Source organism: Lotus japonicus, chromosome 3 (assembly GCF_012489685.1).
Source record: "Lotus japonicus ecotype B-129 chromosome 3, LjGifu_v1.2".
Classification (NCBI taxonomy): Eukaryota; Viridiplantae; Streptophyta; class Magnoliopsida; order Fabales; family Fabaceae; genus Lotus; species Lotus japonicus.
In genome coordinates, this window is record NC_080043.1 from 28,041,035 (window position 1) to 28,185,213 (window position 144,179).

Consider the following 144,179-nt stretch of genomic DNA (forward strand, 5'->3'; position numbering starts at 1 on the left):
GATCCTTAGATCATGGCTTGTGCGGCTGCAAGGACTCTCGTTCCGGTCCTCTGGGCTCTTCTCTGGCGGCCGCGACCGTCCTTGACAATGGAGATCCATGTTCTTGTCGTTGCCGCTGGTTTCCTCCTCCCCACTGACGCTTCTTGCTCCGCTGGTGGTGTCTCGTTCGTCGTTCTTGCTGGGTCGTGGGTCTGCACCTCCAAATGCGCCGCTAAGGGCTTCTCCTGGCTCCTTTTGCCGTCTCAGCTAGCTTCTGCTTCACGAGTGCCACTGATCTGGTGTTTTTGGGGGGTTTGTTGTTGCAGGGTCGGGTTTTGATCGTGGTGTTTTTGTTTGGTGGTTGATGTGTCTGTGCGGCGGCTGAGCATGTCGATTGAGGCGGATGGTGGTGCCTGCTGTTGGTCTTTTTCCATTTTTGGATGGGTTTTGGTTGTTGGTTTCTTTGCCAGACGTCGACGGTGGTGTTTCTGTGTTGAGTGAGGGTTTGGACATCTCTTTAATTTGCTGCATGGGTTAAGGCAAGGGCGTTGTGGCTACAGTCTCCTTCCGGCCTCAATGTTTTTTCCATACTGACGTTGTTGAGTAGGTGGTCTGACGGCTGTGTTGGAGATGCTTGCTTGCTTGTTGTGATCTCGGTTGGCTTCTCATTATGTCTAGTTTTTCTTTTTATCTATTTCTCTGTTTGTTGTTTTATGTAGGCTCCGGGTATCAACTCTATGAATTGTGTGTTTTGTTGTAGGTTTTTTAGTTTGCTCGGCTTGATTGAGTCATCATTTCAAATGGGATCTATTCTTTTAGGGTAGATGTTGGGTTGTTTAGAGGTTTTGTGGTGTTTAGGAGGTTGTTGTAGGGCTGATTTATTTTTCCGGCTTTCGTTTCCCCTGGTTACTGTACCCGTGTTGAGAGGGAATGTTTCTCAACTATCATATATATATATATATATTTCATTTTCGAAAATAAATAAATATTACTATTTATTATACTTCAACATTATACAACTGTTGTTATTCGAGGTGGGTATATGAGCTCGGGCCCGTGGATTTTTTTTACATATTAAAAAAATAAATTAAAATTGTAAATTTTTTTTTTTATATTTTACTATTTTTGAAGAGCATTGCTCTAGAGCACGAAGGAATTGGCACACCCAGAGCACGACAAGTTGTTTCATGTTTTATGGAAAACAACTCAAATTGTTAATAAATAAAACGACAAAAAATAATTGGTAAGATGCACTTGCCGTGGGTCTCGTGCATGGAAGTTCTCGTGCCTCATATCATTTAACAAATACATATTTATTATATTTTTCAGTTTTATTACTTCGTCGGCCCACAAACAAATATGTATTTGATCGATAAATATAAGCTCATATTTTACTATTTTGATCAAGAAAAACAAGATAACTTTTTTTATTTCCCAAAATCTTATATCTTATTTGATCAAGTTTTATTTTAGTTAGATTATTTTATCTGTTTTTTCTATTTTAAATTTAAGATAAATCACAATAATATTTTGTTTATATAAAAAATATTTTCCAAATTAATATATTTCATATTTTTAATTTCAAATTTCTATGTTTATATCATTCTTATTTATATTTAATATGAGGGGACATAAGGGTTTAGGAGGGTAAAGGGTGAAGGGTCCAGGGTTCGAACCTTGTGGAGAACTAATTTACTAACAACTAACATTTTCCTATATAAAAATTATATTTATTTAAATTTAAATTTTTTTACTATTATCAAAAAGATAAGTGGATTATAAATTCTCTTCCTCAGGAACATTCGCTTGCAAGAGGCTTAACAATCTCGGAAGTGCCTCCGCCAACCAAACAACATCAGAAAGATTAGATGTGTTTTGAGCCATAAAATTAGCAAAAGAGTTCCCAAGTCTACAAACAAAAGAAAGATCTAAATAATCAAAGAAAGAACGAAAACAAAACAGTCTTAAATGATAGAAAAAAAAACGAGATTAATCCCCTAAAATACATGCTTCGCCGATAATTTCATAATATTAGAGATGGTAAACGATTATTTAAAATTATATCAATTTTAAATACAAAATAAGCTTTGATAAGAATGAGAAAGTGGGCTTTTGATGTAGACGGTAGAGGTTCTTGCAATCCTCAATCCTCTCATTTTCTGTCGAGATTTCAAGCTCCAAAACCTAGTGATTGAAAGTGATTATTCCATTGTGGTTGATTGGGTTCATAATGCCAATAATCGGCCAGGGAAATCACACAATCATCTGAAATTGAATAAATTTAATTATCTAAAAGGTACTTAATTTTATTGGAGAGTGACATATTATAGGGAACTCAATCCCTTTGCAGATGCTTTGGCAAAACACGGTATTTTAGAAAAAATGACCTTTGGGGTTTTTCGGGATAATTAAGCCTTAAACTTTGTATGTTCCCTATTGTTATGGTGAGACTCCATGTCTTCCTTTTTTATTATGAATGAAATTTCATTTATTCACAAAAATTAGCGACTCCAAGATCAGACATTTCTTAAATGAGCAACTCCAAGCAACATTTCCTGAATAAAATTAAACTCTTTTAGTCTAGCTTCATGCAGCTACACCATATCCACCTTGACAAATTGGAGATCATATTTGTGAGAGTTCTGAAAAATAAAATAAGTTTACAAACGTGAGAAACAAACGCATATTTGAGCGGACATGATATGTAATTGTTCTGAAGTAAAGGAAGATCTCTTTTATTTATAAAATAATACATAACTGTATAATGTGTACACGTATGATTATTGATTTATATATATTTTGCCCTGGAACATACGAAAAATGTAAGCTTTTAAATAAAGCAAGCTAGGGTAGCACCCCCATCACCATGGTCTCTTCTCCCAAGAGTTTTGCTTCTCATGGTAATACCAAACTCGATCAATTTTAATTTGACGCCAGCATTTTGATGTACAAACACTCTCATCCCTCTTGGCATCGTAAATTACAATGCCCCTTGTTATTGTTACAGTGTCCACCCACTGCACGACACAATGAAAAAGAGTAGTATCCCTAATGTTAACATGGAAGGACCATTCGAAAAATTGATGATTTTCAAGATGATGTATGCCAAGATCAGTGTCCCTTGATTGGCAATGGATATCTAAAGGAAGACCAAATAGTTCATTTTGAACACGCACTGTTGTCTGGGCGAGACTCCAGTCAACATTTTGTTGACCCTGCACAGACACCATCAACATCTTTACTGCAATAATCACCAATATACCCAATGCCTTCATCATGTTTAATCTGTGAGATGATAAACTGAGCTAAATCTTCTATTTTCCACCACCCTGAATAATTTATATAAGAGCCACACATATGCACAAAGAGTCTCCCATGCATCATGCATATATATCTTGCATTTAATTGTTATGAAATATATGATTCTGATAATTTATTGCAGAATATCATGCTGTAAAATATGAAATAATATGGTAAAGAATTGACTTTGGCTTTTTTAATATATTAAAAAAATGATTGAACGGTGACAAATGGAGGTCAATGTGAAATCTTTAACATCTGAATGTGATTTGGGACACACATATCATAATTTTTTAATTCTATTGAAGATGCAAATATAATTTTCTATCCTAGTTGAGAAATTCTCATAATTGTTTTTAATGGTATTCAATATGAGAAATTTTTTTGTCCTACTTTATTGTTGTTTATGACATGACCTAATTGTAAGATGAAGTTTTGATCATGTAGTACAACTCTATGTTTTGATGATTACATGTTAACTATTATGTATGAACAATTATGGTACTCTAACGTTGTTTTCTGAGTGTTTAAATGACAGACTCTGACTCTGGTCTAATTACACATTAATCAAAAGCACTATGCTCAAAGAGTAACCTACGCAACGCTTTCGCACTCACTATGTTCAATCTAAACAGTAGAATAAGCTTCTGAAGATAGTTAAGCTCTGATATGGATTCAGATCACTTGAAGTTCTGAAGACCAGAAGCTCTGAAGGTCCAGAAGCTCTAAAGGTCCAGAGGCTCTGAAGGTCCAGAAGTTCTGAAGGTCCAGAAGCTGAGAAGTGAAGACTCTGAAGTCCAAGAGTAAGCTGGCTCTAAAGACCAAGTACTTCTCCTCTGAGTCCAGAAGCAGAAGTTACAAAGGTCAGAGGATCCAAGCTTCCCTCTGACTCTGATCACCAAGCTTCACAAGTTCCAACATGAAGCGTCGCTCTGATCAGAAGTCATCTAGGTTAAAGGTCAAGTCGCTATCCATGTACAAAAGCAACTGTACTATTCCTGACGACCTTACCTAACTTGTTCAGCCACAGCAGAACCTGGAAATCCCAGATTTGCCCTCCAACGGTAGCATTCCATGCAACATCTAAACCCTAATCCTTGGAGTATATAAGGAGGCTGAAGATGAAAGATGCCGCCTAAGAAAGAAACTTTTCTCAAGCTCAAGCAATATTCAAATATTCTCTTAGCAATCTTTCTTCAAACTGTTCTTATTGTATTTACTTTAGCTTTCTGAGAAGCAATTCTTTGTAAACCCAAACTCTCAAACAGTTGTTTGTTTTTCCTTAAGGAGACCAAGGTTCGTTAGATCCTTGAGAAGACTAAGAGAGTGAATCTTAGTGATAGCTAAGTCATTGTATTGTTAGTCACTTTGCAGGTTGCAAGTGCAGTTGTAACAAGTACCTGATTAGTGGATTACCTTCATTCTATGAAGGAAGAAATCACCTTAACGGGTGGACTGGATTAGCTTGAGTGATTCATCAAGTGAACTAGGATAAAATTCTTGTGTGCTTTTCTATCTCTTATCTTAAGCACTTTATTTGTTCTCGAAAGATTTGCCAAAATCTTTAAGGTGGAAGTTTTATTCTGAAAACGTTATTCAAACCCCCCCCCCCTTTCTACCGTTTTTCATACCTTCAATTGGTATCAGAGCGCAAGTTCTGATCACCACACCTAACAGTGTTCAGTGATCCGGGCCGGTGTGAAAAACTGAGATGGCTACCACCAGTGAAGCGCAAAAAGATGTTTACAGTGCAAAGCCTCCTATGTTTGATGGTCAAAGGTTTGAGTACTGGAAATACAGAATCGAAAGCTTTTTTCTGGGCTTTGATGCAGATCTCTGGGATATCATAGTGGATGGCTACGAGCATCCAGTTGATGATGATGGCAAGAAGATCTCCAGAACAGAGATGACTGCTGAGCAGAAGAAGCTTTACTCGCTGCATCACAAAGCTAGAACTATTCTTCTCAGTGCTATTTCCTATGAAGAATACCAAAAGATAACAAATCGTGAGTATGCTAAGGGTATCTTTGACTCCTTGAAGATGACCCATGAAGGAAACAAGAAGGTGAAAGAATCAAAGGCGTTGTCTTTGATCAGGAAGTATGAATCCTTCCAAGTGGAACCCAGTGAGTCCATTGAGGATATGTTTTCCAGATTTCAGTTGCTCATTGCTGGAATAAGACCCCTCAACAAAAGCTACACCACTGCTGATCATGTCATGAGGATCCTTAGAGGTCTACCTGAAAGCTGGATGTCTTTGATAACTTCCTTGGAGCTCACAAGAGATGTTGAGCAGATGAGTTTGGAAGAACTCATAAGCATACTGAAGTGTCATGAACCAAAGCGTGCTAAACATCAGGATCAGAAGAAGAAGTCTATAGCCTTGAAATCCAAATCTGAAAAGGCTAAAGCTCTCCAAGCTGAAGCAGAAGAATCTGAAGAAACCTCTGAAGATTATGATGAAGATGAGCTAACCTTGATCTCCAGAAAACTCAACCGCAGCTGGAAGCACATGCAGAGCAAGTACATAGGCTTTGGAAATGCTAAAGGAAAGCATGAATCCTCATCTGGTCAGAAGAAGTCTTCATCAAAGGAAGTCACATGTTTTGAATGAAAAGAATCAAGGCACTACAAGAGTGATTGTCCAAAGCTGAAAAAGGACAAGAAGCCAAAGAAGCATTTCAAAGCTAAGAAAGGTCTCATGGTGACTTTTGATGAATCAGAGTCAGAGGATGTTGACTCTGATGGAGAAGTTGTTGAAGGACTCATGGCTATTGTCAAGGACAAGGAAGCAGAGTCAAAGGAAGCAACTAACTCGGAATCTGCATCAGAGGGAGATCCAAACTCTGACGATGAAAATGAGGTATTCGCTTCTTTCTCAACCTCTGAACTTAAATGTGCTTTGTCTGAAATCATGGATAAATATAACTCTCTCATGACTAAGCATAAAAAGTAGAAAAAGGATCTCTCTGTTGTTTCTAAGACTTCTACTGAACATGAGAAAATTATTTATGAGTTAAAAGAGAATAATCATGCTTTAGTAAACTCTAACTCTGTGCTCAAAAACCAGATTGTTAAGTTAGAAGAAGTTGTTGCTTGTGATGCCTCTGATATTAAGAATGAATCTAAATATGAAAAATCTTTTCAAAGATTCGTAGCTAAAAGCGTAGACAGAAGCTTGATGGCTTCAATGATCTATGGCGTAAGCAGAAATGGAATGTGTGGCATTGGCTATTCCAGAACCAGTAGAAATGAGCCTCCTATGCCTAAGGCTAAACCTCTGTATGAACATTTTGTACCCTCTGGTACTATATTTCCTGAACCATTGGCTGATAAAGTTGCTGACCCCCCCTCTTAAAAAGGGAACTTTCTCTATGTCTAAATATCATGCTCAAATTCTTTTACATTATCATGTTGAGAAACCCAAGGTTGTCAGAACCTCTTAGGTAACTAACAAGAAAGGACCCAGAAAATGGGTACCTAAGGATAAGATTATCTATGTTGCAGATATCCTTGATCGCTCCACTGAAACACCAATCATGGTATCTGGACAGTGGATGCTCGCGTCACATGACGGGAGAAAGGCGTATGTTCCAAGAACTAAGACTTAAGCCTGGAGGCGAAGTTGGCTTTGGTGGCAACGAGAAGGGTAAAATTGTTGGTTCTGGTACTATTGGTGTTGATAATAGTCCATGCATTGATAATGTTCTGTTGGTAGATGATTTAACTCACAACTTATTGTCAATAAGTCAATTAGCTGACAAGGGTTAAGATGTAATTTTCAATCAAAAGTCTAGCAGGGCTGTAAGTCAGATCGATGGCTCTGTTCTGTTTAACAGCAAGAGGAGGAACAACACTTATAAGATCAGATTATCTGAGTTGGAAACTCAGAATGTAAAGTGTCTTCTTTCTGTTAATGAGGAGCAATGAGTATGGCATAGACGGTTAGGGCATGCCAGTATGAGAAAGATTTCTCAGCTGAGTAAGCTTGACCTTGTCAGGGGCTTACCCACTCTGAAGTTCTCTTCAGACGCTCTTTGTGAAGCATGTCAGAAAGGCAAATTTACAAAAGTCATGTTCAAGGCAAAGAATGTTGTTTCCACCTCAAGGTCGTTGGAACTTCTGCATATCGACACTTTTGGACCAGTGAAAACTGAGTCTATATGTGGCAAGAGATATAGGATGGTCATTGTTGACGACTATAGCCGCTGGACATGGGTAAACTTTCTATCCCGCAAGGATGAGTCTCATTTTGTGTTCTCTGCCTTTATTGCCCAAGTGCAAAACGAGAAGGCTTGCAGGATTGTGCGTGTCAGAAGTGATCATGGTGGAGAGTTTGAAAATGACAAGTTTGAGAGTCTGTTTGATTCCTATGGAATTGCACATGATTTCTCTTGTCCTAGAACTCCTCAACAGAATGGTGTTGTTGAGAGGAAGAATAGAACTCTTCAAGAGATGGCTAGAACCATGCTTCAAGAAACTGACATGGCAAAGCACTTTTGGGCTGAGGCAGTAAACACAGCATGTTACATTCAGAACAGGATCTCTATCAAGCCAATTCTGAATAAGACTCCTTATGAATTGTGGAAGAATATAAAGCCCAACATTTCTTACTTTCATCCTTTTGTTGTGTTTTCTATGTTCTGAATACTAAGGATAGATTCCATAAGTTTGATTCTAAATATTCTAAATGTTTATTACTTGGTTACTCTGATCGTTCTAAAGGCTTTAGAATTTATAATACTGATGCTAAAACTATTGAGGAATCTATTCATGTTAGATTTGATGATAAGCTTGACTCTGATCAGTCAAAGCTAGTTGAAAAGTTTGCAGATATGAGTATAAATGTTTCTGATAAAGGCAAAGCTCCAGAGGAAACTGAGCCAGAGGCAGACTCTCCAGAGGAAGTTGATCCCTCTGATTCACAGCTTCAGAAGAAGATCATAATTATTGCCTCTCACCCTAAGGAGTTGATTCTGGGAAACAAAGATGAACCAGTCAGAACTAGATCAGCATTCAGACCATCTGAAGAGACTCTGCTTAGTCTGAAAGGATTGGTATCCTTAATTGAACCAAAGTCAATTGAAGAAGCTCTTCAAGACAAAGACTGGATTCTGGCGATGGAAGAAGAACTTAATCAATTCTCCAAGAATGATGTTTGGAACCTTGTCAAGAAACCTCAAGGTGCTCACATCATTGCAACCAAATGGGTCTTCAGAAACAAGCTGAATGAAAAAGGAGATGTAATCAGAAACAAAGCAAGGCTAGTTGCTCAAAGCTACAGTCAGCAAGAAGGAATAGATTATACTGAAACATTTGCTTCAGTAGCAAGATTGGAAGCTATCAGACTGTTGATCTCATTCTCAGTGAATCACAACATAATTCTTCATCAGATGGATGTTAAAAGTGTCTTCCTGAATGGATACATCTCAGAAGAAGTGTATGTGCACCAACCTCCTGGTTTTGAAGATGAGAAGAACCCTGACCATGTTTTCAAATTGAAGAAATCTCTCTATGGTCTGAAGCAAACTCCCAGAGCATGGTATGAGAGACTAAGCTCATTCCTTCTGGAAAATGAGTTTGTAAGGGGTAAAGTAGATACAACTCTCTTTTGCAAAACTTACAAAGATGATATCTTAATTGTGTAAATTTATGTTGATGATATTATATTTGGATCTGCTAATCCATCTCTTTGCAAGGAATTTTTTGAGATGATGCAGGTTGAATTTGAATTGAGTATGATGGGAGAACTTAAGTACTTTATGAGAATACAAGTTGATAAAAAACCAGAAGCAACTTACATCCATCAGAGCAAGTACACAAAGGAACTTCTTAAGAAGTTCAATATAACAGAATCAACGATTGCTAAGACTCCTATGCATCCTACATGCATTCTGGAGAAAGAAGATGCCAGTGGAAAATTATGTCAGAAGCTCTATCGTGGTATGATAGGTTCACTTCTATACTTAATTTCATCTAGGCCAGATATTCTGTTTAGTGTACATTTATGTGCTCGATTCCAATCAGATCCGAGAGAAACTCACTTAACTGTTGTTAAGAGAATTCTTAGATATCTGAAAGGTACCACTAACCTTGGCTTGATGTATAAGAAAACATCAGAGCATAAGCTTTCAGGTTACTGTGATGTTGATTATGCTGGAGATAGAACTGAAAGGAAGAGTACTTCTGGAAATTGTCAATTTCTGGGAAGTAATTTAGTCTCATGGGCAAGCAAGAGGCAGGCTACTATTGCATTATCCACTGCAGAGGCAGAATATATTTCAGCAGCTATTTGCAGTACTCAGATACTCTGGATGAAACATCAATTAGAAGATTATCAAATCCTTGAGAGCAACATCCCAATCTACTGTGACAATACTGCTGCAATCTCACTCAGTAAGAATCCAATCTTACATTCAAGGGCAAAACACATTGAGGTAAAGTATCACTTTATTAGAGATTATGTTCAGAAGGGCGTACTTCTTATGAAGTTAGTTGATACTGACCATCAATGAGCATATATCTTTACAAAGCCCTTAGCAGAGGATAGATTTAATTTTATACTGAAAAATCTGAATATGGACTTTTGTCCAGTATGAAGATGGATCATAACCTCTGACTATGATGCTTCCTTATCAGAAGATGTCTAGTTCATAAGGTAACTTTGTTAGATGCTGAGTACCCATTGGTGCTTACTCTGAGACAAGACAGCAAACGTGTGTCAGTTTATTCTGATGCCTCGTTCCTTGTGCCCGTCCGGACAATCTGTTGTAATGAGTGTAGATGTGCTTATTCTCCACCGTGTGTTTTGTGTATTAACTGTTCATAATCATGTCTTTAATTTCTAGCCGTTGATTTTACTTTTGCTTTACAACCAACAACGGTTACTTTCTAAACCACTACGCACACACGTTCTCCACCACTCTCTATTTTTGCTTCTCTCTCCTAATTGCAAAACTCTTATCTTCTTCGTTAAACTCTCTCTCTTTCCTGTTCATCCCTCTTCTACCCAAACCTTCAACCTTCAACCTTCTTCACAATGGTTAGATCTGAAAGGGCTGATTCCGCTGATGGAAGAGTGTTCCCCAATTTGGTAGTGGGTCTCGCAATGGGTCAAGTCGGTCCAGTTCTTCGTCCCAGATCCACAAAGGCTACTCAAGCGGAAAATCAAGAAACTAGGGATGTTATTCCAATAGCTCAACGAGGTTGTGCAGTTACTTGTGTTTTTCCTCCAGAAGAACTTCAAGTTCTTGCTGAATGGCGTTTTGATCTCAACAACATTGCTGCAAATGGGGTTGATCTTCGTCCTGAAGTGCAGGCTCAAGGCTGGGAAGGGTACTTCCATAGACTACATGGTCCAGTCTATGACAAGCTGGTGAAGGAATTCTGAAAGCATGCTGATTGTGATGAGTATCAAGTGGTTTCCTATGTTCTGGGCAAGAGGATCATCATCAGTGAGAGATCTTTTGCCATGCATCTGGGTGCAAAAACCAGTAATGGTTACAGGTTTCAGTTACAGGAATCAAAGGTCAAGACGAAAACCAAAGAAAAGGTCAACAAGGCGCTATACTCTACCTGGAAACCAGGTAAAAATGATTGCAAGACAAAGGAACTTCACCCTGATCTAAGGATTTGGTCAAGATCTTACTGAACTGCATCAATCAAAGGCCAAAGGGAAGTTCTCCGGACTATATCAACTTCACTCAGAAGGTGTTGCTTTACTTTATCAAGGAACACACCAAAGTCTGTCTTCCTTACTTTCTGTTCTCCTATCTCAAGGACTGCATCAGAAAGTCAAGAACTACTGCTTCACCCAAGTCTGCAATAAATACATTCCATTTGGCAGATTTCTATCTGATTTCTTCATTGAGAGCAAGTTGATAAAGGCTCTGACCAAGGCTCGATGCACTGAAGATCTAACAACTATTGTTGGAGATGTCTTCACTCCTACAATAATGAAGAGGATGGGCCTGATAGATACAAAAGTTGAAGCTGACTCTGCTACCACAAAGTCTGATATAAGGAAAAGAAGAGTCCCTCTGAAGGACTACCCTCTCTGGTCAAAGGATAATGATCCAGAGGCCATCAGGTACTATCTTGATGATCTGAAGAGGCAAGGTTTTGAAATTGATGTGGATGAGTTCTTCAGAACTCTACCAGAACCTCCGGACTTTGAGTCTCCTAAGAAGAAGAAGACCAAGAGGAAGCAAGAGGACACCTCTGAGACAAAGGATCCCTCTGATGGTGATGATGATGATAAACCACCACCTCAGAAGAAGACAAAGAAGGTCAGAATTGCAACCAGAGTCACTCATCTGGAACCAACTCTGGAGCCTACTAGAGCTGCAATTTCTACCAGAGTCACCAGATCTGCAGCCAGAGCTTCAAGTAAGTTTTTTGTTCTTTTAGATGAAGATGATTTAAATTTGGTTGATGCAATGAATCCAACCCTGATGCTACCATAACCTTACCTTCTCCTCTTCCTGAACCCACACCAGTTGATCAATCAACTTCTCACATCTCACCACCTAGGCCTTCATTCTTTCAACCTTCCATTGAGGAAGAACCCCTCTGGAAAATGCTCCAAACTCCCAAGTCCTCTGAACAAACATCACCCATTATACTTCCATACAATCCACAAGCTTCTGAAACACAAGCTCTTGAGACACCAACCACTGAAAAGTCTGACTCTGAGCCATAACCCTCTAATAGAGAACCTCTCTCTCCTGCTCCTTATGTATCCTTTCCTACCAATGTTTCCATTTCCTCTCCATCCAAAAAATCTGAGTCTACTCGAAAACTCTTTCAAGTTGCAAGTGAAAGGCTCTCAGAAATTCCTGAATATTACCTAAGAGTTCCAAGCCCAAACCGCTATCCTGGACCCAGACCAGAACCTCTGGTTGCTCCTGATTTTTCAATCAAAGCGATCCCTCTGACTTCAGTACCACCACCTCCTCCTCTTTCTCCTCCTCCTCAGAATGAAAAGTCTGTCTCAAACCACTCTTCAGTCAAATCTCCAAATCCTGAGACTGAAACTTCTAATCCAAACCCTGAGACTAATACCTCTGCACCTCAGACTCTACATATTGGTTCTCCTCAGGCTGTCTTTGAAGATACTAGTAGCAATCATCCTTCCTCACCTGAAACCAATTTCTCAATCGTTCTCTATACCTATCTTGGACCAAACACCCTGCTTGATTGCATCAACTTATTTAATCATGAAGCATCTATAAGAGTTCGCAACGTGCATGGTCGCACTGACCTCAGTGAGAAACCAGACATGGTTGCTGAAGACTAGGATCGTCTATGCACTTGGATGCTTGACCAAGTTGCAGTGATGATGGGTTTCCTTACTGTTGAAAAGGATCAAAGAGTTGAAGCTACTAGCCAGCGCTTCAGAAGAAGAGAAGCACTGAATGAACAGAAGTTAAGAGACCAGCTCTATGCTGCAATTGAAGAAACAAGGAAGAAGAAAGAGCAAGAAGAAGCGGCAACAAGGTTTGAAGCTGAACAACGCGAAGCTGCAAGGTTGGAAGCTCTGGAACAAGTTGCTAGACTACAAGCTGAAGCTGATGCTCTTAGGAATCAAGCACTTGCGACCATTCCATTTACTGATATAGCCTCCACCTCTGCTCAAGTTCCTCACTCTGAACAAGGCTCTGCAATTCCATCCCCTGATCAAGCTACTCCATCTGCTTCAAATCAGCCAGGATCTTTCAGACTTGATAATATTGAACGACGTCTTGAAACTCAAGAAGTTCTGGTCAAAAGTATGGCAGATATGCTTGCTGAGCTTCTCCGCATAACACCCAAGCCTAAGTTTAGGAACTCTCTCTGTTTTAATTATTTCCTTTTACTCTGATTTTACTATCTTAGTAATTCATCTTTCTTTCTTTTAATTTGTGTTTATCTTATGACATTTTGCATTATGTGTTTCCTGACTTCATATGTTATTTGATTACTTGTTTTATCTATGATTTTTGCATTCTTAACACAACATATAATTGAAAATGCTTTTTATTAATAATTCAAACCAGCATTACATCATTTAAAAAGGAGGATTTTTCCTCAATCTTCTACATTGCCTACGCATCTCTGTCCTATCTAGTTCCATACGATGCTGCCTATATTCTAAGTGGACCAAGCTCCGGCGCAGCTCCTGCCTCTCATGACCCTCCGCCATAGTCTCCAGATCCGCCTCTACTGCTCTGATTTCTTCATAAAGGTCCAGCTCCTTCTGGAAGAGTTCTTGCATTTCCTCCACGAAACTGAGGAAACCTCTGAGGATGTTGTCCATCTCCGGACTCAGACCCATCCCCAGCAGCTGATTGGTCAGCTGGTAGATGCTAGGATCCTCTGGATGCCTAACATTGATGAACAAGTCTTCATCAAATGCCTTCTTCCTGAGCTCTTCTAAGCAAGCTATGTATGATGCCATTGCTATTTGAATTCTGAAGCAGATGAGTTGTGAAGACCGTTATGGATTTACCTGCTTTTTATAAGATGAGTTACGTCTCCAGATGTTAATGCTAAAGAAGTTTCTCGAGATATCTTCATTGGAAACTGATGCAAGCATTTAACCTTTTGGCCGGTGCTAAACGTTCTTTTCTTCTTTGGCCGGTGTTTTTCACTTCATTTAATTTTCTTCATCTGCATTAATTAACTATTTTCTTAATTAATTGTATTATTATCCTTTTCTCCATTTTTTTTTACTTAGACCTTCTCTAAGGGGGAGTACCTTGTACTTCAAGCTAAGTTTTTCACACCCCATGCTTTTTGCTTATGACAAAAAGGGGGAGTACAACCAGTTTTTTATGTGTAAGCTGTGTTAGTGTGATTTCTTTTTCTTTTGGAGAATTTAAGAGTTCCATTCTTTATGACTATAGATCTGTTGGTGGGCATATGCAAGGAATACATTTTCACTTCTTCTGAAGTGATCGTATGCTAAATCGGTTGACTCTGTTACTTTTACCTTGCCCTTGACTCTGAATATTTATGCGCTCTGATATTCACATATTATCTATGTCATAAATTCTCACTCTGAACTCTTTTATTATTTAGCTCAGAATCTAGATATTACTAATGTTTTCATTAAGTCTTAGATTCAGGGGGAGCTAAGCTCAGAATCAAGCTGTGACTTGGATTCAGAATGAGCAACATAAACCATTCACCTCAGGATAAGTTTATCTCTATTCACTAAACTCTGAGTGAATTCAGTTTATTGTTTAAGAATTGTTCATCAAAATACTTGGTTTTGTCATCATCAAAAAGGGGGAGATTGTAAGATCAAGTTTTGATCATGTAGTACAACTCTATGTTTTGATGATTACATGTTAACTATTATGTATGAACAATTATGGTACTCTAACGTTGTTTTCTGAGTGTTTAAATGACAGGCTCTGACTCTGGTCTAATTACACATAAATCAGAAGCACTATGCTCAAAGAGTAACCTACGCAACTCTTTCGCACTCACTATGTTCAATCTGAACAGTAGAATAAGCTTTAGAAGATCTTAAGATAGTTAAACTCTGATATGGAATCAGATCACTTGAAGCTCTGAAGGTCTAGAAGCTCTGAAGGTCCAGAGGCTCTGAACGTCCAGACGTTCTGAAGGTCCAGAAGCTGAGAAGTGAAGACTCTGAAGTCCAAGAGTAAGTTGGCTCTAAAGACCAAGTACTTCTCCTCTGAGTCTAAAAGCAGAAGTTACAAAGGTCAGAGGATCCAAGCTTCCCTCTGACTCTGATCACCAAGCTTCACAAGTTCTAACATGAAGCGTCGCTCTGATCAGAAGTCATCTAGGTTAAAGGTCAAGTCGTTATCCAAGTACAAAAGCAACTGTACTATTCCTAACGACCTTACCTAACGTGTTCAGCCACTGCAGAACCTGGAAATCCCAGATCTGCCCTCCAACAGTAGCATTCCATGCAACGTCTAAACCCTAATCCTTGGAGTATATAAAGAGGCTGAAAATGAAAGATGCCGCCTAAGAAACTTTGTTCAAGCTTAAGCAATATTCAAATATTCTCTTAGTAATCTTTCTTCAAACTGTTCTTATTGTGTTTACTTTAGCTTTCTGAGAAGCAATTCTTTGTAAACCCAAACTCTCAAACAGTTGTTTGTTTTTCCTTAAGGAGACCAAGGTTGGTTAGATCCTTGAGAAGACTAAGAGAGTGCAAAGGGCCTGCCATATTTTTTTACTAGATCATATATTCTTAGAGTGACCAATAATATATTGGTCCGAGTGGAAGGGGTTAGGATTCCTTAGTTATTTGGTCCTAACTAATATCATAAATTTTTAATTTGAAACTTATTTACTATTGTAGTGTAGCCTTTTTTTATTCCCTAACTAGTATAAACCCACTCTAAGTGGGGATACCTACTCTCTTTTTTACAAAAATCACCACTAACAATGGGGCACCTTTTTTTTACTTTCTTTCTTAGTGACAGTGAAAAATTCATCACAAAATTCTGATATATAATATGAAAGGATTTAGTGACGTAAGATGGAGAGACAAGGTTTCCGCTTAGAGTGACGTTTATACTAGTTAGGTAATTAAAACTAAAGCTACACTATAATGGTAAATAGGTTTTAAAAAGACGCTATATTTGTAAAAAGAAAAGTATCGTAACGGTGAAGGAAGTCATCACAACTCCTTTTGGCAAGATAAACATGTATTATGTTACCTTCCATGTAAATATGCCTAATTTCCAAACAATTAACTTACAGCACCAACAAATCCATGTGATTTAGCATGCACATTAAGCAACTTCCACAAACGGTTTTCTTTCTTATTTTCCCAACCCACAACAAGAGATGAATCGCTCCAATAATAATGTTTATGAGGGGTTGTCTAAATGACCCATGAGAAAGTTTGAGTTAAATAACCCATCATCCAATCATATTGAAGATAAGTGAGTTGGAACTTCTATATTTTATTTATTAATTTATTTCCAACTCACTTATCTCCAATGTGATTGGATGATGGGTTATTCAACCCAAACTTTCTCTTGGGTCATTTAGACAACCCCCAACCCAAACTTTCTCATGGGTTTCTGAACATGTTTTGTTACATAAAAGAAGGGCATGGTAAATTTGTAAGATCAAGTTTTGATCTAGTAGTACAACTCTATGTTTTGATGATTACAAGTAACCTTTTGATATGAACAATTATGGTACTCTAACGTGTTTTTCTGAGTGTGCTATTTACAGGCTCTGACATCAATTCAATCCTACACAAATCAGAAGCACTGTGCATAAAGAGTGACCCAAGCAACGCTTTCGCATTGACCATGTTCAATATGAACAGTGAAAAAGCTTCAGAAGTTCTGAAGCTACACAAAATCTGATGTGGACTCAGTCACTAGAAGCTCTGAAGATCCAGAAGTTCTGACAACCAAGAAACACTGAAGGCTCAGATGTTCTGATGGTGTAGAAGACTCTGAAGATCCAGAAGCTGAATAGTGGAAACTCTGATGTCCAGAAGCAAGAAACTCTGAAGACCATGTACTTCCCTCTGAGTTCAGAATCAGAAGATACAACGGTCAGAGGATCTGTGCTTTCCCTCTGACTCTGATCAACCGGCTTCACAAGTTCCAACATGAAGCATTCCCCTGATCAGAAGTCTCCTAGGTCTAAAGGTCAAGTCACTTTCAAAGTACAAAAGCAACAGTACTATCCTGACGACCTACCTAACAGTCTCAGACACAGCAGAAGCTGGAATTTCCAGAACTTCCCTCCAACGGTAGCATTTCCATGCAGCGTTCAAACCCTAATCCTTGGAGTATATATAGAGGCTGAAGATTGAAAGATGCGGTTGGAAGAATCTACATAAGCACAAGCTATATTCAAAAATCTTCAAGCATTCTTTCATCTAAAATTCATTGTGTTTACTATTAGCTTTTTAGATGCAAATCTCTTGTAAACATTCTTTGATTAAGCAGTTTGTTTAGTTCCTTTAGGAGATCAAGGTTGATCGGATCCTAGAGAAGACTAAGAGAGTGAATCTTAGTGTGAGCTAAGTCAGTGTAATTGTTAGTCACTTGTAGGTTTCAACTGCAGTTGTAACTCTTACCTAATTAGTGGATTGCCTTCATTCTAAGAAGGAAGAAATCACCTTAACGGGTGGACTGGATTAGCTTGAGTGATTTATCAAGTGAACCAGGATAAAATCCTTGTGTGCTTTTCTATCTCTTATCTTTAGCACTTAAGGTCTCGAAAGATTTGTCAAAATCTTTAAGGTGGAAGCTTTATTTTGAAAACGTTATTCAAACCCCCCCTTTCTAACGTTTTTCATACCTTCAAAATTGTGTTTACCTCAGTTTCGAACACGAAACTAACCCCCAAGCTCATTGACACCACTAACGTTGTTGTTGCCTGAGCACCTATTCGTCCTACCGTCAACATTGAATTTGAGATTTTTATAAATATAAAAGGGTAATGATGGGATATTAATAAAATGATAAGGCTTAATAGCATTTTTGGTCTCTCACTTATCGCGATTTGTCAGTTATGGTCCCTTCAGAAATTTATTAGCATACAACGTCTCTCACGTTTACTCATTGTTGTAGTTTTGGTTTTCGGTCAACTTCCATCCAAATTTTACCGTTTTTGATAGAAACCATAAAATTATTAATTAGATAACATAAACTGCATTCAAGCCATTTTGTTTAATGAGGCTCTTTCTTGGGATTTCATTTAATGTCATTTTGTGGGATGGTGGTGGGTTTATTTTGTTCAGACCAGCTTGTTCTTAGGTCGTTCGAGTTCAGTTCAGTTTGTACTTGGTTCTCGCCTTGAGTTGCTATTGGCTCAAGTGCTTATATTAATAATATACATTTCATTTTCAAAAAAAAAACTGCATTCAAGCCTTATTTTTAATTTATTTTTTAATTAAAAACTGTTAAATATGGGACGAAAGTTGACAAAAAACCAAAACTGCAACAGTTAGTAAACATGAGGGACGTTATAGGCTAATAAATTCCTTAAGGAACTAAAGTTGTCAAATCGTGATAAGTGAGGGACGAAAAATGCTATTAAGCCAAATGATAATGATAAAAAATAGAGTAAATTCAATAAGCTTTAAGTAAGATACTTGAGGTAACTTATAGCTTAAAGCTCAGCTAGAAGCTTATTAAAAAGCTTTAAGCTACTTAAATAAGCTCTTTTACCGAACATTTTTAAGGAGTTTTTCAGCTAGCCAAATAAGTTTTAAGCTAGCCAAATAAGCTTTAAGTTAGCATAAGTGTCATATCAAACATAGCTTTAATAGATTGGACTGGGCGAGCCCCTAGAGGGCCTACGCCCAGGGTTGTCCGCAAAGCAGCGGTCGCCCAGCCTGCGGATTGGGCCTCCTCAGCGAGGCCCAACAGAGGCAGTTACACACATCAGGCCCAGCTCCGACCCGATAAATAAAGAGCGGTTATCATTTGTAAGGGACTTTTTGGCTCATTTGCTAAATACACACAACAAATTCAGTTATTTTCTCTCTCTAACTTTGTCACTCTAAGTGCAATCTCTCTACTCTAGGGGTTATACCCCCTCTCAATGTTCATGGCAAGAAAATTTGGCGCCGTCTGTGTGGGATCGTTAAATTTTCTATTCCCTGATCACGTGGATTGATTGCACGGCTGAAAGAAGTTTTGTTGGTAAATCCGCAAGTGTACGAATCTACCCGGTTTTAAATATCGAACCACAAGGATTGTGAGTGACTAAATTCGGTTTAAGCCTTGAGTATGAAGGTTTGTTTTATTGAGATGATGAAATGTTGAAGTACTAAAAAGGGAAAATAAACATAAACTTAGAAAAGAACATGCTTTGGATCCTTGCTCAACTAGCCAAATTAAGCACATCATTCTAAGCACATGAACTCATGGACTTCTACTTCTTGTTCTAGCCTAATCGACCATCTATCGATGCATCGCATAGATAATTCTTTCAAATCAAAAGATAAGCCCAATTCCTTGTGTACTTAAACATTTGTATGAAGCATAAAGATTATAAAGTTCTGGCCAACAAACCCCAACCCTTCCTCTATTCCTAGTAGCAAGCATAGAAGGGGTAATCCCAAATCGGTTCCCTAATTTATAACAAACTTCCGTTCCGATTATAGAAAAGCATAAAGCAAGCATGCATACATGCTGAGATTGATATTCAGAAAATGGGATTCAAGGAAATAAGAAGATCACGTGAGAAAGAACTAAAGATTATAACTTAAACACAAAAAGTCTTACATGAAAACCAAAGCATAAGAAGAGAGATTAGCCCTAAGAACCTGAATTACAAGCTTGGAAGCCTTCTCTCACTCTCCTAGATGTTCTTCTCCTTCTAAACTTATGTAAAAATGGAATGAATAACTGGTGTTCAAAGAAAATGACCAAAGCCTTATTTATAGGCAAAAAAACGAGTCTGGGCGCTCAGGCGCCAATAAAGCATGCATGAGCGCCAATTCAAAGTGAAAAAGTGGCTTCTGGAAGGTAATTGGTGTCTAGGCGCCAATTAAGCACGCCTAGGCGCCAATGGAGCACGCCTAGGCGCTCTATGCACGCTGGAAAACCTTTTAATCTTCCTATTTACTCTTCTTTAAGCCTCCCTTCAATTCTCCAAGCCTCTTGACCTTCTTTCTTCAGCTGATTCAACCTGAAACCTTGATGAACGAGCTTGGAAAATATCTAGAAACTTAAAGGTCAGTTTTGCACAAAGGCCCTCAAAACAAGTGGAACTTTCAATAACCTCTTAAACTAACCTAAAATACAACTAAAGTCCTCATAAAACTATGAAATTACCTAAATGAAGCAAAAACACAAATAAAGATGAAAATGCATGAGAATGCATGAAACACTACATGAGACTCAACAAAAAGACTCAAAAGAAGCAAAGAAATGACCCTAAAAACAAGACTATATCCTGGTCATCAAGTTTCCATCGCCATCGAATTCTTTGATTTCTGAAGAATTCCTTGATTCTCAGTGTTCTTTAGGTGATCTCTAATGCAAACTCGTGGTCGATGACGACGCATTTGATCGGAACAGGGACAACGTGAGGAGGTGCGGCTAGAGCAGCCGGTTTCTCCACCTCCTCCACCTTCTCTGACACCTCCACCGCCGCCTCCATCAACTTCGTTGTAGGAAACTCAAACGCAGGCGCCGGTTTTGTTGTCGTCACCTCGGATGACGGTCACACAAAGAGATTGGCAACAAGTGGCTCGTAGTGTTGCCGAGATTCAACGACAGAATGAACATCTGCAGGCGCAGCTCAATTTCTTTCACCTCGAGCAACAGGACGAAGGAATTCGTGAGGAGGCAACAGTCGCTGAGTTTGAGCCTTTCTCGGCGGAGGTGAGAGAAGTTTCCATTCCGGACAATAAGAATAATCTCGTTTTGGAGTCTTACAGCGGGAAGACCGATCCGAAGGATCATCATCTCTACTTCAATACGAAAATGGTGATCAGCGCGGCATTGAACAAGGTCAAGTGCAGAATGTTCCCCTCGACGTTCAAGAGCACGACGATGGCGTGGCTTACGACTTTGTATCGCAGTTCTATCACCAATTTCCGTGAATTATCATCGAAGCTTTTGATCCAGTTCTCCGCTAGCAAGATCAGGCAAGTGACGATTGATGATATGTATAACGTTTGCCAATTAGAGAGCGAAACCTTGAAGCAGTACGTGGCGCGTTTCAGTGCAACATCCGTAAAAATAGAGGAATCTTAACCGCGCGCTTCAGCGCGGGCATTCAATAATGGATTACTGCCAGGCTCGTTTAATAGCAAGCTAAGTAGGAAGCCAGCCCGATCCATGACGGAAGTTCGAGCCCGAGCGAGCGTGTATATTTTGGATTAAGAAGACAATGCATTCAAGCGTAAGCGTGCGGAAGGGGAGAAGGATGGAGTCCCAGCGAAACAACCTAGGACGCAGAGGTATGGTGGTGAGAAGGGAAAGAGTAGTAGGGGACAGGAGGCGAAGGGAAAGTCGGTGGCAAAGCCGACCAAGGAGCAATTGGTGCCACTATGGTGGCGGGAAAACGTGGAGCGACGTCGTCACGGGGAGCAACGAGGTTCCAGCTGGCAAACAGAGGCGAACGTGGTACTCAAAACTAACCTGGCGGACATCTTCCGTGAAATAAAGGCTATGCTCATGATTGGCGAACCAGAGTTTCCCAAACGCCCGCCGAGAGAAGTTGACGCGACCAAATGGTGTCAATACCACTGTGCAGTAGGCCATGAAACCAATGACTGTCACGCCTTGGGAAAAGGGATTGAGAAGTTGGTTAAGGCAGGACGCTTGAGACACTATGTCTGAAGTGATCGCCATCAGGCCCCATCAAAGAGACAGGAAACCATGGCGATCTCATGGAAAGGAGTTGGAGAAATATTCGATCAAGAGTTGGAACCGCCAACCGAAGCCATTAACACGATAGCCGGAGGGTTTGGGGGCGGTGAGGAAACGACATGTTAGGGCGGTGAACTCTGTTCAGAAGAATCCTTTTGGTTTCAAACACCTTGATATCATTATCTCAACGGAAGACTTTGCTGGGATCAGGCCTCACTTGGATGACTCAATTGTGGTCCTGCTTCAGATCAATAATTTTTACATCAGGCGTGTGTTCTTGGATCAGGGCAGCTCGGTGGACATCATCTATCGTGATGCATTCGACCAGCTCGGTTTGATGGACAATGATTTGACTCCTTACACAGGAACTTTCGTGGGGTTCTCAGGTTTACAAGTTTGGGTGCGTGGGTTCCTTGATTTAGACACAAGTTTTGGCGAAAATGAGAATGCTAAGGTGTTGAGGGTGAGATACCTGGTCCTGCAAGTGGTGGGGTCTTGCAAAATGATCATCGGGCGGAACACCATGAACAAAATGTGTGCTTTAATCTTGACAGCTCATTTGGCGATTAAATACCCGTTACCCAATGGTATGATCGGAAGAATTAAGGTAGACCAAAGACGGGCTAGGGAATGATACAACAATTCCCTGGACTTGTATGGGAAAAAGAATGCCTCGACCGGTCACAGGTGCCACGAGATTGAAGCCCCCAAAGAGAATATCGACCAAAGGGGTGAGGGGCGCTTGAACAGGCCAACGCCGATCGAAGAAACTAAGGAATTGAAGTTTGACGATAGTCTTGAAGATTGAGACAAGGTTCACCGAGGAACAAGAGACACGGTTAGGAAAATTGTTGGGGGATAACCTGAACCTTTTTTCTTGGAGTCATAAAGACATGTCGGGGATAGACCCAAACTTCATTTGCCATATTTTGGCGTTGAACCCGGGAATTAAGTCAGTCTCCCAACTGCGTCGTTGGATGGGCGACGAAAAGGAGAAGGTCGTGTAGCAGGAGGTGAACAAGTTGTTGGCTGCTGAGTTTATCCATGAAATCAAGTATCCCACGTGGCTGGCGAATGTGATGATGGTGAAGAAAGCCAATGACAAGTGGCGAATGTGCGTGGATTACACGGATCTGAATAAAGCATGCCCAAAGGATTCTTACCCGTTACCGAGCATGGACAAGATGGTCGACAGGGCATCGGGCAACAAGTTGTTAAGTTTGATGGATGCTTACTTAGGCTACCATCAAATTCGAATCCACCCATCAGATGAAGATAAAACTGCGTTTATGATCGCCAGGGTAAACTACTACTATCAGACCATGTCGTTTGGGCTAAAGAACGCAAGAGCAACCTATCAGAGGTTAATGGACCGGGTCTTCGCTAACCAGGTCGGGAGGAATATGGAAGTCTACGTGGATGATATGATTGTGAAATCAGTGCTGGGGGTGAATCATTATGAGGACTTGTCAGAAGCTTTCGGCGAGCTCTGTAAACACAACTTGAGGCTTAACCCAGAGAAGTGCTCCTTCGGGATTCAGGGGGGAAATTTCTGGGCTTTATGAGATTAACCTTGACAAATGCAGGGCGATACAACGGATGAAAAGTCTAGGGAACGCGAACGAAGTCCAGCGCCTAACAAGACGGATTGCAGCCCTTTCAAGATTCCTTCCTCACTCAGGCGATAAGTCCACTCCGTTCTTCAAATGCCTCAAGAAAAACACAACATTTGATTACACTCCTGAGTGCGAGGAGGCTTTTAATCGATTGAAGGAACTCTTGTCCGCTCCCCCCATATTGTCGAAGCCAATCCAAGGGCTCCCACTCCACTTATACTTCTCAGTTGGCGATAATGCGATCAACTCGGTGATCTTGCAAGAGGTGGATGGCGAGCAGAAGATCGTATACTTCGTAAGCCATACGCTGAAAGGGGCGGAAATCAGATATCATTGCTCAGACTCTAACTAAGTATGATTTTGAATTAGAAGAGATATAGATATTTGGTTTTTCCTATTTTAGATGCGTTATCTTATCTTGTGTTATTTTGTCTTTTTTTTGGTAAAAGGTTGGTTGTTATTTTGACATAAAGTCTAATCATGATTATATATATATATATATATGAAGTATAATATGAGAACGGTGTTGTTATGTGAGAAAAAAAGAATAAATCATGACCATTAGATTTAATAATGAATGGTTAAGATTAAAACAATTTAATGCTCACATGACCACTTAAAAATGTCATGTGACTTTTTTAAAATGTCACATGACTTCATGTTTTAATCTTATCCATTCATGATTAAATCTAACGGTCATGATTTATTCTTATTTTCTCACATAACAACACCTTTCTCATATGATTATATATATATATATATATATATTAAGTATAAAAAAATTAAAAAGAAACTAATTTATATATATACATACACGTATATATATATAAGTATTTAAAAAATAGAAAAAAAGAGATTAATATAAACACGTATATATAATTTTATATATATATATATACTAATTGAGTTGGGTTTTAATTAATTTAGTCACATGTGTTGAAGGAAATTTGGAGTCCAAGTCTAGGGGTAAAGTTTTTTATGACGTTTTGGGTATTTTGAGGGCATCCTGAGTAGTATATAAGGAGGCTTGACACTTTTTTTCTTTTCATCCATAAGTCTCTACTCACTCTCAAATTCTCTCTTTGAGGAAGCATTGCCCTCAAAGCTTTCTTTCTCTTCTCTCTTTGAGTTTTCTTCTTTCTTTGGAAGACTCAAATTTTGTTTTCTTCCCTTGGCGGGTGTGAGTTCATCATCTCTATTGGTGGTGAATGGAAAGCTTGGAGCAAGAGGATTGAAGTTCCTTGTGTTCATCTTTTATTCATAAAAAAAAATGAACTCCGTTGGAAGAACCGTGCTATTACTTTGCTTCTTATTTTAGGACAAGGTAAGGGTAGCTTCTTAATTAGTGCGTGAGTTTGCATGGTTTTTATTTTCTTGCATGATATGTGAAGTGAAGGTGTTCAAGGCGTTGAATTGATTGATTAATTGTTTTGGTTTTTGTTGTTTCTTTGTATAAATATCATGCGTACATTTGTTGAATTGTTGTTGGGCGAAAAAATGAATATGTTGTTTCGTTGAGAAATTATGGAGGTTAATTGCGTGTTTGGGGAGTGGAAGTTATGTACTAATTATGGAATTAACTTGTGGGTTGTTTGTTAGATTGAGGGGGTGAACCTTAATCTTGTTGTTGGTTGTTTGATTAAGGGGATAGACCTTAATCTTATTAGTTGTATTCTGATATCTTATTTTAAAATAGAAGATATGCTGTTGTTTTGTTTTAAAATGAAGACATGTTGTTAGTATCTTAAATTTTGAAGATAAGGTTTTAATTTGATAAGGTTGTTACTCATTAAATTTTGAACTTATGTGAAGTTTGTTGCTAAGTGATAGAGATAGAAATTTTAATGTTGTTATCTTCTTGTTAGTTATCTTAAGACGAATTTTAAAGTTGTTATCTTGTCTTGAGATTCGAATTCAAAATTGGATATCTTATCTTGATTTTGAATTCGAGTTTTGGTTATTTATTTATTTTTCGGAGCTAACCCTTAATGTTTGCTACTTGTTTATGTGGGCGCTTAACGCTTTAGTAGACAAGTCGTTAAGTGGTGAGGTCTGATTTTCTTGACGACAAGAAGAGTTGGGCGACGAGGCTTAGGAGCGGCGAAGAAGGAAGGCTTGCGAAGCAACGTTTTGAAATAGTTGTTATCTTTATATCGTCAAGTTTCATTATTATTTTTTGAATAATACGCTAGCGGTTTTTATCTTAGCTATTATTTCGGGTATTGTTATTACGCGATAAATGATGATTTATTTTTGGAATATCATTAATCATAAGAGTTTTGAAAATCAAACGATTATATGGATTTAAATTTTGAAAGTTGATAAAGATAAAAGTAATCAACGGATTTTGAAATTAACGGATAATTGAATCGTTTGGAAAATATTTGAAAATATTATCGAAAAACCTCATTTGAGTTCAAGTAAGGACTCGGGTTGTTCTTGTATAAGGAAAGAAGGGTTTTCAATGAGGCATTGTGCCCGACCAGCTTACCTAGGAACATCTCGGGTCATTGCTTGGGTGATGATGAGCCTTTGTTTTCGAAAAAATCACCTTTGAAAAAAGAAAAAGAAAACCCGAGTTAGTCCTCATATTTGTTAGGTTACTAATGTGATCCCTGATTGAGAAATTGGGGCGTTACAGCAAGCCATCTTGAAATACCACCCGATTAATGGCCCTTGATCACACATTATGACCACTCATTTTTGTAACTTTTATTTTCTAAATAAATCACTTTATTTATAATATCCCCTTAATTAGAAAATTGTCAAAAATTCTTATGCACTGCAAGTTTTGCTCTTCTTTTTCCTCCATAGCTAGTTTCTAACATTTATCATCCAAAACTTCATCAGAATTTAGAGGTTCATTGTCAACAAAAGGACAAAAAAAAGTCATTTATAATTCTAATTGCTCTATCATTTTTTTTCTTATATTAGTAGAAGTTATATATATTAGCCTAGCTAATGCACAAGTTTTTTCATTATTCATAAAAAATTAATGTTTGAATTAGTTTTTTAAGTCCCTTTCAACAGGAATTCCATGAAACCTACCTTATGATTTTTTCACCGGTGAAAAGAGTAGGAGAGCTTATCAACAATCTTGTGAAATCGAATGTTCTCTTCATTTATGTATCACTATATCAAGGGAGATTAATGTTCCCATTGTGTTTGCAATTTGTTCAAAGAAGTCCAAGCTCCAAGCATGGAGGGAATTTCCTCAGTTTTAACCAAATTAAATGATTAATTGATTAGACTGGATTGTTTCAGCGTCAACAAGTTTCACCAAATTGTTTTTTGAATCAAACTATTGAAAATACTGATGGACATTTGGTTTTTTGGCTTCTCTTCTAGATGTCAAAAGTTGAACTTTGAATTATATTTTTTTTAACCTTTCAATTTCTTTCCCCCTCAAAATAACCTAAATAATTAGCTAGAATTTTCATTTTGTTTTTATTAGAACAGAACCTTCTTAATCAGTACCAGATAATTTGTAGCATTGCAAAAGAACACGGATTTACATAAAACAATGTGATATCCCAATTAATCTTTGAATCAAAGTTTGTCACTTCACAAAACATCAAATAAGCTTTTTTAGGAAAAGATGTTATAAATAAGGTCAATTCTGTCATACATTGATTTTTTTTTTTTTGTTAATTTACATTATCAAGTTATTCAAGGTAAATACTATAACTTTAGATTTTACTTTACTTGTTAATTAATGTTATCTCATGAAATTCATTTTTAATGAAAAATGGACGAGTGGTGGAAATGAATGACTGTGATGGAGATGCGCGTAAAATGATCATGATTGTTGAATGAACATATTTCAGAAAACATAACAAACAAATCTCTCATCCCTTATCATGGAATGTTGCACTACTACGATAGAACATATTTAAAATTTTAACCGGTATATGAATATTTATTATTAAACCAACCCATTTAGATATCACATCTTAATCTAACTTAAAATATCACGTCAAGCACCTATAAATAACAGCTTTGCAGTGACATAAACTATGATAAGAAATTATCTTAATTGCACATTTTCTCAAATGAACTACTGAGCAGAATTGAGTGAACGGACATTCACGCTGGGTGGACATCTGTTCAAATACACACTTAGTTTCACTGGTTTTTATGTCTTGAAATTTGTGTGAATGTACATTGAAAATGTGTCTTAAAGATAAACAAATGTAATCTTGAATCAGAATGAATGTAACTTCAGGTCAATTCAATATGTATTTAAAGAACTACTTACTTTGCTAACTGAATATGACAATGAAAAACTAGATCAAGATGACAAAATCCTAAACATTATTTTTTAGTTTCTTATTCTAAGTCTAGTAAAATGGGACGCTTCATGCCCCTCCGGAAGTTTAGTTATGTTCATCATGCAGAAAATATTACCTCTGTCTATTTAAACTTTACAGACCAAGATCACAAAATTCTCAACAAGAAAGTTCCACAATTTCATTGACCACCTCGTATAATAAATGGTCGAAAATTTTGTGCTCAAACTCCAAACATATTGCCTCAAAGTTTTCTGTCTTCAATGTGCAATCTGACTCCCTAATATCCTTTTCTACCAAAGTGCAAACCTTCATCATCAATTCTGAGAAATACTCTGCTTCGCTGTTGGAATCTGTGTAGGCTAAACATTTATCATTGTTCTTTCTCTCTTCAACTCCATCTTCCAGGAACAGTGGCAACAATAATGAAGATTTCCACTTTGGCTTTGAAGAAGCTATGGTGCTTGTGCCATCTGCAGCAAATAAGCATGTATTTAATTAAAGTGAAGCTCAAGATAAGTTGAAATTGTGAGACAGGATGTGAAGAATGCATAATCGATTTTAGTAAGAGTAAGTTGAAAGTAGGGGAATTTATATATGATACATTTATAAATAAATAAATAAAACTGATTTTTATTGAAGTTGAGAAAGTCAGTTGTAAAATCTCATGATTGATCATGTTCGAGGCAAAAGCTACTTTAGGTTCTACCTTAATTGATTTTGTATATTAAATTAATTCTCCAAAATGACTCAGAAACATCAGTATTTTCATACTGAGTTAATTTTAGAAAATTGATTCTAATGTTTCCAACCAGAACCCAAACACACTCTTAAGGTTTGGGACTTTTTCCTTCATAAATTAGCAGAGGATTGTTTGATAACAAATCAGTAAAACTGGAAAACCAAAATCAACATTGCACTAAAAACTCAACCATTGCTAACAAGTTTTAAGAATTTAACAATGAAAATAAACATAAGAGGTTGAGTGAACAAACCTAGAAATTCAGCTCCATAGAGGAAAGGGTAGTCATTGATATCAAGAACTGAAACAGGACTCAGATTTTCTGAGCTGTGTTCTGCTTCTACCTTCTTTGGTGACTGCTGATTTCTCATGTTGTTTCTGATTTTTGGTTCCACATACCCTTTATTGTTCCTCTTCAGCAACAAAGAGCTAGAAGTAGAACCTGAGCTTGAACAATCACCATTGAATCTACAAGAACAGCTCTTGGAGCTAGAGGAAACATGAGAAAAATCTCTAGCTTCATTGTGATTTCGAACCTTTGAGCTTTGCTTGGAAGAAGGAACCCTTCTCGGTTCATTCTTCAATTTGGAAATTTTCTTGCTCTTCCCTTGATTATTCCTCTCCTTCTTCACACTCACCCTCTCTCTCACAGCAGTTTCTTTGATCTTGCTCTTACTCCCCTGTTTACTCCCCTGTTTTTTCCCCTGTTTCCTCCTCTGTTTCAACTCCCCTGTCTCTTCCCTTGATTCCACTTGATTATATCGTTCTTCTTGAACTTTACTCGCATTGTAATCACTCTCAAGCACAAAAATATCACATTTTTGTTGTCTCTGAACCAATGCAGGAACTTCTCGGAATGATGATGAGGTTTTCACACGGCGATGGTTGTTGAGATGGTTTGGATCAAACTCCAGCAAGTAATCAACAAAATTTACTGACCTGCTTCGTGGAACTAAATCTGGGGTGGCTCCTTTCACTACCCATTTGGTGCTTGGAAGTGAATCCAACCCCATCAACCTTGCCACCACTCCAGGGGTAGTTGCAGCATGAACAGGTTTCCTATCTTTGGTTTGATGCTCTACTTCTGGTTCATCAGCATGTTCTGATGGATACACTGGAGGACTAGTTTCACTTCCAGCACAAAGAAGCACTCGAAGAAAACCAGAGAAGCACCCAGATTTTGAATTTTCTGGTTTAGCCATGATGATGAGGCTGCAATTGAAACTGACACTGAAAAGAAGTGGAACTTGCAATGTAGGAAACACAATGGTCACTGTGATGGTTGAAAAACAGAGAATGAAAGGGAGAGGTAGAAAAGGTGTGGAATGTAAAGGGTGTCATTATCAATGAGTTTAGAATATAGGGGGTGGGTGACAGTAAGAACTTGTCATTGAGTTCACACTAGACGGATGCTATTTGCAAATATAGGGTGTACGAAAGGGTACATTATTTGACAAAAAAACATTGACCTTTTTGGTTCATTATTTTTTATTTAGAAAAGGGTAATAACTAATTCTCTCAACGCGAGTGTTGGCGGTAAATAATAAATGTGTGATCATGAAATATGCTCAATTCTTTAAGCAATGATTAAACCATCAATCTCATAATTAATAGACAAGGTGAGCAGTCGTTACACATACCTTATAGTTTAGTTTATTATCTTCGTGACTCATATCTATGTGTGCTTCCAAAGAAATTTGTACTTTTTATTTTGGGAAGAATTTGTACTTATTAAAATCAATTCTCTTGTTTGCCTTCCATTATCATCTTCTAATAAAAGGTTAATATGTTATGAAAAAGTAACTTGAATAGTAATATTAAATGTTACACTCTTGGTCCTATAGTATTTTAAATATGTGATTTTAGTCCCTATAATTTTGACGGCTCAAATTAAGACCACTTACTCTTAAAATTGAATAAAATTGGTCTATATGTTGTTAACTTATCATCCAATAATTAACAAAAAAAGTTGATGTAGATCATAATTTTTTTTCAATACTAATGAGAATTTATGACAATTTTCACTTTCAACATTAAAATTGTGATAAAAATGCACGAAAACACTTGTCAACCGTCCAATCTGTTTACAAAATCCATCCAGCGTAGTTCTCAGTTTCTGACTTTTTCTCAAGGTATGATTGATTAAAAACACGCAATTGTGAAATTTTAGGGTGCAATAGTGTAATTAAGTTAAAATAAAAGGAAATACAAAAGAGAAGTATGATCATTTCATTTAGTTCTCTTCTTCTGGTTGTGGTTTGAGTGAGTCCAAGTCCTTTGAGGGTGAAAGGTGTCAATGTTGTTATGCCATTTTGAAACAAAGTGCTGCCGAAGTTGCTGACTTTTGAGGTCGGAGATAACAATGTCAATGTGGTCCACCATTCTATAACTAATACTATTCCTTTGTAAGAACTTCACCGACTTATTTGACTCCTATGTAGGCTTGGGGGGACCCAACTCGTGCTGGTTTTTTAATAGTATGATGGGGCCTATGATTTGGAACCCTAAAAAGCTCATTCATTGCAATTAAAAATGTGCAGACACCAGAGCTGTGAGAATGTTGTAAATGCATGCCCATTTTTTTGTTTAACAACACTTTTCATGCAGGTCCTTCATTTGTGAAACTGAAACCATTTCTCCAATCTTAAATAATTAAATCAGAAGCATGCACGTGGCTCAGATCTTTAAAATTCACCTGCTTCTCAAGAAACTAGCTAAGACTAGTTTGCATATGTAATGCATCTAAATCAGCATTTCTATTATTATCAAAAGATAATTATGACCTCATCACCTCATGAATGGCATTGTCATACCTTTGCAAATGCTCTGTGCATAAAAAAAATATTCATATCTAATTTTATGCTCGGTGTAGGTTTGGAATCTCTTCTAAAATTGATTTTGAAGTTTGAATCAATTTTAAAGAGAAATTTATGTGTATAGCTTCTGAATTTCTAAATTGATTCTAATGAAAGAAAAAACTGATAAAAATATGTTATTCATAGACAAAATAGAGGATGAAATGAGTTTTACAGACATTTAATCCATCTCAAAATGAGCCTGTGAAATCTGAAGAAAAATCATTGAAACAACTAGGGAATAAAGGACAAGAGATCCATTTTGGCCTTACATGTTCATGGTAAGAATAATTGGATATGCTTCCTTGGAGATTATAGAATAGCATATTAATGTTTCAACCTTAATGGGTGAGTCCCTTTTCACTTCCTAGTAAATAATTTTCATGGTAGTTTCTAATGTGTTATGTACAATTGTACATCACAATTTATTGTCTTTTTAATTGTCTTTAAACATCATGCACAAGCTCTGAATTCCACTGAGCTGTTCTATAAACTTTTTGGATATTCTCCCAAATGGAGCATCAATTGTGTCAAACCTAGCATCATGTTCTCACAAATGTTTCTATGCATTTCACTTTAGTAGCCCCAGTCTACTAATGAGATGGTATATAAAATATTTTGGCATTATTCTCAAAATCAGCCTTTCAATTTTGTTCAAATCTGTCATGCGTAATTTTATTCTAAAGAAAGATATTTCTTTTAAACTAATTGTTAATTCTTACTTAAGATCTTCAACCCCGTCTTTCATGGGCTAATTAAAACATTTTAGTTATGAGATTATCTAAATTAGCAAATTAAGAAAAAACTTTGGTTAAATTATCTTAGTCTTAGGTGGATCAATGATATTTAAGATAAGTGGAATATCTAGCTCACTTATCTCAAATATTATTGATCTACCTAGGACTAAGATGATTATTTAACCCAAGTTTTTTAGAGTCATTAGACAATTCCTTTAATTATTAAAAAATTTAGTTTACTTTTATGTAAAAAAAATATTGAAAAAAAAATTAAAGGACATGTCATATCAGACAAAGCATTTTCTTCATCAAGCTCAATTAAACTTGTTTGGGTAACTTTAAGCTTCAAAGAGGGAAAGCTTTTGAAGTGCCAACTCAGAAACTCGTTCAAACTTGAGAATGGTTTACAAACTTTCTGATCTTCAAAATGAAAAGAAAATGTATGAACTTCACAATGAATATGTCTTATTGAAAGTGAAAGTTGATGAGAAGACAAATGACCTGAGAAAGTTTGTCAATGGCAAAGTTGTATAAGAATTTGTTTGTTATAGTTCAAAAGGTTAAGGAAAATTGATATAGTTGTAATAAACTAGATAATAATTAAGACATCATACTGTTTTTACAAGAGCAAGGTTCCAAGAGAAATCCAACTAATCTCAAAGGACCCAAACAAATTCATGTACCTAAGAATTTATTGTTTCTGTTGCATTATGGATATTTGTTCATCGAACCTTGTTCATCAATCACTTCAATGATTTACCCAAAAATAGCTTCCAAAAGCATAAAGTGTGTGAAGCTTGTTTTAAAGGAAAACAAACCAAATTCAGTTTTCATCCTAAATAGTGTCCACTATAGATTTGTGATAATGGATAACTACTCTACTCTAGGTTCACATAGGTACGTACTACTCTTTACCAACAAAGATGATTCATATGATGCGCTTTTAAGATTTTCTTCAAGAAAGTTCAAAATGAAAAAAGTTCTAACATTTGCTTTATAGGGAGTGATTATGGTGAAGAATTTAGAAACTCTTTATCACTCCAAGCCTACGTTGATGAGAATGACAAATCATATAACTTCTCCAGGTCCAAAACATCTTAACAAAATGGGATTGTGAAATTAAAGGAATAACAAAACCTTACAAGAAATTGCTAGAATTCTTAACGAGTATAGAATTCAGAAACATCCATGGGCTCGAACAATAAATATCTCATTCTACATTTTGACTAGCTCAATCAGACTTGAGAAAAGAAAAGTTTATGGAGCTGAAAGATGAAAATGGCTGATTGAATCTAAACAACAAGGATGATGCAAAAAAGATAAAAACATGTTCAATTGAAGATTTTAATATACTACACCAAAAAGATTTTATCACAAATTTTCTAAAAACAGTTTTGAAGAATCAATTATCTCAAAAGTTTAAGCTGTTGTGTAAGGATCACATGAATGATTTTATATTATTATTTCTAACACGTTCTCCTCACAGAAGAGCTTGTTTGGGCTTGAAGCATGGAAATGACCATGTGCTGAAATCCAACTTTTTATTTGAAGAACCAGAGCGACAGGATCTAGCTTAAACCATTTAATCTTAGAAACTCGGATACCATATCAAGAATTAATTATCCTAAAAAATTAAGGTGTTGGATAATTGGCACATAAATACATTTATATTATTACTTTAAGAAAATTAGAAATCAAAATTGTTCTGAACATCTGAATCATTTTTGGTTAACTGAGTCATCGTATTTTGGTTAATAAGAAAGAAGCAAAAGTACAAGAGCAAGGGTTTTTCTTGAATTCCAGTGATTCCAATACAAACCAATCTTAAGCATATGAACTCAAAATTTAGGTTTTCTATGACTAACAAATCCTAATTGCATTCCTATACATTAGGCTTATTAGATGATTAACCATATTTCGGATTTGAAAACATGTGAGTTTCTTACACAAGTTTGAATCAATCAAAATGATTTAGGTGATCAAAGGAGGAGGAAAACCTCCAAACACATAAAAGAGAGTTATCTCTACATTTCGTTCGTTGCAGCAGAGCGAATAAGGTGTCATTGTTATTCTAAGTCGAAATTCCTTGTATGGAAGTCAGATAGGAAAAGACGTTATAAACCACCCCATTCATCTAAAAGAGAGGGGAAGGGGCCTATGTGTTTTCATGACTCCTGACAAATACGTCTTTCAACCCTTAAGGAATGCCCCTATCTCATAGGAACAAAACCGTAAGTAGATTTCTTGTAGTAGGCGGTACCAGCTTAAACAAGAAAAGAAGAGAAAGGCCCCTATAAGATAGAGGTTTAGAGAAGGGACAGGTCTCGCTCCGAGGGAGCTCCCCCTTGGTTACCAGTTTCCTTCATATTCTTTGCACAATTGTAACGGGATTCCAGGTAGCTATTTCGCCCCGCCATTCCTTCTTCAGGAACGGAGTCAGGCTTTTACCTTCTTATCTTACTTGCTTGTACCTGACTGTCGGATATTGATCCTATCCTGATTCCACATCAACTCATACGCAATTAACACAACCATGTTAAGCTCCCTATGAATATAGGCAAATGAAATATTCCAGTTATAATCATGTACGCCTCTAACTTTAAGAATTAAATCTCTAAGCAAGTGACTCTCTACATCAATAGAGCTCGTAATAAGAACCATAGCTTTCGCACAATCAGTTTCACATAAAACCTCTTTATACCCCAAGTCCCATACATGCCTTAACCCCTCCTCCATAGCTAGTAGCTCTGCATGAAGAGTGTTGTCGTAATTTCCGTTGTAGGAAAGAAAAACAGATACTCGACGCCCATTGTGATCTCGAAGAACATCTCCGACTCTCATTTTTCGCAAACTCTAAATCCAACTACCATCCACATTCAACTTCACGCTCCCTTGAGGCGAACTCGCCAGAAGGGCCCGAGCGAATGTCAACCTCCCCCATCTACTAAATTCTCGCATTGTGGCTGTAATTTGACGAAGAACAAAATTGACAGGCCAAGCATGATCCTCGAAAATCTTATCATTCTTCTATTTTCATATCCATCGCAAAATAGAAACAATTATAACATGATACTTATATACGCTGGATAAAAAAAGACAATTGAACTCGTTAGAAAAGGAAATATGCTCAGGAATAGCAAGTAGCAACGCTTGAAAATGGCTCCAAGTGCATTTGGAAAGCTGGTGGCGGCAAAGCAAATGATCTTGATCTTCATCATATTCGCAGTAGTGACTGCAGACCTCATCCACACTAATGATGCAGCAAAATCTTCTATAATATATAGATGCCACAAAGATTGTCACATCAATCTCCACATCCGGGAAAGGCATGTTGTCATTGTAAGTTGTTTATAAGTAGATTCCATAGAGTAGTTGTCATATGAACGCACTTTCCAAAGGAGAAAATTGTCGCCCTATTTCACATGAGGGAACTAGGACTCTCTAAATTTTTACCTGCTTCTAAGATGCCAGCACAATGTGGAGATGAGAGAAATCCCATTTCCCGGCCCGCCAAACCATATGTTAGCCACATGAATATTTGTGTCTAAGATATGTACGAAAGGAACACGATCACAAAGTCTTCCTGGACCTAGACAATCCATATACATAAAGGAATAAACCTGTTTTCCCAACCAGAAACCATGGCCATCCTCAATGGTCTGCTTCACTTCCATGATACCCTTCTAGATGTAATAATCACGAAGCTTGTAAGAAGCAACAAACACAGTTTCATTTCCCAAATATTTCTAAGAGAGCTGAAAACCCAATTGTCATGGAGCAAGCTATCAACCGGTTTCCCTAGCAACGCTTCATTGTTATAATGGACTCCTCGAAGTCCGAGTCCTCCTTGTTCCTTAGGGTGCATATTGTCTCCCCAAGCAACCAAGTTCCAACTACGATCTATGCCTCCCTTGGCGCAAATACAATTTCCTTCCCGCCTTAGCAAGAGTGCAAGACAAAACCTTCCCACCTTATTTAAAAGTTTATTCTTCCAAGAAGCTACCCGAGTGTTTATTTCAACAATGATTGAAACAAAGTGCTCCCTGGTCACTCTACTTTTAAGCAAAGGCAAGTCAAGGTACTTCCAAAGATTACTAAAACGGCACATCCTGGAAATGCCAAAGAGATCTTCTTTCCTATTGCTATCAATATTTTCATAAAAAAAAAAAAATATGAACTTCTCAAAATTCACCTTCATACCAAAAGTATCATATTTTTTTTAGACAAAGATATATTATTAATAAACACAAAGGGTGCTCAAACCCGAATACAACACAATAACAAAGTATCAGAAGTATATATAAGTCATTCAAAGTTTGGCAAAACCAAACTTATCTGCTCCTTTGAAGCTTAACAAGAGAAAAGAACATTATATGCACGGACAAGATTAGAGATGCTAATGTCTTCCCTAGTTATTCGTACAAGATGCCACCATCCCTCATCAATAAGGAGCTAATGGCTCACTTCACTACCTTAAGCCCAAGCTGGTCATCTTTGTCCATAGTAGTCATCCAGCCAGCAAGGGAAAGGAATGGCGCCAGGCGAGGGCGCCGCTCTGCAGCGGCCGGCCCCCGGAAATGTGCAATTCCCCTCCCCCGACAATCCGAGTGGGGAACTAAACCAGCAGCGCTACGAAGACTTTCAACCTCTCCCAGCGACGAGGATTAGCGAACCTTTCAAAGATCGCTCCCGCGCGCCAATTCCATCTCTGCGCACACCTCCGTTACTCTTTAGGAGGCATCCGCCCCAGATAAACTACCCACCTCGCAGTGTCCCGCCCCCCCGAATTTTCGGTGCGGCGGTTAGGCTCCAGACACAATATCTTGAGTACCTATGATGGTGACCACATCTGCTGGCATGTGATGTTTGGACATAGCGTGAATCCACGTTGGAAGGACATCATACCAAAGTCGTACAATCTTTCGGTTTTCGAGTTAAAAACAGAGTTGGGCACAGAAAGGTTGATCGGTACTACAGGAATATTCCCTGCTCAAGGGAAAAAGAGCAGGCAACTGAAGACAGAACATCGCTTTATTCCTCTAAATCTGAATAACAAGTCTCTTCATACAAACGAAAAATAGATAATGTGAAAGAAGGTTACCATGTCTAAGTCCTTGTTGTGGAGTAAACAAAGGAAGTTTAGAGCTATTCTAGAGAATATACTAGAATATTAGGTTATATTCTAACACTAGAGCATAAAAATACTAATCGTCTGCACTCCTCAAGTAATAGGATTCACAACAGAGGGAGAGAACCCGAAATCATGTAAAGTAGCACGAAGAAAGTCTTAGCTAACTCATTCACATGCCTTCTCCAAGTCAATCTTCAGTGTCATGAAACCATCACTCTTTTATGCGAGTGGCATGACCTCCTGAGCCATAATAATTTATCCTTTGCTCCTCTCTCTAGATCAGTGACGAGGGTTGAAACCTGCTGACAAATACCTTTGTAAAGATCATGTATGCTACGTTACACAAACTAATTGGCTTTAACTCCTTAAAATGAGCACGACTATCCACTTTTGGGATTGAGACAAGTAATGTCTCCAAAAGACCTGGGATCACTTTGCTTATTGTGAATGCTCTTGATACCATAACTAGATCATCTAATCGTAATTTTTTTTTGAAATGATCGAATCGTAATTTTTTTTTTATCCTTTGGCCACCAGTCTCCACGGGAGACGGGGGCCCACGTGACTAATCTGGCTCGAGAAACGGTAGTGATGTCCCTGACCACAGAGGTATTATTTTTTATCTAATCGTAATTGAATGACTCAAATTGTTATTATTTTCTTAAAAAATAACTCAAATTACTTGAACTCGCGAGTTTATTATTATTCTTGTTACAAAAACCCAAATAGGTAAATTCACCCCATGCTTGGTTGTGATTAATTTTTTGAGAAAAACTAATCCTCCTAAAAAAATTCCAATGAAATTTTAGTAGTTTGTTTATAATGTTATATATCAACTTACATTCGTTTGAATTTCGAAATACTATATTTACTTTCACTCCTCCTTTCTGTATCAATCGGCAGAATGCAAAAAAGGGGAAATATAATAGTAGCTTTCTATGGCTAATATAAAACTGTTTTATATGCCCCAATTTATTAAAAGAAAATAGTAATAATATAAGCAAAACTTATCTTTACCATATTTGGGATTTTTTATCGGCCCACCATTCATTCATTCATTGTTTAAGCTTCTATCTTTTGACAACAACAAAATGTAATCAATTTTTTGCTTACATAAAATGTGTGGTACTTTCTTTCCTATAATCCTATCTGCTCCCAGTTGGCCATGAATCATAAGATAGGGGCTATGATATGAGTGGTCCAAATACATGCAACTAGTCTTTGGATCTTTGGCATGGATACCTACACGCCAGACGCCAGTATATCACTACTGTTAGCAAGCACATGGGAGGGGTGGCAATTATTAACCATACTTTACTATTAGAGCAACTCCAATGCTCAAGTTTCTTATCTGGTTTCTTACACACTATTTAGCACTATTTTACATTATTCTTGTGGGCCCATATTGACACATCAGACTTAAGAAACTTTTAAGGAACTAAAGCAGATTTTGCTCCAACCAATGGTTTCTTAAATTACTGTTTCAAGGGTCCCATTGTGTCCCACCATACAACATTAATTTATAATATTTATTTTCATTCAATTTAGATTTAAAATTTAATATTAAATCAATAATATAATTAAATTTAATTATTTTCTTTTAATTTCCTTAATACTATAATTGAATATTAATGTTTGGGCTGAAAGTTCAAAAAAAGTTTGGGCTTATCAAAGTAATTCAAAGATGATTTCAAAAAAAAGTCCAAAGAGAAAAAACCGGTCAGGCCGGTCAAACCAAGTCCAAACCAAGTCATAACCGGTCTAGACTGGTCATTAACGGTTGGATGACCTGTTCAGCCGATCACCACCTATATATTCAACTTTTTCTCTCTCCCCATTCATCAAACCCTAGCCGCATCACTCCTCCCTCTTCTCTCTTCTTCTTCCTCTCTTCTCCCTCACCTGCATCCAGAAGCTTCTTCCTCTGCCTCTCTCCCTCACTTCTTCTCCCTTTCTCTGGTGTTTCACGCCTCTAGAGCCCAAACCAGTCACCAAACAACCACCACCGCCACCTTACAGTCACCACCGCCACCAAACAACCACTACCGCCACCATACAGCCACGGTACGCCCCCAACAACCCCTGTTTCATATGCTCAAAGCCTTGAAGCTTGCAAAGGAGCTTCCTTTTCACACATGCAAATAGCTTCCTTTAAGATCGGAGCTTCCACAACTGAATTGGAGAACTGCAAATTTTTTTTATTTGTTTTTTGAATGTAAAGTTTGATTTTTTTTCAATAAATTTTTTGTCTTGATGCTTTGTGTGTATGTCTCTGTTGAATTTGAACCTTAATTCTTCAATTTCATCCTTTCTGTTAATTTCCCTCTGAAAGCTGTTGGTGAATATGTGAGAGAAAATATTGTATTTTAATTAAGAAACCAAAAAGCAAAGTTCCTTACGGAAGGAACCGTGGGCACTGTTCATGAATTAAGAAACCATTAAGAAACCAAGCTCCAATGCATAAGAAACTCTAACTTGGTTCCTTAGCAACTCCAGCTGGGCTAAGAAACCAGCGTTGGAGTTGCTCTTATGGCACAAGCAATCAAATGAAATCCAATACAAATTTAGTGGCTAACAGCTGAAGTCACATTATTAATGATAACTTATCAGTGAAGTTAAGAAATCATTTTCGAAGACACTTTTCACTACAAGTGAATTTCATTTCATAGTTCTTACACGATCCCAGTACTAATCTTTACACATTAAAGAGATCCATTATCAGAAATAAAAGATGTCAGAAATATCAAACAGAGAAAAAGAATGAAACGTGATAAAAATGTAGCGACTTGTTCGAGGCCATCATCAAAACGACGTGAATCAACTTGATAGGCACGGAGAATCGCAATGGTGAGTATTTTTGCCAAACTTATCAGTGAAGTTACTTAGTGAACTTACTTATGTCCACCAAATTTACCTCACGATAAATTTTATTGTGTATGCAAACATGCACGGAGTGGAGATTGTACATATTCATCTTAGGGTGAAATTCAACTGTTTTTTAACTCATTTGTTTTAGTTTTTTTTAAGATCACTTTGTAATTAAAAGCCATTTTTTTTAAGTTTTAAGATATTTGTACCGGCTTTTAAAAAGCTGAAATCATATTATTTGAAAAAACTATTGTGCTTTACTTATTAGAAAAAAGAAAAATTATTTTAATTAGTGTAATCAAACGCAAATCAGTTTATGTTTTTCTTAAAAATCTCTAAAAAACTAATCTCTTAAAATTTATTATTTTTTATCTGAAACAATGCACTTTAAACCATGTCAAGAACCAATTATTCTTTGAGTGAAGATTCAAGGTAGTGAATTGTTAATATGAAAACATAGAAACATGAAAAATGGATGCTAGGTATTGAAAACGAGGTGCTTTGTTGGGCCGCCTTCTGAAAGGTACTAATACTAAGTGCATGACAGGATGGCTAGTCTAATATGTGACACAACATCTTAGTGAAATATCAATGCACTGACAAAGGATGAAAAAGACATGAAATGATGAGCAAAAGAAAATGACAACAGCTGCTTCAATTCTATTCAATTATCATTCAATTTTGGTGCTTTTAGTTTGAGCAATAAACATGATCTGATGAAGATATCAATCACTTCCTTCATCAAAAATAAAACAATTTACAGATTATTTGCTCTTTCATTGAAGAACACACTACATATACCATGCTCATGCTTCACTGAACACACTAAATATACCCTGCTCATGCTTCACTTGCAAGCAGTTACAATCGAATTTGTCAGAGCACACAGTAAAAGCTCAGACACAATGCTCAAAGTAATTGTGTCATATGCAAGACAGTTCTGTGGCCTCTCTTGTCTTCAAGAGGGGGAAAAAATAAAAAATTTACTTTGATGTGGAAGACCCAGCAAGCTTAGGGTCTGTTTGGTAGTACACAACATCCCCAGTGTCGCTGACAAAATGGTCTTTCTTCAGGCTTCTTAGCAAATCTCCAATGAGGTGGAATGGAATAGGACTTGATTTCTTTGGCTCCCGGTAATATTTGCCAAGAACTGGCTTAGCTGCCTCAGTCTACATGTGGAACAAAGGCAAATTAAAATTTATGCAATCCAAAAAAAAACACTTAGAACCCGTTCTGATGCAAATCATGGAGCACTTATTGAGTTTATCTAGTGCTTTTTTGGTAAATTAGCTCCAAAAAATCTGTATCCAATCAGGCTCTTACACAGTACCATATAGAACAGAAGATATAAGGTGTGTCAGACAAAAATACTCAAGATGTCAATATAACCCTTCAGACCAAAGTTTCCTATTGAATTTCGGGTGAACTAAATCACCTGGATTCTTGGAGATTGAGTTCACCTATTATTGGCTCACAAATTTAGTGAAAGCGTTTCACTAAATTCGTGAGTCGAAATTTGATAGGAAAATTTGATCTTCACTCTTGAGCACTTTATTGACATCTTTGTGTCCTTTTGTCCTGCAGATCTTATTTATATCTTCTGAAATTCTTCTATTCATCAATGCAGTAGTCAAGTATAGGGAGACTCACCGCTTCTATTAAGTTATAGTGTGGGATTTGAGGAAAGAGATGATGGATGACATGGGTTCCAATGTCATGGTGGATGTTGTTAATCAATCCATAGTCACGATCAATAGTTGTAAGCCCACCCCTAAGGTAGCTCCATTCCTGTCCAACATAATGAAAAGATAAAGCTCTGAAGGAAGAGAGGATTTTGAAAACATCCAATAGCATGTTTGGAAATCCTTTCAACAATTGATTTTAAAGGCAAAATCAACTTTAGGAAGAAGCTTCGGTGAGTAGCTTCTGGATGTCCAAATTGTTTCCGAGGAAAAAGAAGTTGATCCAAACATGCTACAAGTCCCCCATAAGCAAAAAAGAAACTTGTTGAAGAAAATGAAATTCTTGTTAACTTCAATTGTTTCTAAATTTCTTCAAGTGGAAAGACCAAGTTGAACAAAACATTTTCCAGGAAAAGAGAAAGAAAGGGTTACCTTTCCACGATACCATGGTAATTTGTCTTCATGGCCATGATGATGCAAGTAAGTCACCAAATCCAACCACATAACAAACAGCTGCAATTCAACGTAATATCAAATTAGGACTTCATTTTGACTCAAAAGGAGCATTATTATTCAGCGTCTAAGTACATGTTTGGAAAATTCGTATACAATTGATACTGAAGTCAAAATCAATTTTGGAGAGGAGTTCTGTGAGTAACTACTAGTTGCCAGAATTGATTCTGCGAAAAAGTAAATTGATCCAAACATGCTATAATTGATATTTTAGAAAGAGTAAAGGAATTTACCACATAGGGAATGCCATAAAGTTTAAGCAATTGAACTGGACCCATTACAAATCCTAAACCCACAAGCAAAGCCGCCATAGCTACCCAGCAAGTTGTTGAAGTGATAATATCTTTTCTTTCACTGGGTACGAACAAGTCGCTGTTTGGATCATAGTGAGAACCGGACTTCCCAGGACTTCTTTTCCACTGAATTCAAAGGTCACCAGAACAGATGTGAATTTCCTCACCATAACTAGCATCAATAAATGTTCAAATTCTGGTAAAACTGTGAGGCACTACAACTTACAAGGTATATAGGATATGCAAGCATTGGGAAAGGTGGTGTAAATCTTAGAACACGCGTTGCTTTGTCCAGGCTCTTAAAGATTCTCTCAGGCAACTGCAAGATTGACATAAAACTTCTTATATTAGAAAACTGGATTAATAGGGTAAAAAATGAAGTCAGGACAAAACAGATTCCCTTAAAAAGCAGAACAGTTAATATCAACTTACCGGGTGCCAAGATTCATCATTTTCAACATGGCCATGGTTCTGATGATGTGTTCTATGACTGATTCTCCTGTACAATTCAAGAAACTAATCAGTTTCAAAGCATAGACTAGAAAGTATAAATAATGCAGATTAGGATAAGCAAAACACACAAGACAAAAAGAGGACTAGAATAGAAGAATAGCTTTTCCTGCAAGAGCATACCATCCATGATAAGGTACTAGGATTGAAGAATGCAGCAAATGGCCAACTACACTGTTCAGCTTGGGATTGTTTGAAAAGCTTCCATGACCACTGAAACATTCAAAACAAACATTTGGAATCCAACTTCACCACCCCAAAAAAGCCAAATATTAATAATTACAGTAGAATCTAAGTGCATGCTTGGAAATCCTTCCACAATTGATTCTAATCCTAAAATCAATTCTGTGTAGCAGCTTAGTGTCAGAATTGATTCTACTAAGGGAAAAAAAAAACTTAATCCAAGCATGCTATTAATCTGAATTAGAGGAGAAAAACAAAAACAAAATTGAAGATGAAAATTTGGCTGTGAACATTACCAATCATGACCAAGAACAAAGAGAGCCCAGAACATGGTTCCTTGAGCAGCCCAATAGAGAGGCCAAACCAACCAGTTGTTGAGAGAAGCAGCAACAGCAGCTAGCCCCAAAACAACAACAACATCCCTCACTACATAGCTCATGGACTTCCACGGGTCCTTCACCCAACAGTGTTTAGGAATGGCTGCTCTAACATCAGCCAATGAGAATGGTGGCGGTGCACCAGGGTCAAATTGTGGCAGTTCCTCCTTCCCACTAACCCCATTAACCTCTTCCTCACTTGTGTCAACTCTCACAGGAGCACTCACTTTCAATTCCCACCTTCTCTTCCTAAAACCGCCACAACATGTTATGGCCCCTCTTGGTTGAAAACCCAGATCTGGGTTACCCTTGTTTGTGCTCAAAAATCTCAAGCTTGAAGGTTTTTGGCTTGAAACTATGGCTCCTGTTCTGGGTCGTGGAAAAGTTGGAGGAAGTGGCCTCAAGCCACATTCTGATAAAACCCATGTTGCCGCCATTGAAGGAAGCTTTAGGCCACAAGGGTTGGAATTGGATTGGTTGGTTGATTGGTTCCTAGTAGTGTTCCTGGTCACTCGGAGGATAGAATGGTAAAGTTTTGAGAAAACAGGATAGATAGAGAGAGAGAGAGAGAGAGAGAGAGAGAGAGAGAGAGAAAAGGGTACTTGTGGTGTGTTTCAACAACAGCCTCACGTTTGTTTGTGTTGGGTCTGTTGTTGTTTTTTTCTCTCTGGTTTCTCTGCCACTCAAACCCTCCTTCTTCTTCTTCTTCTTCTCCCTTCCCCCACTACCTACTTCAAAAATCTGAGAGAAAATCTCAGGTTTAACAAAAGGGTAGCCAAAGGGGATTGAATGAATTGAAGGGAGAAGATAAGGGTCTCTCTCTATCTCTAATGGTTCATGTTGTGACCTTGGAGTTCTATTAAATAAACAAAAGGGTGTGCGCACGAGCACGACTTGGCCAAGTTAGTCGGTGAGAAAGAAAGAATCTCTTGTTTACTTTGATCAATTGATGAGATGTGTAACTAACCTCAAAGGTCAAAGTTAAACAACCCTAATTTAAATGGGTGAATGATGAAATTAGTTTCTGAGTTTTTGTTCTTGATCAAAATATCCCTACAGCCGATAGTCGTGAGATTAATTCCTCGCCCCGCGGTCAGCGCATTAAGCGGTAGGGGACTGCGCAAAGAGAGTCTCTGAGTTTGTAAGTGAGTTTGATTTTACTCATTTTAATAAAAAAAAAATAACGCTTAATGGAAGTAAAAACCCTCCAGTAATTATATAAATAACCGTCTTTAAGCGTCATTTTTCATCGGAGGGGCTAAAATCAAATTCACTTATAAAGTCAAAGACTAATTTGACTATTCACCCTTAGCTACTAATTTTACTAGAAAACGAAGTTAAATATTAAGTGTAAAATTTAAGAGAAACTTTTTAAAAAAATAAGAGGAACTTTTAAAAAAAAAATTAACCCCATCTCTTATATATTTGGTTGAATAAGAGATAGTATTAAATAAATTGATATAATAATTTATGATGGGTTATCAGGTGGAATAAAATTTCATCTCCTCCCCGCGTCTTTGAATTTGACCTATCAAGGTGGAATGTAATTTGAAAAGTGGAACCTCCTCTTTTGTTTGCCATCACTTTTGATATAGACAGGAAATCGAAGCTCATTGGTTGATGATGTGTGCTGATAACTAGCTTAATTTCTTTTTTTTTTTTGATAATTGGGAGGGCCAACGGCCCACTAGCTTAATTTCTTTTATGGTTAAACACAGAGACTTGTTAATTTGACGGGTAAACTTCAAACATGTACTTTTCAAAAAAAAAAAAAAACTTCAAACATGTAACATGTGTAGTTTTCTTTTTAATACATACACACTTACTTTTTCTTTTTATATCAATTCAACATCGTTTTTCTTCCTATTTATTTTTTATTTTCTCATCATATTTTAAATTTCTCTCTTTCTTTTTCTTAGGCTTCTTTCATAGAAAAGAGAGAGATAGAGAAGAGAGTAAAGAAAAAAGAGGTTGAGTGGAGAGAAATATGTGAAAAATAAAATAGATTTAGAGGTTGTTTAGTATAATAAAAAAAAAGAGAAGTAAAAGACGAAGATAATGGAGAATGGTAGTAATACAATTTTATCCAAATAAAAAAACTAAACAAAAATCTATGTACACACATAGAGAAGGAGAGCAAAAGTTCTTGACGGTACACGGTACAATCTCTCTTCATTTTGAGAAGAATTGAAAAAGCATGTGGGGCCCACCCAAACTCTTCTCTCTCCCCACTCTCCTCCCTTCACCAAACACATCAACCAAGAGAATTGTACCTAAAAAATCATTTTTTCCCTTTTTTCTATTTGCTGCTGCATGTGTGAAAAAATGAGAATACATGAATCATGTGTTTATGGTTTTTGAGTTGGGATTTTAGAGTGGTGGTGGTGGAGTGGTTGGACGGTTGGACGGTTGGGGAGGAAGGTGGGAGGAAGAGAGGGTGATAGGGGTAGGGAGAGGAAGAGGAAGATGGGGAGAGAAAGAAAAATTTTCAACCATAGGGACTAAATTGAAGATCTAATCTTTCGGTCAAATCTCTTTCCTACGTGGAATTTCCAAATGGAAAAAAACGTGACATGTCAGCCTCTCCGTTAACCTCTGTTAAGATTTTTAACGTTAGGGACTAACTTGAATGCATTTTGCCACATCCAGGGACAACGGGATGCATTTTAGAAGTTGAGGGACTAACTTGAAGGCGGGCGACACATTCAGGGATCAACTTAACTATTTACCCCCAAACACATGTTCATCCCCATCCTCCCCCTAACTCTCTCTTTCCTATCTCTCTCCACTCAAAGCTCCCTCCACCAAACAAAGCATTAATGTGGGAGTTCATCAAGTGTAAAGATGATGTTAACGGTGTATTTCACATTGCTAGAATCAGACAAAGATCCTACTAAAACTCAATTTGATGTAGAGATAGAGAAGAGGGAGATTGCAAAGAGATAAGCCAATCAGTCTTATTTTGTAACTTCATCTGCTGCAAAGAGAAGTATTTAACACGGGCCCCACTCATTTTTCTCATTTTTCCAATTTGCGAAGAGATAGCATGTGGATGTTGTTAACTTTTTTTTCCTTTTTGATCCTTGTCTGCTCTATATTCAAAGTCGTTGGGAGTTGGAACATTTTTTTCTGTTGTTGGACAACAAGGCCTCTTTTAAAAAATTACACTTTTTTAAAAAAAATAAATTTATGTTATTCATCTCATTCTTTCTCTCGTCCCTCTTTGATCTCTATCATACCAAACAATCAACAAATCTACTCTATTTATCACCTCTGTTTATCTACTCATCTTTTCTCTTCTCTACTCTCTTCTCTATCTCTTTCTTCACTATCAAACGAAGTGTAAGTCCTCAAACTCATCCCTAATATATTGACAAGATTGAAAACCTATCATCCACTCTATCCTAAAGCACTTCTCTCGATTGAGCAACAAGGGACAAATCATTGGGGTTAGGTCCCTTTTGACCCACTCGTCGTCCAGCTCTCCGATCTTGACCAATGAGTTCTTCATGGAAGATTTGCGCATGTTCAAGCAATGGAAGGGTACAAATCAATGTTGTTGTTTCTGGGTGTGCTTAGAAGGATCCATGGCGCAAGGTCTACGAGCATGTACAAGTCTTCTTCTACACGGAGACGAGACGACTACCTAGTGATGATCTGGTTTGAAATCAATCAGTTCAAAGAGATAGATCAAGAAAGGGGGGCAGAAATCCCACAAGGTTTCGTTGTGTTATCTCTCTTTATCGTTCATTTCTCTCTCATCCTCCGTCTTTCTTCCTCATCTATCTCCGTTTAAAAAGTTGTGGTGTATGGGTCACCGAAAGTGAATAGTAGGTCGTAAAACGTGGTGTTGATGGTAGCAAAGTGGTGAAGGAGTTAGTGATGAAAAAGACCTAGTTGAAATTTACAAAACTTCAAAACCTAGATGAAATTCCAATATTATCCTTAACGGTTCATGAAACAAGACTCATGAACATACCTAAAATGTGTTTAGATACACATTTAATTCACAACAACAAACATTCTAATAAAAAAATGACATTTTTTTAAAAGAACTTTCACATTCAACCTAGCTCTAATACAAACTTACCCTTTGTCATAAGAAATGAGTTTAATTACTATGCATTTATAGTTTAAGAAGGTTTTTCACAATCATCCTATTAGATTTTTAACTTCTCATATCATAATTAAATTTCAATTTAAAAATAGTTTAAAAAAAATTGTGAGGTGTGATTGAAATGTGTAACTATATTCTGTTCGCGTAGGATAACTCAAGTGGTAGGAGTTGGGGGACATATGAGTTGGGTACGGGGAGGTTCAGCCATCCAGTAATCGATTGCAATTTATCTTTCCGATGTAAAAAAAAGTGTAACTATTTCTGAGTGCATAGTAATCCCTTATAAAATTGTGGGGTAAATGGTCACTTTGGTCCTCGAAAGTGTCCACCGACTTCACATTCGTCCCTGAATGAATTTTATTCATCTCGCGGTCCCTGAATGTGAGAAACATCATTCATATTAGTCCTTCCGTTAAAAAAAACTTAACAGACGTTACCTATTTCTTTTTTTTAAGCTGAAAAATTATTAAATCAAATTAAAATAACAAATTTACTAAAGTTCAATTAAATAAAACACAAAAAATCCTAACCACCAGCCATCACCATCGTTCTTCATCTTCTTCATCATCTTCACCAATCCTTTAATCACAACCCAATCCCCCACTGCAAAGTCCATCCCCCACCCCCACTGAAACCCATTTCTTTCTACCCTAATGAGATTTCCAAACCCATTGAAAAGCTTCAATGTTTTCCTCTTTTGGTTTGAAGTTTCAATCAAATCTTTTTCCTCACCACTACAGAACCTAGGTCAGAGTGTGTGAAGAGGATGATGGCTCGATCTGGGTGAAGGGGGATGGAGGCATGGCCAAATCACCTGAAACTGAACTTCCTCTCAAAGCTTTTGAGAACTGGGTCATTGGAAGTTGGGGTTTTGAGAAATGGGTGCTCAAAAATTGGGGTTTTGAGGAATGTGTTGTTGAAAATTGGGGTTTTGAAGAATGTGTTGTTGAAAGTTTGGGTTTTGAGAAATGGGTTGTTGAAAGTTTGGGTTTTGACGACTGTGTGGCGGCGGTGTTGATGGTTGTTGTTGATTCCACGCCTGTTCTGGTCATTGTAAGTTGCTGCGTGTGGATATTTCTGTTTCATGTTGAATCCTTCCATGTGAATCAAGCAAGCAATTAAAGGATGCTACCATGTTTATAGATCTATGTCTATTTAGTTACTTGAGAGCAAGTTAAAATTATCTTTATATATTTCCAAGGTGGGATGAAGCGGGCATGGATTTGGTGGAGGGCCAACATCCCATGGACCATGGTGCATCAAAATCACATGGAAGACTTGGTTCTACAGGTCAAAGGGATTGTATGGTTAATTGGGACTCCCTTGTAAGCAGGGAGAATATTGAGTTGTGATGGGGTTTGATGGTGATGGAAGAATTGATGAAGAAGATGAAGAAAAAAAAAGTAAGAAGAAGATGAGAAGAGGAGATTAGGATTTTGTGTTTTTAATTTTTAATTGAGTTTTTTTATTTAATCAATTTTTTAGTTACTTTTTTTTTAAATTTAAATCATTTCCACGTTGGTAAAAAAATATAAAAAATGAATCTGTTAACGTCTATTATATTTTTTTTAACGGAAGGACTAAAGTGACGGACGTTTGACATTTTAAGGGACCGTGGGATGGATAAAATTCATTCAGGGACGAATGTGAAGTCGGTTGACACTTTTGAGGACCAAAGTGACCATTTACCCTAAAATTGTGAAAGACATTATTAGTCCTTTTTCCTCAAAATTTTCACATACTTCCCCCAATCATCATCCTATATTCCTATTCCTATATCAAATTCTGCAGAGTCTCCTCTCTTCATCTCTCTCTCTCTCTCTCGTTCTTCTTGCAATGGATCGGACACAAATTCTTCTCGTTGGGTTACCAATCTTCCTCTTCTTCTCCGATGTCTTTAACCTTTTCGCTCCTGCGCCACCTCCCAAACCAACCCATCACCACCGTCACCATCCCATTCCTCAGCCTCAACCGCATCTTCAGAAACCCCTTGACTTCCCTGCGCAGGTTTTTTCACATCCTTCAATTACCCACTTCAAAAGTTTCAATTTTGTTTTTGGGTCTTATGCTGGTTTCCTTTTTCCCTCTATTTTGCTTATCTGGTTGTGTGATATGTTTTGTATCAATGCAGAAACAGAGTGGGATTGGTCCAATTGGGGTTGGCAATACTGTCAACATTGACTTCTGCACTTCCTGCTCTTACAAGTTTGTCCAATTTCTTGCTACTTTAATTATTGATCTAATTCTTTAATTAAGTTTAGGGCTTCTGATTTAATGTATGTGGTTCTAGTTGGAACAATAATGAATGTATTATTATCATTTATGATTAATATTACTATTATTTTGGGGACTGGGGTCTAGTTATTGCTATTGAAGAACAATTGATGAAGAAATATAAACAAAAGCTAAATCAGATGATGGAAAAGTTACTTGTGTGGCTGCTCATTTAAACAAACTCATGCATTTTTCAATGGTTAGGGTTAATTATTTGTTAGAGTCATAATATCTATTCTAGTTATCTACCTTAGTTAGGTTAGACTATTTGAGTCACTGAAGGGCTATTTTAGGTTTTAAATTGCGGTCGTGGTAATGGTCGCAGTCGCATCACGGTTGTCTTGCGGTCCTTCTTATTGCAGAAAATTGTGGACAAATGTGGTTGTTGCGGCTGAAATCACAGTCGGTTTTGGAAACCTCCAAAACCAAGATGTCGCAGCCGAAATCACCTTTTGTTTTCCGCCGCAGAGTTAGATCTAAAACTTATTTTTATTAATAAATGGAAAATATGTTTTGTTTTCCTTCTAACATCTTTGAAGTATATTCAGATTCTCCCTTTTTATTTTGTGACATTGTATGTTTTGGTAAATTTGTCGACTCCTCAATTAGTCCTGTTTAAAGTTTTGATTTTAGACTCCAGAAAGTTATATGTAGTTTTAGTAAATCTTAATCTTTCCTAAACAGAGTGAGTATTCAGTTAATGTTATTGCCTTATTGGTAACTAGTAAATTTGCAGAAACTTGAGTACACTTTGCCTTTTCTAGTTGCATTTAATGCATTATGTGTAATTTGTATGGTTTTTTATGCAGGGGAAATGCGGTAACAGTTAAAAACATGCTCGAATCTGTATTCCCGGGGATTAATGTTGTTTTGGCTAACTATCCACCTCCACTTCCGAAACGTGTTCTCAGCAAAATAATTCCAGTGGTGCAAACAGGAATTGTTGTGAGTATAGTTGCAGGTGACCAGATATTCCCCAGATTGGGATTTGTACCACCACCATGGTACTATTCCTTGCGCGCCAATAAGTTTAGAAGCATTGCAAGCACTTGGCTTTTTGCGAATTTCATTCAATCCTTCCTTCAAAGTTCTGGTGCTTTTGAAGTATATTGCAATGGTGAATTGGTAAGTCCTTAGCTAGTGCTTGGTGTCCCTTATTGATGATGATTTTTACATCTATAACTGCTAGGAGGAAACTCTGTAACATACTGTTCATGAAAAGACCCTAAGAACAAAGTAAGTAGGTCAAATACACAACTATGCCTTAGGATTTCTCAGCAACTGAACCTATTTTATTAGGTATAGAGGAGGAGACCCTTATATAGTTGAGGTCTCCCTAGATTACAATTAGTGCAATGAAGAGAATCAAGCAATTACATAATGGGTGGGTGGGAGGGGGCATCAAGCGATTACATTAATATGAGAACCAGAGATTTCCGGGTCTTAATAATGAGGCAAGGGGGATTGGACCTAGACGCCTTTCTTTGTGGGTGGCTGACTCATGCCAGCGCGTACTTAGTTAGCCTGCTAAGATTCCGGTGCGGTATTACTGACTTGGTCAGCCTAATACCTTAACAGTCCCCAACCCTCCAAGGCTTGGAGTCAAGAAAGTCTTGATGACAAGGCCTTGCAATCCAGCCCAAAAGTGGTTTCATCTTGGGCCGTGTTGGGTTGTGTTGTCCAGCCCCCGTAGGTCCACTTATAAAGTCATTTGGATCTATTGAAGCATTTAGCTTCAGAGCACGTTGCACTTGTGTTTTACCTTTGACATTTGAATACTTTTAATGACTCCATGATGATCATCTTGTTGCTTTGGACGTCATAGGTGTTTTCCAAGCTGAAGGAGAACAGGTTCCCTGGTGAAATTGAGTTGAAAGATCTCGTGGAAAGAAGATTAGCTAATACAAGATTCTTCAATAGTGTTGAAGGTGCTTCAAGCGCTAGAACCGTCATATAGCTTATTGGCAATTAGATTCTGACAAAGATAGCTGACAAGAATTCAAGTAGAAGAAATGAATGATACAGAAATCAAAATTTTATTTAGTGTTTATGTAATGTTTTATGTGCACTGATCAAACATTGGTTTTACCAAGCCCTTCACTTTTGAAGCCTCTCTTTCCATAGAAATTTGTTCTCATAGAAATAAAATTCCTCTATTTACGAACATGAACAGTGGTTGTACTGAGGTTAAAAGGCAAATGTTTAACTTAGTAACACCTCTGAGTTCAGATGGAATCACTGGTACAAACAGTTGTACAGTTTCTGTAAGTTTATGAAGGATCGGATTTTCGTAAAGTAATGTAATACTACTCAAAGGAAACCACTGCATATTCTCATGAAAACAACAAAAACATAATTTCAGTAGAGTTTATATACTGATATCAATGGAACACAACACCCACGCACACAATGTAAGAGAGAGGAAGGAAGAGTTATAGAGGCTAGCACAATTTGAAAGGCTTGATTCATAGATACTACAACTTATATTCACGCCTGTTTCTCTACTATCTCATTTCTACTTAATTTTACTAGCTATCTCTCTTATTTTCTAATCATATCACACATATTATTTCTCTCTTGCATAGTTGTATTTCTATCTCTCTCCAAGGTAGAGAGGCTTAAGGAACATTTTCCTTCTTACTATGGGCGTATACTACCTGGCCTTTCATAGTGAACATTTTACAATATTACATAGTAGAAGGAGGAGCTGTATCAAATTGTATAGTATATCATTGCGGCTAGTTACACATTGCATCAATGCTTTGCTGCCACCTTGATTTAAACTACCGACATATACCTCATCTGATGAGCATTAATTAATATATAGTTCGATTCCAATTTCCAGTTCAATCGATCTCAGCTTTACCACAGTTAAATGATGAGCTGTCAAGAGTAGCTTTCTATGACAGAAATAATTAATTGTTCGTTATCCTTATTTCATTTGTACCAAACCACCCTACTTAAAAGACTATAGCCATTAGCCACAGGTGATTCTGAGAAATGAGAGGGTTGGATTGAAAGATCTGAAGCTAAAAAGATATAAAAGAAGAAGAAGAAGAAGAAAGGAAATGAAAATGAAAATAAAAAACGCAAACTAGTTTTTGTGTAAAGGGAGTTTGAGATCTTTTATGTAATACGGTTAACTAATTTGAAAACATAAATTTAACAAGCATGGGGATGTAGCTCAGATGGTAGAGCGCTCGCTTAGCATGCGAGAGGTACGGGGATCGATACCCCGCATCTCCATTTATTTTGCTTTATTTTTCTCCTTTATAATAACACTACTATCATGGGCCGCGAGATACATGGGATTCGTGGGTTGAACTCACTGGCCCAATACAAATTCCTATTCGATCATTTGTCCAGCTTTTGACCAAAAACAAAACATTTGTCCAGCTTATTCTTAATTTAAAATTGTTTTTAAGTTAAAATATTATTTTTTAAAAAAATAACATTTTTCAAAAGGTTTTATTTGTTTTAAAATAAATCTCAAGTGGTAGGAGCTGGGGGACATATAGGTTAGATAGGGTGAGGTCCAAGGTTCGATTCCTTACGGGTGAAATTTATCTTTCCGATGTTAAAAAAAAAATTAAATCTCAAGTTAAAAAATTACTCGGTAAAATATTTTTTTTAACTTGGACTTTATTTGCAAAAACTTCTATTTTATTATTCAATAAAACTTATAAAGTTGGAAAGATAATTTAGAGCGTTATTCAATAAAACTTCTATGATAACTTTATTGGTTTTAATTCCGAAGGTTAAAAAATTTGTGCATGCGAATCAGTTTAGACCTATTGGTTTATGTTGTGTGATTTTCAAAATTATTACTAAAACAATTGCAAATTGTTTGAAACTGATTTTGATTGACTTAATTAGCCATAATCAAAGTGCTTTTGTTCAGAGGCGCTTAATTACAGATAATGCTTTAATTGCTTTCGAAAGCTTTAATTATATGAAGAAGAAAATAAATGGCCGGAATGACATGATGACTTTGAAATTGGATATGTCTAACGCTTACGACAGGATTGAGTGGCCTTTCCTAAGGTCGGTGATGGAAAAAATGGGCTTCCCAATTTGTTTGATTAATTTGATTATGAGCTGTGTCTCAACTGTGAATTTTTCAATTATGTTGCCCAACCTGATTTTGCACCTGAAAGAGGGTTGCGCCAAGGAGATCTTTTGTCTCCTTATTTGTTCATCCTTTGTGGTGAAGTGTTTTCTGCTCTTATTGAGCGTCAAGTGATGTCCTATATTATGCATGGTATTAAAATTGTTCGTTCTGCACCTACTATTTCTCATCTTTTGTTTGCAGACGATAGTATTGTGTTTTCCCGTGTGAATACTCAAGAAGCAGAATGTGTGAAAACCATTTTGCGGACTTATGAGCAAGCATCAGGTCAAGTGGTGAATTTAGATAAATCAATGCTTTCAGTTAGCTGAAATGTGCCTGAGAATTGTTTTTATGAGCTTACACAACTGTTGGGAGTAAAGGCAGTAGAAAGCTTTGACAAGTATCTGGCTTTACCCACTATCATTGGTAAGTCTAAAACACAAATTTTTAAATTTGTTAAAGAACGAGTTTGGAAAAAGTTGAAAGGTTGGAAGGAAAAATCACTTTCCAGGGCTGGAAGAGAAATTCTTATTAAATCTATTGCCCAGACTATTCAATCTTATGTTATGTCATGTTTTATTTTGCCTGATGGTATATGTGTAGATATTGAAAGAATGATTGCCCGCTTCTTTTGGGGAGGTGATGTGTCTAGGAAAGGACTTCAATGGACGAAATGGGCTAACCTTTCCAATAATAAGTGTGATGGAGGTCTTGGGGTTAGAGATTTAAGAGCTTTCAATGAGGCTCTAGTGGCTAAGAACTGGTGGAGAATTTATATGTTCCCATAATCACTTTTGGGGAAGGTTTTTAAGGCGGTTTATTTCCCTTCGGTCTCTATTTTGGAGGCAAAAAAAGGGTATAGACCTAGCTATGCATGGTCTAGCATTTTAAAAGCAGGGGCTATGGTTGAGGGGGGTTTCAGATGGAGGGTGGGGGATGGTACCCATATTAATTTGCTTCAAGATAAGTGGCTCCCGAATGTGTCATCTTTGGTGTACAGGCATGAGGCGATTACAGAACTGAGGTTGGAAAAGGTGGCAGATTTGATGGTCAATGGGCGCTGGAACTTATAGTTACTAGAGGAGGTTTTTAGCCCCTCAAGCGTACAGAAGATCTTGTCTATCCCTATTTTCAATCAAGGTAATGTTGATGCTCTTTATTGGTTTGATACCTCTGATGGTGTTTATGTGTGCGAGTCAGGTTATAAATTTATCAGGGACTTGGTTCTTCATGGGGAGGCATCATCCTCTTATGGGCCGCTTCTGCGTGCTAACCAATGGCGAAAATTTTGGGCAAGTCCAGCTCTTCCTCGTTGCAAGGATTTGGCTTGGAGAGCTGTGCCAGGGTTCCTTCCGGTGAGAAGTGCGTTATTTAAACGCGGGGTACAACTTGATCCTTGCTGTATTTTTTGTGAATTCGAGATGGAAACAAGTGACCATTTGTTCCTGGAATGCCCAACTGTGGAGAGGATTTGGTTTGCTTCAGATTTGGCAATTCGGATGGAGAATTTCAATTCCATGCACGAGTTCTTGGCCGCAGTTTTGCAAGAGGAGGATCCTAAGTTTACTGTTGTTGTACAGGTACTCTTGTACGTGACTTGGGAGGCTCGAAGCTCCTTAATCTTTAATGGGCGGCGGCTGGACGCGATAGAGGTTCTTCGCCGATCATCCATGCTCAAACCGAAGGACGAAGGCCATCAAAACCAGCTCGTGGATGGTGCAACACGCACAGCTACTTAGAGGAGGCCAGAGGTAGGAGTTATCAAAGTTAATGTTGATGCATCAATTAAGGATGGTGTGTGTGGCTATGGTATGGTGGCTCGAGATTCAAATGGAGATGTTGTAGGGGATGTTGTTTTTACTCGGTTAATGTCATCTCTTCATTGCTTGGAGAAGCCTCTTGTCTTCGTTGGGCGATGCAATTAGCTGTGGACTTTGGATTTCGTTCGGTGTGCTTTGAAACAGATTGTCTCCAGCTCTTCACGTGGTGTAAGAAGAGGGCAACTGGATTGTCGTATTTGGATGTTGTTGTTCGTGATTGTCGTTCTTTACTTATTGCTTTTAGTTTTTTTAATTTTGCTTTTGTATGACGTTCAGGGAATTATGTTGCTGACTATCTGGCAATGAATGCTTCTGATTTCCCCAACTCTATTTGGGTGGAGGAGGTTCCTCATGTTGTAGATCACTTGGTGATCAATGATGTAATGATGTTTTCGCCTTCTTTAATTTAATTTATATGCAGGCCAATTTAAAAATAAAACTTTGTTTTCATGCATTTTCATGCATCAGAAGCGAAACATGGCCCCAACACAGAATAGAGAAACACAAAACACACCAAAATGATAAAGTAAACTTATCACAAAATCTCTCCACCCAAAAAACCCATCAAATAGAGCCATCTCTGCTACAAGCTAGCCTGCATCCTTCCAACACCTAGATCTAGATCCAAAAAAAAAACCATCATCATATCATTCTAGACACACCCCCAACAACAAAAACTAGATACAAGTTATCAGATACCAGATAACGATTACAAATATCAAATATCTATCTAACCATAACAAGCAAGAAAAATCTCAAATTATAAATATATTAATTATTAAACCATCTTTTCTCTGTTTTTTTTTTGCGTTGCTCCGGTACCTATTCGAAATAAGAGGGTATAGTACCATTCAGTTCAATTTTCAAAAATAAATGTTTTAGTAAATATTATAGAATGTGCTCATTTTCTGACTAAATTTGCTTCAACTTTCTTAGAGAATTGGTGGATTGAGAATTACGGACATGAGTTAGAATCCCTTCTGATTTATGATGTAACTTATTTTTCATCTGAATAAATCACTGTGTTTAAAGCAAAAAAATAAACAATATTATGGTGTCCTTCTTTATTTATGAAATGGTTATAATGTTGAGAAACCAAACTAGTGTTAATACATACTAAGGAAAGTAAAGGCAAAAATACCGGCCAGATTATAATTTAGGATAATCCTCCACCCACTCAGATACCTACCTTATGCTACCTAATTTAGGATAATCCTCCACACAAAACTAGGCAACAATGTTTTATGCTACGTGTTTGGTAACAAATACGTTCGTTGAAAAATTGAATGATGGAAATGGTGTGCGTAGAAAATACAAGTTTGTTGAATGACAATGATGGGCTGAAAATGGTGTGCGGCGTAGCAGATGAGAGAGACAACTCAATGAGAAAGAGATGAGTAAAGGCGTAAAGCGTACAAACTAGGAAATATGTGAGAATAACTCTGGAATCATTTTGTCAGGGTAAAATATTTTAGTAGGGTGTTTTTTTCGATCTCATTGTGTTCTTGGCAAGAAAGGTTTGAGGCATCGGTATTGGATGCTTTACACATGTACGATCTATTGCTCATGCACGAGCGATGTCAACCTCATGATGAATCAAATGTGCCACCTCTCAATGTAAAGCACAAAGATATATGGAGATAAAGAATCACCTTGTCTGATTCATTCTGGGCAAAAAATAATGACCTAGAGTCTCGGAATCTTCTTGATTTGGGAAGAGAACTTGGTGTAACACAAAAAGGGAGTGAAGAGGAGGCAATTCAGAGACTGATTCAAATGGAGGAAAGGGATATGGAAAATATGATTGGCAATTTGGCAGAGGCCAGAGAGGGGCGTGATCAGGTGTCCTAATGATACTGATCAGTTATAATGTTAGGGGGTTGGGGAGCAAGATCAATGGAGACTAATTTGTGATTTGGTGGTAAGGGAACAAACCGAGATGTTGTTGATCAGGAAACCAAAATTACAACATTTGATCAGAGGATGTGGAACGCTTTGTGGGGGGACTCCAATTGTAACTGGAGCTTTTGCCCGACAAACAACAGCGCAGGGGGATTATTATGCATATGGAATAAGGCGATTTTTTCTCTTCAGGATTGTTTTGTTGGGCATCAATTCATTGCTTTGAAGAGGATATGGGGAAGCTTGGGTCAAATCTGTGCAATACTTAATGTTTATGCCCCATGTGATGCTGAAGGGAAAAAGAGGATGTGGGGTGACATTCAGCTCTGGAAACAGAATTTTCACGAAGCCGTTTGGTGCATAAGAGGTGACTTTAACGCAGTGCGTAATGTGAGGGAAAGAAGAGGAATTAATGAGGGGAATGCTCAAGGGAGATGGAGAATTTTAACGACTTCATTATCGAGGTAGTCTTACATGATATCCCCTGAAGAGGTCGGCGGTTCACATGGTTCAGACCGAATGACACATCCATGAGTAGGCTTGATAGATTTTTATTGTCCCATAACTGGTTGACTTGCTGGCCTGATTGCACCCAAGTGGTATTGGAGAAAGCTTTTTCTGATCACTGCCCTATCCTTTTGAAATACTTCGTCCAGAATTGGGGGCCTAAACCTTTTAGAACCCTAAATTGTTGGTTTGAAGATAAACGTTTTCGGAGTTTTGTAGAGAAAGCTTGGAGCGAACTTAACTTCCAAGGATGAGGGACTTTCGTCTTAAAAGAGAAGCTTAAATCTTTGAAAGGTAGCCTCAAAGTGTGGAATAAGGAGGTGTTTGTAGATATACATAAGAGAGGGAAGGAGATCATAGCTGAAATGGCTCGCTTAGATATAAAAAATGAGGATTTGGGGCTTATTGAAGAAGAGCTGGTTGCAAATAAGGATCTCCTTACAGAGTTTTGGAGGGTATCTCGAACTAAGGAATGAAGGTATGAAAAACGATAGAAAGGGGGTTTGAATAACGTTTTCAGATAAAAACTTTTTCCACTCAAGATTTAGACAAATCTTTTCGGAACAAATAACACAAGGTGCAAAGATAAGAGATGAAGAGAAGCACACAAGTATTTTATCCTGGTTCACTTGATAATCTCTCAAGCTAATCCAGTCCACCCGTTAAGGTGATTTCTTCCTTCTTAGAATGAAGGCAATCCACTATTCAATGTTTGTTACAACTGCACTAGCAACCTGCTCCGTGACTAACAATACAATGAACTAGCAAACACTAAGATTCACTCTCTTAGTCTTCTCAAGGATCTGACCAAACTTGGTCCCTTAAGGAAATACAAACTCATTGTTTGAAAGGTTTGGCTTACAATGAAGTGCTTCTAAGAAAGCTAAGGTAAACACAATAAGAACAAATGAAGAAAGATTGTTAATAGATCGGTTGAATATTTTATTGAGTTTTGCACAAAGTTTCTTAGCTTCTTTCTTCCAACTTCAGCCTCTATTTATACTCCAAGGTTTAGGGTTGTAGCCGTTGCATGGAATGCTACCGTTGGAGGGCAAATCCGGAACTTCCAGATTCTGCTATGACTGAACATCTTAGGTAAGACCGTCAGAATAGTACAATTGCTTTTGACTTGGATAGCGACATGAGCCTTATCCTAGTTGACTTATGATCTGGCAACGCTTCATGTTGGGATGTGTGCAGCTTATGAGATTAGAGTCAGAGGGAAGCTTGGATCCTCTGACCTTCGTAGCTTCTGCTTCTGGACTGTTCATCAGAACTTCTAGTCATCAGAGTTGGAAGTACTTGGTCTTCAGAGCCAGCTTACTCTTGGACTTCAGAGTCTTCACTTCTTAGCTTCTGGACCTTCAGAGCTTCTGGACCTTCAGAACTCCTGGACCTTCAGAGCTTCTGGTCTTCAGAACTTGAAGTGATATGAATCCACATCAAAGCTTATAATCTTCAGAACTTCTGAAGCATATACTACTGTTCAATCAGAACATAGTGAGAGCGAAAGCAATGCGTTGGCTACTCTTTTTGCTTTGTGCTTCTGATAAGTGTGTTTTTAGACCAGAGTCAGAGCCTGTCAATTAAACACTCAGAGAATAACGTTAGAGTACCATAATTGTTCATATATAATAATTAACTTGTAATCATCAAAACATAGAGTTGTACTACATGACCAAATCTTGGTCTTACAAGAAATTGTTACATGGGCAGTGTTGGTCAATCTGCAAGTGTACAGATATCTCCGGGTTTTAATATCGAATCCACAGACATTGTGAGTGAGAGTCGTGGGTTTAAGCGCAAAGTTTGTAAGTTTTGAAAGCAATAAAAGATTCAATTGTTTGGTTTGGTTGTTGTGACAAAAGATTTGCAAAAGAGCAATATTGAAAATGTTGAAAATAACAATTGATGAAAATGCCTTGGGTTATCGATCATCTAATCCACTCAAGTCTACCTATCTTATGGATGTGAAACCTTGATTCGTTCCTTGTTGTTCTAGCCTAGTTAACTACTTGTTGATGCCTCATACAAGCAATTCCCCCAAACTGAAAGTTAGGCCCAATTCCTTGTGTACCTAATCATGCATTTGAGGCTCTAAGTTCTTTATGTTCAGGCCAACAAAACCCTACCCTTCCTCTATTCCTAGTAGCAAGCACAGAAGGGTTAATCTCAATTCATGTCCCCAAACTACAACAATCTTCCGATATGATTATAGTCTAGTCTATAGCAAGTTGTACATTCAAGCTAAGCATGCAAATGGAATTGAAATTCAAGGTAGAATCAAGAGCAAAAGCATAGAGATAGGAATTATAACTAGAGTTTCATAGAATCACTTAAACTCAAAGAAAAAAGTAAACTAGCCACTCATGGCTAGTGATTCCATACAAGAAATGTAAAGAACTTGAGAAAAATAACAAGATGGAAGCCTCTCACAAGCCCCAAGGTTCTCCTCAGCTTCTAAACTTGATCCAAAATGAGTAAAAATGACTAAGTGTTCCAAAGAAATTGGCTAAAACCTTATTTATAGAAAAAACACACGAGTCTGGGCGCTCATGCGCCAATTTAGAGCGCCTGAGCGCCAATTCCATGCCCAAAACATGCCTCTGGAAGGCAATTGGCGCCTAGGCGCCAATTGAGCATGCCTAGGCGCCAATTCCAGAAATTCTGGAAAATGCAATTGGCGCCTAGGCGCCAATGGAGCACGCCTAGGCGCTCTAAGCTCGCTGGAAAGCCTTTTTATCTTCCTCTTAACTCCTCTTCAAGCCTCTTTAAGCCTTATTTCAATTCCAAGCTTCTTGACCTTCCTTCTCCTTCAGTTTCAAACCTAAAAGCTTAACCACCAAGCCAAGGAAATATCCAGAAGCTCCAAGAGCCTATTAGCAAAGAGGACCCTCAAATAACATAGGAAAAACATGCAAGTCCTAAACTTACTTAAAATGCAAGAAAAGTCCCTACAAAACTACAAAATTACCAAAACAAAGTAAAGACACAGAAAGATAAAAATGCATGAGAATGCATGAAACACTACATGAGACTCAATAAAAAGACTCAAAATAAACTACGAAATGACCCTAAAAACACTACTAAACTAGGGTCATCACACCACTATACTCAACGACAGCTCGCCCTCGAGCGTAAACAACACTCGCTTGCCCTCAAGCGCAAGAAATGCTCCCAAACAAGTGCTCTCAACAAGGAATACTTCACAAAAAACGGGGGGGACAAAGTAACCACAGCTAGTTCCAAGAGAAAGACCCAACAACCTACTTCATGCATCTTTTGAAAAGAGAAGAATGTAGAGTCCATTCATGGGAAGCATATAGATCTAAAAATCCTAGGATGAGATGTTAATTTAGTGCACTGAGCACACAAGCAAGTTCATAGGTCCTGAATGTCATTCACTCAATAGCAACAAAGATCAAACATGCGAATATTCAAAGAGACTTTCAAAAGGGTTGAAACGTTGGCTTGGTAAAACATGATGGTGGTTGGTCCCTAAGGAAAATCTAGACTTCAAAGCACATTGAGTGTGGTCCTCTTCTAATAACTCCGGAGCTTTTCACAACAAACTTTTTAGCACAAGTCTCCTGCACCCCCTTTTCAATTTTTTTTCCTTTTTTTTTTCTTTTCCACTCCAACTTTTGTTTAGGAGTTCTTTTCCTTTTTTTTTTCAGCAACATTTTTCTTGGGGCAAGAGACTATTTCACAATTTTTTCAGCTCTATACAAATATACCAAGGACCATCACTCCCCAATATTCCAACCAAACATTCATCCCAATCTTTTGGCTACAACAAATTCTCCGATAAAGCTCAAATGGGACAACTAAGGATAATGTTCAACGAACAAATTCAGAATCTCAAGAAATCCTACAAGTCTCAAGAATAAAGCAAGAATCACAAAGCATGCTATGAGTGAAATTAATGCAGAACCAAGAATTGCAAGTGAGTTAGGATCCTCCAGAGAATTTTTATGGTGAAGGGTCAAAGATAGACCCTTAATGGACTCACACCGACCCCTTTCTCAAGAAACACTCGGAAGACCGAAGTCTCCTCCTCTCTTCCCCAAACATGCAATCACTCATCCCAAAAAAAAAACAACACAAGTATTCACAAAAACATTTTAAAAACAGCACAAGTATGAAAGCATAACTACGTGCAAAAAACATGTGAGTATAGGGAAGTAAAGACCCAAAAACGACTCTAACTAAACAATGCATGATAAAAAGAAAAATAAAAGCTACAAAGAAAAAATATGCAAAAATGCATGATCTAAACTAAGGGAAAGAGTCGACCTCCTTTACAAGTTACCATGGAGGCCATAGACACACCTCCTACTCCAGAATTCAAGCTCTCATTCCCTGCAAAATGCAACAAACAAACAAGCAAAAGAAAACAAGACTTGGGTTGTCTCCCAAGCAGCCCTAAGTTATAGTCTTTGGGGGGGGGGGGTGGGGGAAAGCGAGGATCATAATAAAGTGGCTTGGGCCCAATGGGAGGATATTTGCAAACCGAAAGAGTTGGGTGGCCTAGGTATTAAGGATTGGGGTTTGTTCAACAAGGCTTTGATTGGTAAGTGGCGGTGGCGACTTTTACATGAACCTAATAGTCTTTGGAACTTGGTCTTGAGGGAAAAATATGTTATCCCAAACTTGAGGGAACATGTGGAGTTGGGTAGAAAGAACTCATAATGGTGGAATGATATTCTCAGAATATGTTTCTTGAGCACTTATCACAATTGGTTCGATAATGGGCTTTGCAGGAAGCTAAGGGAGGGAAATACAATCCAGTTCTGGAATGAGCGTTGGAGTGGGCACACTGCGCTGAGGGACAAATTCACCCGACTTTACTTGATCTCACCTCAACAAAATGCAACAATCAAGGATGTTGGTAATTGGGGGAAAGGCTCATGGCATTGGAATCTCCACTGGAGTAGACCCCTGTTGGAAAGGGAGGAAGAAAGGCTCGAGGAACTAATGTTAAGTTTGGCCACAACCCCTCTAACTGAAGGAAGGAGAGACAAATGGTGTTGGAAACCTAATGTTGAAGGTTTTTACACAGTCAGGTCAGCGTATAGTTTGTTACAAGGCCTGGAAGAAGAGTAGCCAATTTCGATTTTCAAGGACCTGTGGCAAGTTAGAGCACCTTCAAATGCAAAGGCTTTTGCTTGGAGGGCACTTCAGGGAAGAATCCAAACGAAGGAAATCATGCGTAAAAGAGGTATAATCCAATGTGGTGTTGTGCCCCTTTTGCTCCTCTGTGGAAGAAACTTTGGACCATTTGCTATTCTCCTGCACTTTCTCTACTCAGGTCTGGAACTCCTTTCATAAATGGTTCACGGTCATATCGTTATTGCCAGAAAATTGCAGGGGTCACTTCCAGCAACATGGTTCATGGGCTCGGACGGTAAATCAGAAGCGCGGGCTGCAAACAATTTGGCTAGCCATCCTCTGGTCATTGTGGCTTCACAGAAATCGCGTAATTTTCATAGAAGGTGTAAAGGATGCTTCGAAGGCCTTTGATATTGCACAGCTCCGTGCGTGGCACTAATTGACCGCAATCTCCAAGGGTTTCAGGTGCTCGATGTTTGAGTGGATATCGAATCCGGGATGCTGCTTACAAAGTGTGTAAGGCCCGTGTCCCCTGCTTTCTTCCCTTCTATGTATGGAGCTGACCCTCTTGTAAGTTATGTTGTCGCAAGCATTGCAGATTGAGGCTTGGAGGTTCTCTTGGCATTCCTGTTTCTTAGCTATTTCTGTTTGGAATTTTGGTGCCTTGGCCTGTGGGAGTGTTCCCACTGGGTTTGCTGCTCTGTTTTCCTGAGCTGTTTCTTGTTTTCTTTGCTTTTTGCTCTTTCCCTCTTTTCTTCTTGTACAAGGTTGGGATACCCCTAGTATCCCTTTTCTTTTTTCATATATACAACTTTCCTACTCAAAAAAACATTTACAATCATTCAAATGCTATCATTAAAATATTATATATTTAATATTATAAAATAAAATATTATATAAAAATATAATAAAGAAGTAAATTATTTAACTTAAGAAACTGTCTAATAGCAGGTCAAAGAAGATGACGTTGGCTTTGTGAAAAAGGAGGCTTGGCCTTGTGGATGCATGGTTGTTGGGGTCTTTTATGGCTTGGTGTTGGTTGTGTGGTTTTTTTTTTTTGGGGGTTGGTTTTTGTTATTTTTTGAGCTATTGCTCAAGTTTTCTTTCTCAATAATATATTTAGCTTTCGGAAAAAGATGTATTTAATTAAAATAATTTTAATGTTAAGACATGGGAAATATTAAAATAATTAAATATATAGTAATTAACTTGCTATGTTGGTTCAAAAAACTTGCAATGTAAAAGAATTACAATTCAGATTCAGATTTAGGTTAAAAATATTAGTTAACTTCCTACTATGTGGTATATTTTATCCTAATAATTGCGAAATAATTGCGAATATTTTTATCCTAATAACCATCAAATAATTGCGAGAAATACCCCAATATTTTATCTCACTATTATTAATTAACTATAATAAGTAAAGATATAATTAACAATTCATACGATCTTAAAAGTTAATAAAAAAAATTAAATATCTTATGCTTTTAAAGTATATTCGAAAAACATAATTTTACTTAAAATATTTGTATGTTAAAAAAAAAAACTTAAAATAATTGTTTATATGTCGCTAAAAGAAATATGGAAATATTATTAATTTTATATGTTAACCTCACTGAACCCTAGCATCTACAACACATGGATTCAAAGTTATTTTTTTTTTCAAAAATGAAAGTATTATTATTGATAATAATCAAACCATAAGTAAAAATCTCAAGGTTGTCAAAATATACAAAGCATCCCCATATGACTTCCCCACAAGAATGGCCTAACCAAATATTAAAAAAATGGAAAAATACATGATGTGATTAAATTATTTGTCAAATTAATTATGCTTATCATTAAATATAATACTTACAAGTAAATATATTTAAATATTATTTTAATTTATATTTATATATTTCTTCCATTTAAAATAATTCAAACACGATCATTAAAAGATTTTATACTAAATTTTATAAAAGAGAAACTTATTTAAGAATAGAGAAAATAATAAATTATTTATCTAAAATAGTTTAAATGGTAAAATACCAGTATTATTAACAGAGTTAAAAAGACATTAATTCACTTCCTACTCTATAATTTATCTATTTTTTTATTAATTAGCTAGAATAAGTAAGAATATAATTAATAATTCATATGAACTTGAAAATTTAAATAACATATAAATATAAATATAAAGTTCTTTAAATATTCCACAAAATAATTTTATTTAAATAATTTTATTATAATAAATTAAAAAATATGAAAAATTATTAATTTTATTGGTTTATCGCGTCGAAGCCTTTACAACACATGAATTAAATATTTATATTATTAAAAATTATTATCTCACATATTATAATTAAATTCAATAGGGGAACACATGTGATGCAATTGAAACAATATGTGAATTTTTTAAAATTTATCATTAAATATAATATTTTTAAATAAATATACTTAAATATTTAATATTGTAAAAAAACTTATATAGAATAAAATAGTAAATAATTTATTATTTAAATGAGAAAAAATTGGTAATATCTAAATAATTAATTGACTTCCTATGTACAAAAATTACAATTGATATTTTCATTTAGGTTGAAAATATTAATTAACTTCCTACTTTATATTTTCTTTTATATGTTTTCTCCCTTTTATTAATTAACAAGAATAAGTAAGACTATAAATAATAATTAACATGGTATTTAAAATTTAAAATAACAAAAAAATAAAAATGTATGACTTCTTCTGTTATTAAAATATTCACAAAAATAAGTTTACGTAAAATATTTTTTATATGACTCTAAGAGAAATTTGTAAATATTATAACTTTTATAGGTTGACTGTGTTGAACCGTAACATTTACAACACAAACATATTTGGAGGTCTTTTACCGACACAAGATGATAAATGTAAGAAAAAACATAAAACATGATTCTCGTGATTATATTACTATTATGAATAAAAATGATATTCAATTGTCAACATTTATTATTTTTAGTTTCGTTTACAGTAGTTTCAAGTTTTTCTTTTAAATTTTTAATTAAAATTACCTTTGACTATACTTGTGCAACTCGTCCATCGTTCTCCTGCTTGGAGGTTGGTGCTTGTTCTGGCTCCGCTCTTGCCAGGGGCCTTCAAGGGTGTTCGGAAGCTTTCTCAGTAGGTGCGGGGGAGGATGCCCTTGAGGTGGAGGCCGGTGCTTGTGCTGATAATCCCATTCTCATTTTTTCCCCTCCGAGGCCCCGTCCTCGTTGTAGGCCGAGGAAACATTCGGGGACGAGGCGTGAGGGCTCTCGGCGGCCTAGGGGTCGTCCCCGTAAATCCGAGAGTGTGGTTCTCGCCATTGACACCGCGCCGCCTAGCCCTCCGTCTTCTTCAGGGCCTTATTTCACCCGAGCAAGGAAGGCTTGGTTTCTTGCTAAGTCCGTAGGCATGTCTTTTCCTGGTAGTGATGAAGATGCCGTTCGAGGATTGACTGAAGTTATTAAAGAAAATTTTCCTCCCAGGTGCTAGGGTAGTGGATCTTTTCTCTTTTGGGTGGTTGTTCGGATTTTTCTTGGGTGGTTTGGTTTTTTTTGGGTTTCCCCACCTCGTTGGGTTGTATCCTTCTTTTTATCATTGAATAAATCTCTTTGCTCTCGAAAAAAAAAATAAAAACAAGTGATGAGTATAAATAAAAACACATTTTACGTATGGACAATGATCAATGTCAAGTATGTGTAAAGGTATATGTGATATTAATCAATATTTGAAGCTAAAATAATACACAATAAGACATTTCTTTCTGATTCAATTCAATATATATATTGTTGGTTGAGAATAAACTGATCACACAAAATAAAAATTAACTCTTACAAATTTTTAAAAATTATAGGGTACCCAAAACTATATCATTTCTAAATATTGAATAGCCGATAAAAAACCTCCAACTCATGGTCCCATCTGCAATATTCACACGAGCTAATGTCATCATCATCATCATCATCATCACCATCATCATCATCATCTATCAATGCCCATCTGCCCTTCTTCATTCTCCACCCTTTGCATGTGCTCTTGGAGTTACATAAAGGACTCTGATTGCGCCCCACCATTCCATTCTTTTTCCACATAATTTTCAATAATTGTTTCACTTTATTTCTGGAGCCTACAACACACTTGAACATCCTCAAAAAGCGCATATACTCAAGTCCTTTTTTTCTCAACTCATCATCTTTAGAGCATAACAAAATCATACCACACACATATTTTGCCTCCTTGTGACCCTTTTGAGCAGTTACTTTCAAGATATCAAGACCATGAATCTTTTCATTTGGATCATAAAAATACTTTCGTAGCCCTTCTCTATACAAGCTCTCTATATTTCCACATTCCCTGCAACGATTCAAGAACGACGATACATTGTCATTAGGAAGCCATTGGATTAACGGGAATGTATCCAAAGAAACTCTTTTCCAAACAGAGTTATCTTCAGTGGCGTCAAGAAAATCTTTGCAACACATTTTGACGTTGTGAAAGTCCTTGAAGGAGTGTGAGGCAACGACTGCAACCACCTCTACTAATAAGTCTTTTGGAAGTGTTTTTATGGCAGCGGTAGAGTAAGAACTCTTACGAGTGCGTCGTCTCTTGCTCCTTGTCCACTTCAACGATGGCTTCTCAACATGAACAAATGCATGTGCTCCACCACCGGATGAAGTTAGAGGAACTCGTGGTGCGAAATTTGCAGAACCACCACCTCTAGTTCTAACCATATCTACAAAAAAATCAAAGAAGTTAAAATTATTATAAATAGTTAAACCAAACATTCAAAAATATATAAAGTACTCATAAGGCGAAGGTTTCACTGGAAAAATAAAATAACTACCAATAATTAAATTTTGGAACTACACTTTACGTGGAATTATGATTAGTAAGGTGAAGTTTCACCATGGCAAGATCTTTGCCTAAACGATGTAAAGAAAAAATGACAAAGAAGAGGAAGGAAGGAAGCTCACCTGATTGAATGAAGAAACTTGAAATGCAATGAATCGTGAGGGTTGGTTAAGAGATGAAATGGCGAGAAAGGGGAAGAGATGGATGATTAGGAAGAAGACTAGATGAATGATGAGGAGTTTAAAGGCTTAGGAATATTTATATCTTTTTAAACATAGTGGATGGTGACGATAAGTAAGAAGTTGATGTATTTGGGTTTTCTCCTTTTATAGTTAACTGTGAATGCTTATTAATATTATATAAATAAGGATATATTGATTGCTAATTAATATTATAAAAATAAGAATATATTAAATTCGCCCTAGCCGTTCTAACTCGTATAATAGTAAAAATTTGTAATTACTTACTAACCATGGTAGACTTAAATATCATTCACATTGTGAACTACAAATAGCAAATGTCAACTGATAATAAAAAAGTTAAAAAGAAAATCCATAACTAAAATACGTTATGTAAAAAGAAAATGAACTTTAATCACTTAGGGTCCATTGTATTTTTTAATACATTGACTTTAGTCAATGGTCAAAACATTGACTATGATATATCCTTTCCTTCATTGCTAAAAGGTTTTAACAAGCAACTTTTAAATGTTTGTATCTAAAAATATTAATACACATTAACTACAGTATTAATTTCCTTTTTTTTAAAACGCGTTTAAAATTTATTGACATTTAATGTGTATGAAAACCATTAACTAAAATATATCATTCATTCATACAATAAAACTTATAAAATTAATACATATTAATATATATATATATATATATATATATATATGAGAAATCAATAATTTATTTTTGGTTAAAAAGGAAAATATAGAAATTAAGAAGTTTAACAATTGATAATATATAATTTTCCAATGTATAAAAAAAACAATTGATAATATAAAGAGCCATTAATTATTAATTAGTATTATCTTTTTTTGAAATTTAATTAGTATTATCATTAATACACAAATCAATGCAATGCAATTTTATCATATATATAATCCGTGATTAAGGAATTAGCATAAAAATACACAATAATTGCAAATTAGTATTTTCATTAATATACAGCTGAATGCAATTTTACTAATTAAGGAAATCAAAGAAAAATTCTCATTAAATAAATAAGTAAACAAAAGATATAAATTCAGACAAAAGTATGCACATCACATTAATATAAAAGCATACCAATAATAACACATTATGACGATTGGTAAATAGCTGCATTTCTTTAACATTCTCAAAATTGTCATTACATGTAAAATTAAGAATCAAATTCTAATAAAAAAAAGAATCAAATTTAATATTTGTTTTGATTTGTTTTATTATTACACATTTCTTAATCAAATCTTGCTACCTAAAATTACTTAGAAGGAAGGAAAACATAAAGACAAACACACCTGTAAAGATAAGTAATTAAGTAATATTATATCATAGTATTAATTAATTATTAATTATTAAACCAGAAGTAGAAGAAGACAAAAAGAAAAGAAAAGAAAAGATTTGAGTTTTCCTTCTTCCTTTCTGCCTGGATTGGTTGTTTTCTTGTCTACGTGTCATGAAAAGAAGTGCGTCTTGCTGGTGGTAAAAGGCCTAAAGCTGAATACACCCACCCAAAGCCAGTCCCAGCCTAACTGTTGTTGTGACTTGTTGTTGAAGAACCAAGAAGATGGTGCAAGCACGTAAAGAAGGTTCTCTTCTCTACCCAATTTGCTTCTTAAGCTTGCGTGCTCACTCAAGAAACCACAAAAGTAAGTTGATACTATTAGTAGCACCCCACTCATCATTTGACTTCGCACTTCACTCCCTCTCTATTTACAAACCAAATTAACACTCGATCACTTTATATTTATAGAATGAATAATTTGATTCTCATATAGTATTAATATATAGGAGTAGACTAGATGAATGATGAGGAGTTTAAAGGCTTAGGAATATTTATATCTTTTTAAACATAGTGGATGGTGACGATAAGTAAGAAGTTGATGTATTTGGGTTTTCTCCTTTTATAGTTAACTGTGAATGCTTATTAATATTATATAAATAAGGATATATTGATTGCTAATTAATATTATAAAAATAAGAATATATTAAATTCGCCCTAGCCGTTTTAACTCGTATAATAGTAAAAATTTGTAATTACTTACTAACCATGGTAGACTTAAATATCATTCACATTGTGAACTACAAATAGCAAATGTCAACTGATAATAAAAAAGTTAAAAAGAAAATCCATAACTAAAATACGTTATGTAAAAAGAAAATGAACTTTAATCACTTAGGGTCCATTGTATTTTTTAATACATTGACTTTAGTCAATGGTCAAAACATTGACTATGATATATCCTTTCCTTCATTGCTAAAAGGTTTTAACAAGCAACTTTTAAATGTTTGTATCTAAAAATATTAATACACATTAACTACAGTATTAATTTCCTTTTTTTTTAAAACGCGTTTAAAATTTATTGACATTTAATGTGTATGAAAACCATTAACTAAAATATATCATTCATTCATACAATAAAACTTATTAAAAAGAGTGTTTCTTGATTTTTTTAACTTGCTATTAATACAGTTAATCAATAATTAAACGTATATGATAATTTATAAATAAATCAATGATAAATTGTTTCAAATAAATAATTAACTTTGTCAATGTTTCAGATCTACATATCCCAGATGATCAATTGCAAAATTTGTGTTTGGCTGAGATAGAAAAAATACTTCAACGTAATGGCAAATCTCTAAAGGACCATAGTTGTCTGCCCTATCCTATCTTTGATGATTTGGAACAGTTTCAAAATAAGTTCATAGTAGATGAGCTTAACTACAACAAACAAGAAATGACAGCTAAACACACATCATATCTAACACTGATGACAGCAGAACAAAAGGGTGTATATGACAACATAATGCAGTCGGTGTTGTCTGATAGTGGCGGATTTTTCTTTTTGTATGGATATGGAGGAACTGGCAAAACATTCGTCTGGAATACTTTATCTGCAGCCATTCGTTCAATGGGTATGATTGTTCTGAATGTTGCTTCAAGTGGAATTGCTTATTTGTTATTACCAGGCGGAAGAACAGCACATTCTAGATTTTGCATTCCATTGCAGACCGATGAAACAACAACTTGCAACATCAAACAAGGTAGTTTAAGGGCAAATTTACTCATGCGTGCAAAATTGATCATTTGGGATGAAGCTCCTATATTAAATAGGAATTGTTTTGAGGCACTTGATAGAACATTGCGCGACATCATGAGACAGGAGGATGAAAGCAACATGGACAAGCCATTTGGCGGTAAAGTTGTAGTACTTGGTGGTGATTTCAGACAAATTCTTCCTGTCATTCCAAAAGGTGGAAGACAAGACATAGTATCTGCTACAGTCAATTCTTCTGATCTTTGGAAACACTGTAAAGTTTTAAAGCTCACTAGAAACATGAGATTAGGCACAGCAAGTTCATCAGAGCATGCAACAGAAATAAAAGAATTTGCTGATTGGATTCTCAAAATTGGTGATGGTGATTTCGATTCAAATGAGCGTGGTGAATCAAATATTGAAATTCCGGAAGATCTTTTGATACAAGATAGTGAAAATCCACTTCTTGATCTGGTTGGTTTTGCATATCCCAATTTATTGCAGAACATGACAACTGAAAAGTTTTTGGAAGAACGATGCATATTGTGCCCTACATTGGAATTTGTTGAGAAGGTTAACGATTTTATGCTTGATTTACTTCCTGGTAATACAACAGAGTACTTAAGCTCTGATACCACTTGCAAATCTGATGAAGACACTGCACTAGAGTCAGAGTGGTTTACTACAGAGTTCTTAAATGATATTACATGCTCCGGAATACCAAATCACAAAATAACATTGAAGGAAGGTGCTCCGATAATGCTTTTAAGAAATATAGCAGCAGGTTTATGCAATGGAACACGACTAATAGTGGCTGATCTTGGAACAAATGTCATAAAAGCCACTGTAATAACTGGAACCAACATTGGAGAAGACATTTTTATTCCAAGAATGGACATGGTTCCATCTGACTCAGGTTACCCGTTTAAGTTTGAAAGACGTCAGTTTCCGATCAGTTTGTGCTTTGCAATGACTATAAATAAAAGTCAAGGTCAGTCATTATCCCACGTTGGCCTATATCTTTCTCGCCCTGTATTCACACATGGTCAGCTGTACGTTGCTCTCTCCAGGGTAAGATCAAGAAAAGGACTCAAATTATTAGTGCTGGATGAGGAAGAAAAAGTGACAAGCACTACAAAGAACGTAGTTTACCGAGAAGTATTTGAAAATATATGAAATTGTATTTACCTTTTTTAAAGTCTGTAATCAATTTTTTTATTTTAGTTTCATAAGCATAATAAATTACAGTTTGGTGCTATTAATTTTTTTTTTCACCGTTTGTACCGTGATATAAAAAAAATTAACATATTAGATGGGTACATTTTCAACGCAATAATTTTGAAGATAATTTTTTTTGTACTGGAAGCAGATATAACGTGAATGTGGGAATTATGAATTTTCAAAACTAAGTGGTAGCTATTATGGAATTAGGCCCGAACGAGTAATTATTATGGAATTATGAGTTGATTTTTTTATTCAAAATTCAAATTGTTAATTAATACGGCATTAAATTGTTAAACTATCCCAAATGTCAAGCCTAATATTATGCACTATTTAATGAGAAAATAGTTTTTAATGCGATTAAAGAATTTAATTTATACAATAAATCGGTATTATGAGTTGTTTTTTTTTTCAAAATTCAAATTTTCATTTAAACCAGCATTAAATATTTTAATTATCCCAAATGTCATGCCTAATATTATGCATTATTTAATAAGAAAATCATTTTTAATTCGAGTAAATAATTTATTTTATACAATAAATGGCTATTATGAGTTGATTTTTTTTCCAACATTCAAATTGTCATTTAATACGACATTATTCTCGATTATTTATCCCAAATATCACGCCTAATATTATGCATCATTAATGAGAAAATCGTTTTTTAATTCGATTAAATAATTAATTCTGCTCGATAAATGGCTATTATAAATTGTTTTATTTTTTCAAAAATCAAATTGTCATTTAATACGACTTTAAATTGTTTGATTATCCAAAATATCAAGCCTAATATTATGCATTATTAATGAGAAAATCATTTATTAATTTGATTAAATAATTTATTTTAAACCAAATTACTTTGACCTTATGCATTAAACTTCGTTAATCCCATTAATTTTCATTTGTTTTTGACACAACAAAAATCTCTACTAATAAAGCTTTATAAATAAATCCATACAATACATACAATGTGCCTTCTTCATTTCACAAATTTTTTCTCTGCGTTTTAAACCTTTAGCTCACAGCAACAAGTTCCCCTTTAGCCCCTAATGAATTTCACTGTCACTTCTGCTCCATCTACAGCAATGTTTGATGATCAAGAGTTCAGTTTTGCAATCAAAGAAGCCAGTGAATTCATTAACAAAGAACAACATTCAGGATATGATTTAACCTGTCTATTTGCTTCCCTGTTGTTCACAAATACTATGAACAACCCATATCACGTATGGAATAACACTTGGACACTATTGGCTAAAGGAATCGAACAAGAATATCCCAGAAATCATAAGAAACTAGGTATGATTCAAACTTTCTTATACTTTTATCTACTGCTTTCTGAAATTAATTTAATCTATTGTCATCTTTTACAGAATCCATAATAGAAGAGTCTGCCCTGAAGAAACTCTGTCTTCTAAAAATTGACAATCATCTGCAGTCTAATGGAAGGTCTCTGAAAGAATTTACATGTTTCTCACATGTAGATTTTACCGAAGTAATTCAGTTCACTAACTAATTTATTCTATTGTCGAAAATAAGAAGGATCACACCAATATCTATGTCCGCACCAATAGAAATAAAATGACTAAGTGTACTCAAGATTTCAATTTTGACGACATTATTAAATATGCTTCGGCATACAAATTTTTGTTATTGTTATTATCGGTTTCCTTTGTACTTTACTGTACTACATTTATTCTACATGTAATAGATGGTGAAATTTCCGTTTATAATTTGCTATATTCTAAAATATTGTTAAAAATATTTACCCATTGCTGAACAACATTACAATCATTTAATATTGATTATTTTAGCATATTACTGATTGTAATATTATAAAATAGTAATACACTCGGTTATTGAATTATAAATTGAACGGGGGAATTTATACTATGAATTTTAAATTATAAGACAATCATAATAGAAAAATAATATTAATAAACGTTTCTTTTATAATTTAATTAAGTTTGAAAGTGTTAAAAAAATAATAGCCATAAATTGTTATGAATATTCAAAATTTATACGCTGCAATAACGAGATATTGTAAAATAAGGCATCACTAACAAAAAGTTTTATCTGCATTAAATACACAGTTAACCCTTAAAAATATATTTCATTATTTAAATTTAAAAATTCATTACACAATTAAATGTATTTTCTTAATAACAAAGATTTAATCATAAAACATTATTTACGTTTAAAAAAATGAATAAGTAACGTGTATAATGATTTTTATCAACATTAACTTTTAGTCAACAAATAATAACGAGCACTTATGATTTTTAGCATTTACAAAAACAAAATTTAATTATAGGTGTTTTTCAACCGTTAATTTGTATACAAAATGTGGATTTAATTCTTGACTTTTTGTTTTAAATTTTCAGTAGTAAAAAATAGAAAATAAAATTATTGTTATTTAAATACTTTCAATTTCATTAAAGTACGTAATTATGTTTAAAAAAAAGCGAGTTAACTATAATAAAACTATTTTTTAATTACTCTTATTGCGTAAAAAAATTAATAAACATCATTTATTATAAATATTTTAAATTTATTGCATTGATAACGATTTAATGCAAATAAAATAAATTAATACAACAAATAATAAAAATATAAATTATTAATAATGCATTCATTACATTCAAATAGTTTTAAAATTTATCCTTTAAACATATCTGACATTAATTTCGTTGACTGATACTTAAAAATCAATGACACAATAATTTTTTTCCTTAAATACCTTGAATTAATTATTTAATTTTATTAACCCAAATAAGCTGCTAAAATTACATGAATTAATCATATGTATAAAGAAAATATAATAAATACATTTAAAAAAAACGTTTTACTTCATCATCATTAACGTGTAATTAAACCTAATTATTCGGTTTTCAGTGCACTATTATTAAGATACATTTAAAAAATAAAAAACGCATTTAATTGTAAAAATATAAGCATGGGGAAAAAAATCAAAAAATCAACACACCAAAAATTTGAATTCAAAATCATAACTAATGTCGAAAAAAAGAAGAAATTAAATGACAAGCCTCCATTCAAAGCGAATCTCCCGTTAATAATGCAAATTATTCTGCTTTAAATCTGCATTATCAAACAATATCATGAAATATTAAATGTTATTATGAAGATTGAAAAAAAAATGAATAAAAAGACTTGATTAGCAATTAAGTATTTAAACACAAATAAAATATAACGTCCGTTTTCAAAAACGCACATAAAGTCATAATGTTAAAAAGTCATAATTATTAATCATAATTTGAGGAATAATAAATCAAAACTGGAAACAAAAAAAATGGAAAAAAAGTAGCAGCGCATCATTTGAAAGCAACCGATATATATATAGATATATACTTCCTTGCTCATAAAATAACACCAATCTCTTCTCCACCGCAACACACGGTAATCTGCCATTTTCTTCGAAGTAATAACATCATGAATCGTCGCATCAGCACTCTTGATGAAATAAATCCTACCACTCATAACTGGAAAGTTGTTGTCAGAGTCATTAGGGTGTGGAATACAGAAGACGAAGGAGAAGGAAATCACCCATCAACCTATAATCTGTTGTTGATGGATCGAAAGGTTAGTAACAAAAAAACCTCGACTTTTAAATCAAATATCCTGACATAGTTTACTTTTCTTCATAGGCTTACATTCATATCAACCTTCAACATTTGTAGGGTCATACTATACATGCTGAGTGCTGGCTAACCAATTCAGAACGTCATTAAAAAAAAATCAATGAAGGATTAGTATACAGCTTTGCACATTTTTTCGTATGGCATAATTTCCAAGGTTTAAGTTCATCTAGGCACCAATATAAATTACACTTGCTGAATAGTACAAGGATATTAAAATATGATCAAAGTATGGTTCCTTTCCGTGAGTTGAAGTTTGACAACATGCATGATGTTCTTAACGATGATTTCAATGAGAGGTATTTGGTTGGTAAGTAAATCCCTTGATTTAAATAATTTCACTCATGTTATCACTTGCAAGCATTTACGTTAACATTAAAATAGATGTCATGGGGGAAATTACACACGTCGGAAACTACCATGGATATGAGCGGAACGGAGTATCGACTGATATTAGAGACATTGAAATCGAATCTCAAGGGTAAGCTTCCTTTTACCATATAAACTGGGTAAAAAAAGTATTTTTACTATTTCAAAAAATAAGTAAGTGCGATTTATTGATTATTTTTGCAGGAAAAAAATTAAATGTTTGTTATACGGAGAATTCGTCAAAAATCTAGATGCAGTTCTAAGTGGAGAAGATAACAAACATGTCGTTGTTATCATATTACTGGGAGCAGTAACAAGGCATCAAGGTACAAGGTTCAATTTTTTTGTAATTTCTAAAATAAACTTCTCTATAAAACACTAACATGTCCAATATGTAAATAACATCTGACCACTAAAAAAATTGGCAGGTGAAAATCAGTTAACTACTGGGTTAAATTGCACAACAGTCATGTTCAATCCTAACATTCATGAAGCGGTTTGCTACAGAGACAGGTTAGTTTGTAAAAATTATTGAATAATCGTTTCAACAACTTTAAACGACAATTCAAACTAATAATTATTTTTTTCAGGTTATTTGAGTGTGACGCGGTTCAAACACAGGTAATGAATGTCCTTCTAGAAAGCTTCAAAGCTACTGAAGAAGATGAGTTTCTAAAATTATTTCCACGGACAAACCTCGAAAATTTGGCCGCGTGTAAATCGGTATGTTTTTCTCCTTATATTTTAAATAAATAAGTTCAGTTATATTTATAAAAAATAAATTCAGTTACATGTACAAAAAAATAAAACATTGCCTCTAATAAACGATCATTATATTGACGTTCAAAAAAAAATCATTATATATGATTAATTTTAATTTCAATCATTAATGGAATCATTAACAATACAATTAGCGTGGATATAAATATAGAAACAATGAATAAAAAATAAAAAAATTATTTAATGGTATTAACAATCACCTTTTAAAAACTTTTATCAATGCATTAAAAGCGTTCTTTTAAATTTTCTGGTTATAAAATACATTAAATGTTAATTAATTTAAAAAACTATTATATTCCTATCCTATTTAAAATACAAAATAATGAAGCTCAACTATTTAACAGTTTTAAATACATATGTTAATAATTATTTCATTAAAAAAATTATACCGGTATTACCTTTTTGCTTTTATAAAGAACCTAATTAGTATACTTAATTGCGTTTTTTAATGCTGATATTTTTTTAAACTGATAAATACATTAGGTAGAAAATTCCATTACTATTATGAATAAAACAGTATCAGTAAACTTATTTAATATTTTTTTTTCACATTAGATTTTATCTAAATAATAACATCTAAACCTACTAAAATACATTCATAATAGAAAAAACATGTCATTGATTAGGTACATTTAAATGTATTAAATATACATATGTTATTATCATTGTTAATATTAGAAAAATTTGTATCTACAACAAAATTTTAAAGCACAGATTCATTACTGCAGCGGACAATATTCATTGTGTATGCTACGATTGAGAAAATTGTGAACACAGATGATTGGTATTATCATGATTGCAAATGTCACACAGCAGCATACTCTGACGGATCACAATATTTTTGTCCAACATGTAACAAACACGTAACTCCTACCATACGGTAAACTCCATTTTGAATAAATAATTACTTTGCTCAATAAAGAGTACATTTAATTTAAGTATTGATGTTTGCCTAAGGTACAAGCTGTTGATGAATGTTGCTGACAATACTGGATCTGCAACTATGACAATTTTTGATCGCGATGGTATTTCTCTGATCAACAAAAAGAGCAATGAAATTTTGGATGATATGAAAAAGGTAAACATATACATTTAAAAATAATTACTTTTAAATTGACAAATTAAATCATAAATATTAATTTAATTCAATTTATTTTAAATCCATTGTAGAACGGCTGCATGGAACACCCCCCAAAAGAAATTGGTGATTTAATTCACAAGGAAATTCTTTTCAAGGTCGAAGGGAAGGATAGATTCGGAAAGTGGTTCAAGTCGGCATTTAATGTGCTCAAAATTTGCATGGACCCAGAAATAATTTCAAAATTCAAGTCAAATTTACAAGTGCAGATATGATGAAGAAGATCAATGTGGGGAAGATTTAGAACCATTCCCTTTATGTTGCGTACACATAAATAGCGATTGTGCTAAACGTTTCTTTATATTTGTTTATCTGCATTGACAATTCATACTTTTTTTTGGGTATATTGACCTCAGTGGTCAATTTGAATCATTTTGCCAGTTTTTTAATTTTTCGTATATTGACCACGTTCTTCAAATTTTCAATGAATCATTGTTTGTTTGAAAATATCAATGTAGATACACATATATATATATATATATATATATACTTGAATGCTCATAATTGCCAAATGTGTGGGAATTCTAGAGAGAAGTACTCCTCCTTCTCTCTAGGCAAAGGTAATCTTATCAGGGGTACAGAACCATGGAGATTGAACATGAAGGCTGGTTCATCAACGGAAGAACTGGTTGGTGGCGCGAGGAATCGACCTGCTCCTCTGTTTGTGGATGGTCTACTCGAAAATATTACATATTCCATGGTGAGAAAATGCTTCTCAAGGTTTGGTTTGGTTGAGGGTATCTACGTACAAAGGGAGAAGAAGCAAAACAGAAGAACCAAATTTGGATTCGTACGCTATGTCATGAAGGTGGATGCGGATACAGCTTTGAAGGAGCTGAATGGCAGCATACTTAATGGTGCAAGATTATCAGTGGAATATTCAAAATTCCCCCTTAATTCCAAGAGGAATATTTCAGAGAATAGACATTCCCAGAAGATTGATATCTCTGAGAGAGCAGAATGTCCCTCGAGGCAAGAATGGAGACCCAAACATGATTTTGACCCACCTTTGGAGGAAACTTTTAACGCCGAATGCTGTTACTCAACAAAAAAGGAAGACAGGGATAGAGTGCAGAGAATGGCGGTGGCTTCTCCTCGAGGAGTAAGGAATATAGAATTATTGCAGAATTTTCTAAAAGCCAGAGGAGCAGCCTGCACGAAAGTAAAGCCGATGGGGGTCAATGAAGTAGTTCTGGAATTTGTCAATAGAGAGGAGATGCTCTCTTTTCTTCGCAGCGGTGGTGATTTCTTGGCCCATAAATTCGAGTGGATTACAGAGGCTACAAAAATGTCACAACCTATGAGACATTTCTTCTGGGTAAAGCTTAGAAATGTCCCCCTCATTGCTTGGAATGTGGATTTTTTCAGGGAGGTTGCAGGGATATTTGGTTCGTTAATTCAACTTGATGAAGACACTGAGCTACACCAACGGTATGATGTTGCACGTTTACTAATTGCTTCCTCGGTGCCAAGGATTCAAAGTTCTGCGATTTGCATCAAAGTAGATGGGATCCCGTCTAAGATATCGTTGGAGATGGATTCGTGTTCCAGATCAGAAGAATTCCCCACCTCTTCGGAGAATCACAGCCACTCACCGTCATCACAAAAGGGTAAGGTAGGGGAAGAGGCTTCCGACGAGAACTTTGTCGGAGAAACAGAGGATGAGGACCCTGACCTTACCTCTGAGATGTCTGACAAGTCTTCCTCAGTGCTAAACGACAATGAGGTGGCCCAGGTTTTGGAGGACGATAGCTTTGACTTACAGAGCATTGAGGATGTAGTTTCACCATTCTTGGATAATTGCAGGAAACCTTTTTTAGAGGACAGAGGTTGGGTGCTTCATTGGGGTAACAATTTGAAATTGGTTTTCAGAGAAACGGGGGTGAGGCTCGATGTAACCTACACTGGTCTGAGGGACTACCTGTTATTAGCTCAGGGGCTTCTGCACAATCCTGGGATGGAAAATTGGCTTAGGTCAACTCTGCTAGCAAAAAGGGGGGCTGATGAGAACAATGGCTTTTTGATAGTGTTAACGGACATGAATAATAAGGACTTGGGCCTCAGGGTCTTAAGTGATGTGAGGCCCAGTCTAGAAAATAACCCTCTTTTTTTGTCTGGTGGGGACGTTTTGGATGATGGGCGAAACGAAGTGGACGGGTCGACCCGTTCTCCGAACCCAAACGCTGCTCCAAATCTGCATTTTGACAGTTCTGATGTCGCTTTTCTTCCATCATCGGAGACCCTTGCTTCCCCAATTTCTCCAACACCGACAACCCTGATTTCTTCTGCCCCTAACTCCTCTTCTTCCCCGCGCCCCAGGGGAAGACCCAAGGGGAGCAAAACCAAGCGTGCCAAAGGATCAGTTTTTGGACGGTCCACCGATGCTGCTGCGACTGTCGAGGTGACGCCATCGACGTTGGAAGCTACTGATTTCAACCAACTGGCGGTGCTACCCACTGAATTTAAGGATCCGATGGGTGTCATGACAAGAGCCAGAAGTGCACTATTAATGGGGAAAAGGCTGGGTTTGGTATTTGATTGTAGTGATGATTGTGCTCTGAATGGTATCGCTTCACAAATCTTGGCCAGGAGATTGGCTTCCTAGCGGTGGTGGTGTGGTGCGTGGGTATGGGCAGTGGACTGGGCGAGCCCCTAGAGGGGCAACGCCCAGCATGTATCTCGCCCTGAGGCAGGGCCCTGGCCTTCAGATAGGCCTTGACCTCGGAGGCCCAATTGGCCCAATAGGTAGTACCCAAGCTCTATAAATAGGGGGTAGTTATCAAGTGTAAGGGACTTTTGGCTCATTTGATGAAATAACACTCGAAATTCAGCACTCTCTCTCTCATTCTGATTCTACCTCTAGGTACTATACCTCTCTTCAATGTTCACTCCCAGAACATTTGGCGCCGTCTGTGGGGATCGAACCCACGACCACGTAAACTTTCTACTCCCATTCACGTGGATTGATTGTGCATGAAGTTCCCTCTGATTGTGATTAGGCAATTCTCTGGTTTTCTGATTTTGATTCTGTGACTAGTGATTGGTTTTCCGATCGAGTTTGCATCGTTTCTGGTTTGGATGGAGACTCGACGCAGGAGGCAACATCATTCACCAATGCGACAGCGGATTTCGCCGCCTCGGCGGCCTCATCGTGTGGTCCTGGATTCTCCGGTACAAACGACATGAGTACAATCGCCTTCTCCTTCTCCATCACCTCCTGTACCACCACCTCCTCCATCGCCTTCACAGGTGGGATCTCTGGAGCGCTCACCAGAGAATTCACCTGCTCCGGAACAACAACCGGCGGTGACACAGGAGCAATGGCGCCATTTGATGCGCAGCATTGGCAACATCCAGCAGCGGAATGAGCGTCTACAGGCTCAGTTAGATTTCTACCGTCGCGAGCAGCGAGATGATGGAAGCAGAGAAGCAGATTCCGTGGCTGAGTTCCGTCCGTTCTCGGAAGATGTCGAGAGTGTGGCGATTCCGGATAACACGAAAACGTTAGTTCTGGATTCTTACAGCGGAGATTCCGATCCGAAGGATCATCTTCTGTATTTTAATACGAAGATGGTGATAATTGCGGCGTCAGATGCGGTGAAGTGCAGGATGTTTCCATCGACGTTCAAATCGACGGCGATGGTGTGGTTCACAACTTTGCCGCGCGGATCGATTTCAAATTTCAGAGACTTCTCATCCAAGTTTCTAGTGCAATTCTCGGCGAATAAGAATCAGCCGGTGACGATCAACGACCTATATAATATTCGCCAGCAAGAAGAAGAATCACTGAAAGAGTACATGGCAAGGTACAGCGCAGCGTCGGTCAAGGTTGAGGACGAGGAGCCTCGAGCTTGTGCTTTAGCATTTAAAAACGGTTTGCTACCGGGAGGGTTGAACAGCAAATTGACACGTAAGCCGGCGCGTTCGATGGAGGAGATGCGTGCTCGCGCCAGCACTTATATTCTTGATGAGGAGGACGACGCTTTCAAAAGAAAGCGCGCGAAGTTGGAAAAGGGCGACACGTCGCCCAAGCAGCGATAAAAGGAGGAGTTTCAGATCGGTGGCAAGGCGGAGGGGAAAGAACAAGGTGCGTTCACGAGAGAATGACAGATCGAGATTCAGCGTGAAGGCGCATCCAGCGATGGCAGATCGGAGCAACACGGTTCAGACCGACAATGAAGAACGTCAACAGAGGTGAAGCTTCAGATCGAGGAAGCATGTAGGCAAGGGAGAGCAGATCGGTAATGACGAAGAAAAGAACAAAGGCGAGGAATCTGTCCAGAGCACAATACATGAGGAGCAGAGCCAATCCCGAGACGTTGGAATTCTGGCGGGCACGTTTTTGCTTTGGCGGGCACGTGTTGAAGTTAGGCGGTGAGCAAATCCTGGCGAGCACGTTTGCTTTGGCGAGCACGTGTTGGCTTTGGCGAGCACGTTTTGAAGGTAGGCGGCGAGCTAGAGTTGTTGGCGATGGAGTTCGACAGCGAGAGAATGTCGTTGGCATTGGAATCTAGCAAGCACGTTTTACTCCGGCGGCGGAATTCTGGTGGGCACGTTTTGTTTTGGCCATGGAAGTTTGGCGAGTAAAGCGTTGCTATGGTTAAGATCGCTGGCCAACAAATTTTCCAATTCCTTCAAACTTTTCCTCCATCTTTCATTTGATTTCCTTCTCAGTTGTTGTATTTCCTAATTTTCTTATTTTGAAGTTGGTATTAGAAGTTATATTGTCTTCACTGGTTTTGATTCAGACAGAGAGGAGCAAATCAGATCAAAGAGAAAGAGTGGGTGAATTGAGGCACACCATTAAAGTTTTGTGAAACTTGGAAGACTCTTCCATAAGCGGTTTGTTATTGGGTGGGACAAGCTCCTGATGGCGCGATTTAGTTACAAAGTGAAACAAGTTTCACGATGAACTAAATTAGCCCCGGAAAAGCCCACGTAACAACCGGATTCATTGGCGATGTGTGGGGTACAAATTGCCCATTCTACTGAGCACCGCTTTGGTAATCCAACTGGCCATTGGAACCCAAAGCACTTTGAGTCCCGAAAAGGGACGATCACACCAAGGGTGGCGACCTACCGCTAGGGTGGTGACCTCATGCCAAAGGGTGGCGACCAAACGCTATGGGTGGCGACCTGTAAGACTCAGTTTTTAGACACACAAAATTCGCCAAAAGGGTGGCGACCTCACGCTCAGGGTGGCGACCTACCGCAAGAGGGTCGCGACCTACCGCAAGAGGATGGCGACCTACCGCTAAAGGGTCGCGACCTACCGCCAAAAATGAGGGTAGCGACCTACCGCAAAATGGTGGCGACCTACCGCAAGAGGGTCGCGACCTACCGCAAGAGGGTCGCGACCTACCGCCAAAAATGAGGGTAGCGACCTACCGCAAAATGGTGGCGGCCTTACGCTGAGAGTGGCGAGCAAGTCAAACTAATTTCTTATAAGGCTAAAGCAAGATGGCGATGACGATGCGGCGGCGACTAAAAAATGTACGGCGGAAGCATTCCAACATGATTTACAAAATATCCAACGGCGATATAAAAAGCTATGGCGAAGGGTTGCTTAAACATAGACGAATGGCGGAAAAGTACACTACAAGGTGACAGTAAAAGCTAAAGTAATGTTAAAATTACATTATTCATTGTTTTCTTTCTCCTGTTCTTCTTCTTCCTCTTCTTCTTCAGTCGCTGTCCAGAGGTGTTGGTCAATCAGGGGAGGATCGTCGGGACCAACCAGTCCTTCGGCGGTTATTTCTTTCATTACTCCCATGGCGCTAAAGTCAAAGTTCGGGTACAAATGTTGGGCCTGATCTTTGGCGAGGTAGAAACCGCGCTCGCGGTTGTCAAGGACGATGTCAGCGGCTTGTTCCCTCGCCTCAGTGGCTTTGGCCTTCTCCGTCGCCAGCTCGTCCTCTAGACTTTTGATCTTTGCCAGTTGGGAAGCAATCTCAGCATCTTTCGTGGCGAGGGCCTCGGCATGAGTTTCGGTCGCTTTCTTGATCTCCTCGGACGTAGCCTGCATCACCGCCTCCATGTCAGATTTCGCCAAGGCCAAAGACTCCGCAGACTTTTTCTCTTGCTCCGCCAACGCCTTTTTCACTAACTCCAGCTCAGCGCGCAGTATGGCAAGCTCTGACTCCTTAGCAATCAGCGCCTCGCCTCGGGCGATCAAGTCCTTCTCAGCTTGCTCTTTTTCCTTCTTGCAAGCTTGAAGGCTTGCATCAAGCTCATCTGCTTCTTCCTTCATCAGCGCCAGCTGATCCTCCAGCTCGCCGATTTTAATCCCCGCCGTGCCAATCATCTTGTCGGCATAGACTTTGTCTTTTCCTGCCTGCGTCGCCAGTTTGTCGAAACGCTTTTCCCAAGCAGCGGCGGCTTCTTGATGCTTAGCACTTTCGGCCTTCAACCGCTCAGCTTCAACGTTGGCGGCATTGAACTTCTCAAACGTGTGAGCAAAGATGCACCCAGCGCGTAGGAGGCAAGCAAGAGTCTCCTCCTTGGTGTCATTCAGGCCCCGACTCAAAACTTCTTTTTCTATGACGTCACGGTTGAGACCAGCAAGTAAGAATTCTGAGGGTTCAATGGCGTTGGGGAGCATATTATAATAGCTTGAAGAACCGACCTCGGGAGCAGGGGCTTGTTCAATTTGAGCCGCTTCAGAGGTAGTGGCAGCGCCAGGACAGGATTTTTCCCCTTGATGAGGCGGGGAAGGCATGGAGCCCGCATCATGTGTTGAGGGCGGGCTAGGAGGCGCATCTTGGCGAGGGGGAGACTTTGGGGTTTCATTTTCTTTTTCCTTCTCTCCAATAGGAGTGTCGGAAGACGCAGCAGCTTTTGTGGCGTTAACGCCGGCGGAGGCGGCTGTGGCGCCAACAGAGGACTCAGCGGCAACAGCAGCGGTCGCACCGGCGGACGCAGGAGTAGAAGCTGGTACGGCGGTTGGCTCGGTAGCTGCGGCGACGGAGGCTTCAGCGACATTTTTGCCTTTAGGCGCAGCAGCAGTGGTGGGCTGAGCGCCAGGGTTGGATGTGCCGGCGCCGGAGGAGGCTTTGGCCAATCTTCTCCTCTTAGGAGCTTTGGTGCTCTCGGCTTGGTTCTCAGCACCGCCCCGTTTTTTCGCGTCGCCCTCAGTGTTGAATTTTGGGGAAAAGCGAGCCATTCTCCTCTCGCGGGCCTTCAGGAGCTCGGCGTTCGTGAAATTCATATCTTCTGTAACAATAAAAAAAACGATCAGTGACAACATAGGAGTCGAGAAAGGAAATGTCAATAATAAAAGTGAGCTATGGGCAACCTAAGTATTTGGGAGTTCTTGAGAGGTCAGCGCCCTCAAGGACTGTTGTGCAGTCAAGGATGGGAAGTGGGGCAAGGAGATTAAGAAAGGCTTTATCGTTGGCGGACAAGGATTCCTCTGAAGGATCGGTGATCCCGTTGGGCTTCTCCGTCCAGTAAAGAGGAAAGAGGGCGGTCCCGTCTCTGAGGGTGAATGCCTCTGGGTAGGCGGGATGAACCGCCACACGGAAGTACTTTCGTGCGAAGGAGGACTTCGCGTTACTTTTGTGAGGATGCAAACACTTCCGGCCGGCTCGGGCCTTCAAGGAAATCCATCCTTTGTTTTTGATGGACTTGGGGTCGACGTCGTAAAGGTAGAAGAAACTGGTGGGGGATGGGGCGATGCCGACAGCGGCGCTTAGGATTTCAAAACATCGAATGAAAGCCCAGGCGTTAGGGTGGAGTTGACAGGGAGCCGCGTTGATGTCGCGGAGGACGGTTTGGACAAAGGGCGAGAAAGGAAGCCTGATTCCAAGCTCGCTAAACATGTATTCGTACGCAAAGAAAAAATGGGATCTCTTTACGTCGCCGTCTGGCTTGTGAAGCCAGGGGCGATCCCCGGGACTGCAAACCCAGATCCTGAGTTTGGCGTTAAACTCATCGTCATTGGACAAGCCACCCAGGGAGTTCACGAATTGCACAATGGGATCGCTGTCTTGAAAGATGGAAGGTTGATCTATAGCCTCGTGTTTGAGGGCTACTTGGACTGGAAGGGGCAGAGTGGCGTAGGTTTTTAGTCGGTGAGCTGGGATCTCCGGAACCTCTAAACGGAGGCCGCCGGCAGCGGTGGAGTCAGGGTCGCTTTCGGAGGAGGAAGAAGAGTGATTAGGGGAGGTAGGGTTTGAAGCCATTTTTAGAAGACAGTGAAGTGAAAGAAAGGAAAAGATAAGTATGTGTGCGATGTAAAGATAAGGACAGTGGGACTCACCGGAGTAGGATGTGAAGAGTGGGTAGCGGAAAGGGTGATAAGCGACGGCTCCGGAGCGGAAGTGGACAGAGGGAGTTTGGTAAGCGATTAGGGAAGTAAAGAGGGGTCTCGGAAAGGGATGACAGTGGGGAAGAAGGGTTTTTATAGGAGAAGGGGAGAAGCTGGAAGGGTGACGCGTGTTGGACGCGTGTGGAAGGTTGGAAGTCATGATGGTTTTGGGGAGGTGGGTCGCGTGCAATGGGGAGTTACTGCGCACGATGGGACGGTTATGAAAGGTGAAGTGACGGTTCCGGAGAAAGAGGGAAATTGATGTAACCAACACATCACGTGGGGCAGCCACGTGAGGCAGATAGAGATCTGAAAGGGTTTTAAAATAAGGGAAAGCGCGAAAAGCCTCGCCACCATAAGGATCAAACACCATCGCCTGACGGGTGACACCAACAACAAAGTTCAGTCGCTCGCCGGGGTCACCGCCAGTCAATGATTGAATGATCGGCACATGACCCATGCCTGTCACCTTTCCCGCCGGCGAGCGATCATACACCTGCTCCAACTTATCGCCAATACGAAGTAGTCGTTCTCGCCGCTTGCGGACTTGTGGACTTGCCAGCTCGGATTGCTCGTCAAGTCAGTGGACTGGGTAACCGAAAATGCTAGTTTCCTTTTGCTCACGCCATGTTGGCGATATAGTTTATTTCTCTTTTCTCAAGCCATGTTGGCAGTGTAGATTCCGGTGTACAGTAAGACATGTAAAAGCATTTAAAAGACACACTTAGCTCTCATACCTCGAGCTCGGTGTCTTGTGGACTAGTGGACTGGGCGAGCCCCTAGAGGGGCAACGCCCAGCATGTATCTCGCCCTGAGGCAGGGCCCTGGCCTTCAGATGGGCCTTGACCTCGGAGGCCCAATTGGCCCAATAGGTAGTACCCAAGCTCTATAAATAGGGGGTAGTTATCAAGTGTAAGGGACTTTTGGCTCATTTGATGAAATAACACTCGAAATTCAGCACTCTCTCTCTCATTCTGATTCTACCTCTAGGTACTATACCTCTCTTCAATGTTCACTCCCAGAACAGGCAGAGTTTTGGTTATCATGGAATGAGACAAAGTTAATTGGGGACAGAATGAATGAGATTCAATCCTGGGTTGTATCGATGATTTTGAGGCTTGAAGTGGTGTTTGCTGAAGGAGTTGCAGGTGGCTTGTTACATTGTGGCATCGCGACCTGTTCTCAGTGGTTTGTGTTTACTTGACTTGGGATTTCTATCAATTCTGGATTGGATGCCTTGTTCATGCTCTTTTCCTTTGCTGTCTTATATCTGGCTTTGTTTTGTTCGTTTTTCCTGTGGCTGAAAGTCCCATAGGTTAGAATTCGCAGCAATCTTTGGACACCTCCACCAGCCGGGACTCTTAAATTCAATGTCGACGGATCATCCCATGGCACACCCAGAAGGAGTGGCATTGGAGGAATTCTCAAGGATTCGGGAAGACAAACCAGAGGGAATCAAACCATTTGGCTGATTATCTTGCTAAGTCAGGTTGCTTTAGACAATCTGAAATCTGGGCTTTGTTGAGGAATTAAATGCCTTGCTTCTACTGGTTGGTGCATGCTGTTTTGCTGATATACGGTTGTCTGCATTATGGTCTTCATGGATGATTTTTACTGCTGTGGTTTGTGGAGCCCATGGAGTTAGATCAGTATTTTGAAGAGGTTGTTATGCGGCATTTGAGCAATTCTGCTCCACTGTTACATGGGGCTATGTGTTATTTCTTATTGCTTCCTTTTCTTTACTGTTATGTCTTTGTAGGCTAGTAGATTAGCCTTGTTTGGCTATTATGTTTTTTTGTTCTTTTCTTTTCTTGTTGGCAGTGCCCTGCCGCTTGATTTTAGTCTAGCTAGCTTTTTCCTTTGGCTTTTTGTTACCTGATTGTAATAACTCTTTATCCATTTATATATTATTCTCTTCTTTCGAAAAAAAAAAAAATATATATATATATATATAAATGTATATATATATATTTTTTCCACACTAAAACACATTGCTCTAAAACAACAACAGTGGAAAAATTGACCATTTTTTGGAACACTAAACCTATATGCTAAACTAACAAAATAACACCCACAAAACTTTAAAAAACCATTAAAAAAAACCATAACTATAGTTCATAAATTAATCTTAAACAATTTGTTAAACTATTTTTTTTTTAAAAAAAATCAAGAACAAATTCCCCCGTGCAAGGCACGGGTTTAAAACTAGTATTATATAAATAAGGATATATTAATTGCTAATTAATATTATAAAAATAAGAATATATTAAATTCGCCCTAGCCGTTTTAACTCGTATAATAGTAAAAATTTGTAATTACTTACTAACCAAGGTAGACTTAAATATCATTCACATTGTGAACTAGAAACCTTGTTACGCAAATCAAGTTTGAATATATTATGTACATATTGCTATGTTTTCTTAATTCATATTCGATAAGGGATATAATTTCTTTTATGCAAAATATGATATATAAATTTAATAGTAGACAACTATACACGTCAGAAATGCATCATAGAATAACAATTTAATAATAAATTATAGAAGAAATTATTGTATTTTTCGTATTCATTCAGAATAAATTAAAAATGAATCAATTAAAAGAGTGATGCAGAAATAGAATAAAGACATTCCATAGTTATATAAATTATCATAATTGTAATAAATGTAATGAATGCCGGAAATAGACTGATTTTATATCACCCTTCAATTCGAATTAGCAAAAGCAAAATTATAACAATAGTTAAAATTGAATATAATTCAAAAGCATCAAAGGAAAAAAAGAGTGATTATTGCAAATAGTAGCAATTGAACATTAGTTAGATACCATTGTATCCGATGTTTCCATCCACCTCTTTAGTCAAGAAGCATATAGAGGCCCACTTTCATATTAGTATGTAGCGCAACCAATGTTTTTAAATTCAGACCGGTCAGTGAACCTGTTGAGTACTGGTCCAAAGTTCAAAAGTTCATGCATATTGAATCGTGATTGAAACAATAATAATTGAATAATATTTTTTAAATTATATAATATATTATATACTATAACAAAATATAATTATCATGACAAGCTCACATAAACATAATATAAATTACATCATTTATAAGCTTAAAATTCAAAATTAGACATAAATTTAAGTCACACAACCTATTCTGCATATATTGATTTTTTTCATAATTCTTATTGGAAAATGAGTATAATAAAAATTATATAATAATTACTATAAGTAGTTTCCTTCTTCATCTAAATTAAAATTTAATCTACTATAAGAATGTTGCAAGAATATACTCTAATTTATTATCATAATTGAAAATAAGTGTAATGTAATTATACAAATAACTATAATAATTGTCATTTTCATTAAAACATAAATATATTCTATTAAAAGAATGTTGCAAGAATAGGAGTGTGTGCTTTTCAAATTATGAGGTTTAAACGCGAGTAGAATACAACTGTATTTTAAATTTCAAGCAAACTATTTCCTCAAGAAGCGTATAGAGCTCAACTCTTATACATGTATGTAGGGCAGCCAATGTTCTTAAAACCATTCACGGCCGAAGCTACTGCTCTGGAGATAGGTCTTCAAGTTGTGTGGGAGAGGGGATTCAGGGACGTGGTGTGTAGTGTGGATAGAAGGGACTTGATCCAGGCTCTGCAGGATGATGACAACCATCAATTTCTCCCCATCCTGGGTGAAATCCGCCAGCTTTTGCAAAGGAATTGGGTGGTATCCTTGAATGGTATTAGCCGGGAGTATAATGAACCGACTGATTGGTTGCCTAAGAGAGGAGCGTCATCTCCGGCCATTCTGTGGTGCTTGCTGGAGGAACCGCCTTGGGAATTAGAGGTCCTGATTTTGAGGGACCGTTTAAGCTTCTTGTAATTGTTAATTTGTTGTTAGCTTTCCGATGGCGTACTCTTAATAATGGCGTAATCCAGTCACCAAAGGGCTGGTCCTACAGTGCCTTCAAAGTTACGATTTTCTGTGGCGTAATCTTAATAATAGTATTTGGGTGAATAATAGAAGATGGCAAAGCAATTTGACTGAGGATGCTCTATGTCCGTGTGTCAAGAGGAGCCTGAGACAACCTTACACCTGTTTCTGGACTGCAATAGAGTGAAGCCGTTATGGTTTCAGTGTGTCGCTTCGAGTTTGCAGGCGTCTTTCTTCGCGTTGGATTATCATCCTTGGGTGTTGGGTAATCTGCAGAATGAATCGTTGCTGCCGCTTGGGAGTAGAACCGTGCCAAGTTTTGATCCTCTTTTATGGCTCATCTGGACTATGCGTTGAAAGTTTGCCTTCCAGGGTATTGATTTTGATCTTCACCAGGTTCTTACGTCGGCTCTACGGCTGCAGCTCGAGCATTTTCAAAGTCGCACACCTCTTCGTTCCCCTTCTCTTCCCGCCAGACGTGGACATAGTGTGCAATTGGTCTGGTGGGAACCCCCTCCTCTTTATTGGGTTAAATGCAACACTGACGGGTCGGTGCGACCGGGGTTGGCAACGTGTGGTGGTGTTTGCCGTGATAGCACCGGGCGGTGGCTGTTTGGCTTATGCAGAAATCTTGGCTCCTCTAATGTCTTGTGGGCATAATTGTGGGGTATTTTTTCTGCTATTTCTCTTGCTTGGAGCAGGGGTTTCCCAAAGGTGATTGTTGAGAGTGACTCCAGTGTTGCTGTCCGTCTCATCAACCTTGGGTGTGAGCCTAGGCATCCCTATGGTGGACTTGTCGATCAGATTAGAACTTGGATTGCGAAGGATTGAGAGATTCGAGTAGTCCACGTTTGGCGTGAAGCCAACCAAGTTGCGAATTGTCTAGCTGATATGGCTCATGACTTATCTATCGGGAACCATGTGTTGGAGAGCCCTCCTCCTAGATGCTCGACCCCACTATTGTATGATGCCTCGGGGGTCTCTTTCCCTAGGCGTACCCGTGTGTAGTTTTCTTTTTCGGGCTTAGTCCCTCCATGTAACAAATTTTTATTTATTTATGACTATATATAATTTAAAAGCATAAAAACGAAAAAAGACAGAATTGCAACCGTGAAGGAAATATAGTTAAAATATAATTTCTTTTAATCTTAAAATATTCAAAAAACTTGGTTTTACCTGAAATATAAGTTTTATATGGCGGGGTGTTGTAGCTTGCTGTCATGTGTGAGGGCCCTTAGTGTTCTCACAAAATCATTGTATGATCAGACCAAGGGATTGTTACAGGTTTTGGATATCCTTTCTATCTTGCGTGTAAGGTGTTTCTCGTGGTATCTATGTGCTCCTTGTATGATAAGCTAATTCGTGGGCATATCCTGGATCTGGACCTGCATACGTTTCTATTTTACCATGGCTGGCCATTGTGGTGTATTGTCAATTGTTAAGGCTTTTTTATGTATCTCTATTAAGGTATTGGCTTTTGTTAGAGTACTCTTTTTTCCCCCACTGAGTTTTTCCCTTGGGGTTTTTTGAGGCTCCCTCACTAGCTTTACTTGTAGCCAAAAGAGTTGGTGGGTTGGTCTAGATGACTCTTGATGTTGGCTTGATGTAGGGGGATTCATTTCTTTTTTAGACTTTATAATATCCATATGAGAGGATTGTTCTCATAATTATTCTTCTTATTAATTCATCTTTTATATTCTCGAAAAAAAATATGAACTTGAAGAAATATGATATATTTTTAACAAAAAGTAAATATGAAAATATAATGAATTTTATAGTTAGAGTTGGTTGAACGTCAGGCATTTACGAGACAAATATTTTTTGTTACCACAAAATGAGAAATATTAAAAAACTATAAAGTACAACTTTGATGATAATATTACTATTATATATAAAATATATATTTAATAGTAAATATTTAATTATTTATAATTTCATTTAAGGTCTTGTTTCCAAAAAAAAAAATCATTTAAGGTCTTGGTTTTAAAATTACTAAATTTTAATTAACATTAAATTGTACTATATTATTAATCAATAATTCCCAATATCTATAAAGAATTATTTTTAATGGTTAATATTTGATAGCTTATTGTTTTTAAAAATATTAATTAAAAAACTTAAATTGAAATATTTAATAGTTATTATTATTATTATTTTTTATTATTTTTTTTATTGGACAAGCCAAACATATTATATAAATGATAAAGGCAAAGCCCAGTACATAGGAACTATTACAAAGTGAGATAAGGCTAAAGGGTAAAAAAAAACAGCAACGTAAACAAGAGATAGGAACAAGGCCTAAGCTAACATCAACATAGAAAGAAGAAAGCTGACTGGAAAAAAAATCTACACGAGCTACACACTAGAAAGAGAATCAAACTACCAAGTACCAAGGGATTCAGAATAAGCAGCCTTAACAAACCGTCATCAAGCAGCCATATTATTATTATTATTATTATTATTATAATAGACTTTATGCTTGTGTCTGGCACAAGTATATGTATAACTATAGTTTTTTTAACCCGTGCAATGCACGTGGAGTGCACTTTTTTTAAAAAATATTTAAATTAGAAATATAAGTTTATAAAAACATTCCAATATAATTTATATTGTGGATTTAAAATACATAAATAAAATTTGATATAAATATACTAGAATATAAATTTTAAATTGGTGATTTTAAAGACACATGCAAAGAGATATAGTGTGCACTCTATTGCAAAAGTAGTATTGGAGTTATGACTCATTTATCGTACGCAAGAGACTTAGGCATGAATACCTAGCTAATTTCAAGAGATGGGTTCGTTGTTTAAGAAAGACAAGAAAGCAAATTAAAAGAAAAATTAAACCAGATAAAAGAGACTTCAAGGTTATGACGGTAATAGATTCATAGCCCTTAGTGTACATTTTAGCTAATGATTTTTATTATTTCCAATTATACTTCGCAATTAGTTGCCACCGGGAGGTGAGACATTTATCAAATTGACTGTCCTACTTAAACACACAAACTAGTATGAAGTTACTAGACATGTTAAAGTGAATAGCCATGAAAAGTCGTGAACTTTACTAGAGGATACTTCTTGATGCCATGTTTTTCAATGTGTCATCTAACTTGATATAAGTTGTTAGTTTAATTATCACGGTATATGATTAAGTTCGAATAACATGTTTTCGCTTTTATATGTGGTAATTGCATGGAGTTAACCCTTTCTGTTTGCTATTTGTTGCTTGGGCGCTTAACGCTATTAGGCGATGAAGAGTCTCCTGACGATGAAGAGCCTCCTGGCGATGCTTAGCCATGCTGAGATGGAGGATGGATAGTAGGAGGCAGAGCGAGGATGGAAGAAGTTGTTTAGTTTCCTCTTAGTAGTTTATGCTTTATAATCTTCTTCATCATCTGAAAACTCTATTACTAAAACCCTGTTTTCGCCACTGTATAAGTGTGCGTACTTATTTTGGAACCTTGCTTATGTTATTGTAAGTCACTATTATTATATGTCGAGAACGAGTTGTTTAATTAAGGCTATGATATGTCTTCAACTATGTTTAGTTGCTTTCAAAAAAAATATCTTGTTTTCTTTAGGTTTGCGAAATAGTCCTTAAACTTTGTTAGGTTACTAATGTGATTCCTCAGTTGAGAAATTGGGGCATTACATAGAGCCACCTAGTTTATTGGAAGCCCCATCTTTGCAAGGGTACTTTCAAGAAAATACCACTCAACCCGATCATAGGTCTTTGACATGTCTAATTTTAGAACCATCAACCCGTGCTTACTCGCCAATGCATTATCAGTAATTAGCCTATCAGGAACAAAAACATGTTTCGCTAATAATGGAAAACAACACTATTTTCAACTTGTTGGTGATGGTCTTTGTGACTAACCTAAAAATAACATTACATAAGTTGATAGGCCCGAATTGACCAACATGTAACCGTTTCTTAACCTTCGAGATGAGCACAATCAAAGTCTCATTAATAGACCCCGAGCTAACCTCATCATTCAGAATTTAAGTACAAATCTTGTCACATCAGGGCCCGCCACATGCCAAAACTTATGGTTAAACAAAGTCGGGAAACCATCCTTCCTGACGCTTTTGTCGGATGCATCTGCCACAAAAGCATACTGATAAGCCCATAACTGATACACTTTATGTTTGTCTTTATAAGCTTCATTATATTTACTTTGTGCTTAATTGTTATGACTTAGCCATGTTCTGACCATTGGTGCTTATTTGGATTATTCATGGAAAAGTGCTTAATTCTACACTTTTAGCTTCTATGTCTCTTTTGCTAGAACAGGTTGAATCTGGAGTTATAGTGATCCGAATGGGGCATGTAATATACCGTTGGAAAGCTAGAAGAAAGACCTACAACTTTGATGTCTAGAAACATTACAGGAAATGCCTCTATCCTGGTCAGAATTTCTTAACAGAGTTTCTGTCGCTGAACAGACGAGACTGGAATAGTCCGGACTAAATTGATCATAGCTTGGGCTACAAAACTCAGAATTAAGCATGGTTAGAGGCTACAGAAATCTTACTCTAAGAGCTACAACTTTCATGAACATATATTTTGAATATTCTACCATCTAAAGTGGTTCGCAAAACTCCAAAGGTAGCAGACCTATCAGCACTTTAATTGGGTCAGTTGAGCAATGGACCACTTACTCCCTTTGGGCCCAGACTTGCATCAGCTGAGATTAGCTTTTGAATTAGATAAGATATTACTTTGAGAGAAAGTTTACTTGGGGGAGAAGTTGAATATTAATATAAATAAGTGAGGTTTATGCTTTTGTTAGACACCTCCTATCATCTCCTTCCTTAATCCTTATTTTCATAATTCTAGTATGATTTGCTAAACTCCTTAGTTAGTCTTAGGATTTATAATATTCTCTTGTTGCAAACCTGCGGTTCTGTTCTTAATAAATTTCATTTTTCTATTCAAGTTGATTTATGTTCTTTAGGGATGGCAACAGGTAGGATCGGGCACGGGTTGTACAATTACCAAACCCAAACCCTCTTATGGGTGATAAAATTAAATCCATGCCCAAATCCATTGGGTTTCGAATTTACCCGAAACCCAAACTCATTACTTACATGAAAATAACCACCCGATCCAGAACTTACTTTCATAAATAAAAAAGTGAAATTCATAGAAAGAAAAAAAAAATTCTAGTCATCATCCTCATCCATCACCAAAGTGAGACCACAATAGTTTAGAGTTTACTTTCTCAAACATAAAAAAGTACAATTAATCATCAAACACTAAGAACAAAGTTTATAAATATTTATACGTATGAGGGTTTTTTTTTGTAATTTTATGTTTCGGGTATCTTTGGGTTCGAGTTCGAGCGGGTATGGGCACAAACTTAACTAATATCAAACCCAAACCCATAAACTGCTACAGTAAACGGAAAAACCAAACTCAATCCTAAGTCCAAACAACTCGGATTTTGTCCGTCAAATCGGATCGGGTTCGGGCGGGTACCCATGAGTTTGGGAAAAGTTGCCATCCTTAATGTTCTTTAACTCTTGCTTGCCTTGAAAATTATTTTGATTTTGAAGATTTTCGAATTCAAAGTAATTGCGTTTTAATTGTTATTATCCAAGCGAGTTGAGCCAGTTAGAGGATTCTCTAACTGATGATGAGATGATGAAGCCATCGTGAATTTGTTCTCTAAGAACGTAAATCTCTAACGTTGATCGATTGTTATCTTTGAGGATCCTGTGGGCATAAATAGTTCTTGTTCTTTGAAGCGGCGATTGTCAAGCTTCTTAACTTTAACGAATCATATTCTGAAAGATTGTTTAGTGGAGAATCAGGGTTTCCATCTCACGATTATAAGCTTATACATCAATCCCCTCTTATACATTAAAATGGTGGATTATTTAACCACCCTTTAGATGATGGATAAGGCATGATAAGATTGTGATGTATAAGCCACAACAACAACAACCCTCCACCATTGCCATGAAACCACCCTTCACCATTGCTACCACCACTCTCCACCACCGCCCTCCACCACCACCGTCGCAGCCTCCACCATCTTCGTCGCCACCACCGCAACCGCAGCCGCCACTACCACCACCGTCATTGTCGTCATTGCTATCACCATTGCCACCACCACCCACCATTACCACCACCATCATCACCATCACCTTCCACCACCTTCACCGCCGCCTCCACCACCTCAACCGCCATTGTCAGCACTGCTACCACTACATACCGCCATGACCCAGCACCGCCACAACCAAGGTTATTAAAATCGGACTGGTGATCAAACCGGTGAGGGCACAGATTCAAGGTTTAAAGGTTCAACACTTATCGAACCGAGATCCGACCGATATTACAGCTATAAATTAAATAATACTGCTTATAAAAAAAACTATTTTACCATAAATAAATAGATAACATATAAGGTAATATCGAATCTACTACTTCTTATTCTCAAGTTTGCATTTCACTATTCCTACAAAACCTCCAATCGTTGCTCGCCACGTGTCTGTTGCTTTCATCTTTTTTCATCTCTATTTTCAAGCTTTCTTTTTCTTCTCTTTAATCTTAGCTGTGATATCGTGTTCGGAGAAACCCTACCCTAACATGTTTCTCTCTCATCGCACACATGAGGTTGCAGTGCCGCCTCCCCTCATCTCCGGATTCCATGGGGAAGTACGACCTCCACTTCTCTTCCACATCCCTTCCTCTTCAAATTTCGTCCTTTTTTCCCGATTTTTCTCTTCTGCAGCGTCACTTATTCCCCCGTTCCAACTGTGATCGACGTCACTCCGGCGCTGGCTATCACGTCGCTTGTCAACCATTACATCGGTAAGCTTCGTACCAGTTCTTCATTCATCTCAAACCCACTGTTGCTTAGCACATCTCATACGTTTCTTCCTAATTTCGTCCTTTATTTGAGTTTTCTATTGATTAAATGTGCTTTTGGTACTTGCTTTGCAATCATTCCCCATTTTTAGGTTGGGTTCATCAGTTTTTTATGCACCTGTCATTTCCCATTCTGATTTGAAGTTAGGATTAGGTTTTTAGATCTAGGGTTATAGGTGGATTGCTTTACACAACCTCTTCTCCTTCAAATTTTTCTTCAGATCCATTTGCCTATAAATGCTCCCACAACCTTCACTCCAGCACCATTCACATAACCCTTGCTGCAGAAATTGCATTAACTATGGGTGAATCTGATTATTTGGTTGGTCAGTGTACTGACGTTCATTTAAAATATGTTTAATTTGATTTTTATACACTTTATATCTATATATAAAGATGTTTATTAGTCCATTTGATCATTCAATTTTATTTTTTGCATGAAGATGTGATTGGCTTGGTAACTGGTGTTTCTGAGGAGAAGCAGTATCTGAAGTGTTCCAAAGTTACTAGGGCTATACAGATTGAACTAACAGATGGCAGGTATTCATGGTCCACCTTCACCCATGTTTAAATAATGTTGTTAGACCCATATTTGAAGTTTTGCCTAATCTGGAACTTTACGTTTTTGTAATCTTTAATATACTATCCCATTCTACTAAAAGATGAGTACTTTCATTGATCTATTCATTAATGAGTTATTTAGTTGATTATATTTAAGAACGAATTTGAGTTATGTAGAGTAGGGTGTTTTTGCTAATTCATGTCTGTGTATTCAGTTATGATTCTTTCATATTATATTCATACCAATTCCACTTTGTTCTTTACATGCTCCTCCCAAAAAAATTAAGTATTTTCTTTTTTAGCAAACTCTGCAGAACACAAAAAGTGAAGGCAAACAAGGGAAGTGTAAGCAGAAATAGCACCACTCACCAAAAATGGTAGTTGATTTAACTGGTAGGTGATTCTACTTTTCTAAAATCTGTATGAATTGATGTGAAGTATGCTTTTGAATTTAAAATTAATAATTCTTTAGCACATAGAGCCACTAGGGTGATTTGAATTTTGAAGTGCTCTATAAATAATGTTAACATGCTCTGTGTTTGTTCGTTGCCAACTGTCACTTTCCTTCAATTTTCTGGTTGCAATTGGTATGAACAAAATGGTTTATTCATTCCCTTTATTTCTATCTGGCTCTGTTTTGCGTCAAAATTTCAAAGTACATGGGTTTTTATGCAGATTTATTTGGCTTTATATTTTTATGACTTCTTTCAGGTGTTTCAAATTGTTAAATTCCAATTTCTTATACTTCTCTCACTAAATCACTATGTTGTGAGCTGGTTCTTATTGGCTCTACTAAGTACATTTTCTTTCCTCCCTACATTTTCTACCTCAAAATCAACTCTGCTATCTGCTTTAATTACTTTTGGATTTGTTATGTTTCTATTTAATATTCCTGCTAATGTCAACTTGAAGCTATTTGTTATGTTTCTATTTAATATCTTCATTTGCAGCATTGGTTTCTATTATATGGCAAAGATCGCAGTAACACCTTCAATAGTTATGCACTTATGCAGAATTTGTTGTGTACAGGAAGAAAGTTTCTTGGCCCAATGTAAGTGCATTCACTTTGACTGTGTCCCAAACCTAGAGAAGATAATTGAAGAATTGATTGGAATAATTAAAGAAATGAAGAAAATAATTTTATTGAATTGAGGAGAAACAAAGCAGTCTCCCCTCTAAGAATTTCCTGTTCAACAAAGAATTTACCTAATTAAGTCTTTGCTAATTAACTACCTTAACTATTTTAACCTCTCTATTTTATTCTTATATCCTATAAGACTTTGCTTACGTATCAATATAACCATATATTCATAGTAGCAAAAGGAATGTAATGGTCTGGTAGAATTAAGGGGATTTATATTTAACTGATTTGGAATATGTGAACATTTTGTTCTATGAACTCTTTGTCAGCAAGCATCCATTGTTGTGACCTAAACTAAATGCTTGGAATAGTTAATCCCATCATTTCATTATGAGGTGAAGTGTATGACTTAAGTATGTCTCTTAAACAGCCTCTGCCCTCTCCACTTAAGCATGAAATGGTTACTGCTTCATTTTTGTGAAAAGTAACTTAGTTCCTGAGTAAATTTAGAGTGAACTGACCTATGACAGCCGCTCAAACTCAATATAATCAAAAGGGTTTAGTCACCTTAGTTCCTAAGATGTATATATGTTGATGATGACACGGGAAAAATTGAAACAACTTGAAACAATAGGTGAATCATCCACTGTTTGCAAAGAGTAAACAAAGCAAAATAATATCAATTGCATTCCCCTTTTTCAATGGTTTGGAATATCACAAACAAACAACAATTTTTATTTTAGTTACTTTTCATCAAAAAGTTGATGGTTCATCCATTATGCCATTTGCAGTGTCATTTCAAGCGTTGAATCCATTCCAGTACCTCTCCTTCCATTGTAAGAGATCATCTTCATGTTCATGACAAAACTTTTCGGGATCCAATGTTCTATGAATTTTCATATAGTATATTATTTTCCAAAAAGACGATATGAATTGATGACATGTGAAGTGTTTGGTTTGCAGTGATCTAGCTTGACTTGCAAAATCTTATCAAAATGTCTATATGATTTTTGTCTGTTATTTCTTTTTCCACTTTTAACTATTTTTGTTCTAAAACATTTTTTACTTTGATGCTCTATAGGAGTAACGTACATATTATTCGCATTTGAAGGTTTCTATGTCTATAAGGAAGCGTGCACTGTAACACCCCGATTTCGGTGGCGTCACTTTAGTAACCAAAAGAAATACTTAAGCGGAAAAACGTGAATTATTTTTTTTTTTGACAATATAACTAAAGACAGAAAACAATAAACTCCTCAACAAAAGATAAAAGAAACTAATATACAACTATATATACATGCCCCGCTAATACAAACCACGTCACGAGTAACCTCCAGTGACGGGTGACAGAAAGAAAGTAACGCCCGAAGGCAATATGTACAGTCCAAGGTAAAATCCTGTGTCCGCAACACTATACCTCAAAAACTGAGAACAAGTTGGCCCAGCGGCCTAAGAAAAGACCTCCTAAATCCAACCAGCTCTCTGTGATCTCCATAAGAAAACCACACAAAAAGCTACCGGCAGGAAACTACCCTGTCCCAAATCTGAAAGCATGACGGTCAGAGCTACGACACTACTCCTACACTAATCCCAACTCGATCCTACACGCTAGCGCGGTCGTCGTCCGAATCTGCATCCAGGACAACTAAGTCGACATACACAATCCTACCCTCTCTATCCACCCTGACGCGCTCCTGCACTGATCTCTCGGGCTCGGGGCCCGGACCATGATCCTCGATGACAGCAGCAGTAAACGAACTGGACTCCGTCGAAGTCCCACCCACTGGCACCTCCTCAGAGGGGTCCTCATCATCCGAAGATAATGGTGGTGGTGGTGGTCCTCCCAAGCCGGGTCCACAATGCACGCCGGGCGGCAAGTTGAAGCTCAATATATGTCTCCTCAATACCCCCTCCGTCAAACGTCCGAAACGGTCAACACGGTCCTCCATGATCCGACCGGTGTAGGTCGCACGGTGGCCTACGGGGTCGACCACCCATGCACCTGGGTCGTCCTGGTCAAGCATCTCGAATCTGGTCCCCCCCGAAGGGCTGACCATCGTAAACCAATCCGCCATACTCATCTGACAAAGGCGTAGTCCGCCCAAACACACACAGAAGACGCGAGGGTCAACTCCAAATAATTATATAAATAATAAAACCAGATATATAGGATAATAATTATTAGCCTCTTAGGCTTATAAGTTTAGGGATAACATCCTAGGGTTGCATGTATCACAATGAATATAAAAGATCATAATAACAACTAGCATGCCTCAAATAGGATAAACAAGTACCAATCACACTCAGCAACTATGTCAGAATGTATGTTGCATGCAATGCAATGCTGGTTAACAAGATGCATTCCGGAAGAAGGATGGACATCAACGAGACGGCCCTAACACCAGCCACGGTGGGTACCTCCCTGCTCGCGTGTCTCTTACACCACACAAAAGTAGTCAGATCAGCAGTGAACCCGTAGGTCTGCCATTCCGTCTGCTACTAAGGACCACCGTAGTGTCCTAAATATGGAAATCCGGGTCTTATGACCGTTTTGGAATCCACCGAGGTCCGGTATCACGCCGTGTATTAACCTCAAAATGAGTGCATGAATGCAAGTGATTAGCCAAACAACGTCTCCGACCTCACTCGACACGTCGCCACGTGTTCTAAATAACTTAATGTCTCTAAAAGAATACCCTAAGGTAAATGTCGATTCTGCGACAAAATGAATTAATCAAGAGAAGAAAGAATGTACCTTGGAACTCATGGTTCCCGGCTAAACTTTAGATAGCCAATCAATAAACTGCTCATCGAGCGAAGAGGTACTGAAGTACTTGGAAACTCATAGTTTCCGGCAAACTTTAGATAGCCAAACATTAAACTGCTCATCGAGCGAAAGAGTACGAATGTACTTGGAAACTCATAGTTTCCGGCTAAACTTTAGATAGCCAAACAACAAACTGCTCATCGAGCAAAAGAGTATCAACGTACTCAGAAAACTTATAAATTTCCTCAAAACTTGGACTCGACGACACTTCTCATACTTTCAAAACTAATATTCAAGCTCTAAGCTCTTATCTAAGGTTGTTATTATTGTTCAAGGGTTTTAGAGATTAATTAATGTCTTATGAATTTTCCTTGAGAAAATAGGTTTCTTTTAGTCTTATAACGTTTCCTACGAGTTTCAGGGATCCCATAATCCCAAATAATTTATGAGAAGGTCTCGATCCATTAAAACATAACAAGGCCCGAACTCCGTTCGTCCTATCAATCTCTCTCAAAAATCTCATAAGAATTCGGCATGACCTGCCCGTAATCCTCACTCCTCAGAATCACAGATATAAGTGGAATAACATAGATAAATCAGCTCAATCAATAAGCATAAACAGCATATTCCAACACATCCTAGATTAACCATTTAGCACATAACATGTGAATCATTTAGCACACAATATCATGGCATCAAGTACTCAACAAGATCGGCCGAAGCCTCAGAAAACATTTCAGGCATTTAGCAAGTAAGTGCATAACACATAAATCAAGTCGAATTCGTCGACACCTAAAGCATTATCTAGTAATTCAGAGAGTAGCCCTCACCGGTGGGTCCTCCAGCTTCCTCCTCACGAGTTCCTTCACGTTCCTCTCCTTGATTTCCAGGAAACTCCTCAAAAGAACCTTAAGCAAAAATCACAAAAATCAACACAATGAGTCAAAAGCTCAGCAAACAATAAGTCCTAGGGTTAACATTACAAACTCTGTGGTACGACAATCTAACGCGTTAAGGCAAGTTTTCGAAAAAGTCGGATTTCCTCCCCCCCTTGGTATAGCTCTCGACCACTTTCCTTAATTGGGACGGTCGATTTTTCTTCGATCAAACTTGGTTCCTAGGTTATCATACGCCGTAACTAAGGCGAATCTAAACTCGGAAAAATTTTCGGATCGAAAACTGATATAGGGGTAGTTTAGTCATTATTTTCAGCTCAGAATTTCAAAATTGGATTTTTGAAAAACAAATTGGATGGGGACGTCAACAACGACGTTTATGACGACTAATCCTACTAGCACTAAGCCAAGTCGATAGTTTTCAGCTTAAAGGTTGCGACTTTGCTTAAAAATGGGTATTTGATGCAAAAATTGATTCTGGCGGAATTTCGACGACATTACGGAAAAACTAATCCGACAGAAGTGCTCTTGGGCACGTAGGGAAGATGTTTAGACAGAGAAATCAAGCTATTTGGACAATTTTCCAAAAACCTCAAAATTTTGAGCTCAGAAAAGTCTAGAGAAAATTGACGGAAATGACGATCGGAAGCGAGGGATAGTAACTATACCTCAAGGTCTTCGATTAGCAACGATCAGTGAAGTAAACAGGCAAGAATCCGCGAAGATCAACTTCCTCCTCTTCTCCTCTCTTGCTCGCGGCCCCTTGGGAAGAAATGGGTGAGTTTTGACAAAATATCTCATTTTTCTAGCTATTTATAGGTTTTGGAAAATGCGGAAAAATGATTTTTTCGCGATTCCGATTTTTCCTGCAGTTCCTCTGCGAATTCTAAGATAGGTTCTGGCGACAGAATTCCAGAACTCAAAACAGGATTCTGGGAATTAAACCAAACGATCCAAAGTCGGTGTGAGTCGGTTTATCCCGAAAAACTACTTTTTGCAGTGATCATCGGAAGAGAAAACTTCCTTCTGAAGAAAGATTAGAAATAACGAGAGAAATAGGCGAACGCGGGTGGAATCTTCATTTGAAGCTTCGAATGGAAAAAGTCTTCATCGTCCGTTAATTTCAGGTTTCTTGAACTATCAGGGATTCCGTTTCGGCAAACTTCCGAGAATTGGAATTTGGCGCTCGTACACTCCAGGCTTTCGCATCGAAACACTTGTTTATAGACAAAAAAGAGAAGTTCTAACATTTCTCTGAAGATTTTTGGAATTAGTTTCCATCGTGTCCTAATGTGTAAATTAACTATTCACTAAAGCCTTTGACCTAGGATTAGGCGAATGTTAGTCGTGCTATAACTCTTATCGGTTTTTGATACAATGCTTGGACTTTTCCTGAACCTTTTCCTTCATAAATTTATTTAATCAAATAAACTCTCATATTTTATTCACTTTTTCAAAGCTTAAAACTTGGGCCTTACATGCACCATGTGCTTGGTTGTAGTAGCGACCTTTTGGCTTGATGAGGTAAAGGACCTCAGTAAATAGGAGTGATGTTCCTTCCATCAACATCTTATCAGATCTTTCCCATCTCTTTTCTGTATGTCTCTGAGTTTGTATCTAAGTGTTCCACTCCCCTTTTGAGTTTGTACTTTGTTGGATGAATATTTTCATATCGTGAATGAGCACTTATCATCTAATGGTAAGTAGTTTGTAGTTATGATACCGTTTGCAAAGGTGAAAGCTTTTAGTGAATACCATGTGTATTCCTTTTTGAAGTTTTGTTTGTTTTGATCTTAAATTTGTTGAAACCCATCTTTCTTATTTTAGTTCATTTTGTTTCAATAAACAATACTTATTGAGTTTGTAAAACAAATTTATTTAATGGTAATTTAGTTAACTTCTATCATAGGAGGATGGCTGATCCCATGTGTATATATCTTTTTCTAGGAGAAAAGGAAAAACTAATGTTAGCTGTGATTATTGATGTAGGTATTCAATTAGTCTTGGATCGAGTAACTATACTTACTTTGATCACTTCCCCTTGAATTGCTTTGCTATTGAGTACAATCTGATTGTTTGCAATTTAATGTAGTGTAATTTAAAAAAAAAATTGGTGTAATTTAATGTTTACATAACATGATGAAAATGCAAAACATTCAATTTACACCATTTTTTCTTGGTTCCATTTGCATAACTGTTTTCATCTCCATTTTATGAATGATTTATTCAATGATATAGAACAGGATGGAAAACATGTTTGGGAGTTTGACAATGTTTGACCGTTTGATTTTGATTCTTTGAAATATGGTCAAGTTTGATATTAATAAATAATTTTTTTATTCTCAAATATATGAAGCTAAAAAAAATACATCAACAACATAGTGACACTCATTTATTTTTTATTTCTTTTTGTCCAACATTAATTTTGCCTATGATATCTCCTTTCATTTTGAATTTTTTTTTTCAAACAATCATTTTTGGAAAGTTGGAAGCCACAAATGGTTTACTACTTCACCTGTTTGTTGAATCAAACTCATTATCTTCACAAATTGTGCTTTGTCAAAAATTATATGAAAACATCTTAGAGCAATTTAAAAGATGAATTAATATTTGGCACACAAATATACTTTCCTCCATTTGTCATAATCTAATTTTCTGTTTAATATTGAAAAAAGTAATTATTGAGTCTACTTCCATGGTGCCATGCCCATGTGAGATAAACATGGTGCCATGCCCATGTGAGATAAACATAAAACACGTAACACTTAATTGTATAGTCTCACAATCTACAATAATTATTAATTGAAAGTAAATTATTTCATTCTTCAAAAGATCTACAATAATTAGTTGGAATAACTTTGTAATATTTTTTGCACCTATATTTGAGCAAATCTTTTGTATTTCTATTTATATTAATCACTATATTTAGAGGTTTTTGTCATTAAGTTCACTTATCATACTTAACCCGTTCCTATATATAAGTTACTTTTACATAATTTTATTAGATTAAGAAAAATAGTTACTCACAATAAATTTGCATTACCCTTATTTAATTTTCTATAATATGAATGTAAATTTGAAACAAAAAATTAATGCTTCTTAAATATTATAAATGGACTTATATTTAACAATAATTTTTTTCATATGATGGAGTAATATTTTTAGGGAATGTCTTTTTAATTGTCTAATATACTATGGCCGAAATATATGTTGATCATCTTTTATCACCACTATGTCGTTGTAAGAAAGTTGATTAATTTGTAAGAAAGTTGATTATCGTTGTATAAGTACTTTTTTTAGGCAAATATTAGTTGTAAGTAAATTAGTCTCTTATTAAGATAAATTATCATTGTATAGTAAGGTAGTTTCCGAATGATAGCTCAAGTGGTAAAAGTTAGAGACATAAGGGCTGAGTGGGTTGAAGGGTGAAGAGACCAAACTTCGAACCATGAGGAAAACTAATTTACTAATATTACTAACAACTAACATTTGCCTATAAACAAATTGTATAGGTAACTATATATATTATTACATAATTATATATATACTGAATATATAAAAATTGTAATTATCATAAAGTTTGTAAAAAAATATTCTCGTGCATCGCACGGGTAACGGGCATAATCCTAGTAAACTTTACTCTCGAAATATATTCTTAGCTAAGAAATAAAAAATATTAAAAGTCATTTACATTTAATATGCCATCAAATTTTGTACGGTATATATTATCATTATTAGTTTGCCTAATGCAACCCAATTTTAAGAAGACCAGACGCCATAGCCTTTTTTTTTGTTTTTCACAATTTGACCTTGGGTTTCATAGGTTCAGGTTTCTAAGATTTTAAAATTTTAACAAGTCCAAGTTCTGCAGAGATGTGACAAGAGCACAAGGAGGATATATAATGATTTAGTGATCATTCTTAGGAAACAGGAAAGCCACAACGGCCTGCCTTTTGTCTCGAAATGAACAAAATATTTAATTTTTTATGACTATTTTCATGAACTGGTTCAACCGAAACCATCGGTTTTCACCCGGTTGACCGGACTTGGACCGGTTTTTTCGATTTTTCATTAGATCGATTTTGCAGTCATTTCGAACCGGCCATGGTTCTGGTTCCTAGTTCAATCGGTTGAACCGGCCGGTCCGGTCCAATTTTAATAACCATGGCCACAACCACCTCCCTCCGCTGCCGCCACCACCACCACTGCCGCCACCATCATCACCATCACTTACGACACCACCACCACCGCTACCACCACCTAAACCACTACAGCCACCCAGGGGCGGACCCACGTTAAGCTGAGGGGGTTCAACTGAACCCTTCTGAAAAAAAAAATTCCTACTTACCCCCCTAGAATGATTTTTTTTTGAACCCCCTGAAATTTGAAAATTGCACCCAGTCCCAGGCCCCACACTCACTCCTCAGTCCTCACGGTCTCACTCCTCTCTCTCTCTCTCTTCCTCACGCACTCACTCACGGTCTCACCTCACGATCCAGTTCGAGTTCCCACTTCCCACCACCACCGATCCACCACCGGGCGACGCACCTCCGGCCACCACCACGGTACCACCAGGCCCCAGCCACCACCACTCATTCACGTTCTCTATTCCACTCCTTTCTCTCTCTCACGCACTCATCATTCATCAACGCTGCAAGCCTGCAACCCACCAGCCACTACGCCACCAGTCCACCACCACCGCCCACCGGCGACCTCCAACGCACCACCACTCTCTCTCTCTGCTGCTGTTGAAGCTTGAAGGTTAGTTAGGAATTGAAAACCCCCAAATTGAAAACCTAAACCCCCAAATTGAAATGTGAAGTGAAGGGAAATTGAAACCCCAACTCTCTCTCTTTCTGCTGCTGTTGAAGCTTGAAAGTTAGGAATTGAGTTTAGTTTGTGTATATGAAATTGAAAGCTTGAAAGTTAGAAATTGAAAACCCAGCAATTGCTTTTCCTTTTGCTGAATTAAGTTAATGTATATGAAATTGAAGTGAAAATAGACTAGGTTTTAATTTAGCAATTGCTGATAATGTAGGAATTGAGTTTGGTTTATTTAGCATAAGCTTGTTGTCCTGATGTAGGAATTGAGTTATAAGCTTGTTGTCTTGCTTTTCCTTTTGCTGAATTTAGCAATTGCTGATGTAATAACTGGTTTGATTTAGTCATTTAGTAACTGGTTTTATATCTGAGATTGAAATGGTTTGATTAAGTAATTGGTTTGAGGTTGGAACTTGGAATGTGAAGGGAATTAGGGAAATGATTTCAAATGGTATTTTGTGATTTCTGATAGAGGAACTTAATTGTCAATTCTAGTCTTTCCAAACTTCTTTCCTGTTTTATTTCTGGTAATACTAGGTAGGTAATAGTCTCTTGTAGAATTGTAATTGCATATATGAGTTCAATGCTATCCTAGAGTGGTGAATAAGCTGCTGATGACAGGTTGCTGGTTTTTGACAATCTTTCACTGGTGGATCTTAAGTCTTATTTTGGTTGGAATACTATTAGTATAGCTCTCTCTTTTTTGACATTTAGTAGTGTTGTACCTTGTTGTACCCATCTGTTATGTTGGTTGAGGCACAACCTCCTTGTGAGCTTTTGTGCGTTTGACAGTTCTTTTTCCATAGTTAGCTTTTGGCTAATTTTCTTTCTCTTTTGTAAATGGTTGGAGTACCATAGTACTCCCTTTCAATATCAATTTTGGCTTATCTAAAAAAAAAGTTTATTGTTTTCAAGATTTTCCCCTTCAATACCAAGTTCAAATCTATATTTTCATTTCAACTTTTATTCACAGATATAAATTGCCAACGTCCTTAATATTAGAAAAAATATGTTTAATATTGAAATTCTGGTTCACACACTGGACAGATGTTGTGCCAAATGTCTAAGACATCGAGTACAACATATGGAATGCAAAACACACAGTACAGTAAATATATCAGTAAAACAATAAAGATGGACACAAAGGATTGTTAACCCAGTTTGGTGCAATATCACCTACGTCTGGAGGGTTTTCACCCAGAGAAAGTTCTTCCACTATTATAGAGAAATTGTACACAAAAGGTCTCTCAGAACTGCCACAGTTCAAACCTTTCTACCTAACTCTATCCGTGTAAGAATACTTAGTCCTCCCCCTAAGTATGAGAACCCCCCTTACTTTCTCTAAATCACTGCCACAGTGATTCAACAACTTGTAACAAATACAAACACAGATCTCATGATCAAACAATGAACACACAACTCTCAGACAATAATAACAACACAAGAATATGCTGAGAGAACAACAAGTATGAACTCACACAAGAGTAAACCCTAATTTACTCAACAGAAGCTCTACTAACCAACTAGGTCTAGGTCTTCATATGTAGCAGACATCCAAGCCTTGTCTTAAATGGGCTTGAGCGAGCAAAGAGTCCACACACAGCCAGGGAGTTACCAGGAAACAAATCTGTAACAAAAGTCTTCAATTAAAAAGTTTCCTTTTCTAGAAATAAGCCTCCCACAATTTCTCAGATCAAATCATTAAACCGGATTTGATCACATTCAGTATTACCCTTGACGGCGCACAGAAGCTTCCAATCAACCCTAGCTTGATTACAAAGTAACCAAAACAAAGCTTCACAGTAACCCTAGTCAACTCAATGCAGATCTCGCAGGGACAGATGTCATAGACAAGATGTTATGACATCGGGTCCGACATGTTGGCTTTAAACATACATTAGCTAAAATGAAGACAATCATAACAAAGGAACAACAATCTCCCCCTTTGTCAAATTTTAGCTAATACAATCCACTACCATAAAACTCTTCAGAACAATTCGTGCAGCTTGAAAAATCAGTGAAGAGTAACCACATCAGACAAGGTAGCTTACATAAAGAACACACTTCAACATAGCCAATAGCAGCAGCAACAGCTATGCACACAGAAACACAGATCCACACTCAGTGCAGTGACATACATCCCTATCAGAGTTCAGCACAGTCAACACACACACAACTAGCACAATATTACTACTGCAACACATCATACTACTGCAACACATCTTCAGAGTTTAGCACAGCCAGCAAATGCCACAACCACACTACAAATACACCACTACCACTACAATACTACTCCCCCTTATTAGCAGAATTTGGCAAAGGGTCACAAGAAGAAGAACTAACACACTTATCCATGAACAAAGAAAGAGCATTGTAACACTGCAGAGTGCACACAAATGATGTTCGTAATTAATACAGACTAGTAGCCAAGGAGTCATAGAGCCAGCAGGCAGTAGTAAAATACATTCAAGATAAAAAAAACAAATCAGAGAGATGCACTGTGAGTAGGAGAACTGGTAGAGCCAGTGACATCCTCTTCCTCATTGTCATTGTCCTCTTCTGCTTCCTCTTCATCAGCAGTGGCATACATTACATCCTCTTCTCCTTCAACATTGTCACCATCAACTCCAAGATCCGCAACCTCAGCATCATCTGTATCCTTCTCAGCATCCCCCGGTGCATTAGTCAAAGTCTTAATCAGTTGATCAACATTATACTTCCTCACTTTGCTTGCCAGGATTGTATCATGCAAGGTCTTGGAAATTTCTCTCAATTCAGCCACAATATCCTCCTTGTTAGAGCTAGGTGTCGTAAAACCACCAGCACTTTGTTAGATCAAGATTTGGTCATGTGGTACAACTCTATGTTTTGATGATAACAAGTATTTATTTGTGGATGAACAACTATGATACTCTAATGTTTGTCTTGAGTGTTTTGACAAACAGGTTCTGATTCTGACACCAGAAGATATATTCGTCAGAAGTTCAGAAGATCAGAGGATCTGAAGATCAGAGGATCTGAGGATCAGAGGATCTGAGGATCAGAGGATCAGAAGATCAGAGGATCAGAAGATCTGAGGATCAGAAGATCTGAAGACCAGAAGCTCTGAGGGACCAGAGGCTCTGAAGGTTCAGAAGCTCTGAAGGTCCAGAAGCAGAAGTTACGAAGGTCAGAGGATCCAAGCATCCCTCTGACTCTGATCACCAAGCTTCACAAGTTCCAACACGAAGCATTCCTCTGATCAGAAGTCATTGGTTAAAGGCAAATGTCTCTATCAAGAAGTACAAGAGCAGTGTACTATTCTGAAATGCCTACCTACCAAGGTTCAGCCACAGCAGGTTCTGGAAGTTCCAGAAATGCCCTCCAACGGTCATATTCTCTCAACAGAAATATCCTTTGCACCTTGGACTATAAAAGGCTGAAGAAAAGAAGAAAGACCAGAGAGCGAGAAGAGCGAGAGAAAATAAAGAGCTGCAATACAAGAAAAGATTCAAGCTTCTACTTTCTTCATCTGTTCTTATTTAGTTTACACTCAGCTTATTTAGAAGCAAACCTTTGTAAACACCAACCTCAAACAGTTGTTTGATTTTCCTTAAGGGACCGGGTAGGTCAGTATCCTTAAGAAGACTAAGAGAGTGAATCTTAGTGGTGATTCCTTTAGGAGATCAAGGTTGATCGGATCCTAGAGAAGACTAAGAGAGTGAATCTTAGTGATAGCTAAGTCAGTGTATTGTTAGTCACTTGTAGGTTTCAAGTGCAGTTGTAACAATTATCTGATTAGTGGATTGCCTTCATTCTAAGAAGGAAGAAATCACCTTAACGGGTGGACTGGATTAGCTTGAGGGATTTATCAAGTGAACCAGGATAAAATACTTGTGTGCTTCTCTTCTCTCTATCTTTATCCGCTGCACCATCTATCTTAGAGAAACCGAAAAGATTTACTTTAAATCTTAAGGGGAAAGTTTTTATATTGAAAACGCTATTCAACCCCCCCCTTCTAGTCGTTTTTCACACCTTCAATTGGTATCAGAGCGCAAGTTCTGATTACCACACTTAACAGTGTTCAGTAGATCCGGGCCAGTGTGAAAAACTCATGGATGCCACCACTACTACAAGCAAATATCAATACAGTGCAAGACCACCTATCTTTGATGGTCAGAGATTTGATTTCTGGAAAGACAGAATCAAAAGCTTCTTTCTTGGCTTTGATCCTGATCTTTGGGATTTTGTTGTTGATGGCTACACCCCTCCTGTCGATGAACATGGTGTAAAGATCCCAAGGAAGAAGATGAGTGAAGATCAAAAGAAGGAATTCAGAGATCATCACAGATCAAGATCTATTCTGCAAAGTGCCATTTCATATGAAGAATATGAGAAAATTACTGATCGTGATTCCGCCAAGGGCATCTTTGAATCCTTGCAGATGTCTCATGAAGGAAACAAGAAAGTGAAAGAGACAAAAGCGTTGTCTCTAATCAAGCAGTATGAATCCTTCCAAATGGAACCTGACGAATCCATTGAGGATATGTTTTCCAGATTTCAGTTGCTCGTAGCTGGAATAAGACCCCTCAGCAACAGCTACACCACTGCGGATCATGTCATGAGGATCCTTAGAGGTCTTCCTGAAAGCTGGATGCCTTTGATAACTTCCTTGGAGCTAACTAGAGATGTTGAGCAGATGAGTTTGGAAGAACTCATAAGCATACTGAAGTGTCATGAATTAAAGCGTGCTGAACATCAAGATCACAAGAAGAAGTCTATTGCCTTGAAATCCAAATCTGAAAAGGCTAAGACTCTCCAAGCTGGAACAGAAGAATCCGAAGAAGCATCAGAAGATTCTGATGAAGATGAGCTGACTCTGATATCCAGAAAGTTCAACTGCATCTGGAAGCACAGGCAGAGCAAATACAAAGGTTCATCAAAGGACGAAAAGTCAAAGAAGCATTTCAAACCAAAGAAAAGTCTGATGGTGACTTTTGATGAATCAGAATCAGAGGATGTTGACTCTGATGGTAAAGTCCAAGGACTCGTGGCTATTGTCAAAGACAAAGGAGCAGAGTCAAAGGAAGCTGTTGACTCTGACTCAGAATCAGAAGGAGATCCAGACTCTGACGATGAAAATGAGGTATTTGATTCTTTCTCAACTTCTGAACTTAAAGATGCTTTGTCTGAAATTATGGATAAATATAACTCTCTCTTGACTAAGCATAAAAGGTTGAAAAAGAATTTCTCTGCTGCCTCTGAAACTTCTGTTGAACATGAGAAAATTATTTCTGATTTGAAAAATGATAATCATGCTTTGATTAATTCTAACTCTGTGCTTAAGAATCAAATTGCTAAGTTAGAAGAAGTTATTGCCTGCGATGCCTCTGATAGTAAGCATGAATCTAAGTATGAAAAATCTTTTCAAAGATTCCTGGCTAAAAGCGTAGATAGAAGCTTGATGGCTTCATTGATCTATGGCGTGAGCAGAAATGGAATGCATGGCATTGGGTATTCTAAACCAATTAGAAATGAGCCCTCTGTGCCTAAAGCTAAATCTTTGTATGAATGCTTTGTTCCCTCTGGTACCATATTGCCTGACCCTGTACCTGCTGAAGTTGCTAAAAACCCTCGTAAAAAGGGATCTTTCTCCATGTCTAAATATCATGCAAAAATTCCTGTATATTATCCTGCTGAAAGACCCAAAGTTGTCAGAACTTCTGGGCTAACTAACAAGAAAGGACCCAGAAAGTGGGTACCTAGGGATAAGATTATATATGTTGCAGATATCTTCAGTAGGTCCATCGAAACTCCAACCATGGAACCTGGACAGTGGATGCAGGCAACACATGACGGGAGAAAGGCATATGTCCCAAGATCCAAAACTTGAACCTGAAGGTGAAGTTGATCTTGGAGGCATCAGTAGAGCAAGATTTGGTCAAGGAATCATTGGTTTTTGATATGAACCCCTCTGTTGATATTCTGAACGCTATTCATGTTAGAATTAATGATAAGCTTGACTCTGACAAGTCAAAGCTAGCTGAAAAAGCTTGCAGAGATGAGCATGACCGTTTCAGAAAGAAGCAAAGACTCAGAACTTGACGAACCAGAAGCAACAACATCAGAAGATGCTACTACAACTTCTGACTTGCGTCATCAGAAGAAGAGTAGGTTCCTAGCTTCTCATTCTGAAGTATCTGAAGATGAAATTTTGTCCAGAACGGAGATGTCACCAGAACCACACTTCTGCTCTCATCAGAAGATATGCTAATCAGAAGCCAAGTATCCCTTGGTATTACTTCTGAGGGGGAGTATTTCGTCTTTTACACTTACTATTTTTTTTCCACCTTCATTCTTTTTGCTTATGACAAAAAGGGGGAGAACTTATAGTATCTTGACAACTCAACTCCTACATCATTTAGCTCAGAATCTAGACTTTACTAACGTTGATATTAAGTATTAGATTCAGGGGGAGCTTAGCTCAGAATCAAGCACGAGACTTGGATTCAGAAGGAGCAAGATAAACTATACACATCAGGATAAGTTTTAACTCTGATACCTTATACTCTGAGTGTATTCAGTTTATTTGTTTAGAGTTGTTCATCAAAATACATGGTTTTGTCATCATCAAAAAGGGGGAGATTGTTAGATCAAGATTTGGTCATGTGGTACAACTCTATGTTTTGATGATAACAAGTATTTATTTGTGGATGAACAACTATGATACTCTAATGTTTGTCTTGAGTGTTTTGACAAACAGGTTCTGATTCTGACACCAGAAGATATATTCGTCAGAAGTTCAGAAGATCAGAGGATCTGAAGATCAGAGGATCTGAGGATCAGAGGATCTGAGGATCAGAGGATCTGAAGATCAGAGGATCAGAAGATCAGAGGATCAGAAGATCTGAGGATCAGAAGATCTGAAGACCAGAAGCTCTGAGGGACCAGAGGCTCTGAAGGTTCAGAAGCTCTGAAGGTCCAGAAGCAGAAGTTACGAAGGTCAGAGGATCCAAGCATCCCTCTGACTCTGATCACCAAGCTTCACAAGTTCCAACACGAAGCATTCCTCTGATCAGAAGTCATTGGTTAAAGGCAAATGTCTCTATCAAGAAGTACAAGAGCAGTGTACTATTCTGAAATGCCTACCTACCAAGGTTCAGCCACAGCAGGTTCTGGAAGTTCCAGAAATGCCCTCCAACGGTCATATTCTCTCAACAGAAATATCCTTTGCACCTTGGACTATAAAAGGCTGAAGAAAAGAAGAAAGACCAGAGAGCGAGAAGAGCGAGAGAAAATAAAGAGCTGCAATACAAGAAAAGATTCAAGCTTCTACTTTCTTCATCTGTTCTTATTTAGTTTACACTCAGCTTATTTAGAAGCAAACCTTTGTAAACACCAACCTCAAACAGTTGTTTGATTTTCCTTAAGGGACCGGGTAGGTCAGTATCCTTAAGAAGACTAAGAGAGTGAATCTTAGTGGTGATTCCTTTAGGAGATCAAGGTTGATCGGATCCTAGAGAAGACTAAGAGAGTGAATCTTAGTGATAGCTAAGTCAGTGTATTGTTAGTCACTTGTAGGTTTCAAGTGCAGTTGTAACAATTATCTGATTAGTGGATTGCCTTCATTCTAAGAAGGAAGAAATCACCTTAACGGGTGGACTGGATTAGCTTGAGGGATTTATCAAGTGAACCAGGATAAAATACTTGTGTGCTTCTCTTCTCTCTATCTTTATCCGCTGCACCATCTATCTTAGAGAAACCGAAAAGATTTACTTTAAATCTTAAGGGGAAAGTTTTTATATTGAAAACGCTATTCAACCCCCCCCTTCTAGTCGTTTTTCACACCTTCACACTTGTAGTTCCCATTGCAGCAGACAGCAAGATGTCTGGAACATGTGTCCCAGAAAACAAGCGATAATCAAATTTCAGAGGCAGAGGCTTCTTACCTTGAGGCTCATTGGATCGCAGAATGTCAGGATGTTGATGAACCATAAGCTCAGAGAGAAGACATGGAAACAGAATAGGCAGCTTCACAGCAAATGATCCAGCATGCTTGAGAGTCTGCTAAAAAACCAACTTGCCAAAATCAAACTCACCACCAGTTCCAACCAAATAGAGCATTCTGGCCAAAGGTGGAGTCACACCGGACAAATGGTTAGTTGCCATCCAATTTGCAGTGCCAATTTTGTATAACACAGCATATTTGGCTGTCAACTTTCCAGATGGGAGCAAACCTTTTGTGGGCCATTTTTTAACCAGCTTCCCAGTAAGGGTGTTAGCAATCCTGTTCAAATTTGGCTCCTCCTCAGTCACAGCACTAGGACTTCTCCCAAAAAAATCATTCACAACTTCAGGAGAAAAATTGATGCACTTCCCCCTCACAAAGACTTTCCTGTACTCATCACTTGATTCATCATCACAGTCAGAATGGATGTTTACAATGAACTCCCTTACCAAGTTGTTAAAACATCTGCCAAGACCCTTGACAGTCTTCATTAACCCAGCAGCAGCATTCAGGACCTCCATAATTTCCTTGAGTTCCAAGGCATCTTCATGAAGTTCTCTTTCAATAACCATCCTCCTTTGAACCACAAATTTCCACCTCTGTGCAGAATCTGCAAAGTGGAAGGACACATTATCCACTGGTGCATCAGGCACATTTGATGGAATTCTCCTTCCCTTCATCCTCTTCCTAGCAGTGGTCGAAGATGTCAGGAACATCTGGCTCGACATCTGACTCAGAATCAGACACATACTTCCTTTTTCTCCCAGTGGAAGCATCACATTTCTTTCCTATCTTTTTCTTCTTCTCAGGAACTTGGACCTGAGAGCTTCTATAAGTCTTGGGAGTCTTTGCATTTTTATTCTTTTTATCTGCAGTCTTCTTGCTTGAAGAAATAGCAGCCTTCTTTACAGCACTTGTAGAGACAGAGACTTTCTTGATCAGAGTTTCATCATCAGAGTCCTCTACTTCAGAGTCAACAGTCACTTTTTCTTTTCCTTTCTTGGAAGCGGGTTGAGGAGATTTCTCTACTGGGATCTCATCAGAGGGAGTCTTCTCACTAGAAGATTCATGCCTTCCTACATCAGAGTTATTGCCCTTCTCTCCATCAGAATTTTGTGAATTTCCTTCAGAATCACGACCTTCCTGTAATTCAACATTTGATGTGACATCCTGTGCAGTTGCAACATCAGCAAGAGTCTCCAACACATCATTGATGACTTGAGTTGCTTCAGCCTTGGACACAATTTCTTCTCGATCAGCATCAACATTGTGATCAGACAGGGAATCATCAGAAATATCCTGAACACTTGTAGTTTTCCCAGTGCCTTTCTTGACAACATGCTTGATTCTCATACTTCTTGTCCTTCTTGCTAGCCCAGATGATTCGGGAGAGACAAAGGTAGCAGAAGAACGTGTGATTCTTGATGGTGTGGATGATGAGGGTTTCAACCCAAGAAATTTTACACCATGGGCATTCTTGACAGTTTTGAGACCGGCAGCACTCCTTTTCCCAGAATCTTGAGACATGGTTAATTGAATCAAGAGAGATATCAAAAAGTAACCGTTGAAGGTTAGGCAATTGAGGGAAGAGCAAAAATCAGAGATATCGAAACACGGAAGGTGTAGAATGATGTCTTCCAACACACGATCAGGAATGGTTAAATAGAGCACAATATAGTCGTTGCCTGTGACAAGTGCCATTAACTGCTTTAAGTCAGTTAATTCACAAATCCCTAACTTTCTTTTTAACCTTTCTAATTTAACCACAGTTTTGGCACAAATATCCTTCTGTAAAAGGATATTTTCAACGTGTTTCACCAAAATGTCTCCTTCCATTAATCTTATAACATAATAGTGATTCATTTGCTCGCTCCTATCTTGTTGAGGCAGTTTTTTGAAGTAACTGATTGCCTTCTGGTTGTTGCCACACGATGTCTTGACATTAGTGTTGACATCACACTCTTTCATCATACTATTCCTTCTTGATCCAGTGATTCTCAACACACCAATCCTGGTCCATGAAGCATTAGTCTTTTTCAACAACAAACATTTCTCTGTAGTTTTGAGCAAACCATCTGATCTTCTTGAAAACATCTTTTCAACCTTGCTTCTATATGACTCTTGACTTTCATTGCCCCCATTCAGTTCCTTAATCAACTCTTGAGAATCCCTTACTAACTTGTGAGCTTGCTGTAAAGAAACATCAGTCAAACTTGATTTGTCATGGTCCAGCATGAATTCTGCCAAGCAATCATTTGCAAAAGTCTTCTTGAGGCTTCCTGAATTAAGGTTGGACATGAAGCATTTATCTGCACAATTTTCCTTAGTTTGTTTCTTTTCCAGAACCTCTAGCATTCTGATGAAAGTAGCTTCCAACTCCCTCATATTCCTGTTCTCTTCTTCTGAATCATCGATTGTCATAATTCTTGTACCTGGATCTTTATATACTGAAGTCAATTCTTCATCTCTTTGTACAGCCCTTGCATCTACTTCCTCTTTCTCTGAGTCCATCCTTCCTTTTTGCATGTTCATTTTTTTGGTAATGATCTTTTTTACAAACTTTCTGAGTTTGGCATCTTCTGCCTTGCTAGTCAGATATCCTGTAGGCATGCCTTTGTAATGAGAACACCACCTGTAGCAATTATCCTTTGTTCTTTCACCTTTCATCACAATCTCATTAATTTCATTTGTTACTTGACATCCACGTTTACTAAAGGTCACATCCAGATCCAAATCACAAATTTGGCTTATACTGATTAAGTTTGCTGTCAAGCCTTCTACCAGTAACACTTCACTCAGTTCAGGTGAAAACCTATCGTCAAGCTTTCCAGATCCTATGATTTTACCCTTGACTCCACCACCAAAAGTTACATCCCCAGCACCATGTGGCTTCAGATTAGCAAAATACTCTTCTACTCCTGTCATATGTCTGGAACAACCACTGTCAAAATACCAATCCTCTTCCATAGAAGTAGAACCAACAAGTGCAGTCACATTATTTTTAGGCTTCCATTCTGAATTTTCTTTCTTCTGAGTACAAGATATCTATGGATGCACATGTTTGACCTCATGTTGATACAAATGGTTTGACAGATGAAATTCAGAACTTCTTTTAGTAGGACTAAACTGATGAGTTGTCTCCTTGAATTTATTAGTTTTGGAGTTACTCTCATATCCCAGTCATTTCCTGTCTCTGGTTGTCTTTCCTGATTCTAGCATCAATTCAAACATATCAGTACCATTATTTAACATACGCACAGATTTGATCATACCTTCAATTTTAAACTTCAACATAGACACTTCCTCTCGAAGATTATCATTTATACTGAGAAGATCTTGCTTTTCTCTTTCCAATTTCTTTCCATAGCCACAAGCTTTGTGACACCTTTTAGATAAGAGCTCATGATTTTCAGCAAATTCTTTTCCAGAGACCTCCTCATCAACTGAATTCATTTTTGAGCTACTCTTCACAGTTAATCCCATTACAGGATCTTCACTTCCATCTTCTGAGTCATCATTTGACCAAGTAGCCACCATACCTTTTCCTTTCTTCTTCAGAAAAGTAGCACATTCACTTCTAATGTGACCATACCTTTCACACTCATAACATTGAACTCCTTTTGCTTTGATAGACTTGTCTTCCTCCTTGTCCTTCAGTGCATTCCCAGAGTTTTTGATAATGTCTATCTGTTTGTCAGTGACATTTGGTCTGTATTTTCTATCAAATCTTCTCATGACCTTGTTGAATTTTCTCCCAAGCAGTGCTATAGCCTCAGACAGGTTTTCATCTAACTCTTTCTCACTCAGATCATCATCTACAGTGTTTGACACAAATGCAATGCTTTTATTCTTTTTCTCTGATCTTTCATTTAGAGACATTTCAAAAGTCTGTAATGAACCAATGAGCTCATCAACTTTAATATTTCCTATATCCTGAGCCTCCTCAATAGCAGTGACCTTCATGTCAAATCTCTTAGGTAGGGACCTGAGGATCTTTCTGACAAGTTTTTCTTCAGACATTGGTCCCCCCAGAGCAAATGATGCATTTGCCAGGTCTCGCACCTTCATGTGAAATTCAGAAACAGTTTCCTCCTCCTTCATTTTCAGGTTCTCAAATTGAGTAGTAAGAAGTTGCAGTCTTGACACTCTCACCCTTGTGGTACCTTCATGAGCTATCCTGAGAATTTCCCAAGCATCCTTTGCCACAGTACAAGTGTTGATCAATCTAAACATGTTCTTGTCCACTCCATTGAATATTGCATTTAGTGCTTTTGAGTTACCTAGAGCTTCCTCATCTTCTTCCTTGGTCCATTCTTCCTCAGGCTTCAGTTCAGTGGTTGAGGTTCCTTCTTTGTCACTCTTCACAGGATGCTTCCAGCCTTTGACAATAGATTTCCAGGTCTTGCTGTCAATTGATTTCAGAAAGGCAATCATTCGTGCTTTCCAGTAGTCATAATTGGTACCATCCAAGATTGGTGGCCTATGAACAGATCCTCCTTCCTTGCTGTTGTCCATGATACCGGAAATATCTCCCTGAATCTCACCCAAAAATAGAACAGGGGTGCCTGCTCTGATGCCAATTGAAATTCTGGTTCACACAATGGACAGATGTTGTGCCAAATGTCTAAGACATCGAGTACAACATATGGAATGCATAACACACAGTACAGTAAATATATCAGTAAAACAATAAAGATGGACACAAAGGATTGTTAACCCAGTTCGGTGCAATATCACCTACGTATGGAGGGTTTTCACCCAGAGAAAGTTCTTCCACTATTATAGAGAAATTGTACACAAAAGGTCTCTCAGAACTGCCACAGTTCAAACCCTTTCTACCTAACTCTACCCGTGTAAGAATACTTAGTCCTCCCCCTAAGTATGAGAACCCCTCTCACTTTCTCTAAATCACTGCCACAGTGATTCAACAACTTGTAACAAATACAAACACAGATCTCATGATCAAACAATGAACACACAACTCTCAGACAAGAATAACAACACAAGAATATGCTGAGAGAACAACAAGTATGAACTCACACAAGAGTAAACCCTAATTTACTCAACAGAAGCTCTACTAACCAACTAGGTCTAGGTCTTCATATATAGCAGACATCCAGGCCTTGTCTTCAATGGGCTTGGGCGAGCAAAGAGTCCACACACAGCCAGGGAGTTACCAGGAAACAAATTTGTAACAAAAGTCTTCAATTAAAAAGTTTCCTTTTCCAAAAATAAGCCTCCCACAATTTCTCAGATCAAATCATTAAATCGGATTTAATCACATTCAGTATTACCCTTGACGGCGCACAGAAGCTTCCAATCAACCCTAGCTTGATTACAAAGTAACCAAAACAAAGCTTCACAGTAACCCTAGCCAACTCAATGCAGATCTCGCAGGGACAGATGTCATAGACAAGATGTTATGATATCGGGTCCGACATGTTGGCTTTAAACATACATTAGCTAAAATGAAGACAATCATAACAAAGGAACAACAAATATCTTCTAAAAAATATGTTTCATTTCCTGGAATAGTTATAGTGTTGCCTATATTGAAAAGAATTGATTTGACCATTATTTGTTTTTTATGTTCTTTTACTTGATGCACATGAGAAATTGAGTTAGAACTGAAAATACATTGACTAATTGATTGTGTTGAGCTGCAAGCATTATGGTTTTGTTGATTTATAAATAATGGCATGGACAAGGGGAAGAGAAATGAGGAAATATTAGAGGGTGAAGAGGGTCCAAAACCAAAATACCAAAATAGCTAAAGTAACTTGCCATTCCAATTGGCAGCTCAATTGTTTGTATATGCAAGTTGCTGTGAATTACCCTGTTGTGATATGAATCAAAGCTGATATGATGTATAAACATATTACAGTTGTTTTTAATTATATTTTTATCGAGGTGCTCAATTGAAAAATTTGACCCCCCTGACCCCAGGATCCTGGATCCGCCACTGCAGCCACCACAACCTTCCACCATCGCCACCACCACCTCCCTCCACCGCCGCCATCACCATCACTTCCAACACCGCCGCTACCGCTGTAACACCCTCTAAACTCCGCATAAATATTATAACATAAATCAGAGTAAAATGCATAACACAGAGGGTATCACATTTATTCTCCAGAAATATAATTCAAAACACTTGTCATGTTCTTAATATAAATATATAAATTTTCATCTTTGATGTCTCAACATCATATGCATAGCATAGCATAGCGGATTTATTTCAACTCCAAAATTTAACAAATTCCAAAAATAAATAAAGAGAGTACATGAAATATCTCTTAACATCCAGGTACAATACTAAACGTTTCCCCGTGTTACATAACAGAGCATGACTCCCATAACTAAGCTTAAAAATAGACTAGCTCATGCGACTACTCATGAGAAGCTCCACTATCCTCGGTACATGAGCGATGTCGCATAAAACATCATTCCAACAGAAGGGTGAGAACTCATATCGTATGGATAAGCATAATAATAAGTAGTGTGAAAGCATATATATGTTCCACCTAAATTCTTTACACTTCACTAACAAATAATAAATTATGTAATTTAATATAATTAGTCAATCTCGCAGTTATGACAATACTCCATAATTAACAACTCAGATAAAACAAATATAATTGTCTCCAATTACCACAACATCAAGTCTCTCCAAAAATATCACAATTATCATTAATTAGCATCAACAGCTCCTCCCTAAGGCCTAATATAACAATTTTACAATAACATATATGACTCAAGTGAGACCCGTGCAAATGCATTTGGTACCAAAACGTTATCACTAGTGGTATCACTGAGTCCCTCCATATCGATAACCTCCAATAAAGCTCGTCTTCTAGGCTTTCAAAACCATCTCCAGTTTTGGGACAAGTTACTAGCCTCCACGAGAACTAGCAACATTGCCTCCTGACAACTATGCAGTGTATTGTGCAAAACTCAACTAACATGCATATTTAGACCATCTGCAAGTCCTAATTATTTTAGCATATCCATCTCCAGTTCAACCATATGAATCATCTCCAATTTCACAAAACATAGCTTACATGTTATCAATTACACAACTTGCAGTCACAGTAACTTAGCAACTCAAACATAACTTCAATTCAGAAAACAACACCATATAATGAACTATTAAACAGGTGTAAATTAAATATAATTCATATATAACACGTTATGCAACTATTATACAAAAACTAAATTTTCTCTCAAATTTTCCCCAAAAACTCGCCATCTCCTTACGCCGCGCGCGCGCACCACCACACACCGCGCATCAACCACGCGTGCGCACCACCACGTGTCGCGCATCAACCACGCGCGAGCACCACCATCTCTCTTCTTCAGCCGACAATTCATCTAATAAAATCCTAAAATTCAAACCTAACTATTTTCAATTTGGAAAATCTACATCCTAGGGTTCCTAAATCATGCTTTCTATCATTATGCACTATCATACCAATCCAGAAAACATGAATTCAAACCCTTACCTCTTGTAGATCAACTCTAGGTTTTCGTCACTTTTCTCCTCTCCTTCTCTGTTTCACGTGTTCTTCTGTTTGCTCCTCTGTTAATCCTTATTTTCTTTCTTTCTTTCTATTTATTTCACTTCTAACCATAAACTAGTAGTGCTAGTGGGCTCCACTCCCAACTACTCCACTAAAATCTAAATACCTTATTTAATTTAATCACTTAATTATCTAATAAAATCACTTAATTATCATATATCATAATAATAATTAAAATAAAATAATAAATAACCTAATAACGGAAAGTGGGGTGCTACAGCCGCCACCCTAACCACCACTCAGCATCTCCACTACCACCTCTACGACCACCACCACAACCACCACCCTCCATCACCGCCACCGCCATTATCGCAACCACCTTGACAGCCACCGCCATCTTTACCAGTAACACTATCTTCATTTTTATAAGGCTAAAATGCACTTTTGGCCCCTGATGTTTCAAGTTTGTGCAAATTCTGCCCTTACTCTATATTTGTTGATGTTTCTACCCCTCATGTTTTCAAACAGTGCACCGTCTACTCCTTCGTCAGTCAGACGTTAAAAAACTAACAGAATGAGCTGATTTGGCTTTTTTTTTTATATATTTTTTGGACCTGCCACGTGGAAATTACAAGTGAAATTGGAAAAAGGGGGCATGGGAGATTCAAACTCAAGACCCGTAAGTAGCAAAACATGCATTTAATCAGTTCATTTACATACATAATTGATATATATATATATCAAGCAAATTTAATTTATATCATTTTATTGAACATCATCAACTTCATATGCTCCTCTTCATCTCTCCAATCCACTCAGGAACCTCTACTGAGAAAGCCTGATTGACGGATGGGTAGACGGTGCATTGTTTGAAAACATGAAGGGTAGAAACGTCGACAAAAATAGAGTAGGGGTAAAATTTGCACAAAATTGAAACATCAGAGGCCAAAAGTGTTTTTTAGCCTTTTTATAATATATATCATTATTCAATATTTCACTAAGTTTATATTAATTTAAAGGAAGTGATAAGTTATATAGTGTGTCACTAAACATTGTATAATATTAAAATTTTATCAGGCCTTATACTATACAACATACCAAACGGGCCCTAAAATGTATAATTTAATCCATCATCAAAAAGTGGGATAAGACTTGATAAGTTGTGATGTACATTCATTCATTGAATAATGAGCCTCCTCTTTTTAACGTACCCCATTCATCTTTGTTAACGTTCATCTCTTTTTCCTCCTTTCACCTTCCTCTTCTTTTGTTACATTTTTGTCCCGTTCAATCTTCTTCAAATCTGCCACAGATCACACCCTCCTCAGCCTGTAGCCACTGCCCCTTCAATCTCAGCCGCTGGAGCACCATGTACCAGTGGCTATCGTCGCTGGCAACCACCACAGTGACCTCCTCAGATCATCGCAGAAACCTTATGGCCTCTCATGATTGCTGCTCCCTTCTCTCTTTCCTTGTCACGATTTCTCTGTCTCAGCCTCTATGCGCAACGATTTGGGGGAAATTTTTTCTAACAAAATGATGAGAAACATAAGAAAACATTGCAAAGAGAATACTGATGTAAAAAAAATGAAAAGGGGAAAGGAACAAAATAGGGACCAACGAGATGTTGTGGAGAAGAATAGAAAAACTTAATAAATTGTCCAGATTTTGATGTGAGTAATGGGATTCCTATGTGTGTATGTGAAATTAGGTACAGGGTTGGGGTAGGAGGATTTAGGGAAGCAGGAGGATATCTAGGGTTTTTTTTTACAAATATTTTAAGTCTTTTTTAGTTCATTTTTATTTCTAACAAACCATTCAAGCCAGACATTGTTTTTTGAAAAATTAATGTAATCCACGTAAAAGTTTGCTCATTACAGAAAAAATAAAGAATACTTTTTTTAAATGGGCATTTTTGTATAAATATTTAATTTTTATACTATCTATCATTATTTAATACTTCATCAAACATGTGATTGTATTATTAAAACAACATGATAAGTTATACGATGTCTCACCGAACACTGTATAGTATTAAAATTTTATAAGCCCTTATACTATCAGTCCTTATACTATTTGCCCTTACATATGTACCAAACAGGCCCATAGTGTTTTATATTAACCAATTTACATTTTCTAAAAAACTAATAAATAAACTATCCGTTATTTTTACATTCCCAAAATTGAAAAATTAATTTTGTTTACTCATAAATGTTAGTTTTTTGGACTTACATATCTATAGTAGTGTACAAATTTACTCTTCATTCATTGTTTCTTCTCTAAAAAAACAAAATTTTCATTGTGTTTCTACCTTGAAGTGATTTGTTAAACGAGATACTAGATATGAAAGAGTTGCAAAATCTCTCATTATTTCATTCCTTGTTAAGATAGCTAACTTATTCAATCTATCTTGTAGGTGGTTGTTCTATCCTGTTTTCACCTATTAAACTTGCTTCTACTTCATTTCTATGAATAGTAACAAATTTATTAAGAGCGCCACGTCGAATTAGTTTTTCAACTTTTTTTGCTTCAATTTTTCAAAAACATATTCATACTTTCTATTTGAAATTTTCTCTCACAAATAATAATAATAATAATAATAATAATAATAATAATAATATTGAAACATAAATAAAAAATTGTGAACAATATAACCTGGAACACAAGGAATGAAATAATGAAAGATTTTGCAACTGGTTTAAATAATCTTTTGATCTTTAAAATTGTAAAATGAATCAAATTTAGTCTCTGAAAAAATTTCACATCAAATTAGATCCCTAGAATATTTTTTTAATCAAATAAAGTCATTTTGCTCAATTTTGACCGGTTAACAGTCCAGTGGCAAGCCTAGTCAACTGAGTATGACCACGTGGATTTTTTCACATCGATTTTAGTCCCTTGAAAAATATTTTAATCAATTTTAGTCCATGTTCTTCCATCTTGAATTTTTTTTTTGTTGTCTCTGATTTTCTAGGTTTTGGAAGAATAAGGTGAATATGATGAACATATAGTTTTTTTAGGGTTTTAAATTTCTAGGTTTAAGAATTTGAGTTATGGAGGAAGAGGACGAAGGTGGAAGAGGAAGAAGATGAAGGTGGAAGAACATAGACTAAAATTAATTAAACTATTTTTCAAGCGCCTAAAATTGATGTGAAAAAGTCTACGTGACCATCCTCAACTGTCTAGGCTTGCCACTGGACCGTTTACCGGTTAAAATTGAGCCAAAGAACTTAATTAGATTAAAAATACAAATTTATGGACCCAATTTGATGCGAAAATTTACAGAAACCAGATTTGATTTTCTTTATAATTTCAAGGACAAAAAAAGTATTTAAGCCATAAATGATTTTGCATTTAAAAAACTAAAGGCTTAAATACTCTCTTGGTCCCTAAAATTATAAAGGGAATCAACTCTGGTCCTTGTAAAATTTTCACATCAAATTGAGTCCCTAAAATAATTTTTTTAATCCAATTAAAGACAAAGTGTGTTTGGGTCCGACGTGGCTTAATTTTAGCACAGATGACATTTCCACGTGGCTTTTAAATTTTTTTTTTTAAATTTGAGTAATGCCACTGAGTAAAATATAAAAAATTAAAAATAATTTTAAACCCTTCATCATCACCATCTTCATCTTCCACTTTCATCCATCAAGAAGAAACCAGCAACTCAACCCCTAAAAAACCCAGAACTCAACTCATGAAAAATCCACCACCATCACCCCCAACTCCCCTTCTTCCTTGTTCATCACCAACAAAAACGTCCCACATCAGAAAAATTGGGGCAAGACATGAGGACCCATTGAAGCACCCTTTTTTTTTTTTATCAAACATTTAATCCATAGCATCAGTTCATAGAAAGTCCTGTGCCATCATCAAACTAATTCCATACACAATAGGATCGAGCAATTCTTTTTGAAAATATTAAAGACTGGTAAAGAAAGGAAACAACAGATATAAAATGAAGACAATAGCATTCCCAACGACAGCACCACATCGAATGCAACAAAGAAAGATGGAGAAGGAGTAAAAATCTAAAAATCCCAGATCCAAATTCTTCACAAACAACTTCCATAGAAAAAGCACACAACTTTGGATTGAACCCGTGTGTCTGAATACCCATTACTCAAAATCCCAAAAAGCACACAACTTGGGATGTAAAAATCGAAAACTAAGAGAGTACCAATGCTGGTGTCTCTGAGATTGAAGGAACCCAATTGGGTCGAACTGGGGAAGATCGCAGTCATTGGGCTTCCAGCGCCACCTAGCGAGTTGTGCAGCGTTGGATTTGTTGTCGGAGATGCAGTTACAGCCCTTGAAGATCTCCTTGCACTTGTTGTCGTATCTGGGAATCCTCGAGGCGTCGTAGATCCACGTTCCGTGGGAAAAGTCGCAGGAACTGCAGTGGGAGTGGTCGATCTGGAGGGTGCGAAGGGGGTGGGAAGTTGAAGGGGATGTGGTGGTTCTGAATTGGGAGAGGAGGGGAGGATGAGGTTGGATCTAGGATTTTCTTGGTTTTGTGGATCTGGGTCAAGAAATTAGTTTTTTTTTTTTGAAACTCAAGAAATTAGTTAATTAGGGCTGAGATTAGTTAATTAAGATTTAATTAGGGCTTAATTTTGATTTTCAATTAATCATTTGAGTTGAAATTTAAAAAAATAAATAAAAGCCACGTGGAAATGCCATCTATGATAAAATTAAACCACATCAGACCCAAACACACTTTGTCCTTAATTGGATTAAAAAAATTATTTTAGGGACCCAATTTGATGCGAAAATTTTATAAAGACCAGAGTTGATTTCCTTTACAATTCCAGGGATCAAGAGAGTATTTAAAGCCAAAACTAAAAGTAAAAAAAAACTCCATATGTGAGAAGTGTCCGTGTTTCAGATAAATGTCAAAATTCGATTGGAAATGGGGCCTATTAAATTGTTTATCCGAAGATTATTAGATGTCGGAATCAGCATTCTGTGGGCGCTGATAAGCACGACAAAGATTTTCAAAAAAAAAAAAATGAGAAAATGAGAATTGAGAAGTGACTTCCCTTTCCCTCTTGCACATCAATATCAATCTTGATCTTACGTGGAAGCTCAACTTTGCAATACAACTTCGGTTTGCGTGCCTATCCTTTTCTCTCATTTAAATTCTATAATTTATTCATTCTTCATTACATTTTCTTCTTCCCTTCTCATCATTCATCAGTATCACCTTAGCGATTTCACCTTCACGTTGCTCCTCTGCTCCTCTTATACAATCATGACACTCCTCTCTTCTAAGAATCCAGGTCCGTTTTTTTTTTCATCATCTCTGTGATTTTATTTGCAATTCCCTTTTTGACTCGTCTCCGATCTCAATAGAAATTGAGTTTTTCTAATTTGATTTGTGGTTATCATTGTTAACAATCAATACACTGCTGTATATGTTGATTATGTTTGTTTATTTATGTGCCTGGGAGAAAGGATCATAATGCTTCTCTAAAAAAAGAGAGAAGAAAGAATTCAAATGAAAAAGAAGCAAAAAAAAAAAATTAGTAAATGAAGTCTTTGGCGATATCTTTCTCCGTACACACCGTCTGACGATCGAACTATTGACTAAATGCTTAAGAAACCCAGTTATCTACCAATTGTACTCAACCTTATTGGTATTAAATGGAGTCTTTGGTAAACCAAATGGACCCAAATTTGTTTCGCATTTCGTGCGTGTTTGGATACATGGTGGGATAAAAAATCATGGTGTAGACAAAATCACAGCCACAAAAGTTGAGGGAAGTTGCTTCAGTCCATGGTGATTTTGGCTCAGTGTGTGTGCCGCCGTTTTAATTTCCAAACAGTGTATCAACTGCCAACATGATATTCGTATAGTAATGATAATCGCTAACAATAAGGAACGCGATTTTCACGAATAAATAAATAGATTGGGGGAAATGTTTCTATTTTAATTTTAATGCAAACATGTGTCTTTAGTTTGAAGCAATCACTTCTGTTTGGAAGATTTGGTACAAAGAGATTCTTGTTTAAGCCTGGTGTACTTGGCTTGATTGAACTGTGCAACTGGCAAATCACAATTTTCATTAGTGTAATGTAAGTGTACTAGTGTGTTATAATGTATATGTTCTAGCATTTTATTGACTTAGTGCACTGCACCCCAATTGGGTGAGATGAGCTTTATGCAAGGAACTTTGCTTGATTCAATGTTTGATCACTGGCTGCACAGTTATTTTTGTACATTGAAACAGAAGACTCAGCTATAGGAAATATGTTTTCTTCTTATGCTGTGCTCCAGTAATTTTTTTACTTTCTGACTTCTAATACATAGTTGATTGATATTTTGAATTCAATTATTGTACATGACACTTAATTTGTGCTACTTCTGATAAAAAATTATCACTAATTATGATAGTTATATTGAGCTATTTTGCATTTTAATGGATGCTTTGATTCACACAGAGGATGCTACCAAAAGGGCAATGCCTTCCTATTTTAATTTACCACCACTGGATGTTTCTGCTGCATTTCCACAAGCAACTCCAGCATCTACATTTCCTCCTTGTGGTAAGAAATTTCTATGATAATTTGGTCATTTTAAAAGGGAAAAAATGTTTTCGTATCTTAAGATCAATCAGGGCTGCAAGCTAAGACTTAAGGATCTGTTTATGTTAGAACCCTAAAAACTAGAAGCCTAGGGACATGATATCCTCATTTGTATTCATCATTTATTATTCACCTGGAAGTAATATGGCTTATAGACCAGATCTAGTTGAGGCGCAGAGAGGCAGAGCTTCTCTGCCCCTAATAGGTGGCTTTATCAATTATTAATTTTTCTATTATAAGTCACTAGGCTTCTAATACCCTGTTCAACCTTCTGTTCTTCCTAGTATATACTCAGTACTCACAGAATTGGAGCTCTAATAGAGTTCTATAAGATATCAAATTCATGCCAATTTTCATTCTTTCACACTTGTAAATGATTACTGTAGGCTTCGGAGTCCAGGTAGACTTTTTAATTTAAATATGCTCCTTTCCCCCTTGAAGCTAAAATAGCTCAAGTGGCAAGAGCTGGGGGACATATGGGTTGGGGAGGGGAAGGTCCAGGGATCAAATCCCTGGAGGGGAAATTTGGCCGATCAAAAAAAAAATATCATGTTGATTTTCTGTCATAGTGATAAGGTTGGACATAATACTCTGATGCTATAAGTTTTGATTCACATTCTACATGGTTCCCCCCCCCCCTTTTGTCCATATTGAATGGCTTGGAAAGTTGGTATTTTTTGCGGATATTTTGATTGAAAGAAGACATGCTTCAGGAATTTATGTCCATTTTACCTCTCTTGATGTTTGAAAACTCCAGCTTCAGATTATTTTCAATTTGATGACTTGCTGACACCAGAGGAGCAGGCCATCAAGAAGAAAGTTAGAGAGTGTATGGAAAAAAATATTGCTCCAATAATGACCGAGGTATGTTTCTGCGATGCTATCATGCTATTACTGTTTGGACGCAAATTAGTGCAATATAAAATTGTTGATGTTATCTCTTTTCTTATTTCAATCACACCATCTCATTGCTTTTATGTTTTTTCGTCAGTATTGGGAGAAGGCCAAGTTCCCATTTCATGTTATTCCAAAGCTTGGTGCATTGCGTATTGCTGGTGGCACAATCAAGGTTCGCTCTGCATATTTTCCTATATTATTTTAAGGTATTACATAAGGTCAAGGGAGTTATGAGCAAGCTCTGATTCTCAGGGTTACGGTTGTCCCGGTCTTTCTATAACTGGAAGTGCTATAGCTATTGCAGAAGTTGCAAGGGTTGATGCAAGCTGTTCAACTTTTATTTTGGTCCATTCATCCTTGGCAATGCTCACTATTGGTAGTACCTTTGTTTCTCAATAATCATTCTCTAAATATTGTTTCATATATATTGAATGGATTTCTGTCAGTAGTTCCTGATATTTTTTTAACTTTTGATTAACTGTCAAGTTTAGCATTGTGTGGATCAGAAGCTCAGAAGGAAAAATATCTGCCTTCGCTGGCACAGTTAGAAACTATAGCATGTTGGGTAAATTGCCTATCTTAGAATTGATTTGTTTTGCATTTTTTCTGAAGTAGCACTTCTCAAAGTAGGTTATTTTCTTAACATTAGGCTTTGACTGAACCTGACTATGGAAGTGATGCCAGTGCTTTGAAGACCACTGCAACTAAGGTGCTTCGCTCTTTGTGTTTTATTTTCTATTTGCTTCTTCAGCTAGATGCATTTTGCTTTTTTTCGACTTATTTGTCTTTTTAATTAGTCATATTGTCACTTTGCGCAATGGTTCCGAAGTTCAATAGTGCTGATGTTCTTGTCTTGCTTTGCTTTGAAATAATCAGGTAGAAGGAGGTTGGATCCTGGAGGGCCAAAAGCGGTGGATAGGAAACAGTACATTTGCTGATCTGTTGGTTGTCTTTGCTAGGAATGCGACAACAAATCAGATAAATGGGTTTGTGATATATGTTCTTATTTTCATTATTCAGTCTGTGTGCATATGCAAGCTTATTTATGAATTATTAGCTTATTTATAATAGACAAACTCATCTGATAGCCATGCAGATCCACTTATTTATATTATACTCTTGCTCTGCACACCCCATAACAAAAAAGAGGGAGTGAATGCAATGATTTGATCTGGTAAAAACTAAAATGTTAACCTGATGGATGCCCATTATGGCCCGTGGAATTCTTTTTCTTTTTTATACATTGGAAGATGGCCCGTGGAATTCTTGCATGCACTAAAAGACCAGTGGGAGAGATTTCTCTGATTATGGGGACACATGAAAGTGAAGAATATCTACAGTCAAAACGAAAGTTTAAATTACTTAGTACTGTTGAGATATATCCACATATGTTCTGTTATGATAGATTACTGTTATGATATATAACTTGTTAATGGACCTAATAGTCACTAATATAGCCTATAAAAACAACATAGTGAGATTGAAAGCATGTTCTCTGAGTTTATATATTCTGCGTTCCTATTGTATCCTCCTTCACCAGCAATCTTTTAATTACATATTTTTCTTGGATAATATTTCAGATATATTGTAAAAAAGGATGCACCTGGTTTAACAGTCACAAAAATAGAGAATAAAATTGGACTTAGGATTGTACAAAATGGAGACATTGTTATGAGAAAAGTTTTTGTCTCTGACGAGGACAGAGTAGCAGGTCTTGACTCTTTTCAGGATATAAGTAAGGTAAGGTTATTTATAATGTTTCTCTGCTGTTCTTCCAAAAATGAGTGCGTTAAGTTGGTTTATGTTAATGAAACTTCTATTACCTGATGAAGTAGAAGTAGTAGAGCATATCTCAACATTGGTTCTTGCATCTTCTTTGGGGCAGTGTTTGCACCTTCGTACTGTTTTGCAATTTTCTTTAGGTTATGGAAAAGATCATTCTCTGTCAAATTGTCAAGTTCTGCAGCCTAACTATTTACTTTTTCCTTTCTCCATGTAGTAGTTGCTCCGACAAAAAAGCCTAGAAAATTGTATGCATGGTATAATTTGAGACGTATTGTGGAATGTTTAGACGATAGACGTTGAAATTAAACCTGTTGCTGTAAATTGTAATATTGTATTTGTCTGATGAATAGAGTTTACTTGCAGTTGCTTGGATGAGAACCTATGTATGTTCCTGATGGATATTTTTTCTCTTTGTAGCATTAATAGCATTAGAGGTAGCAAAGTATAAGTGGAATCCTGAGGAATGGATTGCTCCCCTTTTGTTTTAGCTTTAAATTCCACATATATATGTCCTAAATCCTCTCAGTACGGATTGTTGTGAAGATTGAACAAATTTGGTTAAGAGCTTAGATGCAATTATAACTCTTGCATTAATCTTTATAGCTTCAATTAATTTTTTTCCTTTTAAGGGTCATCTTTCAAGCATACTTGATTTATACATTATCAATTTATCATTACTTATAGTTTTAAGTCCTCATTAAACAGGTACTTGCTGTTTCACGAGTAATGGTTGCTTGGCAACCTATTGGTATATCAATGGGCATCTACGACATGTGTCATAGGTATTTTTAATTAGAATGTTATTATACTTGAGCTTTTTCTGCAAATCATTTCTGAATTTGGAGTGGCTAAAAGGTATCTAAAGGAGAGGAAACAGTTTGGAGCACCATTAGCAGCTTTCCAAATCAACCAACAGAAACTTGTCCAGATGCTCGGTAATATTCAAGCTATGATTCTTGTTGGCTGGCGCCTTTGCAAATTGTATGAGACTGGTAAAATGACTGTAGGTCAGGCTAGCTCGGGAAAGGTAGTTTCGTATATCACATTTGTAACCCCCTGTTAATTTATAAGAAATACTAGTAACCTACTCTCTTTGATCTTCTATTGGTTGAAATTCATGTGAGGTCTATAAAATTGTCTTGGTCTCACTCCTAATTTGATCAGTCTCGCTCAAATTTTGGTGTCCCATATGAATTTTAATCAATAGGTGGGAATGTGTTGATAAAAAAATATGTTACTGGAACTTCTCCTTATCAAGAAAAGCAGTTTCACTGTGGTAGATGCCTGCTAATGAAGTTTGCCATCACTTTTCAGTCATGGATCACCTTGAGAGCAAGAGAAACAGCTGCTCTAGGGAGAGAATTGCTCGGTGGCAATGGTATTTTGGCTGATTTTCTTGTGGCAAAGGTATGAGTAATTCCTGAATCAAGATTTCTTTTGTTGAACCACCAATCTGATCAAAGATAAAATTGGGTTATGGATATTCATGCTAATGAGTGATCATCTAGCTTAACTATAATTTATAGATTCCTGAATAATACTTTCCATTGCTTTGCTGCTAATTGGCTATTAATGTTCATTTGTTCTCTAACATTTGTTTTTCTTCCTTCTTTTGCAGGCATTCTGTGATTTAGAACCCATCTATACCTATGAAGGCACTTATGATATTAACACCTTAGTTACAGGCAGGGAAATTACTGGTTTTGCCAGCTTTAAGCCAGTTCCCCAAAGAAGTCGAATGTGAATGCGTAAAACGTGTTCTTTCAATAGATTCCAATAAACCAGCGTCCAATAAACCAGCTTCTGTGTATCGCGAGTGTGTTATTATGACTGGGAATTTGTTGAAACAAGAAGTATTCAATAGTTATACAAACTAGACATGACTATTTTACGCTTGGGTAATTTGATTCTATAACAGCATCTCCAATGCTAGTTCTTATTTCTTAGTTCTTAGCACTATTCATGTGGGCCCGTACTGCCACATGTGCTTAAGCAACTCTATGCACATTTTGCTCCAACCATGAGTTCTTAGTTCTTATCACTATTCATTTGGTCTCACAATATCATTATAGTAGTAATATTTTTTACTTTCATATAATTTTGATTTAAATTTAAATGTTAATTCAATATCTAAATTAAATGAATTGATGAATGAGAGAAAAAAAATTAACTTTTCATGCTAAGAACTCAAAAAGTAAAACATCTTATATAAGAACCTAGTTCTTATTTTTAAGAACTAAGAAGTAAGAACTCCACGTCATCTCCTCCAATGGTTAAGAACTCAGTTCTTAGTTCTTAACTCAAAAATAAGAACTAAAAACCTTGCATTGGAGATGTTCTAACTAGAGGTATTCAATAGTTAAAGTCACACATATAAAGTACGACTCAACCCATCTTTTTATTTATGTTCTTTTGGCAAATTTAACGTCGAAGTCATTTTTGATATTTCATTAAAAAAATTGGTGTACAGCTTCCTATGTGGGGAAGCTAACTAACGAGAGAGGAAACTAACTAGTCAACTAATTACAAAACCAAACTTCTAACTTCATAGCTAATGACAAATGAAGCTGAAGCTAAGTAACAGCTTGGCTAGTACATACTTCACTTGACACCCCCTGCAAGCTGGAGAGTGTGTATTGTGCACTACCAGCTTGGACAAAAGATATTAAAGGGAGCAGGAGGGAGCAGGATCGGTGTACGAAATTTGGAGTGTGTATTGTGCACTACCAGCTTGGACAAAAGATATTGAAGGGAGCATGAGGTAGCAGGATCGTTGTACGAATACCGAGGGTTCGAGTCCCTCTCTTTCCGATGATTTGGTATGGTTTAGTTAGGATGTTAGCAAGCTGGTCATGAGTAAAATGATGAAAAAGTTTGGACTGAACTTTTCATGGAACAATCCAATTCTATGTGTTCTATCCTCATGAAAACTGGGATTTGTTGCAATTTGAATGTCACAATAAAGAAAGGCAGGAGGAAAGGTGAGCCACAAAAGTTCATACGCAGTTGCAGCAAGGGCACAATATTCGACCTCCGAGGACAAATGAGAAACAATGTGTTGTTTCTTAGACCTTCTGGAAATAAGTGAATCACCTAGAAAAACTCAAAAACTAGGGACAGAGCGGCGGGTTGAAGGGGATGAGGGCCAATCAGAATCACTGAAGGCTTTCAATTGAAGAGAAGAAAAGAAGATACCCTGACCAGGAGCTTCATTAATATAACGCATTGAGACGCACGATGATGAGCCATGGAAGGAGCAGATAAGAACTGAGAGAACTGTTGAACAACATAACTAATATCCGGACGAGTAGTGGTAAGAAATAGCAATCTACCAAGAAGCCTGCAATAAGCACTGACACTTGGGAAAACAGGTTCAAATTGAGAGTATAAAGCAGCTGATCAGGTCATTGGTGCGGAGCAGGGTTTGGAAGCAAGTAAACCAGTGTCAGATAAAATATCCAGAACATACTTTCTTTGACAAACTGAAATACCATGGGGAGAACGAGCAATTTCCAGCCCTAAAAAGTATTTCAATGAACCAAGATCCATGATGTGAAAAGTGGCATCCAAGTAGCACATGATAGAGGTAATCTCAGATATCATTTCCTGCCAATACTAAATCATCAACATAAGCCAATAATGTGGTAATTGAATGAGACCAATTCTCTTAGTAAAGACTAAAGAGAGAGGAAGACTGATGGTAGCCTTGACTGAGGAGAGCTAAAGGAAGCTTGGCAAACCATTGGCCCATTGCCAACTAGTTTGTTTCAGCCCATAAAATTATTTAGTGAGCTCGCAAACTTGATGGGGAGTGGCAGGAGTAAGGCCATGTGGTAATTCCATGTAGATTTTCTCATGAAGATCACCGTGTAGAGAAGCATTATTGACATCAAGCTGCAACCGAAGTTAAGAGTAGTTTAACAGTTAGCTTTGCAGCATGACTAAAAGTGTCAGAATAATCAAGGCCCTCTACTTGAGTAAACCCCTTTAGTTTTACCATCACACGTTTTATATCGTTTATTACTATCATCAGCCCGATAATTGATTCTATACACCCACTTACAACTAATAAGAACCAGTTGGTCTTTTCATTCATTGAAAGACTTACTTATACAAAATTCATAGAGTGAATATAAGATTTCTAATACAACTTGATAGCACATTGTTTCATGAAAACCAGAAAAGTAAAACAACTTAAACAAGCAATCTATCTAATGATATTCTGCATATCATCATTATTCATTACACTGCACCAAAAATCTTCATAATAGACTTAACCTACATAACCTAAGGAAAAGACTAACACAAACAGAACCTCACCACAAGGAATTTTGAGGAAGCAAATAACAAATTCAGTTTCCGTATAACCTTTCAGAAAATGAACCAATTGACAAGAATAAGTAATGAGGATGCAAATCACATGAAGGAATTGGTCGAAGTGAATCCAATTCTTCACAAAGTTTTCAAATCATTAAAATAGGAAGAAACTGTGCGACCTCTCTGATGAATAGAGTGAATTTCTTGGAGAAGATTTGATAAACGAAAAATGATCTCCCTAGGAAAACATTTCTTGTAAATTGTTCCATAGTTCAGCAGGATCTTCAATCTAGACAACACTTTGCAATTTGCTCTTATAAGGAACATTTTATCCAGGATAATCATTGTGGGTTTACAACGATCTCAAACTTCATAGAGACGACCAAATTCAGGTTGTGCCTTTGATAAAACCATTGATGACCTTAAAATTATTTTTCGAGATCAACACATGCTTCATCAATCTTGACTAGGTATGATATAGTTCATGTCTAATGGAGGTGAAACCTGGATGAAGATAATAAGGACTTGTTGAAATCGTCGATGGATCAATCCAAGGAGAACCATGAGGAGTTGTTTTTCATTATCAGAACTAGAAGAATGAATGGACGTCATGAAAATAGAAATCATGAATATTTACATTCATGGTCATAACTCATAATATAGTAGCAAATCATGTACTGTTGAGTAAAATGCTAATGATTTTCAAAACTTTACACCATAAATCATGTCACTTTATTCGCTCACACGGTCATACAAAGAAGAAAATTAGGACCTGGTAAAAAAAAGATGCGAGTACAGAACAACCTTCAAATTTAACTAGTCTTGATTACTTTAATGGCATTATGCAGTAACAGTGTTGGAAAGCACAGATGCATTCTTCTCAATGTCCATGATGGTGACCTTTGGTATATTCCCATTGTTCAGAAAATTTGAGTACCACACTGAAGAAAGCTTAGATTGCCTCCTCAAAGCTGGATCTTTCAAATCTATAAAGTATAGGCCATAGCTTGATTCATATCCATTCAGTACCTCGAACATATCCAAGAAGGACCATACAAAATAACCTCTTAAATTCACTCCATCCCTTTCAATGTGACAAGAGCAATGGAAAAGGAAAGAAGAGAGAAAACAACAAAGCAAAATAAAAACAACATTAGCATTCAGGGAAAAACTGAGAACAACCTTGAATTCTTAAAATCGACGCATTTATTTGTAATATATAGAACGTTTGGAAATCCTTCTAGTTCTACAATTGATTTAAAGTCAAAATGAATTATGGGGAGAAGCTTATGTGAGTAGCTTCTGAGTGTCAGAATGTTTATGAGGAAAGAGAAGTTAATCCAAATATGCTATAGAGTAGAGTAGAATCAAAGGGGCACTGATACCGAAGATCGTATTAGGATATGATACACATACATACATTGAAGTCCCTACTTGAAAATGAAAATATAAGTACCTCAGTATATCAAGCAGGCTCCCTATGTATTTACACAGGTACTTCACCCTTGGCCTGTCATCCAATGATGAATTGCGTTGTGTTTGTTGACCTGAGAAGTGAGGAGATTTATCATAGCAGTACACCAAAAAAGTTGATTTTGTTGATAAAAGGATTTGGAGGCTTACAAAACATTGATCTCAGCCAAGCATACCGTTTTCGTGAATGTAAACTGGAAAATTGCCATAATCTTTCTTCAATGACGCAAGAATCTCTTTCAAAATCCAGGGTGTAATTGGATGCTAAACCAAACAGATAGTTAGTAGAAAACATGGAAGCTTCAATGCTTAAAGAATAAGAGGAACATTCAAACACTACTCTTACCTCATATGTAGACGAACCATTTCCGGTAAGGTCTACAAGGGAAAAAAACATGATTGAATGAAAGTTCTTCAAAGTTGGTTGAATAAAGAGATATTTATGTGAAAATTAGTTGTTTAACCTCAAAACCTACATTTACATAAATAGAAACATACATTCAAGCTCCGCGGCCATATCTGCTGTGAAACTTCTATCCTCTGAGCGCAGGCTGTCTGGGTTGTTCTTAACTAGAAATGTGTAGTAGAAATTTATTCCTAGGAAGTCCATTGAGCCCTTGACCAGATTTGATTCCCTTTTGGTGAAGACAGGAAGTCTTGAGCCAGCATTCTTTTTCATGATGCCAGGATATTCTCCAAAAATCAAGGGATTCAAAAACCTGAAAAAAAACAAAAGCATAGACAAAATCAACTCTAGAGGGTATTTTTGTTTAAACCACAGGTATCCTCCACTGAGGCAATCCTTTTCAAGCCAGTAAGACCACTATGGGTGGATAAACTCTCCCAACCAAAGAAAAAACTAAGCCTTTCCAATTGTTAGTGTTACTTACCACCCCGTATAGAAGTCTTGGGCCCTTTGAGTGGCATTTATATCGTCACTAGTTTTGGTTAGAGGAACAAAACCAAACGTAAGGAGATTTAACCCAATAAATCCATGTTGCTTGTCCTGCATACACCAGAGGTAGTTTTGAAGACAAATTATAGTTTGATTATCATTTTGAAAAGGATATCTTAACTATCACCTATTCACCTTATAACACATCCTTCATATATAATTATGCTACCAAGTGCATCATGCTTGTAACAGAAATTGGTTTACCTGGTACTTCTTCCGATATAGTCTAGCAGCTGATGCATGTGCTAACAAAATATGATGGGCTACCAAATATGGCTCAGTTGAGGAATTTCCCCTAGAGCAGTTAGGTATAGAGGAGGGGGAACACCGTTGAGGGGGAAGAAGTCCTGATTCATAGCCCCCAAATGCGAACAGATTTCCCTCATTCACTGTGGTCCAATATTTAACTCTATCGCCAAACTCTCTGAAGCACACATCTGCATATGCTGTGAAGTCTTTTCTGCAAGACAACATATGTGATTTTTTTTATTGAGCTAGATGTAGTTTGTTTGAAATCTCATCTAGTAGATGACGGTCAGGGTATTAGACATTTGAAGTTTGGGAACCATACACTACTCTTCGGCGAAGCCATCCTCCATATTCATCTTCAAGTGCTTGTGGCAGGTCCAAGTGATGCAATGTAATATGTGGTTGGATTCCTACAAAGGAAGAAAAACAAAGAATAACATATGTCTTACTTGGAAAGATAAGGATTCAAGTGAATCTGGTTAAATTAAACTTTAAGAAGTATTTCTAGGATGCAAAAGAACCTTGGCTGATTAGTTCATTGATAAGGTTGTTGTAATACTGTAATCCCTTGGGATTGATTGGTCCTTTCCCATCTGGTAATACAAGAGATCAAGGTCAGAACAACAAATAATTTCATAGATGCTCATGAAGGTGCGAGAATTATTTTAGATGCTAGTTTTGGTCAAAATGCTAGAACAATTACTTCTTTTACTCCATGATCACATATAAGAATCTATCATTTGCTACATTTGTGTGATAATACCTGGAACAAGCCTTGACCAAGATATGGAAAATCTGTAGGCATCTAAACCCATTTTCACCATGAGTTTGACATCTTCCTGCAAGAAAAGATGGGCATGTATACTACTAATAAGATATTTATGTGTGTATGGAGGATGCTTTATGGTACAAATTATTAGGTTGGAAGGTTAATTTAAAACCAGTCTCTGAGCTGCGAAAGATGAGACTGCTGCTAATCCATGGGTATACAATATACATGCCACATCTACTGACCTTATACTTGTGATATTGATCGCATCCAATGTCCTTATCTCCCCTGTGTATCTTTGCTGAAAATTGAAGGGAAATGAAGAATTTCATTATTGTAACTATGAATATGTGATCATGAATACATGTCCTCTATAGAAACCCATGGTCTAAAGGGATCTCTTAGAACATTTGTTTTTTCTTTGGACAGTACTCTATACCTATAATGAGTGATAATTACTTTTTCTGGGTATAAGAATTTTTCTTATACTACAAGAATCCCAATCTGATGCTATATCTTAAAGGTTCTACTATTTTTGAATGCATTCACATAACTTGTGGGACTAAAAATCAGACAGGAGTAATAGATACACTACACCACTACGCTACGTGGGAAAGACACTCCTGAAAAATCACTAAACCAGATACTGCTACTCCTAACAGTAGGTCCTTACAACAGGTGCAGACCAATAGGAAACTCATGAGCCTCATTAGCTAGATAATCTGGAACCTGGTTATCTTCTTGATAAACATGAAAGAAATGAATTCTGCAACACCTCCACTTCGAATTCTGAATCTGAAGAATCATAATTTTACTGTGCTCAAATAGCTTAGGTAACAAACTAACCATTTTGGGTTAGTAAATTTATTATCATCAAACATTACTAACTTAAATAACCCAATTAAAATCCAAAAAACACACACTCACAAATTGCAGAAATTAAGTTATATATGCATAATGAAACAGCACCATTGCCAGCAGCATGTACGAAGGTATCCCATATGCTAGGCTTCCTGCCATCTTCATTTGCAGCATCTTCAACCTTTCATTCACATCATCCCAATTCCCAAATACATAGTTTAATACACAATTGGTTATATCCACACATATAATAAAAAATATGAAGAGAACCTGATATGCTGATGATGATGCACCAAACAAGAAGTGAGGTGGGAAGTCATTCTTGCTCAAGGGATTAGCCAATACAGCTGCAGCTAACAAATGTATCAGAACAAAGACCACCTTTAACATCCTCATCTTTTTCTCCTTTGAACTGTGTTTTTGGAACATCAAGCATGTAATTTCTTCGTTAAGGACAAAATAAAAGTAAAGTATATATATTGTTTATGTGAACACCATATAGATTTTAGGACAGCGTGAAGCATCTTATTTTTATTAAGACAGAACGTGACGTGAAATAGACCAACTCAGCAAGCTGACGCACACTTAAATATGTCTTAAACCCCTGCATTTGTAAAAATACCTGCAGAGTATGCAGTTCTAAATCCCACCATTCAAAATCAATTGTTTTACTTATAAATTAACATTTGTTTTCTGGTTTGGGGAAGAGGTTGCTGCACTGAGTCCGATTATTTTAGTAAACTTGCTAGTGGGAGGCCATTTAGGAGTAGCTGGACAAGTGCTTTTTGTGTTTTAGAGGAATTAGTCAAAGAATTTAAAGGTAGTGGTGTCAGGTGGGTGCATCATGGCAGTATCTTTCTCTTTGATGGTTGTTCTTGAACTTTTGCTATGTGCTTATGTGTTAGGGGTGTTTTCTTTAACCCCAACTTGAGAAGGTGTGTCCTCAAGGTGTTTTTTCTTTATAATTAATCAAATTTTGCTGTTAAAAAACATTATTTTATTTTCAAAAATAAATAATTTAAAGACCAAGATTCCTGCAGTTTGATTTTGAACACCAGAGGATTGTGATCCCTTTTTTTTCTCTCTTTTTGATAGGTCAAATAAATTAATGGGGAGCACAAGGGATGCTCCAACATATTACAATCAGAAGCAACAGTAAAAAGTCCAAGGCAGGATTGTGATCCCTTAAAATATAACTCATGCTAAACTATTTACTGGTACTTGTCACATTATATTCCGGTATGCCCAAATGACTAATCAGCATACTATTATCTTGGTCACCCAAATGACTTGACTATAAGAAACCATCAAGTTGTTCGGCCAAGTCAAACAAAGAATTTTCACTCTTCAAACCAACTAGTTAAACATAAAACTAAATTGTTAGAATTGTGGTCAAGTTACCAAAGCAAAGTCCAAGCCGCAGTACCTCCTAAATTGTTAGCCTTCCATTAATCAAGATTGCAGGAAGAGATTTATTATTGAAAACTGAAAAAGAACAATTCCAGGATTGAAATAAGAGATTGAAAGAGAAGGAAAGAAAAGATAAAGACTTACATCTTATCTCTCTAAGAGTCTCTGACTAACTCTCCGTCAAGTTCTGCCTCTTAACAAAAGAGAGACTCTCTATTTATAGAAAATAAAAAGCACTATTTGAATAGTTCCGGTCATGAACACGAACTGTTTAGTACTATAGCTACAGTGAAAAGTCAACTTTGTGACAATAAAAAGTACAACTATTGAGTTGAAAAATCAATAAAGTTCGTCTTCACTGTCTTCCAGGCTGTCTGGGACAAAAGTGGAGTCCAATTATATATATATATATATATATATATATATATATATATATTACACGCTCCAACACTTATACTGTTAAACTCATTTTTAACTATTAATATTATTTATAGTTGTAATACTAAAAAAAAATTAGAATAACATCACTCAATTTCAAATTGCATTCTAAATTGGCATACTGAGTTATTGTTCTTTCCGGGTGAATGTTGAACTCACTCCAAATATTTAACCAACTATTCTGTGGTTTTCATTTCACTAGTACCACTCTGTAAGCTAGATACAACTTATTTTCTCTCTTATTGCTCTCTTTAGATTATAAGATTCTCTCTGATCCTGAGCTGACTTGAGCGACAATGTGGCTTTTGCAGGTACCTCATATGGCGTGGATATTCAATGCATCGCCATGCACATCACACTGGCCGTCGTGCTCTCTGCCAAGCTTGATTGGAAAACCACTCTGCTAAGCTTCTGGAAAAAACAATTGGCGCCATCTTTGGAAGCTGTAAATTTATTCTCATTACCATGTTGAAGACACGCCACCAAACTACGCAATAACGCAAAGATGTAAACAGCTTCCACATGGAAACTCAATTCCGTACTAAGTACAACAAGAACCTTTGAGAACTCCTTCTCAACGAAATAAAGAAGTTGGAGTTCAGAGTCCATTCTCAATGGAGATTTTGTTATTGGATTTCCCAAAAGGATTGGAGAAGCTAACGGGGTAGAATCGTATAATGGTAAAACTGATCCTATTGAACACTTGGCTACAAATGTTGTAGCCTGCAAGAAGGTGCTTCGCACAAAATAAGGATTGACTCATTAAAAGCATGTATATCTAATTATCTAGAAGATAAAATCTCTTAATATATCCCTTAACTTTAGGGATCTTCTAAGACGATTACTTCCCCAATATCTCTAATATCACGTAGTAACTATAACATGTTCTCCATCATTTATAAATAAGGTTCATAGGACCCCTCAAAGGTACACACTACTTGTCTAACCCTAATCCTTATCTCTCGCTCAGTGTCGTCGGAGAGCCTTGAAGTAGTCGAAGTTAACACTCATGCTCAGTTTTCTAATCCGAACAAAAATCTTACCAGAGAGTTGTGTTTTTGCCATGCACAACATTGTAAGTATCTCGACTTAGCTTCACAATCCCTTTTAATTTTAGGTGTTCAGTGGATGAAGAAGAATACTGGCATGTGAGCTTAATTCAGTTGGA

General features: G+C 37.1%; 9 protein-coding genes, 2 long non-coding RNA genes and 2 other non-coding genes across 16 annotated transcripts; 8 read left to right on the forward strand and 5 right to left on the reverse strand.

Annotated features, from left to right (window-relative positions):
* Positions 1–27,434: 27,434 nt before the first annotated feature.
* Positions 27,435–29,581, reverse strand: LOC130749841 (uncharacterized). The gene is made up of 2 exons (XM_057603205.1): positions 28,509–29,581; positions 27,435–27,986 (listed from the first exon to the last, which is right to left on the reverse strand). Exons 1-2 carry the CDS (start codon positions 29,455–29,457, stop codon positions 27,673–27,675), a joined length of 1,263 nt encoding a protein of 420 aa, XP_057459188.1. The 5' UTR covers positions 29,458–29,581; the 3' UTR covers positions 27,435–27,672.
* A 10,172-nt stretch (positions 29,582–39,753) lies between these two features.
* On the reverse strand, positions 39,754–39,875 carry LOC130709662 (small nucleolar RNA snoR86). The gene has a single exon (XR_009010139.1). It is a non-coding gene; the product is annotated as a small nucleolar RNA snoR86 (small nucleolar RNA).
* Positions 39,876–40,486: 611 nt separating this feature from the next.
* On the reverse strand, positions 40,487–44,249 carry LOC130748795 (omega-3 fatty acid desaturase, chloroplastic-like). The gene is made up of 8 exons (XM_057602041.1): positions 43,324–44,249; positions 42,968–43,057; positions 42,767–42,833; positions 42,561–42,653; positions 42,275–42,460; positions 41,961–42,041; positions 41,497–41,634; positions 40,487–41,015 (listed from the first exon to the last, which is right to left on the reverse strand). The coding sequence occupies exons 1-8, from the start codon at positions 43,839–43,841 to the stop codon at positions 40,830–40,832; spliced, it is 1,359 nt and encodes a 452-aa protein (XP_057458024.1). The 5' UTR covers positions 43,842–44,249; the 3' UTR covers positions 40,487–40,829.
* A 5,003-nt stretch (positions 44,250–49,252) lies between these two features.
* On the forward strand, positions 49,253–52,115 carry LOC130748796 (selT-like protein). The gene is made up of 4 exons (XM_057602043.1): positions 49,253–49,528; positions 49,653–49,726; positions 50,605–50,920; positions 51,621–52,115. Exons 1-4 carry the CDS (start codon positions 49,358–49,360, stop codon positions 51,750–51,752), a joined length of 693 nt encoding a protein of 230 aa, XP_057458026.1. The 5' UTR covers positions 49,253–49,357; the 3' UTR covers positions 51,753–52,115.
* An 853-nt stretch (positions 52,116–52,968) lies between these two features.
* TRNAA-AGC (transfer RNA alanine (anticodon AGC)) lies at positions 52,969–53,041 on the forward strand. Its single transcript has one exon. It is a non-coding gene; the product is annotated as a tRNA-Ala (tRNA).
* A 4,042-nt stretch (positions 53,042–57,083) lies between these two features.
* LOC130742345 (uncharacterized) lies at positions 57,084–59,474 on the forward strand. The gene is made up of 3 exons (XR_009021119.1): positions 57,084–59,023; positions 59,126–59,230; positions 59,336–59,474. It is a non-coding gene; the product is annotated as an uncharacterized LOC130742345 (long non-coding RNA).
* A 2,934-nt stretch (positions 59,475–62,408) lies between these two features.
* Positions 62,409–67,983, reverse strand: LOC130743883 (putative F-box protein At1g67623). Its single transcript, XM_057596101.1, has 2 exons — positions 67,224–67,983; positions 62,409–62,497 (listed from the first exon to the last, which is right to left on the reverse strand). The coding sequence occupies exons 1-2, from the start codon at positions 67,981–67,983 to the stop codon at positions 62,409–62,411; spliced, it is 849 nt and encodes a 282-aa protein (XP_057452084.1).
* Positions 67,984–69,877: 1,894 nt separating this feature from the next.
* LOC130743884 (uncharacterized) lies at positions 69,878–72,527 on the forward strand. The gene is made up of 2 exons (XM_057596102.1): positions 69,878–69,959; positions 70,873–72,527. The coding sequence occupies exons 1-2, from the start codon at positions 69,878–69,880 to the stop codon at positions 72,525–72,527; spliced, it is 1,737 nt and encodes a 578-aa protein (XP_057452085.1).
* A 3,929-nt stretch (positions 72,528–76,456) lies between these two features.
* LOC130743885 (uncharacterized) lies at positions 76,457–78,727 on the forward strand. The gene is made up of 8 exons (XM_057596103.1): positions 76,457–76,535; positions 76,610–76,706; positions 76,799–76,920; positions 77,023–77,107; positions 77,185–77,317; positions 78,103–78,158; positions 78,332–78,452; positions 78,545–78,727. The coding sequence occupies exons 1-8, from the start codon at positions 76,457–76,459 to the stop codon at positions 78,725–78,727; spliced, it is 876 nt and encodes a 291-aa protein (XP_057452086.1).
* Positions 78,728–90,334: 11,607 nt separating this feature from the next.
* LOC130743886 (uncharacterized) lies at positions 90,335–90,703 on the forward strand. The gene has a single exon (XM_057596104.1). The coding sequence runs from the start codon at positions 90,335–90,337 to the stop codon at positions 90,701–90,703; it is 369 nt and encodes a 122-aa protein (XP_057452087.1).
* Positions 90,704–98,479: 7,776 nt separating this feature from the next.
* On the forward strand, positions 98,480–100,417 carry LOC130748670 (uncharacterized). The gene is made up of 4 exons (XR_009022757.1): positions 98,480–98,590; positions 99,148–99,248; positions 100,070–100,114; positions 100,360–100,417. It is a non-coding gene; the product is annotated as an uncharacterized LOC130748670 (long non-coding RNA).
* Positions 100,418–128,229: 27,812 nt separating this feature from the next.
* Positions 128,230–134,478, forward strand: LOC130748816 (acyl-coenzyme A oxidase 4, peroxisomal-like). Of its 2 annotated transcripts, XM_057602058.1 has the most exons (14): positions 128,230–128,379; positions 128,470–128,551; positions 129,714–129,818; positions 130,615–130,721; positions 130,849–130,926; positions 131,007–131,130; positions 131,246–131,319; positions 131,404–131,463; positions 131,631–131,740; positions 132,335–132,494; positions 133,245–133,321; positions 133,395–133,566; positions 133,854–133,946; positions 134,158–134,478. In XM_057602058.1, the coding sequence occupies exons 2-14, from the start codon at positions 128,524–128,526 to the stop codon at positions 134,281–134,283; spliced, it is 1,314 nt and encodes a 437-aa protein (XP_057458041.1). In that variant the 5' UTR covers positions 128,230–128,379; positions 128,470–128,523; the 3' UTR covers positions 134,284–134,478. The 2 variants fall into 2 exon arrangements, with proteins under 2 accessions (XP_057458041.1, XP_057458040.1); XM_057602057.1 differs by having other exon boundaries at positions 128,303–128,551.
* A 2,991-nt stretch (positions 134,479–137,469) lies between these two features.
* Positions 137,470–141,751, reverse strand: LOC130748880 (beta-glucosidase 11-like). Of its 3 annotated transcripts, none has more exons than XM_057602124.1 (13): positions 141,434–141,733; positions 141,230–141,344; positions 140,548–140,603; positions 140,297–140,372; positions 140,055–140,126; positions 139,856–139,943; positions 139,489–139,744; positions 139,220–139,335; positions 138,828–139,048; positions 138,676–138,707; positions 138,506–138,593; positions 138,313–138,403; positions 137,470–137,940 (listed from the first exon to the last, which is right to left on the reverse strand). In XM_057602124.1, exons 1-13 carry the CDS (start codon positions 141,590–141,592, stop codon positions 137,697–137,699), a joined length of 1,614 nt encoding a protein of 537 aa, XP_057458107.1. In that variant the 5' UTR covers positions 141,593–141,733; the 3' UTR covers positions 137,470–137,696. The 3 variants fall into 3 exon arrangements, 2 of the variants coding, with proteins under 2 accessions (XP_057458107.1, XP_057458108.1); XM_057602125.1 differs by having other exon boundaries at positions 141,272–141,344; positions 141,434–141,730; XR_009022797.1 differs by having other exon boundaries at positions 137,893–137,940; positions 138,480–138,593; positions 141,434–141,751.
* Between the last annotated feature and the right edge of the window lie 2,428 nt (positions 141,752–144,179).

Coding starts and splice junctions, on each gene's coding strand:
- LOC130749841 (XM_057603205.1), bottom strand. CDS start 29,457: ATGGCTAAACCAGAAAATTCAAAATCTGGGTGCTTCTCTGGTTTTCTT. Junction 27,987..28,508: donor CTATGGAGCTGAATTTCTAG/GTTTGTTCACTC, acceptor TATTTGCTGCAG/ATGGCACAAGCACCATAGCT.
- LOC130748795 (XM_057602041.1), bottom strand. CDS start 43,841: ATGGCGGCAACATGGGTTTTATCAGAATGTGGCTTGAGGCCACTTCCT. Junction 43,058..43,323: donor TTTGTTCTTGGTCATGATTG/GTAATGTTCACA, acceptor TGAATGTTTCAG/TGGTCATGGAAGCTTTTCAA. Junction 42,042..42,274: donor TTTATGGCATTCCCTATGTG/GTAAATTCCTTT, acceptor GTTGAATTGCAG/CTGTTTGTTATGTGGTTGGA.
- LOC130748796 (XM_057602043.1), top strand. CDS start 49,358: ATGGATCGGACACAAATTCTTCTCGTTGGGTTACCAATCTTCCTCTTC. Junction 49,529..49,652: donor CCCTTGACTTCCCTGCGCAG/GTTTTTTCACAT, acceptor GTATCAATGCAG/AAACAGAGTGGGATTGGTCC. Junction 50,921..51,620: donor TATATTGCAATGGTGAATTG/GTAAGTCCTTAG, acceptor TGGACGTCATAG/GTGTTTTCCAAGCTGAAGGA.
- LOC130743883 (XM_057596101.1), bottom strand. CDS start 67,983: ATGGTTAGAACTAGAGGTGGTGGTTCTGCAAATTTCGCACCACGAGTT. Junction 62,498..67,223: donor GATAGATGATGATGATGATG/GTGATGATGATG, acceptor TGCATTTTGCAG/GGAATGAGAGCTTGAATTCT.
- LOC130743884 (XM_057596102.1), top strand. CDS start 69,878: ATGGTGCAAGCACGTAAAGAAGGTTCTCTTCTCTACCCAATTTGCTTC. Junction 69,960..70,872: donor TCACTCAAGAAACCACAAAA/GTAAGTTGATAC, acceptor TCAATGTTTCAG/ATCTACATATCCCAGATGAT.
- LOC130743885 (XM_057596103.1), top strand. CDS start 76,457: ATGGTTCCTTTCCGTGAGTTGAAGTTTGACAACATGCATGATGTTCTT. Junction 77,318..78,102: donor ATTTGGCCGCGTGTAAATCG/GTATGTTTTTCT, acceptor TCATTACTGCAG/CGGACAATATTCATTGTGTA. Junction 78,159..78,331: donor ATTGTGAACACAGATGATTG/GTATTATCATGA, acceptor TGTTTGCCTAAG/GTACAAGCTGTTGATGAATG.
- LOC130743886 (XM_057596104.1), top strand. CDS start 90,335: ATGTATGTAGGGCAGCCAATGTTCTTAAAACCATTCACGGCCGAAGCT.
- LOC130748816 (XM_057602058.1), top strand. CDS start 128,524: ATGACACTCCTCTCTTCTAAGAATCCAG. Junction 133,567..133,853: donor GTCAGGCTAGCTCGGGAAAG/GTAGTTTCGTAT, acceptor ATCACTTTTCAG/TCATGGATCACCTTGAGAGC. Junction 133,947..134,157: donor CTGATTTTCTTGTGGCAAAG/GTATGAGTAATT, acceptor CTTCTTTTGCAG/GCATTCTGTGATTTAGAACC.
- LOC130748880 (XM_057602124.1), bottom strand. CDS start 141,592: ATGTTCCAAAAACACAGTTCAAAGGAGAAAAAGATGAGGATGTTAAAG. Junction 139,049..139,219: donor CAAGACTTCTATACGGGGTG/GTAAGTAACACT, acceptor GTTTTTTTTCAG/GTTTTTGAATCCCTTGATTT. Junction 137,941..138,312: donor AGCCTGCTTGATATACTGAG/GTACTTATATTT, acceptor TCACATTGAAAG/GGATGGAGTGAATTTAAGAG.